The sequence below is a fragment of the Alosa sapidissima genome, chromosome 3 (genome assembly GCF_018492685.1).
Source record: "Alosa sapidissima isolate fAloSap1 chromosome 3, fAloSap1.pri, whole genome shotgun sequence".
Classification (NCBI taxonomy): Eukaryota; Metazoa; Chordata; class Actinopteri; order Clupeiformes; family Clupeidae; genus Alosa; species Alosa sapidissima.
Window position 1 is genome coordinate 23505406 of NC_055959.1, and position 142125 is coordinate 23647530.

At 42.5% G+C, this 142125-nt stretch overlaps 9 protein-coding genes across 17 annotated transcripts in view; 6 read left to right on the forward strand and 3 right to left on the reverse strand.

Annotated features, from left to right (window-relative positions):
• Positions 1-1508: 1508 nt before the first annotated feature.
• Positions 1509-12569, forward strand: gaa (alpha glucosidase). 3 transcript variants are annotated; one of them, XM_042087509.1, is made up of 19 exons: positions 1509-2450; positions 2644-2795; positions 3004-3169; positions 3534-3630; positions 4272-4391; positions 4507-4625; positions 4726-4857; positions 5291-5401; positions 5549-5662; positions 6598-6682; positions 6767-6884; positions 7019-7152; positions 7446-7597; positions 8595-8743; positions 9919-10060; positions 10381-10479; positions 10725-10889; positions 11312-11464; positions 11843-12569. In XM_042087509.1, the coding sequence occupies exons 1-19, from the start codon at positions 1890-1892 to the stop codon at positions 11906-11908; spliced, it is 2835 nt and encodes a 944-aa protein (XP_041943443.1). In that variant the 5' UTR covers positions 1509-1889; the 3' UTR covers positions 11909-12569. The 3 variants fall into 3 exon arrangements, with proteins under 3 accessions (XP_041943443.1, XP_041943444.1, XP_041943445.1); XM_042087510.1 differs by having other exon boundaries at positions 1510-2450; positions 8595-8659; XM_042087511.1 differs by lacking the exons at positions 8595-8743; positions 9919-10060 and having other exon boundaries at positions 1510-2450.
• A 651-nt stretch (positions 12570-13220) lies between these two features.
• Positions 13221-41419, forward strand: tbc1d16 (TBC1 domain family, member 16). 3 transcript variants are annotated; one of them, XM_042087159.1, is made up of 13 exons: positions 13221-13573; positions 17137-17183; positions 17408-17608; positions 19866-20319; positions 29168-29359; positions 29654-29801; positions 30367-30531; positions 32848-32996; positions 35735-35869; positions 36104-36290; positions 36860-37039; positions 37505-37651; positions 37847-41419. In XM_042087159.1, the coding sequence occupies exons 3-13, from the start codon at positions 17440-17442 to the stop codon at positions 38120-38122; spliced, it is 2202 nt and encodes a 733-aa protein (XP_041943093.1). In that variant the 5' UTR covers positions 13221-13573; positions 17137-17183; positions 17408-17439; the 3' UTR covers positions 38123-41419. The 3 variants fall into 3 exon arrangements, with proteins under 3 accessions (XP_041943093.1, XP_041943091.1, XP_041943092.1); XM_042087158.1 differs by lacking the exon at positions 13221-13573 and adding an exon at positions 16659-16925; XM_042087157.1 differs by lacking the exon at positions 17137-17183.
• Positions 41420-61417: 19998 nt separating this feature from the next.
• On the forward strand, positions 61418-65918 carry cbx4 (chromobox homolog 4 (Pc class homolog, Drosophila)). The gene is made up of 5 exons (XM_042086676.1): positions 61418-61743; positions 61879-61922; positions 62356-62421; positions 62770-62836; positions 63188-65918. Exons 1-5 carry the CDS (start codon positions 61675-61677, stop codon positions 64505-64507), a joined length of 1566 nt encoding a protein of 521 aa, XP_041942610.1. The 5' UTR covers positions 61418-61674; the 3' UTR covers positions 64508-65918.
• A 4813-nt stretch (positions 65919-70731) lies between these two features.
• cbx8a (chromobox homolog 8a (Pc class homolog, Drosophila)) lies at positions 70732-73393 on the forward strand. Its single transcript, XM_042086677.1, has 5 exons — positions 70732-70890; positions 71019-71062; positions 71559-71624; positions 71783-71849; positions 72112-73393. Exons 1-5 carry the CDS (start codon positions 70822-70824, stop codon positions 72937-72939), a joined length of 1074 nt encoding a protein of 357 aa, XP_041942611.1. The 5' UTR covers positions 70732-70821; the 3' UTR covers positions 72940-73393.
• Positions 73394-75588: 2195 nt separating this feature from the next.
• Positions 75589-79052, forward strand: LOC121705629 (meteorin-like protein). Its single transcript, XM_042086701.1, has 4 exons — positions 75589-75914; positions 76236-76630; positions 77467-77526; positions 78494-79052. Exons 1-4 carry the CDS (start codon positions 75826-75828, stop codon positions 78814-78816), a joined length of 867 nt encoding a protein of 288 aa, XP_041942635.1. The 5' UTR covers positions 75589-75825; the 3' UTR covers positions 78817-79052.
• Positions 79053-84793: 5741 nt separating this feature from the next.
• On the reverse strand, positions 84794-87202 carry aqp8b (aquaporin 8b). Its single transcript, XM_042086279.1, has 5 exons — positions 86801-87202; positions 86297-86423; positions 85946-86160; positions 85427-85561; positions 84794-85273 (listed from the first exon to the last, which is right to left on the reverse strand). Exons 1-5 carry the CDS (start codon positions 87058-87060, stop codon positions 85231-85233), a joined length of 780 nt encoding a protein of 259 aa, XP_041942213.1. The 5' UTR covers positions 87061-87202; the 3' UTR covers positions 84794-85230.
• Positions 87203-89713: 2511 nt separating this feature from the next.
• Positions 89714-94397, reverse strand: LOC121705347 (aquaporin-8-like). The gene is made up of 5 exons (XM_042086274.1): positions 94087-94397; positions 91703-91829; positions 90999-91213; positions 90542-90676; positions 89714-90173 (listed from the first exon to the last, which is right to left on the reverse strand). Exons 1-5 carry the CDS (start codon positions 94359-94361, stop codon positions 90131-90133), a joined length of 795 nt encoding a protein of 264 aa, XP_041942208.1. The 5' UTR covers positions 94362-94397; the 3' UTR covers positions 89714-90130.
• Positions 94398-106382: 11985 nt separating this feature from the next.
• On the forward strand, positions 106383-134967 carry arhgap17b (Rho GTPase activating protein 17b). 3 transcript variants are annotated; one of them, XM_042087801.1, is made up of 21 exons: positions 106383-107108; positions 114019-114058; positions 117670-117774; positions 118042-118118; positions 118968-119079; positions 119167-119243; positions 119559-119664; positions 120404-120472; positions 120799-120880; positions 122032-122159; positions 123765-123876; positions 124407-124488; positions 124772-124852; positions 125404-125517; positions 125715-125806; positions 126308-126509; positions 127818-128084; positions 129933-130081; positions 130442-130897; positions 132229-132280; positions 133245-134967. In XM_042087801.1, exons 1-20 carry the CDS (start codon positions 107056-107058, stop codon positions 132234-132236), a joined length of 2412 nt encoding a protein of 803 aa, XP_041943735.1. In that variant the 5' UTR covers positions 106383-107055; the 3' UTR covers positions 132237-132280; positions 133245-134967. The 3 variants fall into 3 exon arrangements, with proteins under 3 accessions (XP_041943735.1, XP_041943734.1, XP_041943736.1); XM_042087800.1 differs by lacking the exon at positions 132229-132280 and having other exon boundaries at positions 106384-107108; XM_042087802.1 differs by lacking the exons at positions 127818-128084; positions 132229-132280 and having other exon boundaries at positions 106389-107108.
• slc5a11 (solute carrier family 5 member 11) overlaps positions 134841-142125 on the reverse strand; it is a 14901-nt gene continuing 7616 nt past the window's right edge. For all 3 annotated transcript variants that reach the window (XM_042087807.1, XM_042087806.1, XM_042087808.1), the window contains exons 12-17: positions 139638-139745; positions 139265-139415; positions 138545-138713; positions 138004-138219; positions 136213-136366; positions 134841-135916 (exon numbers count right to left, since the gene is read on the reverse strand). In XM_042087807.1, the coding sequence (XP_041943741.1) occupies positions 135687-135916; positions 136213-136366; positions 138004-138219; positions 138545-138713; positions 139265-139415; positions 139638-139745 (1028 nt within the window). In that variant the 3' untranslated portion in view covers positions 134841-135686. The remainder of the gene's footprint in view (positions 135917-136212; positions 136367-138003; positions 138220-138544; positions 138714-139264; positions 139416-139637; positions 139746-142125) is intronic.

Genomic DNA, 142125 nt, shown 5'->3' on the forward strand with positions numbered 1-142125 from the left:
TACCACGTATTTTAGCTCTGTTGGTTCCCTTGTGGTAAGATCTTTTGATTTTGGTTAGCTGACTCACAGCAGTGCTGACTGATGCAATTGATGTCGGCCTGTGCAACTGCAGTCCCAAAGCTATAATGTTAGTTGAGTAGGTTGCAAGGCTGCTATATGAATCAAGATGAATGACAGGCTTATATGAATGAAGGCACGAGGCAAAATAACAGGCCAACAATAATGGTCATTTTTGTCAAATTTGTCTGAATATTTTGAATGTGATAATTTCATTGGTATAATACTGTGAGACTCTTTCATGATAAATGTGTATAGGTCTACATCGTTTGTTTTCCATGGCGACATAGCATTTTTAAAAAAAGTCAGGATCTGGCCTGGACTGATGCCTTTGTGCCACCCTGGTGGCCATTCTGTGTATTGTTCTCTCTCATGTGCTGGCTCTGTCGTGGGAGCTGAACTGGAGTGCACTTCAATATCAGACAAAAGGACCCTGAACAAACTAATCAACATCTTGGACAATGACTGTCATCCACTCCACAGTACTATCATAAAGCAGAAGAGCTTGACCAGTTGGAGACTACGCTCACTGCCAAGCACAGCTGACAGACTGAGCAAGTCATTTGTCCCCAGGACCATTGAACTCTTCAATGCTTCACTTAAAGGAAGAGGAGAGTTAGACTTCTCTGCATAGTCTATCTGCCTCCACACCTCCCTCTACACTTACACTTCCGTGACCTCTGACTGTACTGACTGTCCACTAGCCCACTGTGCTACTGCTTACACTGTCTACACTGTTTACTGGCTATATTAGCCCATGTACAACCACTCCCTCCATGTCCTAGTCTGGACTGTGGTCTATCATACTTGACCAATGACTGATACCCTATTACTGCAAAGCTATCCTTGCACTGCTGCTATAATTCTTATATTACTATGTTTACATTTTTCTCCATTTTGTCCATATAATTATACTATAACTGTTATATTACTATGCTTACATGTTTCTATTATATTGTCCATATTTAATACTGGTCTCTTATATTGATATTTATTGTTTATGTTGCACTGTTGGACTTATTTGCACTACCATGACACACACCTTACTGAGCACCTTACCACAGCATATTGAATCACTGGGTCAGTCCCTCCCCTATCACTGCAAGTGCCTCATGCTTATACATTAGGCCTACATTACATTCATCTGGATCATTAATGCTTATACAGTAGCCTACAGTACATGCATATGGATCCTTGTTTTAGTGTATTTTACTGTTCATTTTAGTCATGTGGATTTGTTTTATCATCCTGTTTATGTTGTTGTGTGTGGTGTCAAAAGATACCTTGAATTTCCCCTTGGAGATCAATAAAGTATCTATCTATATCTATCATGAGTTGACTCCAAATACCTAACGTCACGTAGCCAGGCTTGTATTCTTATCATAATTTTCTGAGCGGGTAGGCTACCTACGGGCTGACTTCCATACAAATTACCTTTTCATCTTGACCGAAACCTAGCTTTGGTTCTGCGCACACCACGTTATTTTGTCCTTCCTGGCGTGCCGTCGACGGTAATACAGCCAGTTGGAGTGGCAAATGAAGTTGCACATAAAAAAAAAAACAGTAGGCTTTAATCAAAGATCCTTGATTACTAGCTCCGCTTGAACCCTCTCTGCTTTAATGCTTCTTCACAGATTTCACGTTCTTGAATTGTGTTTTCTTTCTACATAATGAACGCTGCGGATTATGGTGCGTAATGGATTAGTAACTATTGTGATACAAGATTGCGAAAGCTCACCATTTCTAACCACCGTGCGCGACTTCCACTCACCATTGAAAGTTCTTAACAGTCAATACATTTACGAGGCCGTATCGCAAAGACTTTCTTGTCAATGACGCACTTTAATATTTGCTTCACAAAATGTTTCTGGTCATCTCTGTCTGTATTGTTGACATTTTCACTGACCTTATGGTGTTATTTGTCAGATTACCGACCCTTGCATCTAATGACTCATCCACACATCAAGGGAGAATCTATTGCATTAAAGGTTACACCTGAATATCGACTGTCGCCGAGTCGGCGTCTTCTGGTTGTGGATAATCTTAACAGATCCCGCTCAATTTCGAGAGTCTTACGGGCAGCCAGGAGCCTTTGTGAATACAATGTACCCACAGAAAGTCGTTTCGACTGTGCTCGAGACCGAGCTTTAAGTAGGGCCGAGTGTGAGAACAGAGGCTGCTCTTATGTGCCTCTACCTACAGACCTGTTTGGTGGACCTCCGTGGTGTTTCTATCCCCCTTCTTACCCTGGCTACAAGATGGGCTCTTTCGTCCCAACTTCGAAGGGCAAGACTGCAAAATTGACCCGCTCCAAACCCTCCTACCTCCCCAGAGACATTCCAACTCTGCAGCTGGAAGTGGCAGAAGAAACAGCCGGTCGGTTGCATCTCACTGTGAGTTAGTGGATACTAGAGAAAAGAAAGTATTGTTATCCATTTAAATCAATTGTTCCTGCATATCATGGAAAAAATCCAATAGCCAGTCTCCTCCAGTCTAATTGACTGAAATGGCTACAGGGAGATCTTCACATAAAGAAGTGATGAAGAGCTCCCTGTTGTAGTTATTGTCCATTTTTCTCTCACACAGCTAAAAGACCCCTCTTCTCCTCGGTATGAAGTTCCTTTGCCCCCTCCACCTCCTGAACCATCCTCTGGAATTCAGAACCCATTGTATGCCTTAGAGTTCCACTCTGAGCCTTTTGGGTTTGTGGTGTATCGTAAATCCAATGGTCGAGTTCTGTAAGTCTGCACTACTGTTAACACTTTCCAAACACTGTAAACCCTTGTTTTCATAATATAAAATTGACTTCAAATCACTTTGGAATCAAATAATGGAGTAATAGTACTTGCTCTTTCAGCAAACATGATCCTTAGCATCTCTCTCTATCAATTTGTGTGTTGGGGATGGGTCACTGGATATTCCTGCTTTTGTTTGGGGGCATCTCAGTCTGAACACCACGGTTGCCCCGCTCCTCTTCGCTGACCAGTACTTGCAGATGTCCACCTCCCTGCCCTCCCGCCTCATCTCTGGGCTTGGGGAGCACTACACCCCCCTCACGCTTGACCTCAACTGGACCTCGGTCACCCTGTGGAACAGAGACATGGCTCCACATGTGAGTCCTGCAGACTGTTACCTCACACGAGCACTGTATATTCACCTGCCTGTCCTCACCTTCAATATGCTTTTAATGTGTTTTCAGAATGCCTCTTCACATGAAGCAATTTTACTGTTGAATGATTGAAGGCATTGACATATGTGCATATCTGTGCTTAATGCTTATCTGTACATTCACATAAATTAAATCCAAATGATTCCCGGATACATCAGACTTTATCTCATACATTATAATATGAGTGGTTGCCATGAAAAAACAAGTGTCTGTGTCATGTCATAGCTCTGCTTCTGGATAATGTATTTGGTACTCAGTGTGCACAAAGTCATTTGAAATGGCCTGTATATCCGTCTTTTTCCATCAGAGCAATGCCAATCTGTATGGCTCCCACCCTTTTTACCTGGTCCAGGAGAGTGATGGTCTAGCCCATGGAGTTTTTCTACTCAACAGCAATGCCATGGGTAGGCCTAGGGTTGTCTCCGTCTAATGAGCATGACAGGCTGGTACTGTAGTTGTTTTTAAGTTAAAGGGACACCAGGCAACGTTTTCGTGTTAATTAATCTTCGTAAGTCGGTATATGGTTAAATGACTCATTACAGTGCAAATGAAGACTCTCTCGCCCGCCCTACTGCCTGTAGGAAGAATATCCCGCTTGCAAGTTCGGTGTATCCGACCCACCGACCTTCAGTCTCAAAAAGTCTCGGACATCGCAAGAACCAGGATCAGTTTACATCCTGCATCCCTAGCACAGAGGCAGGATAACGAAACGCTAGCGATTGTTGCAAACGTGTGTATAATGGCAGAGCCGGCGAAGAAGCAGCGAAAACCCTTGACGGAAGATGCAAAGAAAAGGAAAAGAGCTTCAGACCGAGCGAGGGCTCGCACACGTATCGACACGTACAGACGCTAGGGGGAGCTTCGTAGAGAAAAAGCATAAGGCTTGCCTGGTGTCCCTTTAAGCTAAAATAGTATCACTTTCATTTTTCATCAGCGCTGCATTTTTTTCAGCTTGTTGATCTTGTCATCTCATTAGAGTACCGTTAGAGACTGTTATCGTACCTGTAACCATAACCATGCCATCTGTTGTTCTCGGTGGGGGTAGAGGTGGTGCTGCAGCCCATGCCTGCACTCACATGGGTGTCAGTTGGAGGAATTCTGGACTTTTACATATTTCTTGGGCCAGACCCACAGAGTGTGGTCCGCCAGTACCAGGAGGTTATTGGTGAGTCATGGTCTCACTCCCGGACTGATAAATCATGTAACTCATGTAACATGTTTATTTTTACTTTTTTTATTATGAGAGCCTTTTTGGAACATTTGGCCTGCAATCTCCACAGGGTATCCCATGATGCCTCCGTACTGGGCGCTGGGATTTCATCTGTGCCGCTGGGGCTACCGCTCTACCAATGAGACACGATCCATAGCACGGCGAATGCGTGAAGCCAAGTTTCCACTGGTAATCAGAAATAAATGTTGCTTTCACACAGCTTGCGGTTTCTTTACAGAAGTAGTTCCCCAACCGACTGTGACCTTCGATGTACGCTTCTGTCCCACAGGATGTGCAGTGGAATGACCTGGATTATGCAGACAAGCGCCGGGTCTTCACCTTTGACCCAGTGAGGTTTGGAGACCTGCCAGAGATGGTGCAGGAGTTCCACCAGGAAGGCATGAGATATATCCTCATTTTGGCAAGTGATGAGCCATGTCTGGCTTTGTTCTGTTATTATTGTAATAACAATAAGAAACAAAGGACTGTCCTTCAGACAGTGTCTCAAGTGGCTGTTCAGCTCTTCAGCTTGCCAAAAATGATTGTCAACCTTCAAAATGCAGACTACTACCCCAGTGTTGCAACACAGACTCAGACCACATGAGGGCAGTAACTTGTTGCTGAGATATGGTCTTGGTCCCGTACCTTGGTTTCCTCTCCATACACTGTTATTGTAAGTCAAAAGGATTAAACATAGTATGGTCTATGGACAGGACAGCTCAGTATGAAAGGACATCAGTGCTGCCCCTTATATGAAAGAATATATGAAAGAAGTTGAATCAAGACAAATGCACTAAGAATCCAGTTGAAAGATGTTTCTGTAGGACCAAGTTTAAAGGTGTCTACCCCCACAGGACCCAGGGATTAGCAGCACAAGCCAGCCAGAATCTTACTGGCCATACGATGAGGGGTTGCGCCGGGGGGTCTTCATCAGGAACTCCACAGGGCAAACACTAATCGGGAAGGCAAGAGTTCTGATTCACCTCAATTCACCTAAAAACAAATACAACTACCGGTAATCTGGTTTAGCTAATAGCCTGCATATACTCACAGTGTGTGTGCGTGCGTGTGCGTGTGCGTGTGCGTGTGTGTGCGTGTTTGTGTGTGTGAAGGTCTGGCCTGGTCCAACTGCTTTTCCTGACTTCACCAACCCAGAGACAGTGCGATGGTGGGAGGAATGCATCCGAGACTTCCATGCCAGAGTGCCTGTGGATGGCTTGTGGATTGTGAGTTCACATGTACAGTACTATGCAAAAGTTTTAGGCACCAATTAGATTTGTTATGATGACTATATTTTGATTTGTCATTGTCTTTATTAGAATTTAACCAAACGATAGAGGGAATATAAAAACAAAAAAATGTGCATTTCTGGTTCAGGCTCTAGTCTTCTGCATCCATTCGATTGGTTGTTTTTGCAGTGTTATAATGACCAGTTTTGCAAGGGGGAAGCTGAAGCTGACTGGTACTGTTTCTGGCGCTGACACTACAAACTGACACTGTATTCCCACCTGAAGATGTACAGTATGTTTCAGGTGGCTCCTCCACTTTGTGCCATGCCAGAATGCTATTGATATGGCAGCGTCAGTTTTAGGGTGAGCCACGGTCAAGTCAGCAGCTGATCTTGAGACCCCCACCATAGCTGGGTCTACCAACAACTTCTGGCAGGCCAGGCATGCCCGTCAGTGGCCTGCGTGGGAAACGACCGCCGTCAAGAGCTTCCTTGGGTGTCCTATAACACTGCTAAAACAACAAATCCAATGGCAGCTTGAGACTGAAATTGGACTGGTATAAGAACAAAAACTACATTTTATGTGTATTTACATACTGTGTACATATTTCCTGTGTTCTCTGGTCATTAAGAGTGAGAGTGAAAATAAATAATATGGTCCTCATGGCATTACTGAAGCAAAACATGTAAGGTGCCTAAGACTTTTGCACAGTACTGTATAATCTGTTTTTGTAAATTACACTGTTGCAACCACCATACCAGTCTCAAAAAACGAATCACCATTTTTAAGGGCATATGCTGTTCGTGTCTAGAATTTTCCCGTCATAGAGGACTGCATGAATGGGATGATCATAGTGATGTATAAAGTCTGTGAAGTTATGTTAAGTACATAATAGAGTGATTCGGTTATAGTGACTCACTGCTTTTTTCAAGGACATGAATGAACCAGCAAGTTTTATCCATGGCTCTGTGGATGGGTGTCCAGACACTGATTTAGAAAAGCCACCATACGTCCCAAGTGAGTACATGTCTTCCTTCTCCCTCCTACTTCCCAGCTATATATTTCTCTAATTCGGAATTTTGCCTGCTGTTGTTTCTGCAGATATGATAGGCGGTCAGCTTAATTTTGGCACCCTGTGCATGTCTGGCCAGCAGAATTTGTCCACCCATTATAACCTACACAACCTGTATGGTCTCACTGAGGCCATGGCCACCTACAGGTGTGTCAGACTAATTACTTACATATATCTCATCAAAGATTTCTGTTTTCGGTGTTAGAACACTGTGTATTTTTGGATGTACCTCTTTCAGTACATTGTGGTTGTATCTGAATGTTTTGCTGTGCCCTTACCAGTGCCCTCCTGAAGGTCAGGAGGTCACGACCCTTTGTGCTGTCCCGCTCGTCCTTCCCTGGGTTGGGTCGTTTCTCTGGACACTGGACAGGAGATGTCAGGAGTGACTGGGAACAACTGCGTTACTCTGTCCCTGGTGAGACCCAGGGCTCATTATCTTTACTGTATCTGCCCAGACATGGGGTCAGCCTCCTGTACATTGGATTAAGCCCAGTCCTAGAGTTAAAGTTTTTATCAATGAAGATTTCAATTGAAGTTCTTTTAGTCTAGGACTAGGCTTAGTCCATATCTGGGGAAACAACCCATTGTGTTTTCCCACTGTGAGGTTATACATTTCTTTGCAGCATCCTAAGCCAAATTACATTTTGTGGAGCCAAGTGACCTCCTTAAAGCTTTTAGAAAATCAGCCTCTAATCTCTTTTGCCCCAGCTATTCTGCTCTTTGGCATGTTCGGGGTACCACTGGTGGGAGCAGATGTGTGTGGCTTCGGAGGGAACACCAACGAGGAACTGTGTGTGCGGTGGATGCAGCTCGGGGCCTTCTATCCTTTCATGAGGAATCACAACGACAGGCCTAATGCGGTAAGAGGTTCCCCTTGGCCGCAGTGTCATGCAGTCACAGTGTATTTGACTTCAGCACTAATAGCTAAACCTTCTGTGTTTCTGCATTGATTAATCTCAAAGTTGCAGCTTCCCAAATACTAAAATGAAGCAAGTGTACACATTTTCTAATCACAATGTTTTATTAAATCTTCAAAACATGTTTAATTAGTTTCCAACATTAAATTCACCAGATTCAGTTCATTATTGTATTGTGAGAAAGCTTAAAAAGTTGTGTTAGATGTTTGTTGACTCAGAGAGTCAGCGTGACCACGGACATGTCACTGTTTGATTGAGGGTCAAGCAAAGACACTCAAAGCTGTTATGGCTCCTGCTTCATCCAGACCCATTACCTCTCTGAGCAGGAGCTTCAGACTGGGTACCTTAGTTCTTCTCACCTGGGGACTAAAGAGCTTGAAAGAGCACACCTGCCTGAGCTGCCTGATTTCAGATGAGACTCAAGTGTGAAGGGTCTTCTCTGACACAGGTTTTGATGTTGCAACACCTTTTGTTTGCATACTTCCTGTAAACTTCACTGAGGACAATTTGAGTTCCAGAGACTGCAAGTGCTCTTAACCACAACCTTCGCTCTTTTCATTTGATTGCATCTCTGTATATCTTTTCTATCTGCTTCACTTCTCCTGTCCTTGGTGATTGGACCAGGCCAGACCTTCTCACACACACAAACAAACTTCTCCTGTCCTTGGTCGTTCAGAATGAATTCATCTCATCTTAGTCCTCCTCAGCTCACAGTTCTGCCACTCATCACAGTCTTTGAGAGACTGTCCTATTATTCTGTGAAATGAACACACTCCTTGTCATACACAAACACTTGTGAACTTAGGAAATGTGTTGAAGGTGCCTGTTTTTGTTGTTGAATGAATGTCATAGTAACAGAGCACCAGTGAGCTCTTTCCAATGAATTATACATGAGAGAAATTCTATCTGGAACATTAACCCTGTGTGTGTGTGTGTGTAGCCTCAAGAGCCGTTTGTGTTCGGTGAGGAGGCACAGGCAGCCATGCGGAGCGCCCTGTTGCTCAGGTACTCACTGCTGCCACTGCTCTACACGCTCTTCCACCGGGCACACACCTCCGCTGACACCGTCGCCAGACCGCTGTTTTTCGAGTAAGCCTCCAAACACTCATACCAATATAATATCACACACACACACACCTACTCACATACAAGTAGACAGACTAGATCAGTGTTTCTCAAACTTTTTCAGACGAAGGACCACTTAACCAATAAAAAAGAAACGCACGGACCACCTAGCTAAAAAAAAAAAGATTAGACCTACTTCAACAGTATATTAGCCTACACAATAGGCCTACTCACTGAACCACCTTAATTTATGATTTAAACTGATGGCATAGCTTACATAGGCAGTGTTGCAGAACTGTTTGGATTTACATACAAGTTAGTTCAATATTGCAAACAACTCATCTATATTATATTTTACCACATCTGCTCGCGGACCACTTGGGATAGCTTGCGGACCACCAGTGGTCCCCGGACCACACTTTGAGAAACACTGGACTAGATTACCATGCAGCCTACATAAATCATGAACACTGAATATACACATTCAAGTTATATTCCCATTGTTCTCTGTGACAGTGATGTCCTGCAATATATCTTCCCTTCATGGGAAACATGTTTCATTTCTGAAACCTTCTGCTCGACTGTGAAATTCAAAACCCAAACTGATCTTAAGCCCCCAAACTTGAGACGTGTGAAGTAGAGAACAAGAGGTCAAGTTTCACCCTCTGGGGAACCACAAGAGAAAGCATGGAGCCGACTGTAACATTTCACTGCATTGTATGTACTGTATGTGACAAATTGAATCTGAATCTGAATTTTAAAAAAAAGGAGAAACAAAAAAAATTGAAAGAAAAGATTATGCAAAGAGAAAGTTTAAAGTGTGTGAAAGAGTGGAGATGATGAGAGAGGTGACAGACAGAATGTGAGAAAATGAGACAAACAGGGTAGTGTGTGTTTGTGGTGGGGGTGTGTGTGGAACATACTGTAGACTAAGAGATAGGATATATCATGATCTCTGGAATGGAGCATGGCTGAGACTCAACATGTAAATACTTGTGTTATTACTGGCCCAGAAAGTACCGAGGGAGCATCTTTCTACACTTCAAAACAAATCTATAAAACACTATCAAAAACAAAAGTGCAGTCAAAAAGGCATCTTGACAAAAGCTCCAGAATAGGTGATGTCTTCAGCAAAATGAGAATGTAGTAGGAATCAGATTAAAATATACATAGACTCATTCTAATCCCTCAATCCTCAGGTTTCCCACTGATATCAACAGCCAGACCATTGATTGTCAGTTCCTGTGGGGGAGTTCTCTTCTCATCAGTCCTGTTCTAGAGCAGGGGGCTGTGGAGCTATCTGCCTACCTCCCCCCTGGGACATGGTACCGCCTACATGATGTAAAGATCTTGATTTTTTAAATGTTTTCATCAATGTAGCTGGTGCTCTTGTCCTCACAGTACATCTCCAATCAATGTCAAAGTTTTTTGAAGATGTAGTTGTTCCTGTGGCTCCACATCTAATAATGCATATGAGCGGGAAATTGTGCAATTTTTGTATTTTGTCCATGACCATCTGTCTAGGACTGCCGTTGATGCACTGCAAGTGCTTTGCATAAACTAATGGACCTTCTACATGTCTAGTATATCATCAGTATGCAGGCATGTGTTAATTCCATTGTTGTGATGGTGAAGCGTGCTGCCTTCTTTATGTCTCTTAGGGTCAGCCCTATCGGAGTAAGGGCCAGTACTTTCCACTCTCAGCACCTCTCAACACGATAAATGTCCATGTGAGAGGGGGCCACATCATTCCTCAGCAGGTAGATCTGCTCTGATGCTTTTTGTAGGTATTTGAGGCTGTTTTAAAACTTTAAACCCACAATTACTAATTCAACTCTACAGTTGATTTCAAGTTTGTTAAACTGTCATTTAGGACTAGTTGTAAAGGCATATTTCATGTGCCAGTTCTGCAGCATGAAGACTAATAAATATAGTTTCATAAAAATGTTTTATGACTTTTAATGGCTTGACTGTGGTCCCTGTGCATTATTGTTGTGCTTGAAAGGAGCCTGCCCTGACCACCACTGCAGCACGTAGTAACCCTTTCCACCTGACAGTGGCGCTGTCTGCTGAGGGCTGGGCCAGGGGTGAGCTGTACTGGGATGACGGTGACAGCTTGGACACGTACGAGAGGGGAGACTACTCCCATATCCTCTTCATGGCAGGAGAGGTAGGACTTGGCCACACTTTTTAGTGTCCTAGCGCTACACATTTCTACACACATCATCCACAGCTCAGGGCTTACAGTGAGAGAGGCTACTTATGATGCACACCTGGACCCAGACTGTTGATTTCTTAAAAATGCTTTATTCTAGTAAATATTGCTTCTGAAATCCTTGCATATGAAAAGCAAAGGGCAGGTGAATCATTTCTAAAGCAAACAAAGAACAATGTGAGTCATTCTTTCACTAAAACGCTGCATGTGATCTTACTCATTTTCTGTGGAACACATTCATTAACAAGGTCACGTCAAGACAAGTTGGTCTTGTTTCCTGGTCATGCATGCTCTGTCACCTGACACGTGTATGTTGACTGTATGTTGACTGTTGGGTAATTGCTTTTTCACTCTTGTGTTTCACACATGGTATGCAGTCTCAGTTGGTGAGTGATCCTTTACGGATGAACGGGGCCCTGGATGGCCTTATCCTTGGTCAAGTGCGGGTGTTTGGAGTGCCCTCTTCCCCCAAAGCGGTGAAGGCCAATGGGGAAATCGTGACAGATTTCACATACAGTTCTGACACCATGGTAAGCTATAGACCCTTAATGCAGAGGAAGTAGATTGGGGCCCAAATAGAACGTTCAAGCATTGTTTTTGTTTTTATTGATGAAAGGGTCTATACATGAGTCTCAAAAAAGGAAATTCAAATAGTCTAACTGTGGTCTTCAGTGGCATGATGTGTTACTTACTAACAAAGATAAAACTAGGTTATGTTACAAGCATCATGCATTTGTGTTTCTAATAATAACTGCATGAGACTATTATAATTCAAGAAAATATATTGCTAGTGTCCTGGCCTACCACTGACCATATTTGTATGCAGTACAGGTGATGGTTTTTGAAGCTCATTTCATTATGGGAATTGTAGGCTATTGCTCCTTCACCCATTCTATATTCCCACACAGAGCCTGACAGTGCTGTCCTTATCCCTGCCCATGACTGAGGAGTTCACTCTGCAGTGGATGCTGTGATATAATGGACCCTTTTGTCTAATGGACTCTGTGCTCCTGCCCTCAATGGACTCTGTGATCAGGCACGTTTGGAATGGAATGTGTGTAACAGCACGGTGATTTAATACCATTTGCAGGGCTATTTTTAACTTGAAGTGTAACTCATGTTCAGCACTAAATATACAGTAAGGCAGGTATTCAGGTGTGGCTGCACTGGCTGCATTACAACTGTGCTGCCTGCTGCCCTGCAGGGAGGTCAACATTATGTCTTATTTAATATGAAATGCTGATAAAGGTTTTAATGAGGTTGTCATTGACCTCTTGTAAACTATGGACATTTTTCACTGGTCAGACATGGTCCATGGCAGGGTGAGGCACTGTGCTCTGTGGAAAATGTAAACCGAGGAAATGTCAGTTTCCCCTTTCAAAGCCTCAGCATGCCAAAAGACTGCAAAACATTGCAAGAACAGCTTCCCAATGACTCAGCAGAGCAAGTATTAGCTCACACCTGCATTCTGCAGGGAATACATGAACCTGATATAATTCTGTAGAATCTAGTTTGCGACTGTTCCAACTGTTCCAAAGATTTTTGTGGTTTTGTCTTATATTAGATGGTCAGAACAAATGCCGGAGATATTTTCTTCCACATCAAAATAAAAGCCTGCCCTTTGTGTTTTTTCCATATATTTGCTCTCAATTTCCATAGAGCGTGTTGTGTCTGTTGCATAAAAGCAGTGTTGGTGTATCATACGATTAACAACAGTTCCATTTGTATTCATTCATAACTTTATATGAAGGTCAATGCATTGGAGCTTCAGTGCAACCTAGTTCACATCTAATATGGTACTTAGATGATTTATGAGCCTACAAGGAAATTTGAAAATAATAATTAATTACCAATGAGTGCAACTGGAATGTGTCAATAGGGTGCTGCTACTGATTTGACCAATTAGAGTGGTTATTAACTCAAAATTAACCTAACTAAATATAGTATATTATACTATAGACCTAGGCCCACTGTAAAATATGCCAGTTTACTGTTCCCTGTTATTTATGTAAAGGTTTACTTGAAAGGATGTGAAATTGAATTTCCCCTTATGGCTTCTGAATTAAATAATGACTGTTCCATCAAAACAGTATACCTACGTTAAAAAAAAGACTGTTCCATTCTTGCAGTATACCTCGTTAATCCTGTCTACTTCGTCATGATTTAGTTTTTTATAACGATCATGATGATGCTCAGTGACGATTTAACAAATACCAGCTGTGTCGGAGGACCAGCCAACCAACCGAAAAGCTCTCTAGCTTGACCTCTAAAACGTCATAGGATGTCAATAAGAACATATTTTCTCTTCCCCTTCTCTGTAACATTGAATGATCGCTGGACTCTGACATTGTCTTATACTTTGTAGTTCAAAGGTAGACCTAGCTCATCGTTTGCGTCTGTATTCAGTTAAATTAAGAAGCTGTGAAGAAAGAGGGTTTTCATCTCCGGAAGCAACGGTATTGGTGGGGGGTTGGGTTATAAGCCATCAGCAACAACGTGCCATGTAGTGTGAGTAGCGCGGATAAACATAGTACTCGGTAAATAAAAGAAGCGAAACTATTCCTGTGTCGGCCTGACATAAGACCACTGCCAGCTGGATGGAAGCGCAGCTCGAACTGTAATCCTCGGCGGAGCTGAGGGTGAGGCGTACCTACCTTTTTGTGTAGCCTTCATTATGACTTCTTGTCCTGCTCCGTTGTGCCGCTGTCCTGCATGGGGCAACTTTTACAATTACAATGTTGCATTTCGTCAAATAGTCTCACGATGCAATATCGATACTTGAACGTTGTAGTTCTGCAAATCCTTGAAATTAGGATAGTGGTAATAGATATGCAGTCATGGAACGGCTTTGCATAAGTAAAATATTTATGAATATTTTATAGCCGTTGCTGCCATGGTCAGATTGAGAGATGGTCGGGAACCTACCTTACCCGGTGTGTTGAATAATGATTGTGTGAAGTATCCAAAGTTTAATTGACGATGCATGGTTAGCATGTAGCATCAGGAAAACTGCAGATAGCCTATCATAAAACGCGAACGTTATTGCTAGCCGACAGGCGCTTGTCATAGATGGAGAGGACAAGACGTTTGGTGATGTATCACCTCTAAGTCAGCCAACATTTTCCTGTTCAATGACATGTCCGTGGTCACTAGAGGGAATCGGGTTATCTTTTAATCGAATGTGGTATTGGATATTGGCCACCTATGTGTTTTATAGAAATGATAAGATCTTGTAAATAGGATACGGATATTTTGACTCAAGGGATTTCAAACAGTCATGATAGGTTTCTTCAGACTTTATCATACGTGTCACATTCCTTTCGACTTCCCCTGGGTGTTGAGGTCAGCATAGTGTTTTGCCATGAGCTCTAGGCTAGCATGTTCTACAACCTTAGAGTGTTGACAGACAGGCTAAATAGGGGAGGCAGGGAACAACGGTATCTATTTGTATCATTTGGACAGAGACTGTGCAGTCACATGCAGACACTGGAGCAGAACCAGTTCACCCCACACGATCCCCCAGTTGCATGAGGGACACTACTGTACACAATCAGTTGCTTCCTTTTCCTTGTTTCCTGTAGGAATTCATGTTCATTAGTGACATCTTGCTCACGTCTTTCCCACAGTTTTTTTAGAGACTGTTGGTAGCTGCTTGACCTAGCTTATTTCACTGCTCGTTTGCAATGTGCGGACTGGATGTGTGCCATTTGCTCCTCTGCCCTCGTTGAACATTGCCACGGGCCATCCATCAGTGTTCCTGACGTTCCACAACACATCCTGAAATGAGACTGCACACACATGATATTCCCTCAGGGCCTGGTTTGTAAGCCAAACTGTTTGATGGGCTCCACACTACCTCTCCTGCTATTTAACAGTCTCTCCTGTCTGCCAATATATAATTGTTTTCTCAAGTGAGGAAGAGAAGAAAGGACTTGTGTGTCAGAAGGAAGTGTTAGGACATTGCAATGGTGCAGGGAAGTTATCAGGGGAAAGGGAAGTGGACCACATTCCAAAGCGGCTAGAGTGAAGGAGTGTTCCTCTTGGGAGCGCTGGGAATTCCCATCAGTCCTTGGTCAGCCACTTGTATTCACAGCTGGTAGTTGGCATGATCGAGTGGGTATGGTAATTTTTATTTATAATCTTCTCAGTGTCAAGTGCTCAGTTGTCTATGTAAAGTAAAGATGCCATTGATATAGCCGTGTAAATTTGAGATCCAAATAGCTGGACACGAAGGAGCCCTTATCATACACAAGTCTCAACCTTAATGTTGCCTTGGAAACCTAATCATCTTGTTTTTTTCTCATCGGGAGGAAAACCAGAAGCTTTTAAGACATGTTGACTCTTGTCTAATGTGTGTAATTATATAAGTATGTGTTAATATCCGGTCAGGGGAACAGCTGTTCACCGGCTCACATTAGGCTCTGGCTCCTGGATGGGCCATTTGTGTGTGTGTGCGCACTCGCTGCCACTGTTTGCGTAAGGAGGGACCGCACCTGGGTTGACTCACAGATAGAATGTGTATACTAGCAAGATAAGAGTAGGCCTAAATGTGTATGTGTGTAGGCTGACCACGTGGCAACAGATGCTGACGCAAGCAGTGAAAAATGGACACTCAAAATGGCACACAGACTGCAAATTACTCCCGCGAATCCACATCACATTTTCTGTGAATTGCTCAGATTTGAATACTCTACAGTGTATTTGAAGTGAAGTTCTCACTCAGAGAGAGAGCGAGACAGCGAGAGAGAGAGTCATCCATATGGGTTGAGTTAATTATTTATTGATCTATACTTTATTCCCTCTGGTTGCATGAAGCACTGGGGATACTCATGTATAACACATGCTACTGCTAGGCCATGGAAGTGGACATGCGCTAGAAGTTTTACTGCATAGCATCAGCAGACTCAGGCCCTCCAGAGGAGTGTTGTGGTGTGGTCCCTCACTTGGTTTGCTGGCTCAGACTAAAGGTCTTATCAGCAGCTGGGGGCTGGCCGTCTGTCTCCTCCCCTTCTGTCTTCATGTGGTGCTGTAGCGACAGACCTTCCATAGACAGGAATGTTATGCTTCTGCACACAATATAAGGAAGGATTCATATAAAGTAGAATAGAATAGAATGCTTTTAATATTATATGCACAGTTGTACAATGAAATTTAGAGCATCTCCCTGAGTGGTACATACCGTGAAGAGACAACAAATAGAATCTTCAGATTCAATACCTATTGTACATATGCACTGTTAGAGTACACATACAATATGAAAAATATAAAAAATATGATTTGAAGAGCCATGTGGATGTACAGTAGGTTAGTATGTTGGTGGTTCTATTGTGTAGATGGCTGTCTGATTTGGTGACTCTCTGAAGAGCCTTCTTGACAGCCTCAGGGTAGCTGGCATACCACACAAAGGTTATGTAAGTGAGTATGCTGGGATAGAAGGACACTAGTAGCTGATTGGACAGGTTGGCTTCCATAGTGTCCTGAAGAGGTAGAGCTGCTTTGGTGCAGGTAGAGCTGCTTTGGTGCTTTCTTCAATAAAGAGGTGTTGTTGGCAGTCCATGTGAGGTCCTAGGAGATGTGTGTGAAGAAATGTGAAGTTAGACACTCTCCACCATATCTCCTCCAAAAGAGGAGCATGTTCCTCTCTCTGTCTCCTGAAGAAGATGATAAGCTCCTTTGTTTTGGAGATGTTGAGTGCCAGGTTTGCAAGTGCAAGTTTGATGATTGTATTGGTGCTGTAGAGGGAGTAGAGAAGAGGGATCAGCACACAGCCCTGCGGAGCTCTGGGGCCGAGTGCCAGAGTAGGGGAATGATGGGTCCTCATCCTGACAAGCTGTGATCAGTTTGTTAAAAAGTCCTTGATCCATCTGCATATGTGCTGACTGACACCCTAGTTTAGCAACCTAGTCACCACCAGTCTTCCTGGGGATGATTATGTTGAACTCAGAGCTGAAGTCCACAAACAGTATCCTCACAGGTCCCTTGATCCTACAGGTGAGTCAGTGCAGTGTGGAGAGGAGTGTTAATGGTGTCTTTTATTGACCTGTTGGCTCTTGTAGGCAAACTGGTGTTGGTCCAGGGTGGGTTGAAGTGAAGATTTTATGAGCCTTAGGACCAGCCTTTCGAAGCACTTCAGTCCTGTGGCTCTCAGCCCCTCCATGATGAAGTCGTTCAGGCTGCTAATTGTGTTTTTTCTTTGGAACAGGCACACTAGTGGTAGACAGTAGTAGACAGGCGTTTCATCTCTGCGAGGTACATAAATTGGTCTTGTTTATCCTAAATGGCAACATGTCCTGTTCAGAATTATTGGCCTGCTCAGCTGTTCTGTGATAATAAGCTTGTGCTAAATTTGTCACTGTTCACTAAATTTGTTCGCTTTGTCCCCCTCTCTAAACAACTTTCCTCTTCTTCCTCTCTCTCTCTCCCCCCCCTCCTTCCTTTTCTCGCTCACTCTTTGTCTCTCTCTTCCCCCTCAGAGGATGGGAGGAGTGTCCCCGTGCTGGAGGACATGTCATTCGGTCGACTCCTGCGCCGCGCTTCCACTAAAGCCTCTGACCTCCTGACCTTCAACTCGGCGGGGTCGCGCGGAGCCCTGGACGGGGAGATCATCTTCTCCAAGAACAATGTGTGCGTGCACCCAGCAGAGCCCCTGCCTGGCCTGCCAGAGCACCACCCAGGTACCCCCCTCTGCACCCCCCCCCCCCCCCCCCACACACACACACACACACATACACACATACACACACACACACACACACACACACACACACACACACACATACACACATACACACAAACACACACACACACACACACACACACACACACCTCCTCTCAACCCAGTGGTCACCTGGCGCTTCAGGACAGTGTGCCCCACTTTCATGAGCCTCAGGTTGGTCCCTGTACCCTTCCTGACTTGTGAAACGTGAAAGTGACCAATAAGGAGGATACTTGAGATGACGTATGTCCTTGTTGTAGATATGTCAAAATGGTGTTTAGCAAATGAGGACAATTAAGGCAGAGGTCAAACCTGTGGATGTCCTCTGTGCAAATAATATTTCAAAGTAGGGTTGGGAATTTGTCACAGAGGTGACTATATGATATTATTTACAGTAAACTTGAGCCATGATATGATTCTGATTCTTTATTTTATGATGCAGTGAGTATTGCGATTTTGTTTCTGTTATGTAATATAATAGGGGTGAGAATCAGAGGGTGTAAGTGACAATTTTTGGCGAAATCATAAGAAAGCTCTTGATCAGCTGTTTCTACTGTCAAAAGGACACAATCATTTTAAAAGTAATTTTAGAGTTCTTAGTGGAAAAACAAAGGACTTAACACTGAGCACACTGAACCAATTGATGTTGTTTTGGCCCTCCTGTAAAGTTGGTGAAATGTCACTTATGCCCCTCTGGTTCTAAGCCCTAGTCTCTGCAGCCATCTTGGCACAGTAAATTTGTTATTGACTAACTTTCCAAATTCACTGTGACGCTACAGAACTACCTGTTGCGCCATATTGTTGACTTCTGAAGTAATGTTATCAGATTACACATGGGCCAAAATAAAATTGTATAGTGATGTGCTTGGTGCCACAAATATCCCGTGCCAAAAAATATTTTTTTGCAATACTACACTGCATCGTTTTTTCTTCCACCTCTATTCCAATACATTTTTAAGCAATTGCTCTAATGGTTCATACAGTGTTATATGTGTTGAGCTTATACTGACGCCTTCACTCAGTCATGAGATGTCATCTGTATCAGATGACCGAATACTGTCCGGTCATGCTCTTTGGTCAGGGGTAGATATTTGTCATATGCAGACTGAGGAGTCCAAAGGTCCGATAGGTGGCAAGCCTTCTAATGTTGGGTCTGTTTGTTATAGCGATAGATAGATAGATAGATAGATAGATAGATAGATCCTTCCTTCCTTCCTTCCTTCCTTCCTTCCTTCCTTCATCCCAAAGGAAATTTTAGAACAGACATAGCTACTGAAAAAGGCTGCCACTCTCGTCGGCATCTGCGCATATCAATGCTTTATGATGCAGCGAGTATTGCAATATACTAATGACTGTAGCTTGAGGTTGTGGAAATTGTAGACGTGGTCATTTATATGTGATATAGTGATACAAAACAGTTTTAAACTGTCTAAATAGTAAGTTTATCTGTTTGGATAGGATTGTAACAGTGGATGGTATCATCAGAATTAAAGAAACAATGTGCAGACCTAGTTGATGCTGTCAAAAATCCATAAACCATTCAGCAATAGTACAATTCTAAAGGCTGGATCAATAATGTGCTTCTAGTTTCATTTTTTGAGTCATTTAAAATCTCTCTTGGACTGACCGTTATCATGCAAGTGCATTACAGTCCGATAGGTGGCAAGCCTTCTAATGTTGGGTCTGTTTGTTATAGCGATAGATAGATAGATAGATAGATAGATCCTTCCTTCCTTCCTTCCTTCCTTCCTTCCTTCCTTCCTTCATCCCAAAGGAAATTTTAGAACAGACATAGCTACTGAAAAAGGCTGCCACTCTCGTCGGCACCTGCGCATATCAATGCTTTATGATGCAGCGAGTATTGCAATATACTAATGACTGTAGCTTGAGGTTGTGGAAATTGTAGACGTGGTCATTTATATGTGATATAGTGATACAAAACAGTTTTAAACTGTCTAAATAGTAAGTTTATCTGTTTGGATAGGATTGTAACAGTGGATGGTATCATCAGAATTAAAGAAACAATGTGCAGACCTAGTTGATGCTGTCAAAAATCCATAAACCATTCAGCAATAGTACAATTCTAAAGGCTGGATCAATAATGTGCTTCTAGTTTCATTTTTTGAGTCATTTAAAATCTCTCTTGGACTGACCGTTATCATGCAAGTGCATTACACTACTAGATTTGTTTAGTGTTTTGAACCTCTCCTCCCCAGGCTACCTCTGTGTGCACATGGAGAAGGACGAGGCCCTGGGCTCCACGCTCATCCTGACCTGGGTGCCCAACTCACGCATCCAGCGCCAGGACGAGGAGGCCCTGCGCTACATCACCCCTGAGAGCTCCCCCGTGCGCCGGCACCCCCGCCGCAGGCCTCGTCGGCCCCAGAGACCCCAGCCGGCCCCCGAGGAGGAGGACGAGGATGAGGCCGAGGCCCGGGAGGCGGAGCCTGCCCTGGCCCCCTCCCAGAACCACCAGCAGGGGCAAGGGCAGTTACAGGGGGGGCATGAGGAGGGGGACGAGGGCTCGTGTGAGCTTTCAGCGGACGAGGTGAGCCGCGACAGCACACTGGGCTCCGACTCGGACACCTTCTCCTCACCCTTCTGCCTCTCACCCGTCAGTGAGGCGCTCGGGGAGAGCGCTGGGCCGGTGTTCCTGGACAGCGAAGGCAGGTGAGTGGGGGGAGCAGTGGAATGGTCAAGGTCCAAAAACATAGCTTGTCTCTGTGTCTTAGGTCAAATTAGGACTGTGCCAAATCAAATGTGAGCTAAATTATTTCTGTCAACTTCAAGCAGATTTGGGGCAGTATGTTGTTACATTTTGTCAACCTCTACCTCCAAAAGTAACCATACATTTTGGCAAAGATGGCAAAGGCTAAATGTTGCATTTTTGATATTTCTATGTTATTTACTTACTCAAAGTATGTCTTCATTTAAGACTTTTATTTTTTTAGCCCGGGACACTGAAAAACCGGGTTGCACATAGTGCCACCTACAGTTAGGAACAAAATTGTTCATACCCCTGACAAATATTGATTTAATGACCAATATGTTTGTTCTGACTGAAAATGACACTGCCACATGGCTGAAGGTTGTAAGACAATGTGGTAAAAACATGGACTCAGTTTTTGAAAATTGAAAAATGGCATGTCCAAAATTATTCACCCTTTTTAAGTATATGTACTTTTTTGATCCCGTGAGGGAAATTTGGTCTCTGCATTTATCCCAATCTGTGAATTAGTGAAACACACTCAGCACACAGTGCACACACAGTGAGGTGAAGCACACACTAATCCCGGCGCAGTGAGCTGCCTGCAACAACAGCAGCGCTCGGGGAGCAGTGAGGGGTTTGGTGCCTTGCTCAAGGGCACTTCAGCCGTGCCTACTGGTCGGGGTTCGAACCAGTAACCCTCCGGTTACAAGTCCGAAGCGCTAACCAGTAGGCCCTGGCTGCCCCCAAAGCAATCTGCTTTTTTTTTAGCAGCAATCTGGGTTTTGAGGCAGGAACGATTATATGCCATCCGTCAGTTTATCACAATATGTTTTGTTTTTGTCTTCCTCTCTCTTCGCTGATTGGCCGACATTTTTCTTGTCTGAGGGAAACTGTTATGAACTGTGGTGTTCCAGACTAGATTTCCCTGAAAGAAGATCTAGGTGGGCGGGGCCAGACTAATTAAATGGCTCTTGACAGTCCAAAACCAGAGATGTAATTTCATTATAAAAGTCATAATTTCACTGACATGTTATTGGTCAATTATTACACAAGTCTAATGACCTTTTATGCATGATGGAAGGTGGAACCGTTTACCCCTCTACCATGATAATGTAACTGAGCTTTTGGCATGGAGTTTGTGTAGTCCATGTTGGTTTGTACACCAAATGGTGTCCTCTGTTAATGTAGTCAGTGGCTTTTATTTGTGTGTGTGTGTATGAAACAGTTACTTGTGCAGATTCAATAAGATTTAGAAAACATTTTATTTGAAAAATACAAAAGAATGCAAAGACCCCACACTCAGTATACTTTTCTGCAAAACTACATATACAGTCTATGGATCTTTTTTGAAACTGGGTTCCAGAGTGGGGGTTTTTGCAGCTGGTTAACTTTTGCCGTGTGAACAGCAAACCTGGCATTTTTCCGATGATGACATAGCCCCACCCCTGAACCCAGCCTCCGCACTTGACCTGACACTGCTTGTCAGAACAAACCAAACCATTTGTTTTTCATATTATAATGTTTTTCTTTTCCCATCATGATTGCTGTGCACGTGGTATCAGCCTTTTGTGACTAAGTTAGAAGCACACCGTTAGCTTAACTTAGTTAAACATTAGCTTACTACAACCTTGACTAACATATGTTAATTTCTCCAGTGTAACTTGCTCTATTCAAGACCTAATGCAAAACGTAAAAGCATTTCCACATATATAGCAGTCACATACCCTGAAAATGAACTTTTATTAGTTTTATAGTTGAATTGAAAACTGAATTTTCCGTAGTCTGCATATCTCACGTGACTGCTTTTGGAATGATTTGTCTCTTTTTCGTTAATGAAGTCCAAACACACAACATGCCCGCTCCCCACACACACACAGGTACACCCCTCTCCCCACACACCCCATTACCCCCTTCCCTCTCACACACACACACACACACCAACACCCCCCATAATTCCTTTTATGAGTACATGACAATAAACTACTTCTACTTGAATTAATGTGAAGCCTCTACACCGTCACAGCACCATCGACTGGCCTGGCATACTGTATACAGTACAGCGCTTTCTGTCTGTTTCACCTCTTCGCCTGGACGTAGCTTTGGATACGTTTAGCGATTGATTGGCCCTTAGTACTTTCACTGTTAGCCATTTGGGCTGTAAGCGCTAAAGCCGGTCAAACTCATTACTCCTTTGATCAACATAATCTAGCTCTCGAGAGGGTGTTCAACTCGTGATGAAAAAGATCCTGGGTTCAAATTACTCCGGAATTACACTTTAATAGTAATGAAGTATTATAAAATGCATGCCACTTACCAAACTGAGGATTATGGCAGGCCACTGTCCTCCTCCTCCCCCCAGTCACTCAGCAGCTCAGCAAATAAAAAATAAAATCACAAAACTACAGACACACATGAAGAGGAACTCAAAATAGCATGACTTGAAAATGTATTATTACACACCTTACACAAGGGTTTAGCTAACTCTAAATATGATTGCCTGGCTGGCATCAAGAAAAAGACAGATTACATCACCTACTAACTGATGAAATACAATAAAGACATCTCTGACCAAATTTTTTACCTAAGGGGTACAAAATGGGATTGGGCCTGACTTTAGATAGACACCCCGAACAATCGAATGATTGTGCTGGCTGAAATGCCTTCCAGGAAGTGTCTGGCATATATATAGATACTTTATTGAATATTTTCCCCTGGGGATCAATAAAGTATCTATCTATCTATCTATCTATAGGCAATTGATAGCATCTTGGTATTGATTGTAAATGGTAGTGGTACGCTGCTAACAAAGTTAACTGTTGATACTGCTAAAGAACGCTTACCATACGATTTTGAAGCAATTTCATGGTCAGACATAAGTCTCAAATCAAAAGTCATGTCTCAGGGACCACTGGTAAATATACTCTTCATGTCCCCAGTAAAGAAAACGTATATGAATGATTTATCATGTGTGAAGGGATTTTCAGCAAGTCCTCATTCTGCTAAAAATGTCTATGCACACTGAAAACATGTCCTGGCTGCAACCTCACTCTTCTGTTGCACCTCACATTGTTGGCTGCAACCTCACATTAGACATTACAAAACAACCACTTAGGAAATAAATTCTCTCTCATTCCTGATAGCAAAACTGTCACACATGAAACTAATCAGAGGATCATTTGCGCTTGTCTGTTCTTGGCAAATTAAGTCTGTTTGAAAAGCCTGTTAAATAACAACGTATATGCATACTGCCCTACAAAGGCTAAGAGCAGTATCTGCACTTTTTCAAAAACATTTTTTTTTTGCACAAATAAGAAGTACATGATCTGCTGAAAATTTCATATGGCTACCTAATACATTTCTTAGCTAAATTTACATTTTTAGTTTGCAGTTTGTATAGAAAAGTAGAGTGAAACCAAGGCAAAGTGCAGTATCGCCCTTACTGCCTTGATTTCACTTGCCATTACTGCATTCTGCCTTTGTTTCACTTGCCCTTACTCTAATAGGGTGTGTGTGTGTGTGTGTGTGTGTGTGTGTGTGTGTGCACAGGGACAGACTGAGACTAAAGGCCCTGGACTTTCTTCTAAAAAGGCACACTACCATTCACATTCACACACACATTAGGTGTCTATCATGATACAGTATCACAATATTAAATGCCAGTGAAAGTATCATATTCAAAATAGTCAGTCAGATTTTACAAAAAGTAATTAATATGTACTTTGACAAATATAAGCAGCAGTGTGCAAAGGTGTCAAAGGTTAGGTTTTGGTGTGCAGCAATGCAATATTGCTTGACATGAAAGTCTACAAGAATACCCGATTGATTTTGTTCCATTTTTACATAAATCTTTATAAATGACAGAGTTGCCATTGTTAAGGCATCAAGCAGCATATCTTCACTAAAAATGTAGTAAGTACCTCCTCAATTAATTTTAAAACTGAGTGATTATGATCACTTGCTACACTTACTGCAAAATGTTATTGTATGGCCATGTAAGTATAAGCAGCAATGCAAAGGCAAAGTGCAGTATAGCCTATAAAACTACCAAATTTTGCCTAAATGTCAAAAAACAAAATGTTTAATATTCACCTCACTTTGAGCTATCTAATGATAACCCTTGTTGTTGAATATAATTTGATGCTTATACTTGGTGTAAGAAAAACACAAAAAGCTGTTTTTCTCAGTTTGGCATTTTTGCAGATACTGCTCTTAGCCTTTGTAGGGCAGCATATTTAAACATGCCTAAATGATGGTCAGTGTGATTTAGTCTGAATTGATGAGCCAAATGAGAGTTGGGCCATATCTGTGTCACAAGTCCTTGCAATAGCGGAGTTCTATTGTTCCCAGTGTAGACTTTTCTCTCCTGGCTGAATCCACCAGGGCCTTATGTAGACGGGAAATAACCGTAGTGACTACAGTGGTGCTCAGAGGGTTTAACTAATTGCAGTTAACATCAGTTATAAAACTTCTTTGTGCTGTAGGTAAGGGATTTCACACAGTGGCCAGTCAACAACTAGGCGTATTTGCCATCAAAAATAAAGTCACTAACAAAGCAACTTTTGTGGGCAAGTAACAGTAAGATAAGCTGCTTCTCAGTTTCACTAATTGTATATTTGATCAGAGTTATGAATTTCCTCTCCCCAGGATATCGGTTTGTTTGAGATTGAATAAATCACTGCTGCCACACACCTGGAAACATTCCTATTATGTTAAGCATCATATTCCCATGGAAACAGTTCTCTAAAAGAGAAATGAAACAAAATATATTGTCAACTATATACATATAGTTGTGGAAAGGAGAGGAAATGAGATTAGTTTTGTAAAGGTGAGGCAGGCAATTGTTTAATATGTAATGTCAGCATTCAGCCACAAGAGGGAGTTGAAAAATAGAGCTAATGAGCGCTCAGTGCTGAGTAGAGACTGAGAGGAAAATGCTTTCTGAAAGGGTTTCTGCATCCCTGTTGGCAGCCCTCCTAAAGTTTAATGTCCTATCCGGTCTCTCTCTCTCTCTTGTTACATTTGGGCACTTCTTTCTCCCTCTCCGACAAAACCCCCTCCACTACTTAGCTGTAAACTTTAGACCGCTGAGCTTTGGGGCCCATAATCTGGGAACTAAACTGCAGTGATTTGCGCGTTGTCAGGTTCTGTAGCAGATGCAAGTACAGCCAAAGGGTGTTTGGGTGGAGCAGTTGGAGCCGAATTCTCAACCTGTTTCCAGAACCTCTACAGAGCCATCCGAATGTCTCATTTCATTTATTATGACTTCAACATTCTTTGGGACATAGTTATCCAGTCTTTCATTTCACAACCTTTCCTCATGTGTCTCTTTTTGTCATTTTTGTTTCCATTGTGTTGTCTTTGATGACCAGATGTTTGTGGCTTTTGGGGAATGGCCGCTTTCAGAGCTAGAGTGAGTTTGGGGAAGCAAGGGATGTCCGGCGAGTAGCCAAACGCATCTGAGACATTGCTAATGTTTAATTGACAGCATGAGAAGTCAGAACTGTTGGCATGTCACTTTGAATAAACCTCCTACTGTCTCAGTGTGTGTGTGCGCGTGTGTGTGTGTGTGTGTGTGTGTGTGTGTGTGTGTGTGTTCACTCAGGCACACACATATGCATATCTAAAAGAGACGGTGAGTTAGAAAGTAACAACACAAATAAGGTTAAGAGGTCAGGAAGGTTGAAGAAACCGGTCAATCTCCTTTCGTAGTCCTTTTTCCCCTCATCTAACTTCACAGCGTATTCAAATATTTAAGCGATATTATTACTGTAATTAGTGACTAACTTTTATTGGACGCAGTGTACGGGCAAAGTCATTTGGATAAGCCGGGTGTATTTCAAGAGAACTTAAACATCATTGCTATGACCTTTTACTGGAAAAACCTTTGGCACAGCCTTCACACTGTTGGCATGCAATTCAAAACTTGATTTGCAACAAGAACATAAAACAGTCTGGTTCAAATTTGTAATAAAATCAGGCTCATATGTTTTAGGGGTTCAGATGATTCAGTCTTCAGATAAATAGCTGGAAATGCATTTGATTGGAAAGGGGGTGTCCTCAGTAATGCATGACACAATGTTAATTTATTTATTTATATTCATAGTCTCTGTTAATAATAATAATAATAATAATAATTCATTTTATTTGTATACCGCTTTTCAAAGACCCAAAGTCACTTACAGAATGGGGAAACAAAGAAGGACAACAGTACCACACACACACACACACACACACACACACACACACACACATACACATACACATACACATACACATACACATACACACACACACACACACAAGAGCAGCAATGAATTGATGAATAAAAAGTAAGTCATAATGGTACAAGCATCAAAGACAAGAGCAATAGTGGAATGAGGAATGAATAATAATAGTACAGACATCCAGGACAAGACATGAGCAATAACAGTCACAATGGGGGTCCAGTTGCGGGGGAGGGTGGCGGGGTAGGGGCAGGGGGTGACTGGGTATGAGGAGGGGAGAGGGCAAGGGTGGGGATGGTTATGGTTGTGGGTAGAGGAGGTCGTAGGCTTGTGAGAAGAGGTATGTTTTTAAACGGGATTTGAATGTGGAAAGTCGGGGGGAGTCACGGACAGGTTGGGGGAGTTCCAGAGTCGGGGTGCTGCTGAGGAGAAGGCTCTCTCACTGAAGGTTTTGAGTCTTGATGGTTTGGTGATCAGAGTGAGTGTTGAGGAGGATCGGAGGGCTCGGGAGGGTTGATTGGGGGTGAGGAGATCGGACAGGTAGGACGGGGCCAGGTGATGGAGGGCTGTAAAAGTCAGGAGGAGTATTTTGAAGGTGATGCGTTGTTTGATGGGGAGCCAGTGGAGAGCGAAGAGGACCGGAGTGATGTGTTCACGGGACCGGGTGTGGGTGAGGAGGCGAGCAGCAGAGTTTTGAACCATTTGGAGTCTATGGAGGGAGTGAGGAGATGAAGGCATGGATGAGGGATTCAGCAGCAGAGGGGGAGAGGCAGTGTCGGATCTTGGCGATGCGGCGGAGGTGGAAGTATGAGGTCTTGATGATGGAGCTTAGATAGATAGATAGATAGATACTTTATTGATCCCCAAGGGGAAATTTCAAGAAATGGGGATCAAAGGAGAGGGTGGGTTCCAGGGTGACGCCAAGGTTGCGTGCCAGGGGGGAGGGGGTGATGGTCGAGGTGCCGATGGTGAGTGAGATGGGACCAGTTTTATTGAGGGTGGATTTGGTGCCTATGAGGAAGAGTTCTGTTGAGTTGGAGGAAGTTGTGGGTCAGCCATGATTTTATTGTGGAGATGCAGGTTTCAATGTGGCTGAGGGGAGGGTTTTGGGTGGGTATGGTGCAGATGTAAATCTGGGTGTCGTCTGCATAACGGTGGAAGTCCAGGTTGAGTTTGCGGATGATGTGTCCAAGGAGGAAAAGGTAGCAGATGAAGAGCAGGGGACCAAGGACTGAACCCTGAACTCTGTTGCAAAGTTTCAATGGAAATCTTCTGAAAGAGTGAGGTAGTCTCTCCTGTGGCACTTGTGACTACTTGTGAGGTAGTCTCTCCTGTGGCACTTGTGATCAGGGATGTAGTGGAGGTTAAACGCAAGTAAACGCACACGCAAGTTTACCCTCCTGAAATTTCTGAAATAGAGTTTATCCACCTCTCATTGGTGTTTATCCACCTCTCAAAAGAGTTTATTCACCAATTGCAACTTGTATCATTTAAAAATCACACTGTTTTAACCACTTTCACAATATGTACACTCATCAACACTAGGAACCATTTAATACCACTGGTATTGTTGGACAATAACCTCCACCATCATCAAACATGTTCTAAATGCCTAAAAAAAAAAAATCCAATACCGCATGCGTTCATAGTTTACCCACCTCTTATTTTACCACTACACCACTGCTTGTGATATGAGAATATGCCCCTGGACAGCCTGTTACTTAGCACTGAGAGAGTGAGTGAACAGATGAGGGGAGGTTTTTGTTGTCTACACCATAACAGCTCGCTCGCTCAGGTTCTTTGGAGACGAAGGAGTGCAATATTTACTCAAAAAAATTAATGCAAAACATGCCCACGGGGACCCAGGTTCGAGTCTAACATGGACCATTGGCTCATTTCCCGACCCCCTTCATCTCTCTTTCCCACTGGCTTCCTGTCACTCTCTCCACTGTCCTATCAGATTTAAGGCAAAATGGCCCGTGTTGAACTATTGGAAAATATTACATGCATATTGTTGTGGATATTTATTTACACTCGATGCTCTTTATTGTGTGCCCAGCATCCATCCAGCCTGCTACTTGAGTGGGCGTCTGGCTAGCCGGCTGGGCTGTGTGTTTGCTGTAAGCCCTGTTCCTGGCATCATGTGACCCCCCTCTCCCCAGACCCATCCAGTGTGTTCTGGAGGCGTGGAGTAATCAGGGTCATGGTGAACATAGCTGTGCACTGGAACATGGGGGGTTTCCATTACGTTCAGTTCAGACAAAATATTCAAATATATTCAATTGTACCAGTAAGAGTGGGCAGCACATTGTGTATGCTTATTTTATTCCTCAGGCACAGCATACTGAAGCAATGATTGGTTCATATGGTTGACATTGGTGAATCGGATGATTGTTGGATATGTGTACAACTAATATTGTACTGGTGGTGGTGGTGATTACTTTATAAGTGGCTGACCCGCATTTTGGATAAAAGGACCTGTTAGAGATACCTTCTACTTTTGTGTGTGTGTTGGAGTGTATTTGGATCCCATTGTTTTTGTTCCTTCACTGTGCTTTGCATCGCTCTACTCTTGTTCTTCCAGGGAGATGTGTGATGAATCTATGACCCACTCGGCCAGCTCGGCCTCCAGCTTAGACAGCCACGCCCCGTCTGAGAGCAGCCAATCGCAGGGGGTGAGGTGGGAGGAGCAACAGAAGGTTCTGGCCCTAGAACAGCTGTGTGGGGTGTTTCGGGTGGACCTGGGCCACATGAGGTCCCTGCGACTGTTCTTCAGGTCAGAAACCACTCCAGCCAGGCCCAGATCCGTCTGCAGTACCCACTGTTCCTCACCTGTAGAGTTGATTTTTAAGTTGAATAAAGATACACTGTAGTTTAGTTTTGTTTTGTTCTTTTGTTTAGAATGAATAATGCCAGCCCATATAAAACTTTCAATTCTGTAGCATATGGAGGGATATGTAGTCATTTATTTTAGTCAATAAGATAAGCAGCTGGATTGCAAGCACTGAAGGTGACTCTTGGAGCAGTTGTATGTTGTATTGAGGTCCTGTCTGGTGTGTGTGTTTTCCAGTGATGAGGCCTGCACCAGTGGTCAGCTGGTCATCGCCAGTCGGGAGAGTCAGTACAAGATCCTGCACTTCCACCATGCTGGCCTGGACAAGCTGGCCGAGGTCTTCCAGCAGTGGAAGTGTTGTCGGGAAACCCAGCTCAAAGACCAGGTAGAAGTTGCCAACACAAACTGTATTTTACAGGCAGTGAGATGGGCCATAGGGTTGGTTGGCTAACCTTGTATGTTGCTCTAGAATGATTAGCATTCTCATTCAAGCACAGGGTATTGTTACAGCGCCCTCTGTTGGCTCAGATTATGGATGCTATCCCTACCTTTTCTCAGGATGTTTCTACATCAGGATTTCATTAAAAATGCAGTGAGAGATTTAACTAGGAATAGAAACTTCACTGTAACACCCCCCTACACACACACACACACACACACACACACACACACACACACACACACACACACACACACACACACAACATGCACACACCCCCACACACACATTTTTTCATAAACACACTCATACTTATGAAAGATAAGACACATTGCATGACTCCAAACACTATTTATCTCTCCTCATGTCTCTTACTGAGTCATCTGTGTGAATGTGTAAATGGAAGTTGGGAAGGCTTTTTTTTTTTACTGCATAGTTTATTTCATTTCTGTAGTTTCTACAGTCCCTTGGGCTTCCCCTCAAGTAATCTCTTTCTCTCTCTCTCTCTCAGGTGTCAGATGAGAAGTCCTGCATGCAGTTCTCCATCCGCAGGCCTACGCTGCCCTCAGCCGAGACCCACCCGGAGGAGCGCCTGTACCGGCGGCTGGACGTGGCCTCCTGGTTGCGCCACCTCAACCACAGTGGCCAGTTGGAGGAGGAGTACAAGCTCCGCAAGGTGAGGAGAGTGAAGGGCGGAGCAGGCTTGAGCCTCTACACCTCACACAGAAATCACAAGGTTGGAGGTGGTGGAGAGATGTAAATGTAAATGTAATTATATAGCACATTATTACCGGTATACACAATGGTCATTCAATGTGCTTTACATGTTATGACACAAGATTAATCAATATATATAATATAAATAAAAAAGCAATTTAAACAGCACTATAAAGACAAAAAGATATATATAAATATATTTGAAATATGCCAATAAGTCTTTCTTCTCTAACATCATCAGAAGTACAAATAACACCCGTGTACTATTCTCAACCATTGAGAAGAATCCCCCCTCACAATTAGCACCTGAACTTCTCTCAAATAATATATATGAAATGAGTTTGTATCTTTTTTCAAAGGTAAAATTGACAAAATCAGACTCAACATATCTTCTCAATTGTTAACTCAACATCCAGAACTTCCAGCTACAAAGGGAGGGAAACTTAACTTCATGTCAGAGTTCAGCTTGATAGACTGCGGAACTCTTGAAAAATGGTACAGAATCTCAGCTCTGCCACATGTCGCTTAGACACTCTGCCTACCAATTTTTTCAAAACTGTTTTTCACCTTCATAGCGGCAGTGTATCATTGCTGTCTGGCACTTTTCCTAAGTCCCTTAAAACAGCTGTTGTAAAGCCCCTTCTCAAGAAGAATAACCTGGATGCATCCATGCTAAATAATTACAGGCCCAGTCTACCTTTATTGGAAAAATTATTGAAAAAGAAGTCTTTAATCAACTAACTACCCTCCGAACATCAAATGGGAATTGTAGGATGACCTACAATTTCTTACAACTCAACGGCAGCAAAACCGAAGTAATTATATTTGCCCCCCCTGTCACCAGCAGTACTCTTGGTCCGCTCTCAAATAATGTGCACTCCGTGGTTAGATATCTTGGTGTCATAATAAACAAATTAATAGTGTGGTCAGAAGTGGGTTTTATTAACTTAGAGTAATAGCTAATCTTATGTCCTTTTTATCCCAGAACGATCTTGAAATTCTTATACATGCTTTTATTACCTCCATACTCGATTATTGCACTATTTTATACACAGGTCTAACCCAATCCAACATTCATAAGTTACAGATGGTCCAGAATGCAGCAGCCAGATTGCTTACTGGTACTAAAAAGAGAGCGCACATCACACCAGTCCTGGCTCAGCTGCACTGGCTTCCTGTTAAATTCAGAATTGATTTTAAGATTTTCATGGCATGGTGGTTTTCTCTGATACATAGGTGCTAATAGAAACAAAGTAATCCCTATCTTCTAGGTAGGACTTGAACCATTGCTGGACACTTCCTGAGAGTCCAACACAGTTTTCTAATTTGTCAAGCAGAATTTTATGATCAGCTGTGTCAAAATCTGCACTAATACCTAGCAGCACCAGGATAATTATGAGTTGAGAGGGGGGGGGGGGTGGAAATGTGATGAGGGAAGGTGTGAAAGTGCAACTGCAAAACAATAATAATTTAGCCTTGACACACACACACACACACACACACACACACACACACACACACAAAATAGCAAGGCATGCCCACAGTGAACTGAAACTCTAAATTCAGCCCAATTTAGTCTCAGATGCCAAAGCAGATTAAAAGTGAATCTTGTCCTCAGACCTGTGTGTGTGTGTGTGTGTTCTCGGGACAGGTGTGAAGCTAAGGAGTTGTTTTTTGCATTCAGATGAGCCACAGCAGCTAGGGAGGTGTGAAAGGCAGGCAAGCAGGCAGGCGTGGTTGAAACCACCAGCATGGCTCTGTGCGGGAACACCCCTGCTGTGAACATCATGCTCCAGAAAAGGTCAACACGACCCAGATGAGCCCAGCGGCGATGGAAAATAAACCTCCCCAAAGCAGGCCGCCACGCTGAAATCCCCCTCCGTGTTATGATTGTGTGGCTTTTGGTGCTTTAGATATTCATGAAATCATGGGAGCAGCTGTAATCGAACAGAAACAATTATTCACTGCAAATTTATGGATCATAATGAAGTTGGCTGTGTGCAGAATTTTTTCAAGGGCATGTTTATTTTGTATGTCCTGTTGTGAACGAGTAACTTATCTGTCTGTAGCTCTTACAAATGCCTTAGCACTCACCCATGACTCATTAGATTCTGCTTTTCCTGCACCACAACAGGTAGAGCAAGGTGTTCACAACAGCAAAGTTATGGGTTCGAATCCCACAGATCATAGACTCTGGCTGCTCTCTGGACATGAGCATTAATGTACTGTTTGGATAGCAAGAATGTAGAATGAATGTGTGAGTGTGTGTCCTCAGGCTATCTTCTTTGGTGGGATTGACCCGTCTATCCGGGGTGAGGTGTGGCCCTTCCTTCTGCGCTACTACAGCTGGGACTCCACCTCTGAGGAACGTGAGGCCTGGAGGCTGCAGAAGAGGACGGAGTACCAGGAGATCCAGCAGCGCAGGTGTGTGTCTGTGTGTATGCGTGTGTGTGTGCACGTGTGTGTGTGTGTGTGCGTGTGTGCGTGTGTGTGTGTGTGTGTATGTGTGTGTGCACATGTGTGTGTGTGTGTGTGTGTGTGTGTGTGTGTGTGTGTGTGTGCATGCTTATTTTTCAGTGGTAAGGGGGGAGGGTGTGTAGATAGGCAATAGGTAGCCAACTATTGTGTGATACCGGGAAGATGGAGGTTTCATGAATGTGTATGTTTGTGTATGTATGAGAAAGTAAAGGGAATTGAGATGGGGATGTGGAATAAGACATCTATCCTATGGCATGTTAAGCGTACTACATAGTCGACACACCCGACAATGTGATGTCAAAATTGCGTCATTTGCTCTGTCGCACGAGAAATTTCCGCCTCGCGCAGGCAGGTCGTGCACAGGAGATTTTTTTTCAGATGCGCACGACAAGCAGGATGAGCTTGAAGCCAAGATCAGGGAGCATGCGTGCCTCTATACAGACATCAACCACATTCAGGCATTTCATATAGCCTAGCCCACATCTTAAATAAACATGTTTGAATAGTCAGTTTGAGAAGAGAGGGAAATTAACCTGGCTAGGTTACCAGCGAGAGTTTGTGATTTTTAAATAGCTTGCTGGATAAGTTAATGAAGCTACCAGAGAGAGGGAATTAAGATGAAAGACCCAGGACCCAGGGACATGCCAATAATCCAGCAAAAGGTAACATTGATATTTCCTTTCAACCAAAGGATATCTAAGACCTGAAAAAAATCTCTTTCCACCTCAGGAAATTACACAAACTCATTTCTCAGCACCAGCCAGCTAGCTTACTTGCTAAAATTTCCCTCGGGATGAATAAAGTATCTATCTAGCTGCACACACCTTGGAAACTAGATGGTAATGATGGTAGTTGTGAATAGCAGCAACCGAAGTCTGAAGTATCATCACAGAGGATAGTTTTTACTGCCATTGAGGCCAAAGCCAATTCAGGAGAATATTGAAACTAGTGTCGCGACGAGTATAAATGGTTACGGCGCTCCCGTGACGTCACATTGTCACGCTAACGGTCGGGAGTGGCGAGTATGTAGGACGCCTTAGGTTTGAAATGTGAAGGATTCTGAACAACAATGAGAGAACAAGATCATAGTAACAATAACAATGGTATAAGCCTATTATTAGCAAGACTGCTGGTTTAAAATAGCCTTTTGTAATGTTTTATGATGACATCAATTTAGTTGAAAGGTCACACACCACATGATAAACAACCTTTAGAGGACTGGGTGTAAGCAGGGCAGGCTGAAAAAACAAGACAAGTGCTGTATTACAGATGGAAATGAATATGTGATCATAACAAGGGTAGGAGAGGACACCATGTGATTATGATAATAATCAGAAAGGAGGTCATCAGCCAGACTTCCTCTCAGTAACTTGGTCGTCTTTAATTCTGGATGAACCGATGCCGAAGTCTCTCAGAGAGGGTGGTTTAGCTGAACCAGTGCTGCCTATTCAAAACTCACAGGAAGGCATGAAGAATTTGATTTTGCAGTCTTAGCGTGTGTATGTTGAGGTGTGGTGGGGTTATTTATGTGGCAGTTATTTACGTCGAGTTCTCAGTTGGCTGATGTTGCCACAGCTTTAGAATGCTCGAAGATTAGCGATCAGTAGAGAGTAGTGTGCAGAGATAAGTGCTGTGGACCCCAGTGGAAAAGAAGAGTGCCAAGCCCAATCACCTCAGGCAGGGCATGTTACCATTAGATAATGAGGCATGCAGTGTTAATGTTGGTGCTAATCCTATAGATGGATTTGTTTTGTGGTTGGACTGAAATAAGGTATCTCCTCAAGCATGTGTGAGTATTTGAATGTGACACAACGGTATTAATGAAAGACATTCATGCCCAGCCAGTGAAATGACCGTTCTTGTCAGCACAATTCTCATGGGCTTTGTCACCAAGGACCACAATTCCCATTTGTTTGTCACAACTCGAGGACATCTTAGTCCCCCTTCAGCGCCAAACAGCTCCGCGCAGCTCCTGTGATCAACACTTCAGTGTCTCCACTGCGCACGGCAATTGTCTATAAACAGATACGCCCTCCTGCACTGACAAACAGATCACAAACGCATGTCAGACACGTTCACCCCGTGTGTCTGTGTCTGTGTGTACGGATGCGGTTATATGGAGGCTGCCTCTGAGACGCTCGCGTCAGCCGTTGTTATTTCACACCCAGGCGGTGTTTGTGCAGAGGGCTTTCAGGCCGATGGGACTGGACTCTGTGTGGTCCAGGGGCTAAAGTAGGCTCCAGACCAGTGCTGGGGGGGGGGGGGGGGGGACGTTGTCCCGGGAGAGTGTGGTAGAGGGTGAGGTGGTGGTGGACTGTTGGGAACGCTCACACAAACACTGGCGCTCGGAAACTGTTGCACAGAGTTGCATCAGGCGCCGTGCGGCTTGGTCCCGGCTGCCCTCGTGGAAAAACAAACAGTGTTAATTAAATCCCACCTGTGCCAGGAGAGCTCCTGCTCCTCCAGCAAGGACTGGAGAGGTGCACCTGATCTGGGGTCTGTCGAGGAGTTCCCTCCATTTTCATCTCTCACATGTTCTTCAGTGCATTTTACCTGCTCTACACATGATAACCATTCTCTAATATTTCTCTATTTTGTCCATGCATTGTTTTCTATAATAATTCAGTCATCTCTTGACCTCTACCCACTCCCCCCCCCCCCCCTGCGTCCCTCCTCTTGTCCAGGCTGTGCATGAGTCCAGAGGAGCACAGTGAGTTCTGGAGGAAGGTTCAGTTCACTGTGGATAAGGACGTGGTCCGCACTGACCGGAGCAACGCCTACTTCAAGGGAGAGAACAACCCTAATGTGGAGATCATGAGGTCAGAGTTCCAGCGACCCCCTCCCCCAATCACATTTAACTAAACTGAATCTAATCTGAGGTTAGCCTCATATTTAGTTAATTCAGTGACTCAGGCAGGCACACAGTTTGTATGAAAATAAAAAACCTATTCAGTTAGCAGTGCGCCAGTGAATTTAGTCTTTTTCTCTATCCTGAATGAATCTTCCTAGTGGTGAATCTCATGCCATCTTCTGCCCCCTGTTGGTGCCCGCAGGCGCATCCTGCTCAACTACGCCGTGTTCAACCCCGAGATGGGCTACTGCCAGGGCATGTCCGACCTGGTGGCCCCGCTGCTGTCCGAGGTGCAGGACGAGAGTGACACATTCTGGTGCTTTGTGGGCCTGATGGAGAACACCATCTTCATCAGCTCGCCCCGCGACGAGGACATGGAGAGACAGCTGGTGAGGCTTGTGTGTGTGTGTGTGTGTGTGTGTGTGTGTGTGTGTGTGTGTGGCGGTGTGGCGGTGATGATGTCTTGAGCATACACAGCACAAAGGATGGGCAGTGCAGGAGGCTACACACACAAACAGACTTTGTCCGAAAGCGCAAATATCCTACCTTCTAAGATAGAATTCGGTGGCATAGTGGCAACAAGGCATGTCCCAATCAAATACAATTTTGCTTCCTAAGATATTTTCGTTTTGCTGAATACCTGCTACGGTAAGTGACTCGTTAGACAGTTGAAGGCAGCTGCCTTCCATTTAGAACAGACCTACAGGCATCTGCGCTGCAGACCTGGAGCAGATGCAGCAGACTCTGAGCCTGTAGTGTAGACTCAACACTCGAAAAGGGACAGCAGATCCATTATATTTTTATAATAATATATGGAAATAATATATATACGTGTATGCATTTACAATGTGTGGGCTAATATATGCTTATTATATGACATGAAAACAGGCACACATGCATATAACGTATGCATATAATTTGTATGTTTGTGTGCGCGCGTGCGTCCGTGTGTGTGTAGATGTACCTGCGTGAGCTGCTGCGCCTGATGCTGCCGCGGTTCCACCAGCACCTGCTGCGTCTGGGTGAGGATGGCCTGCAGCTGCTCTTCTGCCACCGCTGGGTGCTGCTTTGCTTCAAACGCGAGTTCCCCGACGCAGAGGCCCTGCGCATGTGGGAGGCCTGCTGGGCACACTACCAGGTGGACACACACATACACACACACGCACACACACGCACAGTTAGTAGTACAATTATTGAAAATGCCATATTTTAAGGCGACCTTTATGATCATCTCTGTCTGAGTGGGCCCCCACAGTATCCACACCAAAGCATAATTAATGAGGACTAGCATTACCATCTGCAAATATTCTGAAAACATGCATATTTTACACTTCTTTTTTTCCAAAAACACACAACAACAATTTGAGATGAATAAGCCAGATAAAGACAGCTTTTTTATCAAAATAGTTTTCAAATAAATTCAAATTCAAATTTAATCAAAATAATTTGGAGTACAGAGTATTGTCAGATCTGCTACATGATTCTGTTACTGTGTAAGAATGGAAACATGGCTACTTCAGTGCACTCTGTTCTCATGGGTATAATGCCAGCCAGTGGCAGTTGTTTCTCTTTGGTAACCCTTGGTAACTGTTGCCCCCGGCAGACGGACTACTTTCACCTGTTCTTGTGTGTGGCCATCATCGTGCTGTACGGAGAGGACGTTACAGAACTGCAGCTGGCCACTGACCAGATGCTGCTCCACTTCAGCAACCTGTCCATGCACATGAACGGAGAACTGGTGCTGCGCAAGGTACAAACATTTGCGGGTACACACACTAACAAAATGTACACAGACAAACAGTTTGTTCTGGCATCCAGAAGAACCACCCACGAACGTTCAGTATCATGAATGGGCAGTTATTTCTAAATACACACACAAACCCATACACTAGACTAATTTCCCGTAGATGTCTATTTTATGGTGCCAACTTCCCCTTTGTTCCAGGCACGCAGTCTGCTGTACCAGTTTCGCCTGTTACCCAGGATCCCTTGCAGTCTGCATGACCTGTGCAAGCTGTGCGGGCCAGGCATGTGGGACAGCCGCTACATCCCGACAGTGGAATGTTCCGGAGAGCACCAGGACTCTCAGAGCTGCCCATACGGGGGCACCGTCGACCCCCAGCCGCCCCCGTCCCCGCGCCCCAACACCACCCCGCCCCCACCTGAGGGCAAGAGGGGCTCCAAGACACGGGACATCTTCAGCTTCCGCAAGCAGTCCTGAACGTAGTGTGGGATGGGTCGTGGATGCATGTCACTTCCTTTTGGGGGCACGGGCGGTGGGTGCCCTGATCCCGGGCGCTCCAGCTCTCGTAGCCCTGGATACACTCATGGGTGCAGGCACTGAGTTCAAGTGGATCTTCATCCACATGCCTCACTCTCGAGCTTATTTCCAGACATTTGTTTGTTTGTTTATTTGCTTGCTTGTTTATTATTTTTGATTAGATTGTAAGGGAAATCGTGTGTGTGTGGGCTGGTGTCACAGTGGGAGAAACACTCCGTCATCATCTGTCCAAATGGAATATGCACCTTCTATATTCCAGTGGATTCCATATTTCTGGAAGAACAGAGGTGTCTCCGTAAAGCAATATAGTGACCTCATCAACAGAACAGTGAATAAAGATACAGCCCAAGTGGTTGTGAATGCCCAATAGGACATCATCTCAGATGAGAAACCACAATAGATGTCATGTATCTTTACTCTGGTTAGGTCTCTTTTTTTGCATTGCTTTTCTGTAACGGTGATCATGGCAAAAACCATCGGTGCTAACATATGATAATGGCATGTTTATTAGGCTAGTGAGATGGGGGAGGGGGGGTGCGATAATAATCTGGTGGTCATTTTAAGACAAAAAAGTCCGAACCAAACCAAGCAATATGCTTTCTCAAAAAACAGTTCAAGGCCAAAGACGAAAAGGTTGCGAGAGCTGATTTCACAAGTCATCTCAAAGTAAACAGGCCCTTGCTATTCCATGTGATCCTGGGTTCTCCGTAGAGAGAGACGCCCTGTCCTGCTCGGCGGGACTGGGTCCGGTTACGCTCCTGAGGCCGGGAAAGAATCTCAGCGATAAGAAAAAGAAAACAGTACTCGGTCTCGGTTTAACTCGGATGAATATTTTATAAGCGGCTAATATATGGGGGGAAAAGCAAAGACATCAGAGTATCTGAATCTGAGCTGGGGAATTCCCTTCTCTCTCTTTTTTTCTTTATGGGTAAAGAACTGCAGGAGACTTCTGCTGTTTCAGATCCTACAGAAAGGGAGGATAATTGCATTCATATCAATTACACTAGAGCTATATGAAAGAAGAGGTCTTGAGTAATTAAATTTAAATCGCTCATTCCACACTAGCCACCCATGGTGTTTTATACGTTGAGCATTCAATCACAATGTAAGGAAACATCAAAAGCTAGCGGAAACATTATATTTGCACTTTCTTTAACTATTTGTTTTCAAAAACGTAGTTCTCCACTTTTTTGTGTTCATCCAAATGTCTTTTACCAGAATTTGTCTTATTTCCAGCTTTTCATTATGACTGTTTATCCTATGTTTATACACCCATCAGGAAAGCTTTCTCAAAGCAGTTTGATTTCTTGCAAAGAAAAAAAGATCTATGAAACCTTTTAGAGTGTGTTTTAATGACTTAATTTGTCAGAACGAGAATGATTGTTTTAAGATGCAAGCTCCTCTCCTTCCCCTCTCTCCTTGCCAGTGTGTCAGCCATAGTTCTGGAGACAGGGTTAGAGCCAGCCTCATGTTGGGTAAGAGTTCCCTAAGGGGCAACTGCTGCGTGGTCCGATGGGGAAATACATCTCCAAATTGGTGCTAAAAGGTGGCATTAGTATTTTGGAGCAGCCTTTCCCCTCTTTCCTCGACGGCCTCCTAAGTGACATGCATTATTGGCCCTCTATGGCCATTAGTCCCCCGCACCCCCGAGCCCCACATAGACAAGGGAGGGCTCAATGGCAATCACATGACTAGAATATAATATAATATAATCACATAATATGCGGCGCGTGTGAGATTTCAGAGATTGGCATGTGGATTGATATATAGGTGTGGAGTGGGTGTGTGTCAGTCAGAACAACAGCTGGATGCCACTTGACAGGCATGTCGTGTGTGTGTGTGTGTGTCTAATGGGAATACCATTTGGATTTTGGAGAATGAGGAAGCTGCTGCCAATCGACCAAATTCTTTAAATCTCTGCAGTGTAGATAACAGGAAGGCCATTTTAGTTTTTGTAGAGCGGTGTGTAGGAACAGGTCTGTTCTGTTCAGAGATGGTCATGAAAGATTAAACTCAAGTTCAGAGAGCTCAAGTGCATAGCTGACCACTGTCTATTCTCAACAGCCTTATATGCTATAAATCAGTCCTAGTCTTGAGTTTTTAAGTCCAGATTTAGACCGGTCCTCTGGAGTCTGTTATAGAATGCAGGTCTGATGTTGATGTTGAAACCTGCCGTATGATCATGATTGGTTCAAGGAAATGAAGGATGATTCTGTGCCCATCCATCTCTTCAGAGTAGTATGACTGCCCAGTGTACATTTCTCACGGTTACAAAAAGTACTGGAAGAACTCTTCCTCCTTCTAGCACATGATTTTAGGAAATGATAAACAATGTTCTCTGTTACAATGTTATCTGTTTACTAACCGGTTTCTCATGTGAGTTTCTCATCTCCACCTTGGATGACATTTTGTGTATTGCTATTGACCGTTTATTTCCATTTTATATGCAGTTTTCCAGTGATTTCATTACAATACCAGCACCCAGTTTAAACGTTTCATATACAGTATATAATCTACAAATCACATTGACAACACTGTGACTTAACAGTGATTTCACTCATTGGAAAGATTTCACAGTTTGAAATTTTGGGTTTGGCACAACATTTTGGGCAGTAGTGTGGTGGTGTGAAACCTTGAACTTTGTTGTGTTGTTTCATTAAACACAACATCGAGCCTAAGACAAATGATGTTTCATTTGAAACAGTAAGCTGCTCTTTTAGTTGTCCAACCGTTTCGTAATACAGCGTTTGTCTGTTGAAGGCAATGATAGCAGAGCAATCTTCCTCTAACTCCTACGTTTGTGGTCTAACTGTAAGACGCCTATCTCCGACCATCTCAAGAGCGGCTTCCTTGAGAGGAAGAGAGAGAGACTAATCAGAAACACGACAGATGGTTTTTTACCCAATACCTTGTTATAGGCTAGTGTTGTGGGAGTAGGGTGAGGTGAAGATGGGGATGAGCAACAGGATTTGTGTGTGTGTGTGTGTGTGTGTGTGTGTGTGGCTGTGTGTGCGTGCGAGAACTTCGATACCCATTGCTGTCACCCTTTCCTTATAGGCTTTTATGTACCAACATGCTGCCGTACTTTGTGTGTGTGTGCGTGTGTGTTATACACTCCTACTGTGAGATTGCCTTAGCCTTTGTTTGACAAGGCCCTCTAATTATCAATTAGGGGGGCCGCTCTCCACACCTGGAGCAAGGGGAGGTGATAATGAGCCGGGGTCATTTGGAGAGGTAGCGGGGGTCCTGGGGGGGGGGGGGAGGGGGGGGGCTGCTTGGACCTCTGCTTGGAGGTGCTAATAAGAGGCTTGCTCCACACAGCCGGCCCCCATTAACATGCTGCTGAAGGATAGAGCAGGTGGATGGCACAGTGAAGGCCATGGGTTTGCCTTGCCCTCTAAACACAGCATGTGGTGGCTGTTCTGTTATCTCATGCTTTGTTTTCTCATCTTTCTGTCAAAATGCTCCTCCTGGTTTGTCTTGGATTAATTTGTTTATTGGCAAAACTTACATTGTTTTTTGTTGTTATTGTTTTTTAGTTGTTTAGTTGTTATTGTTGTTTAGTTCTTAAGCAACTTCTGTATCATCTATATCACATATCACACCAACACACGTCACCAACACAGTAGCTTCCATTTATTCAACTCACTCAAATACCTCACAGTAAGTCAAACACAGGCCTATTTAGACATGGCTGTTGGGTTGTTGTCCTTAGTTGCTCAAGCACCGTTTGGTGGAAACTCCAGAAGTCAAAAGGACAGCAAAACCCATTGACCCATTTCATCTCACATGACCTCCCTTTCACTAACTCTTTACAGCACCCTTCCTTCTTTGATGAAACATGGTAAATCGTGCTGTCAATTGTGGGGTTTTACTGGGCACGTGCCATTTATGGCCTTTTACCACCCTGGTTGTTTGGTTAATTACAGACAACAAGGAAGTCCCATAAACAGAGAAAAGGTGTATTTTTATCTTCTTTTCTTCTGTTGTTAGGTAATTATCCTTTTTAATGTTCATGTTAGTTTTTCTCCCAACATTCAATGACCGCAAGACCGTTGACTTTGCTGAATGTATTCACATAACACAAATAGTCTTAGAGGAGGATATGACAGTAAACAACACCATACTGTCGTGAAAACAAACATGCACTTTGTAAACTTTGCTGTTTGGAAAGACTGGGAGTGATGATCTTTGGCCAATGTGAATGTGACTAGATGATTATATTGCATCAGAACATCTCAACTTAAATGCCATGGAACACTCCATATGAATGTGATACAATGTACACCTTCTCTCAGTTATATTGAATATCTTATGGCTGAGACAGCAATTGCTTCTAAAACAAAATGTGTGCTAGAATACGTAATGTTATAGTCAGTACATCCGTATGTTACATTTGCTGGAAATATACCAAAAGAACCCCCCCCCCCCCGCCCCCCCAAAAAAAGCAATCATTTAGCTCCTCATTGTTGCTTGCTTTTATGCTAGCCTTGGTTACTTAATAGGATTGATGTAATATTTGTCACAAATGTCCTACATCCACTTCACTTTACACTGATAATCTTCAAGCTGTAGCTTTTAGCTTCAGTACACACAAGGTTCTCGTGGGGTTGGGGTGATGGACCTGACGTCAGACCACAGCACAACTCAACCTTTGGAGCTTTTGTCAGCACTTGTGAGACTGTGTGTAGTGAGAAGAGGAAACACTGCAGCAAAATCCCATTTCATCATCTGCACTAAGCACTCTGCACTATATCTGTTACACCCTGCTTTTGTGAAGGCACGGTGTGTTGCGCTAGGTTATGTTTTCATGATGAAGACTATGTATGGGTACTCCTAAAGGGTGCGTGCTGGAATGCGTGTACTCTGAACAGAAAAGGCCATAATCAAGGGCAGGGAAGGAATGCATGAAGGAAAGATCCTAGGCCTTTATTTATTTTTCTATTAGTTATCAGAAGAGAGTTTGCCTGGAAGGGTTGAAGTATGGATCTCCTGGGACGTTGGGGAGGATGTTTGGATACTGCTGCTTGTATTGAATTCCTTAGCTGGAAATCACACCTAGATATTGTGTTATCCAAGTTCATTGAACACTTGTTGTGCAACACTGAGAACTATACACTCTGGGGGTATCACTCTTTATAAAGGACTCTGTTGGATGTATCACTAGACTGACGATCACTTCAGACCAGTTTTATCTTCTTTTGGTCAGTGTGTAAAGATGATATCACTCAATTAAATTCTATGTTGAGGATGATATGCAATTCCAGATTTCTAGAACCCAAGATTTAAATGCAAATTCTGTTTTCATAACCACATTAATCATTTCTAGATCTGTTTAAATAACCAGCATGTATGCTTTTGTCTAGGGTTTAATTTAGTTCCCTTTGAACATTCTCACTTGGTTGTTTTATCTTCATTCAAGATTTCTTTATCAGAGACCAGCAGATATGTTACTGTTTTAAACGATGCAAACTAAAAGTGTGTAAACCCCCACAAACACACAGAGATACAAAGACACACATGCGCACACGCACGCCCCACCACCTTTTAGTACAGACATTCAGGTTAAAAGCAGACCACACAAAATGCACGAAAGGTCCCGTGAAAGAAACGCGTGATATATGGCTACTTTCAGCAGTCTTTTCAATCACTTTAGTGGCATTGTCTTCACAGTGCTGCCTTGACCTAACAAATGATTGTGAATGGCTTTTATACCTTTGTTTTAAATATTATCCTGTTAATGTTATTGTTTTCAAATAAAATATTTATCTTGTATCGGTCCTAATTGCTGTGTTGCTGCTATACTTAAGAAAGCGATGTTTTGTCAAAAATGCAATGTATTAGTGGAATAATTCACTCCACTATTCCAACAAGAAAAATGCAGTTTGTCATGGAGGATAAAAAAAGACAGTTATGGTCCTTCAGCGTTGTAAATACGTTTTTTAATGATGAGCTGAACCGAGTTAACAGGGCGATTAGGTGGGTTACCGAAGCGAGGCTACTCCCAAGGCGTGTTGTCAAGGTCCTCGATAACGGCAATGACGCAGGTTGAAACACCCACGAGATAAGGCTTAAATTAACCATGACAAACACGTATCATCTGTGTAAGATATAAAGCTCATATTGTGGACCTGTTCCAAAGCTTTATGGTCACATACATTCTTTACAACGACCATGCAGTGTACTTGTCTAACGGCTTATGGCATTAGTTTCATCCAGAATCAAAGGCTATTGCAGCAGAAAATACTGATGCTGAATAAAGCGAACTCTTAATGAGAAACATGTGTCGAGTAGCTTACATTCCACCATATTTATTCTATAAGCATACCGAAATGATATGCGTATTATGGAGATTGCAACAACAACAACAAAAAACATCACTACAATTGCGTTAAGGGTGTTTGTATCGTTGGTGCTCCTGTATTGGAGAAATTCGAGAAAGCCCCTCGACCTCGAACGTCCTTGAATTAAACATGGCGTTAGGATGGATGAGCCCTGCTGTGTCAGTGACACGATAGAGTCCATCACGTATACTAGGATATTTGTAGTTAGAGTACATTTGTGACTTCTGATTATATTGGAAGTTGCCCTCTGTACATCTGTAAACTACGCATGAATGTAAAAGAATCAGATGCCTTTTGTTGTATGCACTCCATAGTAAAAGGAAGAGTGTGAATTTGTTGAGCCAAATGAAAAATTCTCAATACAATATTCAGAGTAGAATAGTCAATGACCACAAGACCATTAACTTTGTTGAATGTACATAACACAAATAGTCTTAGAGGAGGATATAACAGTAGAACAACAAACATGCACTTTGTAAACTTTGCTGTTTGGAAAGAGTGGGACTGATGAAGAACAGAACATCAGCACATCTAAACTTAAATGGCATGGAACACTCCTTATGAATGTCATATAGGTGACAGCTAGGCTTAAATGACACAATGTATAACGTTTCAATACAATATTCAGAGTAGAATCTAATAAGATGAGCATATTAAAACTGAATTGAACACAATTGCTGTCTTCAGCATCTTGCCAGTATTGATCTTGTTTTAGCCATTTAACCCAGCTGAACTGCATCTATTATAATCTCAAAACATATGATATGCTTTTTTTCAGATTGTCTCCAATAGCAGGGTTTTTTGCACGCAGAAGAGAAAGGCTGTACAATTACAATTTAAAAAAAAAAAAAAAAAAAACATATATATATATATATATATAATTGTTGTCATTAATAATCCAACCATTGAAATATGTCATAGAGAGAGTGGGACTTAATCAGGCTATTCTGCTGCCAAATGCTAAGGAGTCTAAATGGAATTTTCTGGTGAATCGCACGGCTTTGTTTCCATCCTTACTAACTAAAGAGGATGGGTCTCGTCCCTGATTGGATTGCTCATTGTCCCCAGCCGGTGTGTGAGATGGAAGGGTCGGGTCACCCTCCTGGGGCGCTGAGTGTGAGGCTACTGAGGGGCAGCCCAGAGGAAGCACTGGCTCACGGGGCGGGCAGCTCAGAAAGAGGCACTTTATCCAGGATTATAGCCACAGGCTTCTGGCTTGAGATTACCCAAATGCGGAGTCACCATTTTACACAACACACACACACACACACACACACACACACACACACACACACACACACACACACACACACACACACACACACACATTTATTCATTACCACAACCCGTTAACAGGAAACTATTAGTTGAATGTCACGGTGAGAAATGTCCTTCCAAGCAAGAGAGAATTAATTTACTCTTGTAAGTGGCTTGAAATGGTAATGTAGAATATGTACACTGATGTGTATGATAAGTGTGTGTGTGTGTGTGTGTGTGTGTTTAAACCATGAGTTTAGATGGAATGGATATGGAGAGATGTATTTCCCTTAACTTGTTGTTAATCTGATGCTGACTACAGGAGGACAGGTTATACCATTCTTACTGTAACCCTCTATCAAGTCATCAGCTCTCCTTTGCTGATTTGCTCTGACAAACCAGTGACCTTTCAATTCACCCACAATGCAACATTCTGTACAGCTCCTTGGGTATTTTATGGCAGTCTACACCTCTGTATTATCTCGATGATAACCAAATGCTGTCTGTGTAATATTTCAATATGAAAGACTTATTTGTGTTTTATAAGTGCTTGAATTTCCCCCGGGGATCAATAAAGTATCTATCTATCTATCTATCTATCTATCTATCTATCTATCTATCTATCTATCTAAGTAAATCACTTTCTAAACCCTTATAAGTGTTATCTTGGATGGCGTGAAAGACTGAAAAATATTTTGGCAGCAGTGTGGGTATCTTCATTTAATCATGCCGGCAGTTGATTCCCTCCTATTTGTATTTTGTTCTTGATATAATAATACATGTATATTTGTAACTTTAGATGGCTCCCGAACAATGTTGATTTTTTTTCATACAGATGTGTCAGTATACTGTATAACCTATTTTTGAAAGGTTATTTGAAATGTTATTATCTGTGCACAGCATCTACAATACTTTACATGCAAGTTAAAGTTATATGCAAGATAAGATTTGTTTTTCCAACGGTCTTAGAAATCTTCCTCTCTCTCTCTCTCTCTGTCTCTGTCTCTCCCTCTAAACCTCAAACAAGTTCCATAAAGCATAACCTAGAACTCAGATAACACCCCATTGATCCTCTTTGGGGCTCTTTTTTGTTACCTGACCGTCTTTGCCATTCTTTCATTGATTTCTCAATCCACGCTATCTCTCTCTCTATCTGTCTTTCTTTCGACTTCCCCTCACGTTTCTCTGAAATCATTGCCAATGGTAGCAGCAGGGGGTTATGTGAGGTAATGAGGAACAGTAGGGGTCCTTTGGTTTGGGGAACAAGGGGAACTGAAACTGATTAGAGAAGGTTTCTAGGCTGTCTCGACTGTTTTGTAAAGCAAGGGGCCGAATCAGGGACATACAGATATTGACGTCAACTGGACTTGTTTTGGAACTGGGGTGGCATGGGTAGGGGAGAGGTGTCCAGGTCATTTGTAGAAGACTGGCGGATTCTCTTGACCAGTCTTTGGGGCGAGCTGTGGTTTGACTGGGGACTGATACTGATAAATACTCTTCTTGTCTTGCAGGGGGTAGTCGAGTCTGAGTGAGCGCTGAGTGACTTAAGGGTGAAGCCGGAGTGCGCGCGTGCGCCGAGGCCTGATGTGCTACCCACCATCTGTGTCCAGCCGCCCCACGTAAGGAGACAGATGTGACGCTACACACAAAAAGAATTGAGCAGGCCACGGATGCCATTTGCATGAGAGATGAGCGACGCTCGAAAGTCATGGGATTACAACATGGCCAATAACGAGCTTAACATTTACACAAGCAAACAACAAAACAAAAGCATGACTGTCTATGTTTTGTACTTGTCTGTATTGTTTGTGCCTATTATTTTGTCTTTTTTCCAATTTGAAAGTATGTCTTGTCCTATTTACTTTGTTGATATGTTCTGTGACGTGTAAGTAGTGTGATGACCTTTATGTGTTGCAGAACAGGATCCTTCTGAAACCAGAGTCAGGCCCGTTTTAACTGAAACTACATTGTTACTTTCAGAGCCAGTAACGGAGTACATTTACTTGAGTACAGTACTTGAGTACAATTCTGAGGGATCTGTACTTTACTTGAGCATCATTTTTGGGGAGTACTCATGATTTTACATTTGAGAGGCAAATATTGTACTCCTTACTCCACTACATTTTTATCCATAACTATGAGTACCCGTTACTTCTTCTAAAAAAAAAGGAAAAAAAGAAAAATCTCGGAAACCCTCAATTTGTTGTTTCCCTCTCAAACGTGATTGGATTGTGCAGACGCCACTGATTGGGACAGCCTATCAGCAATCACCTTCAGCTTTTCGCCAAAGTCAACTCCATGGTCAGACGAAACCATGGACGAAACAATGGATGAAAACGCAGCAGGTCCATCCCGGGAATGTGCCAACCTGTGGCCCCACCTTGCCAGACTATTTCAATTTTCTGAACAAGTTAATGATAGTTTTCGCTTCAAGTGTTTCAATTACAAAATAGTATTTTGTATTTGAAATACGTTTTTTAAATACATGTATTAGAAATACTGCCCATCCCTGGCAACATGGTAAAAAGATAAAAATGACTTGATTTTACTTTCAATTCCTTTTACATTCTCCAAGGTATTAACATTACAATTTTTCATAACTCCATGTAGCATGTTTCTGTACATTAATGTAAGCACTGTGGCAGTAGTAATGCAATATTTAGAAAATGTAGGCTACTCTTGTACTCTTGTACTCAAGTACTTTTAAAAACAAGTACTTCAGTACTTTTACTTAAGTAGACATCTGAGTGTTGTACTTTTACTTGTACTTGAGTAAAATTTAGCAAAGGGTATCTGTACTTTTACTCAAGTAATGAAGCTGTGTATACTCCGTCCGCCTCTGGTTACTTTACATCCTTGCCTGTACATTAAATGCAATGAGGCGTCCAGTGTTAGCCTGCCTGGGCGAGGCTGCTGGAGGACGCAGTGTTTGCTGGATAAATATTTTTTTTAGCGTTAATAAATATTGAATCATCTGATACTGAATCATCTAGGCCACCAGGCAGGTTTAGTGCTCAGCTGCTCGTTGCATGGAAGATATTGTATTGACTGTGCATGTCATGTATTCTTGTTATCTTGTGTCTCGGAATATCATGAGTAATTATTCATTATTCAGGAGTCAGTGATGAGTCTTTAATGCATTTGCTTTTTATGATGTGCATGTTATGATGATACTGTATGCACTTACACATATCATTATATTATATTGATATTATATAATATTTTTATCAATTACAAATTACAACGTTATTATTTTGCCTCTCCATGGTAGCTGCTGGAGGCTATACGTACAGCCTCTTGGCTTTAAATAAGAGACAGAATGAGAGTGGTGGTGGGAATTAAGCCACTGACTGAAATCACTAATGTAGCTACAGTGTGAGTGACTGTCTGTGTGGTTAAATTCTGACCTTTAGCTTTAGCTTTCGGATGTGGGGGAGAGGTGAAGGTTTCCTGTTTGGTATGGGCCACATTTGCGCATTGAAATGTGGAATCAGCTTAATCGTGATTCTCACATCAACAAGAAAGAGTGGAGAAATGAAAGAGGGTAAATATAACACACACACACACACACACACACACACACACACACAAATGCACACACACACAAATGCACAAATCCAAAGAGACACACACCAACATACACACAGAGACACACACACACACACACACAAATGCACAAGCGCAAACAGACACACACCAACATACACACAGAGACACACACACACACACACTCACAAATCTCCTGAGGATGGAGTTGCAAGGACACTCGGCCTCCCCGTGAATAGTGTGACCTCTGGCCTCAGTGGTGACCCTCACCTCCCGGCAGACGTCCCCCCCTGTGGCTCCACACCCAAGCCCCAGCTCCCTCACCTCAACATGGTGACAATAACGAGCTTAACATTTACACAAGCAAACAACAAAACAAAAGCATGACTGTCTATGTTTTGTACTTGTCTGTATTGTTTGTGCCTATTATTTTGTCTTTTTTCCAATTTGAAATAAATAATAATAATAATAAAGCTTTATTTGTATAGCACCTTTCATACACAGAATGCAGCTCAAAGTGCTTTACATTTGAAGCATGTAACACAATAGTAGTCAGTCAGTCATTATCAATCACTTTTCTTTGCTGTTTATGATATGCTCAGCAACATATCAAAAATATAGAAAATGACGTCATAAGACTGGCAGCCTTAACCCTCTTACCCCCCACAAGCACGCCATATGGCAGAAAGTATGTCTTGTCCTATTTACTTTGTTGATATGTTCTGTGACGTGTAAGTAGTGTGATGACCTTTATGTGTTGCAGAACAGGATCCTTCTGAAACCAGAGTCAGGCCCATTTTAACTGAAACTACATTGTTACTTTCAGAGCCTCCCTCACCTCCTCAAGACATTATTTCTCTCTGCAAATCTTCTCTCCTCTCTCTTCACACTACCACACCATGTCTCTCTATAGGCCTCACAGTCTCTATATGATTTTCCATTTAGGGAAAGTACTTTATTACTAAGTATCTCTCTGACTGTCTGTCAGTTTGTGTGTGTATGTCCTCGAACAGAAGGGCCCTGAAGTGTTTAAGTGAGCAGCGTAACATGGAAGGTCATTGTGAGTGTTTGAGTGTTTTGTCCTGCAGGGTGCCTAAGGCTGCTGACAGCTCCTATAATCCTCAGTGGATCTGGGGAGTGAAGGTAAAGGAACTCTAGTCTTCCTGACGTAGCACTGATCATCTGTAGATAGAGGGGGGGGGGGGGGGGGGGCATCAAATCTGTATTACTGTTGTTGTTCAACTAAAATATGTCTAGGAGCAAGACATTCTGCTTTTGACATAGTTAACCCAGGCTCCACTCATATAAAGACACACACACACACACACACACACACACATTCAATATACCAATATCAGGTCCTTTTAGTCTCCCCAAAGTGTCCTTTACCATAACGACATTACCCAGTATTTTATCTCTTCCTGTTCCTTATGGAGGACTGTCTTCAAGTGACTGCATTCCAACTTGCTGGATATTTGCTCTCTCTCTCCCTCTCCCTCTCTCTCTCTCACACACACACACACACACACACACACAGCAGTGCCCTGAGCCTTGGAACCACGGAACCATATATTATCTGTACCCCCTTGTCCCAGCAACACATAATTGAAATACTTCTCTTTAGTGCGGAGGCAAAAGAGGAATTTTGTGTGCCGCCTGAAGAAGGCAATGATTTATTGATACACTGTGCTGCACACTTTTAAAAACCCGACTGTCTGGCTATGTCTGCATGGCTTTAAAGGATGCTGTTTTTCTTCACATGATCTATTTTTTTTTTCTTTCGTATTGCTGATACAGCCCTCTCTGGGCCTCATAAAGCCGGGGAGTGCATCTACAACTTCAAACACAGATGAGAATCAACAACAAAGTGTTTCTGCTGCCATGTGTTTGATATGAAAGAGAGCTGTGAGCAGGTATACCTCCGAGAGAGGAAGTGGTGGTGAAAGAAAAAAAAACATGCAGTGAGAAAGAGAGAAAGAGAGAAAGAGAGATTAATACTGAGTCACTTGCCTTGTGCATCTTCAAAAATGTTTGATATGCACCTCTATTATGTTCTTACCCTGTAGCAAGAGATGAAAAAGACTCAGCTCTGTGCAGCTGTGTCCTCTTGCTTCTCTCTCATGGTGTCGATGCTTCTGGAATCAGTACATGAACATAAACCACCCATCATCTCCCAGACAGACATGCACAACCCTTGAAATATTTTCTACAGGATGTGAAGAAATGCGATCAACCTGTCTTGTCTGCAAATGTGTGTTTTTTTGTGTTTTTTTTTTTTTTGTTTAAAGATTGTGGTGTGATTATCCTGTGTGTTTGGGGGGGGGGGGGGGTAGTGTGTGTCTGTGTGCGTGTGTGTGTGTGTGGGTGTGCTCGTGCCATAGGGGGTCGAGGGAGGTTTGGGCTGGGAACTGATGGGGTTGCTCCCGCTGAGGTAATTAAAATAGCAGGCGGTAACAAATGCACATTACCATCTGGCTATGATGAGCTCGCAGCTAACAACATTTTCTCAAGAAGCTTTATTTTGTGGCCCATTTTTGGTGAGTGTGTGAGTGAGTGTGTGCATCATTATGCTGAAAGATGATGAGAAATGAGGCATCAGTCACAGCGCATCCTGATTCACACCTATCATGGCTTCCATGACTGATGGATCAGATCACAGGGCTTGCCAACTCATTCAAATGCTATTTTGCGGTGCTGTCTAGCACATGAGTAAAGACATACTTGTGGTGGACTTACTGGCCCCTAGTTTTTTTTTTGTAGATGTTTACAATCATTATTCAACAGTCAAAGCAAGGCTATGGGTCAGGGCAGTGAAGTCGACATCTTATAACATTTAAACTCTTTTTCAACAAATAGTCTTTTGATAGCAGGTTGTAAGAGATTAGTTTCCAGCAATGGTAAACCATAAAACCACATCTGATGTCTCATACCATTGGGCACTCCTGGGCAATTCCTGCAGTCTGTGAGTGTTTGGCCTGACTCGGTTTGCTGGCATACTTACCCTCTATTCTGAGTGGAGCCTCTTTATCTGTGACTCTTCAACCACCCACATCAGATTGTTCTAAAAATGTAGGTACTTAGTTTCTAATCTGACCTAAAAGTCATGTGAGTTTCACTGAGCATGTTAAGGGCTTGCCTCTTGAATGTACACTGGGTTGAATGAACCAAACTAAACAATAATGAAAATCCATTGAACTATGTGGAAAGATTCATGTCTGAAACCTTTTCTGTACCTGAAATAGCTGACAAATGATACTCTCTCTAAACGATTGCTGTATTTTAATTCCAATACATGTTCATGAGGTAGCCTACTTTGTATTTTATCATTTTGACATGCTTTTTTGTAAAAAGAAAGAAAAAAAAACATCAAAGGTTCGACATTTCAAAGACTGTCTTACAATCAGCACTCTAGCTTGCATAAACTAACCACCTTTTGTATATCTTTGAATGCCAGCAAAAATACAGATCCTATTTGAGTATTGAGTTACACAACCAAAAATGGGCTCTTTTCTGCTCTTGTCCACTTCTCCCAGTTATACTTGCTCTGGATATGGCTTTTACACACAGTAATTGGATTGAAACAGAAAAATGGCCAGCTGATATTCCAACAGGAGCTGTGAGACTTAATACTAAAATACACATGCATTTATACTCCTCAACATTCTATGATGCACTGAACATGCACTAAATTAAACCATATTAAACCACAACTTTCCATATTAACATGTGACTATACCCAAATTAGGATATCTATGAACTTCAGGTTAAGGAATGGATGTGGATGCCTGCAAAAACTGAACATTCAGAGTGAGCTCAATTAGCCTGCATGTGTATTTGTTGTATTTGTGTGGGTGCAAGCTTGCTTCCTGGTGTGTGTATGAGTTGGTAATGTGCAAGGGTAACTATTAACCCTGGTCTCTGCCTCATTAGAACTGTGTCTCTGTTGCCATGGTTGTATATTAAGGGTGCTTAGATTAATGTAGGATTTGCATCTAAAAGACTGAACTGGTGCCTTGATTGTGGTATGTGTGTGTGTGTGTGTGTGTGTGTGTGTGTGGTTGGTTGGTAAAAAAAATGGGGGCAGGGTAGCCATCAGAGAGGGAATTCTGCAGCAAATTAAACTGTGCAGGCCCTGCTCACTACTCCACTACTCCGAGTGCATGCATACACACACTTGCACACACACACCCCACAGCTTCTGTGCCTGTCAGTCAGTGAGGAGGTGCTTGTGGTTGGTGGGGGGGGGGGGGGGGGCATAACACAACATGTCTACGTCTCTCTCATTTGAAACGCGTACCATATGACAGAGATACTTTGCGTGTCAAATGGAAAAATAATACATGCACTAAATATTACCCACTAAAGACTCATCTCACTGTTTGACACACACATTGACATCTGCTTTGCAAAGTTTCACCATTACCAGGCTTGAACTAAAGCCTGAGAGAGCGTCTGTGGTTTCTGCTCTCTCTCTCTCTCTCTCTCTCTGCAGACAGCTGGTTTTGCATATGCAGCCTGCAGCAGCTGGCCTCGTCTCCGTGCTTCTCATGTTTGTAATGAAAGGCCAGAAAGGGAGAGAGGGGGGCGAAAAAAAGAGGGAAAATAAAAAAGACAGCCACTGTGAGAAAATGAGAATGAGATTGAGAATGAATGAGATTGAGACAAACAAGAGGAGGGGATATAAAGAGCCACCATTTCCCCCCTCTTAAATTGATTCCAGGATTACCATATATGGTCATGTGAGACGCACTGCACTGTGCTGCATTGCTGGGGTGCTCGGAGCTCTCTGTGAAGTGGCTGCTCGAGGTCCAGCGTGGTGCCGGTGCCACGGGACAAGGTGAGTCACTGCCTCGTCGCGCACCGCAGTGACTCACCCCCAAGTGTGACGCACATGAGCACAACGAGCTGTGGGCACGACTGGCGTCTTTTCCAGCTCCGTATCCCCAAACGCCTGCGCCTGCACACATCCATCACAGAGCAGCACATTACAAAGTCCCAGTGCCTCAGTGAATGTGTCATACTTGAGGACCATGCCAAACTGCACAAAAGAGAGTGAAAAGGGGCCAGACAAAATATGGTGTAGCAATAATAATAAAATAAAATGATTGAACGATTTAGATTTTCCAAAATCCCTCTCTCTCTCCCTCAGTGTTCTATTCTGCATCCTTTTCTGCCAAGAAGCCTTTCTCCCTCTCTCCTTGAGCCTCACAGTCTCTCTCTCTCTCTCTCTCTCTCTCTCTCTCTCTTTCTCTGGGCTGCATCTGTGTGGGCACACGCTCCAGAGGGTCGGGATCTTCGTAATAACAATACCTGCTCGCGGCGAGAGGGAGCAGGCAATCGCCAATGAATATTAATGATGAGGTGGGGGCTGGGGAGAGGGATGGGGTGGTGGTGGAGGGGGGCGGGGGGTGTGAGGGGCATAGTGCACCCATCTCAAAAGCTCCACTCAAAAAAAAAGAGAGAAGAACCCTGGCAAAATGAAATGGAGAAAAACAGATTATATGCATCATTTTTCAAGCTGCCTCCAAAATCTCATTTGCTTTAGTGCATTTTAATAAGATTTCTCCCGCGCGGTCTGCTGGAAGTCTCCGGATGTTGCCTGGCAAAGGCCGTTTTATTCCCTCTCCGTGTGAATTTTTCATGCGTGGGGCCATGTTTGCGGCGGATAAAGCTCTCCTCTGCACCTTGTTGACCTTTCTCTGTATTCAGTGATGCACCATGGCCCTTTCATTTTAAGTCACAGGAAATATATGCCGCAGTGAAGTATATTAAATTAGAATTTCAACATACATTACATGAATGCTCAACAGACATCAAATGCACACCAATGATTCATTGAATGCGGGCCAGTTTATCCTGGGGAACAGATAAAACATTAACCGATTACAAATCGTGCATGCCCCAGTCAATAATTGAATACCTCCGCTAATTTAAGCAGCATGCTCAGAACAATTCCTCATTACTCAGAAAACACTTTCATTTTCAGCCAGACTGAAACAAATGCATCTCTTTTGCATCATAGTTGATTCATTTCTTGTGATATTAATGAAGCCATTAATGATCCAAATGGGATACTTGAGTAGAATTAATGAGCAAAACAGGCACTGATGGTGAAAAGAGGCCATAGGCTTGCATGGTTGAAAAACGTTTAATAATCTGCACCAAAAAAAAGACGTACCAAAAACCTCATTTCTCCTATTTATTACACTAATTTCAGTTTGTGATGAGTTGTGGACTGGAATTCAGTGGAAGACTTGGTTAGGCAGACACAATTAGCCTATAATGTGGGTAGCCTATAATAGCCCATTCTCAAATCAAATAGATAAAATATGATAGATAGAAATGTATTGTGTTTAGATAGAAATAGATAGATAGAAATGTATTGTGTTTAGATAGAAATAGATAGATAGAAATGTATGTATTTTTGAGACATGAAGCTACAAGAAGAGGGCAAATTGCCTCTATTGGTTCATATAAAACCTCTGCATATTATTCAAGCTGCTTCACATGTTTGTATAGAGGTGCTGTTGATAGTTTTTCATCAAAATATCAGTGGCTAAAAAAGTTCAAGATCCAAGATATGGCAAATAGAAAAATCACAAAAGACAGAAGTGGTAAAGGACATCAGATTACCATTTGATGCTGATGATTATATGTTGTGCTGCACACCAATAGTCTCAGAATCTTTCACCCTCAGAAACGGCAGAAGCGATCCCCGCATGACCGAGTAGTGAGCTTCTCTGGCTGAGGCGACCGCAGAAACAGCGGAGGGCTTAGCAAGGCTTAGAGGCTTGGAGCTTGGTGGAGAGGGGAGAACAATGGACGTGTTGCTGGTTTTTGCATCATACCCGAGTCAGAACTATCCATCATCAGCATTGGGTGTCTACTCACCCCCCATTTCACCGCCACTACTTTGATCAGCCATCGATATGGTGATCTTGAGAGGTTGGCTCTCTGTAGATATTTCACATAGGAATAGCAGGTCAGAAGTGCTTTAAAGAGACTTAATGACACTGCAACATCTTAGCAGCTGTGCTGAAGGAGGGCAGCAGTTCAGCGCATGGACACTTGGGTGTTTGTGTGTGTGTGTGTGTGTGTGTGTGTGTGTGTGTGTGTGTGTGTGTGTGTGTGTTGGGGGGGGGGGGGGTAGTAAGGGGTTTCAGGTCAGTGTGTGCAGATAAAACTATACAGTAGAGTGTTTTCTGTGGTGTTTTTCTCTTGACTTTGTGTGTGTGTGAAAGAGACAGAGAGAGAAAAAGAGTGTCGGGATATCAGGGAGTTGGGGAACTCTCTTCTGCTGAAGAGGAAAATCCTCCCAATATCTGTGAGGTTTGCAACAATCATGCTGCCAGAAAGTGATGTCTGAGGACCTTGCTCTCAAACATGCATGCGCACACACACACACACACACACACGCACACACACACACACACAAACACACACACACACACACACATATTGCGAGCCAACAAAAACAGCTCCACCCTGCTGTGCTCTGGGTGATCCTGCAGTGCTGTGAGACACAGCATGATCATTCTGGAAGACACTGAATCAGCCTAACGCTGAATCAGCTGCTTCAGATGGACTTTGGTTGGCAGTAGCCACATGCACTAAGAAAAAACACACAAAATACCAACTAAACTAAACGTAACATTTGAATCATGGCATTTGCTTCTGAATTGATATGTTTCCCAAGGACTGTTCTTGTGAAAGCCTTGTTACACAAATATGCTGAGGTATTGATTTCCCATTAAGTTCAATGGGGTAAAAAATCCATATCCTTCCCCTTAAATAACCATCACATCCAGGCATGTGCTGTAAATTCCTAATACATTCAATTTAAGAAAATGAAATGCTAGCTCCACTTGCCAGTAAATTATGACTTCTTCTTTTAAAATATCTCTCTAAAGTCCTGAACATTATATTGTAAGTACATATCCGTGGTTTGTCCTTTATTTCTGAGTCTCACCTATTTACATGATGCGGTTACCACTGATCTTTTGGTCCTCGTCTGAAGTGCTAACCGTCAGGTGGGCTGCTGTAAACCATGTGTGACTGTCGTGTTGGTGGCTTGCCCTCTTAACCTGTTCCGCAGCAATGTTAGACGTGTCTGATCAACCAATATCAGAGGCATGAAAACAGATAATGTGACCTAAATACAGCATGGTCTAGTCTGTGAATGCACAGATATAATGTAGCTGTGGGCTTTAATGCCACAGATTTCAGATGTTGAGCTTGTGTGGTGGTGTAGTTTTTGTATGTGCCTGTAAGAGGGAATTACTCTTGGATTTAAGTGAATACTTAACATTCATGTGGAAAAGAAAGCATGAAAGCATTTTAAATCACACACATGATGTGCATGGATTTGATCTAAATCTCCAAGACCACTGTTTTTTCTATCTAATGGGGACAGCATCCTTATCTCTCAAAGCCCTCTCATTGAAGCTGCCTGGTCACTGTAGTCATGAACACGGCGACAGACATTGCAGGGGAGATTCCAGAGCCATGCCATTTCCATATAGATGGACTAGTAAACTCGAGTTTGCAGGTCTCCTCTCCTTCTCCAGGTCTGGGATTAAAGCTTGATAGAGTTACGGTTCCCATTACACAGAACTGCTCTGCCTCTATTGATAGCAATTACAACTATTGTGGTTTAATGTTTGCAAAAGTATATTGATTGCATCAACTGTCTTTTGCTGCATGAAATTTGGTTTGCACTGTGAAGCTGTCAGCCTTTTGGAGTCGAACCGAATAATTTGCTCGAGGACTGAGAGACTGCTGAGCTGAGGCCTTGAGAAAACTGCTTTCCTTCCTTTTCTGGCACCGAGTGCAAATTAAAATGTAATAAAATGTAAGCAAATGGGCTCTTCCCAAGAGATGCTATTTGGAGAGGGGAAGGCAGAACCTCTTTTGACACATAGAAACGAGCGCTCCTGACTCCAGGAAAAGGCTAGAGCTGATTTACATAACATAGACACTGGGCAGCTGAAGGGGCAGTGTGCAAACAGAAAGACTCACAGTAGCACACTAATATGCCACACTAAACATTTCTATGGGAGACATACACAGACATTCACACACACACACACACACACACACACACACACAAACCTCCTACAGCCACATCACATAGACTGGCTCGAAGATTGTACAATGACCATCTGAGCTGGATATGACCTGAGGAATGGCCTAAGCAACGGAAGCCAGAGGCCTGCAAACAGTGCAATGTTCAATAAACTGTATTGACAGCTCGGTTGCTACAGCACAGCCAGATCTGAATGCACCCTGGGGAAGCCCAACCCCCATCCTCCACCTCCCTCTCCTGCTCTGAGAAGTGGGGGGTTGGAAGTGGAGCGCTGATCTGCCGTGAACCCCCCCCCTCCTCTCTCCACAGCAACAATGGCCTTGACAGTGACACCAAAAAGTGCATTTCCGTTGAACTGTCAGGATACCATCCACGGCAAAAATACAAACACAAAAAATGATAAAGCGAAAGAAGATGATTCATATGAGCATGGCATCCATATTTGAGAGAGGGTGGCAGCCCTGTGATGTGGATTTGCTTTACCCCACTGCCCTTATGATGGGAACTTGCATTGCCCCAGCACCAGTGAGTTACTTATTTGTGACAGTACTGCAACGGCAATCACGTTCATCGATGTCCCTTTGAACTGTAGCCTGCATCCAGGCTGTCTTCCTCTGAGGTAGCCCTCTTGAAATCATCACTGAGCCCTCTCCATTTGGCTTACAATGGTAAAAGCAGTCTTACTGTTCTCATCTCCACTCCACATGACATTTTTCATTGGCTAAGCTTGTGTATGGAAGGCTTGAAAAGGCTCTATCAGGGAGTGTGTGGTGAAGATTACAGTTTCATACCTGCTCCCTCTGCAACAAGCAGCAAAACTCTGGGTCAAATAATATTACTTACTGATGTTCAATAAATGAGATAAAGGGCTCTTATCATGTTTCTGAATTTTATTTTGTTTAGCAGCAAGTAGGCTACTTGCTCTAGACTCCATGGTCCAGGGTAAGCTGAAGCAGCATTTACCATAAATGGAAGTGTCCAAGGGGACGCTCTCAGAAATGTTGTTGCAGTGATGTTATACTGCCTAAATAAGGAGGGGCTATTTTGGCTGTCAAAAATAAAATTACAGATAATTTAACCTGGTAATGCATGGCATATTCAAACTGTTCCAGATGTTCTCTCATTCCTTTTTCGGTTGAATAGCTGGTTGGTTGATCCATGTTGTTTATGCGATTGAAAATGAAAGATTTTGGAGCGTAGATAAAGACACATGCACCCATATCTTAAAATAATTAATGTAGGCGCACTGCATTGCGCACTGGTCTATGGACTAATTCTTCCTAGTCATTGTTGACCGAGAAAATAACATCGATACAGCTGCTGACTGAGCGGTGGACCAGTTATACTGGTCTGGTTTTGATTCAGGGAAATGGAAAGATAATATACATCAACAAAGCATAACTGTGTTCAGCATTCCAGGACACACAAAGCCGCGATGAAACGCAGTAAGCTGTATATCAAACGCTGTCGAGAATATTTTCGTTTTAGGCCTATACGTACTCAGCTGCTGTAATAATCAAAGTCGCAATAGCTTGAATAGCTCACCACCTGGTAATGATCAATTCCACGACAGAGCATGTTGTCTGCGGAATCCAGGTTATAGCCTAGTCCTATCATAAGTGAGAAATCTCGATCATAAATATTTACATAATGGATTGGGAAATAGCCTACCGACTATTTCTGTTAGATTTACAAACTGTTATTTCCTTGAGAGCTGGGAAAGAGATAATAGCGATAGAGACTGCTAAATTGGAAAAATAGATCTGATGCAATGCTCCTTAATGGGAATAATCGCCCAGGCGTTGTTTATTTGACTGATCGGCATTTTATACGGGCATTAATTTCAGGCTGGCGCGATATTTCTCCCCCTCTCCTTCATGCCCATATAAGGAAGAGCAGCGCCTTTTCGCGCAAGGCTCTCCATAGGCTGACTGTTGCCGCCTCGAGCTTCATTTTAACCCCTCCGGTCCGCTGCAATGTGCATTTGGCGGAAAATAGGTTGTATTTCACTGTCGCTTCTTAAATTTCATAAACCCAACCACTGCAAACAGAAATGTCCTCGACTGAACGACATATAGCGGAGTTACAGCGAACGTTATACCTAATGATTCAAGGTTATGCGTTCATGCACGATAGACATTTTTTCCAGCGCAATGGCTGACATTGAGCACGACAGATCATTGTAATAGCGGAGCTGGAGACTCTGGCCAAAATTGCAGGCAGCCAGCTGGTGTTCGCTGGCTTTCACAGGGGGCTACACAAGGCTTCCCCAGCTTTCACAGTCGGTTTTAAAGTAAAAGTACACGGATACGTATTGTTTTGACGTTGGTCTTATGCTATTTCCCAAAATTTCGGTCTGTTAAGACGGGCATGCAGGCTCTACATCGACCGAGATTGCTTTTCTCACCACCTCAGCCAAACTAATCACATCTCGTCCTAAAAGTCGTTTAATATCTCTAACATTATCCTATGGGAATTAAACAGTGGCATGGGCACATAGCCTATTAGAAAGAGATAAAAATCTTCCATGAAGTATTTCAGACTGGGCTCTAGACTATACCAAACAATTGCATTGAACTGTTCTAAAACAGGCCTAAATTAATGTAGCCTATGTGTCCATATGGTTCCTTAATAACGTTCTATATATTCCTTATATCCAGGCTGTGATTCCAAAAACCAATTAAGTCTCATCCATCATCTTGGTGTGTAATAGGCTACAAAATGCTTGTCCCCAAGATGCCTATATTAAGAACAGAATTTTGGGCAACGCTATTTTTGCTGACTTATTTACTCGGCACTACAAGGACACATATGGCTATTGCTATATCCTTTTACTGAAATGTATTGAATGCAAAGAGAATGTTTCAAAACTTTGCATGTCCTACACACTGACAGTATGGTTACCAGTTGTGTGCACAGCACGGCAACCATATCCAACCAAGTCCCTCCCTACCTTGGCTGCTACGATGTGACGTCACCCATCAATTGCATGAACTAGCCTAGTTTTTGTGGCTACACCACTGAACGTATCTGGTCGTGTATAGCTGGCAAGGAGTCCTAACATGAGAGTGAGTGGAGGAGAGAAAGTGTGAAGAAGAGAACAGTTGGTAAGCAGCGGGAGAGGGCGGGCTTAAAGGAAAGAAACCTTACAGGAGACTCCGCATAAACTGTAAGCAAAATAAACACAACAGAATACGGGATTCATTATCGGACTTTCACCATTTACATCGCTGGCTGTCGACAATCGCATCCGAGCGGGAATGGATCTACCTGCCGTCGGCGAACACGTCTTCGCTGTGGAGGGAATCGAGAAGAAGCGCATACGGAGGGTAAAAGCTGAGCGCCAACAAGGAATAATCTAGCAGGGACACACCAGACTAATGCATGTTTTCAGCTCCTGGTGGGCTTTTTTGGTGCGTTGGGTTAACATGCAATCTTATTGAATGTTTACTCTTGCCGAACAGGGCAGAATCGAGTACCTGGTGAAATGGAGAGGATGGTCCCCAAAGTAAGTCGTTCGTTGCACACACACGCTTTTGCCGACGAGTAGCCACGGGTCCACTCTGAGCTATCCGTTTGAAAATAAAAATGGGGAGGCGCAAGCGAAGTGGTCTAATCCATGAATTCCATCACTAATTTGTGACTGTATGAAGAGAGAGTGATCTGCCATGTTCTCGCGGTTTAATTGCGGTTGTGTTGCTTAACTGGTGAATTCACGTGAAACTGCAATACTAAAATGGCCTCCTACTGTGCAATAGTTCTATAAACGTAATATCGATGCACTGGAACATGGTTGTTATATGTATAAATATAATTAAGGACTTTTCTAAAAATCTATAATTGAAAATATGTTTTTCGTCCAATGTTTAATGTACAGCCATATATGGTCATCAGATGAGTAAATGTAATTTGATTGACACCACGATTCTTCTGCATTATAGGTACAACACGTGGGAACCGGAGGAAAACATTCTTGATCCTAGGCTTCTGGTGGCATTTCAAAACAGGTGAGAAGTGTGTTAAACGGTTTGTGTGTGTGCAGAGGTAGTGACTTGACCGGTGAGGGGGAGGGGATTATCCATGACCTTATATAGGCATGGTAGGAGGGGCTCAATGGTAGACTCTATGCATCTGTCTGTGAAAGGAGACATCTCTCCTGCATTTTCTTCCCTTTAGCCACAATTACAACAACTGCAAGGCACAAGGCACTCCACACAAGTCATATGCTCTCTGGGGTGAAGTTATTAGTTGTTTATAACACCTTCAAAGATTAGTTTGTATTAGTGTCTCACTGTGGATGTGTTCCTGCTATTTGCTGATTCTTGTAATTGTTAATTCCTTTCCATGGTTTTCAGAGAGAGACAGGAGCAGCTGTTAGGATATCGGAAACGAGGACCAAAGCCAAAACATCTGTTAGTCCAGGCAAGTCAAATTTGCATATTTATTTGCTCCTCATGTGAATTCTGATCAGAGGATAACTGTCAGTTAATATTTGAACTAATGTCCTTGTTCAATGATTTTCTGAACATTTTACTTTTACTAATGTTGATCTGTCTGCCAAACAGCATATCTTTAATTCTTTTCTATGGCATGCCATGGATGTTTTTAAAGGCATGCTATTTACTTTCGGGAAAAGTGCAGTTCTTGTTCAAGTTTAATTGTCTGAGTTATTCAACAGCTGCACGTGCAAATTTGTTAAACCATCACTTCACTGTGTTTGTTAGCAATGTGAAAGGCACGTAATGTTAACATAATTGAACTATGTTTTTTCAGCTCCCTGCATTTGCCAGAAGATCTAGCATTCTCGCCAACTTCCAGGATTCATCCCAAGATGAAGAAAACCAAATCAAGCTAGACTCCATTCCCATGCACCGTTCCCAGCCTCAGCAGTATCAGCTGAACAGCAAGAAGCACCACCATTACTTGCCCAACAGTCAGGAGGTATCACCAGAGCCACACACACATGGCAAAAAGAAATACTTTTACCAGCTCAACAGCAAAAAACATCATCATTACCAACCGGACCCTAAGATGTATGATGTGCAGTTTGCTAAGGTGAAAGAGACAAAACCTCAGGGCCCTCCAAGTCAGAGCTGGAACCTACCCCCATCCTTGCAGCAGAAGTGGGTCAGGGACAAAGACACTGGCTGCCTGAGCAAAGTGAAAGATCTCATTGTGGAACCAAAGAAACCATCTACCAACACAAGCCAACCAGAGCAGCAGCCCAACACAAGCCCGAAAGAAGGCAGCCTTCCCAATGCCGTCAGCAGCAAGATGAAGATAATTAAAAACAAAAACAAGAATGGCAGGATCATTATTGTCATGAGTAAGTACATGGACAGCAATGTGTCATCGACGGACTTGGCAAATGGAGACACTTTAAGGTCTCCTCGCCAGGGTGGAGAACCTGAGGACAGTGGCACAGACCACTCCCCAGAGCAGGCCAAGGTCACGAGCCACCAGGAAGACGGCACAGCAGAGAAGGATTCTAGAGGTCGCTCTCTGGATTATAAAAAAGAAAGGTCCTTCAAAGAGCACAGAATCCCAAAAGAAAGAAACATTGATGAGGAGCATTGTAGAATAGATACTTTGGAGGGTCAGTTTAATACCAAAGTAGATCAACCTTTACAGCTTACTAATAAAACAAGCCCTGTGCCAAGTGCCCCACTGGAGGTAAGCAGATGTCATTCAGTCCCAAATGATCGGAAGCGGACCTTGTTGGAGCCTGTAGAGCACGGGTCAGACTGTAAAAAGTTTCTGTGCTCAAGGAGCACAAGTGCCCCTAGTACAGTATCTTCCCCTTACCAGAGCGAACCTATGAACCTACACCTTGGTGACCAGTGTACAAGGAATGGTTACAGTGCGTTTGCAGGCGCCAACCCTGACGAACCCATTGATCTGAGCTTGTGGAAGTCTCCGAAACAGGTAGAGCCCACTGCGGGGGCTCCTACCTCTGACCAACAGTCAGCGGAGACTCCAAAGAGGCCAGAGGAACCCGAGAGCCATTTCAAACCATTTCAGGGCAACGTTGTCATTACTGATATCACAACAAACTGCCTCACGGTGACCTTTAAGGAATATGTCTCCATCTGATCTGACAGTCAGAGAGAAGGCACCACTGGGTATTTGTACATATGTAAATAACGTGTACAAAAAATATTCATATGTATGTACAATCTATAATGTATAAACATTATGTTGCTGCTAGATGCAGAATCAGAGGAGTGTCCTCATTTTGAGTGTTTTATAAGTTTGTATATGAATGTTAGAACATGTACTTAAAGCTGCATTGCTAAAGATTGTTTGGGATTCAAAGCACCTAATTATGACAATTATGGTTGAAGTCAGTGAGCTACATGGTATTTTAAGGCTCGCTGAAAAAAGCACTTATGTACCCAAGCTTACAAGCAACGTGGTAATTAACAATGCCCGTTGAAGAAATATGTCTGCACGATTTAAAGAGATCATTTTTTATTGAGGGAGACATTTTGCAAAGCTATTTTCTTGGTTAAGACCATTTGATTGAAGATGCTAATGAGCTAGTACACCGAATAATTAGCAGACCACTTATTTTATTGTGGTGTTCATGTTTGAGGCAAGATTTATCATACATTTGTATGTTTTCCCAAAAGAGCTCAACAGAGTTGTCCGCCATTCCCGTCATCAGATACTAACATTTTTTTTTTTTCCATGTGATTCTTGATAAGGCATGAAACTGGATGGAGTGTAGCACTTACAGATTGTCTTCATGGGTTAACAAGCTTGTTAGATATTCAGAAAACCAATAAAGCACATAATGTTTGAGGTATGGTTGGAAACAAGTTATATTGCTGTGTTATACTGGTGCTCATCTGTCTGCATCCCAGAGTTGTCAATGATCAATTGATTTGTATGATCAGGGGGGTATTCCAAGTACGTGTTTTAGTGACAAACCTGGGTAAGTTAACTCGGAGTAAGTGGTAAACCTCCTACAACAAGAGCCCTATGGCATTGTTTTTTGTTAGGAGAATGAAGCCATACAGCTCTTCTATTTACTGCCTACTCTGTGTTAACTTACCCAGGTTTGTCACTAAACCACATACTTGGAATACCCCCCTGGCCAGGCCACATACTTTTCAAACACAAGAGAAGGAATGGGCAAATATTAAATACAAAAATATAATCCCTTAGCACAAACTATTATAAAACGGCTGCTATAACGGATGTATCAATAGTTGTTGCTCTTTCAGTATAGCAGAATGTAGTCTACGGCAACATCAGATAATGCCTGTCGTACACATTTACAACAGAGTAAGCTTCAATGTCTGTGGAATGGTCAAAAGTATAAGTAATGTTGGCTGTTAGGCTATTTAACTATATTTTCAGTTCAAAGGTAGCCTCTTGCTCATATATAGGTAACTGGATATTCAGCTGAACATTTCTATCCTATGCACAAATTTGTATTTGTTATACAATTTGTTAAAGAGCAGACATGTATGTGTACATTAAAAGCATTTCAAAGAAACCTTTTGTGTTTTGTGGATATATGATATTAGTTATGATTAAAGAAAAGGAATTAGCATTTTAGTAATAAGCATTTAGTGTCTGTTTTATCACTGTTTACTCTGTGTGTGTATGTGTATGGTAGTGGTGGAGGGTATTGAGTTTTGTCAACCACTGAGGTTAGGAACACACATTTTGAGTGAAAAACTATTTTTTAAAGATATAGGCACTGGCCACAGTGTTTTCTGCTTTTAGCATTTAAAGGCAGAGTAATATACTTCAATCTAACACCTAAAAGGCAAATGGATGAAAATTACTACAGATTAACAACCCAGCTACAGCATCCCTTGGGCCTAAGAAAAGAGAAATATCTTTACATTCACTATAGAGATGACTCAAAGGCCCCAGCTGTGGCGCAACTGGCTGGGGCCCCGTACGCCGGCGACCCGGGTTCGATTCCCGCCCCGTGGTCCTTTCCGGATCCCACTCCTGCTCTCTCTCCCATTCGCTTCCTGTCACTCTCCACTGTCCTATCATTAAAGGCATAAAAAGCCCAAAAAAATATACTTTAAAAAAAAAAAGATGACTCAAAGAAGGAGAAAATAAATCAGATCTCCAATAACGAAAGTTAAAATCTTCAAAGAAACACTTCTCTTGCAGTCAATCAGTTCTTGATTTTCATTCTTTCATTGTTGTAACCAGACGTTTGTTCCTGAGAAACACTGTGAGAGCATTTCTCTCAATCAGCTGTGATTAATCTGTGTTTGAAACCTGACTGACTCTGGTCGAATCTGCTTCTCCTGCAAAATGAACCATCCATTTTAAATTTGTCTGATCAGTAAGCTTTATTAAGCCCTGGAAAATAAAGACCCCAAGATCAACTGAAAGAAAGAAAGAAGAAAGAAAAAGGTCAACTGAACCTTATGACTTACACTTCACAACAGGGCTTTAGTAATCAAGTCCAGTCATTGAATGATTTCCAAAGCTATTTTTTTAAAGGGAAAATGCTAACAGTATGACCTAATGATGTGAAAAGAAGTAGATATACAGTGTTTCTATAACCACACAGAAAAGATATTGGTGTAGAGAATTCTCTCTCTCTCTCTCTCTCCCTTTTTCAGTCTCGACTCTGTCTCGACTTGGACTCGAACAACTCTGGACTCGGTCTTGTCTTGGACTCGAACATCTTTTGACTAGGTCTTTATTTGGTTTTGACTAGTCCTGGTCTTGGACTTGACAAAGCTGGTCTTGGCTAGCCTACAGCTCTGCTCCACACTCCACTGGGTCAAAATCTTTAGATTGGCTGATTCCTGGAAGTAAACACATCTGAATTTAGGCTGTTCATCTGGGAATTGCTTTTATCATATAACTTTCCTCTGACCACATTTCATACAAGAGACATATGCAGCCTCAGTTGGTGTTTCAATAGGCCTCAATGGAGCTTATGTGCAGGCCTACAAATAAAACAATGCAGATTATTGTTCTCGAATTCTTTGAGGTGGCTCTATAGTATAAAGGAATGGGAAATGAGTTGATTGTGTCGTCCTCTAATAACATGACATATTAGGCTACAATTGATATCACTTTCAATAATTTATAAATTCCCAGTCATATTCCTTCTGGACAACGACCCTGTCTGTTCAAACATGTAGGCCTTAGGCCAGATATTCTGTAGCCTATATTCTCGCGCAGTTTGTATAATATTAATTTAAAAGAATTGTACAAAATAATGTTATGTTCAGATTCATTCGTTTAGTGCAGACCGCTAATGTCATCCCAGCATAGGCCTAAATATCAGGTAATCAGCCTAGGCTTATAATTATAAATCGGCTATATGGGTCATATATATAGCCGGTTTTAATTATAATGTATAGCCTATATAACCGATCACACGGGTTAACAGCTTAGCTTACTTTGGCTAACTTTTTCAATCCTGTTTCATGTTTGATTACACTTGTCATTTCAGAATCTCTAAATTCTCAACTTCGATATCGATTTGTTTACTTTGGCACGTCGTTCATCAGTTAGTTCATCAGTCAGCAAGAGCAAGACAGATTAGGCCTATCTCAAATTAAAATGAATAATATCTTATTTTTCGGCACACAACAACATATCTGACACACGGAAAGAAATTAGCATGTTTTCCTGATGGTTATACAGGTGACAGAATATGCGTATAGCAGCATAGCCTAGGGAAATTCTGCTGCGGCTCATTTTGGTCTAGATCAAAACATGTGATCTAAATTGTTTTTATAGCCTATGTGACGAACAGTGACAGGCTACATTTTAATTCACGAATCGAATCCCTCTCATTTTGGTGTAGGACCAAAATTATTCCAGGTCTGATTATAGGCCTAGGTTATTCACCTGGTTGTAGGTGTAGGCTAATTTATGGACATTCGCAGGTGTAGCTGCTTGGAAAGATTACAGTAGCCTACATAAGGGAACATCCTCCACCAAACCCCGTTTCATGACAGCCAATGCCAATGCTAGATCATAGCGGTTGCCCAGATACAGGAGAACCAATGATATTTTAACAACTCGCACTATGCAGGCTAACCATATGTGGTCGCAGCAGTGCTGCACTGCAGGCATGGCAAAGCCAATCACGAGAAGCCTATTTCTCGAATCTTGTATCTCACCACAAATTATAGCATTATCACTATGGGGACCACGTCCTGGTTCATTTATAGTGACATTTTTCCATTAGCGTAACTTTTTTATTTATTTATTTATTTTGTATTCACTATCCGTTATTGGGCGATATGCCGTCTTTGTCTCTTTGTTCGACAGTCGCCGCAGCACGCATACGAGTAGGCCTATAAACCATGTCCTAAAAACAAATTATTTATAGATGTATTTAGGCTGTGCATTATGGCCAAAGTCGTTTTTGCATATATAGGCCAATGGAAATAAAAATAAAAACAGTAAAACTTGAATAAAGACCTATTCTCAGTCGTGCTTATTCCATCTGAAATTAATCTTTACTCAAATGAAAGAAGAACTGTCGATTTTTTTTTCTAAATGTGTTGGCAAAAAAACAACAACAATTTAGCCTATAAACTAAACTAAATCACAACTGAACCCACCCAATCGATGCTACGGGAGCGTGCACAAACTGAAAAACTAGGATGGACGATGTGGACACATCAAAGTAACTTAAAAGAATTAGTTAGCCGAGTTTATTAATTCATTCATGTAATGAGCATTCATTCATTCATTCATTCATTCATTTATTTACTTATCATACACGTATGCCCTTTTTAATTTATGTTATCTATCTAAGTGCATTCTATTATTGATATCCAAATCCAAGATGTGATTTGTAGGCTATAGGCTAATCTATTTAATTTTCCAAGCTACTGGCTTACTTTTTTGTCTCATATCTATGCGTAAAATAAATGTCTTCCTCAAAGCAAAAATATATTTGGGATTCAACCCTATGGCACCATACATATTTCCCCGCTATCCAAACTGCTCTTTTTATTCCCAATTAAAGACCCGCAACACACAGTCTCTCGATTCTTCAAGAAACTGCCAAAACTACACTTAAATTTAAATGTCAGTAAGCGGGAAAGTATGACATAAGTTCAAGTCAATTAATTATTATTATTAGTAGTATTATTAGCCTAGCCTATTATTATTATTATTATTATTATTATTATTATTATTATTATTATTGGAATAACATACATTCTCACATACATTTTCACTAGGCTGGTTATTTCTTACAAGCGAATTCTATAAGACAAGGTTATGGATAGAATAGAATAGAATGCCATTTTATTGTCAATACATATGTACATTGCTATTAAAAACAACTCCTTAAATAGGCTACCCTATATAAATGTTGCTGGGTTTTACCAGCTCGTTTTCGTGAGCTTCGCACTGTAGCCGCACATGCTTTATAAGAATGCATAGACTAGACTTTTATTTTATGGGACTGTTCTAAACGAAAAATAATTTAAAAGAAAGAAAGAAAGAAAGGAGGAGAGAAAGAAATAACATGGAAAGGAAACGGTTTAGCTTACATGGTATCTAGAAGCCTACGGAAATAAAGATTTCACAGGATCCTCTTTGAAGTTTTTATTTTGTCCACAATTGGAATTTTCTTTCTTTCATTAATCCATTAGGTTTACTGATTAATGTCTCTTACTCACTTTTCCCCCCCCCGCGTTTTGTTGTCTACTGGACAACTGCGTTGCTTAACTCAGCTCATCTTAACAAATGAATTTCTGATATGATCCCTTTGTCTGGTGAAGCTTATATTATGGCTCTAACGTTTGTGAAAGGGTCGCTTCAGGGTAAGGTCATTAGGCCTATGCTTACGAACATAGGGGGGGAAAAATAAGCTAGGCCTAGGCAACCTTACTCTCATTTACCTTTTGTACTTTTCTGATGGCTGTATATCCACCAGTGAGCGTTTTCAGTTTTCCAATAAGCCGAACATCTGTAATTTGATCCATTTATTTGACTGACAGGGCGCAGCCTGGAGAGTAGCCTAAATAATTATTTAGTAATTTTAGCCTAGGCCAAGGCGCAGGCTAACCTAATCATCCATCATAATATTTTACCAGTCGACTATTTGTGCCTATGTGGCTGAAAGACAATATATGAATAAATAAAAAACTCAACTATTTTACAGAAAGCGTCCATATGTAATGAAAAGAACCCAGATGGGGAAAACATGATCAAAAACTCCGTAGATTTATTATAATTTCGTCATTTCCTCTGGAAACACCAAACCCCTCCTTTCCTGCAGCGGAACCAATGGGCGTAGCGCAAATGTTCCTAAAACACCGGTCCTCATGGCAACCTATGACGTTTTGGTCGAGTATTATGGGCTGTGTGAAACACAGAGGCAAAGGTGGCGAGAAGCGAGATAGATACCAGGCCAGCTTAAGTGCTGCGACGCTGAAGTAAACATGGAGCTATCCGCGGTCGGAGAGCGAGTCTTTGCGGCCGAATCCATAATCAAACGGCGCATAAGACGAGTATGATAATCTTTTGCTTATATTTGCTGGAATAAAGAAGAGAATGTCATTTTGATCATAAACTGTGCGTTCGATTTCAATATGTGATGTGTCTGTCGCTGTTTTTCTCTTATTTATTCATCATGCAGGGTCGGATGGAATACCTCGTGAAATGGAAAGGCTGGTCTCAAAAGTGAGTAATGTTAGCTTACAGACAGTTGATTGCTTTGTATGGTACTAGTGCCGAACGCTGTTAGTCGATTTTATTCAGCGAGCATAACGTTAACCTAGTCATAACGGGTTCGAGCTAATCGCTGTTATTGCAATGGCTACGCTAACATTTGACAAGACGTGTACAGAACGAACGCTAGCCAGTTAGCTCACAGAGCTGGCGTCCATAGATATATATACTGACAGTATATATATCTATGGCTGGCGTCGTTGCAAGCTTGCTAGCAGGTCGTAGCTTAGCTGGACAACCCGTGGATCTAGCTAGCGGTAATGCTGTCCCTAAACTGTAAGCTTGCAAGGCTGATGCTGGTTTAGCTAATGGAGCTAACGTTAGCATCTCACTATCCGTTAGCTGAGCATATGGTTATTGCATATTCTGATGAAGCTACGGTATTTGCATTAAATTGCTTGCAACCACTGTAAGGGAGTTTACCAGTGGCGTCAATGTTTCGATGCAGATACAGCACCTGGGAACCTGAGGAAAATATTTTGGACGAACGTCTTTTTGCAGCCTTCGAAGAGAGGTAACGTTAACATTAAGGTGGTTAGCTGTCACATATGCAGGCAGGCCTATTTGTGGTTTACGACCATGTGTTTGCATGGAGGGAAAGTTAGTGCCTGAATTGGCGATTTTTACGAGATGTACTAACGTTGGCTTTGTTGTTCCATCACGTTTTTGCAGAGAACGTGAACGGGAGCTTTATGGGCCGAAAAAAAGAGGTCCAAAACCTGAGACTTTCCTGATGAAGGTGACCAACATTCAAATCGTACAAAGCTTTAAACACAAAATTTATCATGACAGATGATGATTGTTGTGGAGATTAAATATACAATGTTGAATTGTAGAATAGCGTACAGCAATAAATAATTGCATGTTATAATTATGCCGTTGTTATTTGCCAGCCAATTTCATCTTCATCGATGTCTGACAGGTGTTATTATGACTGTCCTGCATATCTGTTGTATTAGATCTTAGATGTTATTTCATTGGTATGCGTTTATTGTGTACAGGCTAGAGCAAAGGCTAAAGGGAAATCTTATGAATTCCGAAGAGAGATGTCACGAGGAATGCACGTTTCCTATCCTATTGCTGAACCTGTCATAACTCCCAGAGCGCGCGAAGGTCTGCGCACTGTGGTACCTACAATATTTCCACCGAGTACAGTCAACAGGGGAGAAAGCGTCCGACCACAGGAGTTGGAGAGAAGACCACGACCAACAGGATCGCCTACAAGAGTTACCGACGGCTTTGTCAGCACGCCTAAGAAAAGAGGGCCGAAACCCAAATTAAGGTTCAATGTCAGTGCAGGCAACTGCGCTTACCCCGATGCCTCAAAGAGAAGGTCAGATGAGCAGCTAGCCTACGGGACCTCTAAACTGGGAAGGTATGGTCATCATGAAGGTGAAATGTCAGACTGCAGCGTTTCTCAAGTGACTGAAAGATATAAGACAAACTCTCAAAAAACGATGGGGGCTGCTACCAGCGGTTACCATCTCATCCAGGCATCTGCTCTCGGCAAACCAAGACATGATATTCAGGGCCACAGAACTGTTAAAGAATGCCCAAGTGCAACGTCACATCAGTCTAAAGGCCACATTCCAAGCAGGCCTCGGTTATATGAGGAGGAGGAGGATTTAGAGACGGAACAGTCTGGTTCAAAACATTTAGTGCCAAGCATTTTTGGTGATCAGACGCCTGATCATTCTGCAGATGCATTCTGGCGTCCATCCATGTCAAACATGGAGAAAGTTGTCGTCACAGATGTTACCAGTAATTTTTTAACAGTTACCATTAAAGAAAGTACTACAGACAAGGGCTTTTTCAGAGAAAAGAGATGAGTTGATTTGTTTTTTTTTACGAGTATGAGGCCTATCGACCATGTATAGACATTGCACCTTTTCCCGCTTGATTTCAAAGCTGATTTATCATTTAATAACTTTCTATCAATTTCGCACTTGTACAGCTTACGTAGATTGTAGTCATGCATAGTGTAAATATGTATTTACCTCTACATGTACATTGACCTTTTCTATGGAAAATGTTATTTTTTTAGTGAGTTAATCTGTGTTTCACATTAATTGTCCGTTTATCTCTCCCTGTGTACACCGCTACTGACAACTCCATTCTTTCTTTAACTTGTAACATCGAGCACTTTTATTCAAATTATATATTATGTAGATTGACGAGTAATATTCTCATATTATTATATTGTCTTCAGTTAAATGGCCTTATCATTGTGTACCAGCGCTGTAAAAGTGTTACTGTATTAAAGCACAAATTGTGGGTCCAGAATAAGATTTTGTTGTGGGTTTATTCGTGTCCAGGCATAGTGCATCATTGCACGTGCTTTGGCATGCAAAGGAACTCTGGTTATTTGATTTTAATTGTGCATATTTGAGGGGGGTTTGTTTGTTTGGCACGTAAATCATTCTCGGATCATGGTGTTTATTAAGGCCAACGCAAGTCCGTCTTGATGGGCTGACGACTTTTTGATCTGAACTAGCCTACAGAAGCCCAAATATAATTTCGACCTTAACGTTTATTCGTTTAATTTAGAACCAAAGCAGGCCATTTGACTCCTGAGTCATTGGTAGTAAGGCTATTTAAACTTTATTTTTTGTATTTTTTTTTTAAACAAGATCAGATGGTAGAATCGGGAACGAAAAATATTTCATTTTTAAATTATATTTTTGATGAAGTTCTAGAGCAATGGTAAACGTTGTAAAAGGAAATTATTGTACGTTTTTAAAATGTAATTTGTTCATAATTAATCTATTCATTTATTTAGGCTGTTTTCTATAATTTCTTCAGCCTGTCTTTCACGCGCATCATCATTAGCCTACTCTGAATTAAGGCCTATATTCATAATTTCTTCACCCTTGTCTTTCACGCGCATTATCATTAGTCTCTGAATTAAGGCCTATATTCATGCAACTTTCATTGACTTATTGATATATCCTTCCCTGTTATTTTTTTAGGCCTACTTATAATAGATTATTATTAATAATAGCCTCACTTTATGTCGCTTTGGATAGGCTATAAACGTCAGCCAAATTAATGAATAGCCTGACTCTAATCATTCCCTCATGTTACCAACAGTAGCAAAAAAAAAAAAAAAAAACTAAGGAAACCTTTCAAAGGTTTTAGTGTAGGCCTAATTTTCTTCCGTTCGCTGGATTAGGCACATTTTGGCTTAGCCTATCAGATTTAGGCTACTTTCCACCGTGTATTCTATCAGCAAACTCGCTTAGGCTATAAAACATCAATCGTTGTCTACCTGCGGACAAAATTATTGCGTCAATTTGATTTATGGCCTGTTCGTCGATGTATGGGCAAGATTATTGCTAGGAAATGGGCCAATGCCATCGGTCTGTGTCCAGCAGGCCATCTCGCGAAGTCTGTATGCCTAGCATTAGGCTATAGTCTTCCTGAATTAAATTATTGATCAAAATATGATGTAGCCATAGGCTAGACTTTAGATTAGATGATCTATGGCAGCAGTAGAGGTTAAACTGTCAACAGCTAGAGATTTAGGCGAGTCTAGATTTGATAGGCTATTTGTTTTCCAAATATCTCTTAGCATAAGTGTTTGGCCCGGCGGACATATTTGGGGCTGATATCTGTCATGTATTTTAGTTATAATGGACTTCGACGAAAAATAACATAATTCATTCCTGCAGCCCGAAAGTGTGCAAGAAGTAGCAAGGCATAGGCCTACTTTAAAATGATAGGCAGATAGTGGCTATACTCCAAGTCAATTTAGGTTATTTATTGTCTGAAAAGACTGACGGCCGCATGACATACATGACATAGGCCTATATAAAACTTGCTTAATGTGGAGAAATGATCAGTTACATGAAATCATTCATGATGCTCATATAGCCTAAATCTTACCAAAATAACTCCGTTTAGGCCTGTGTTCTTTAGCAAAAGAAAAAAGAAAAGAAAGAAATAGTCAGCATAGACCATGAATTCACTATCACAGGTCTACAGTGTTGTATCAATCCCTCTAGAGGTCGCTAAGAATTCGTGTGTCCAAAGACATCTAGCTATAACGTTTGGGCAAATGGGCTAAATTTCTAAATGTCTACAATACATAGGACTATAAGGCCTATAGGCTATCATATCATATCGGATATATTATAAATAAAGAAAGAAACAAGGTTTTTTTTATATATATATATATATAGGGTAGGCCTATATATAGGCCTATATAAATTAAAGCCTACATATTTATCGGGTAGGCCTAGCTTATTTCTTAATTTCTTATTTAAACAGTAGCCTAGATAGGCCTACACGTTTGTCTTTTTGCCATGTTTAGGCTAATTCCTACCAATAACGCCGGTTTCATTTTGCAATAGGCCCTAAATCTTGTTAACCTACAGGCCATAATCTACACAGTAGCCTATGTCAAAACGGTTATGTGACCAAGACAAACTGATGAAAAATATTTATTTTGATTAGCGTGTATTTTGGACCACTAACTCTTGAATAAACTGGATATAATGTCTCCATATTCTGTAGCAACTCATGACTTGTCTTTTGATTAATCTATTTTAAATAATTTCTTTTTGTGTCATTAGCTGGCTGGGTTTTCTGATCTCATTATTCATTCAAGCTTCGGCGGGGTTCTTGCCTGAGATTCCACCAATAGCTTCACAGACAGTTAGCATCAGACGGAAGAGTCACGTTGGCGATGTGCTGTAGTCGGCGAGCCTTTTAGCATGTCTTCAAGAAACTCTTTTTTACACTTTCTTCAAGCTCTTTGTTTGCTTTCCACTTGCAGAGCTGATTTGTGCAATTGGAGCGGAAGGTATGACTATGTTTTTTTCTTTTTCAAAATGTTGCCAAGCTGTTTTGATGAGCGAAAATGGGGCATGCGTACGTGGGACAATTCAACTTAACTGGCTCTCACCGACTGAATTGATTATTGAGTTGAAAACGAATTGTAAGATTGTGTTAAATACATTTAAATCCGTCATTAGGTCTGCCTGACTCCGGGCAGTTCGTTTGAATGAATGCCTCCGAGGAATATGTAATATGAGTGCAGTAGGCCTACTACTGTAGACCCATGTGTAGGGGTGTCATGGTTGTATGGTATTTGTGATCTTAATATTAATGTTGTTTTTTTTAGTGGGCTAATGCAGGACAATCATTTGCGTGCGGTGCAGCAGGTCCGCTTGCACTGCACCGAGGGATCAGTAGAATGGATATACCCCAGCCGCGCCTTGCGGGTGGTCCTGGAACCCATCCTCGCCAGGGCGCAGCGCACCACTCTCTGCATCAAACCTTTCCGTGGCTTTCGAGGAGCTAGCCTATTCATTGAGCGCACTGGGGAGTTGGACCTGTTGATGGCTGATGGCGAGCGGCTGGAACGTGTGCACTGTTTTCGCGCAGGTGGACGTCAGAAATCTGCTCTTTTCATTCAGGCTAACCCACAAGAAGACATCAGCCGTCGGATAGCGGGCTTCCACTACGAGTTCCCCAGAAGATGGAGTTCAGCCGGGAGGCTCCGTAGGCCCCTGCAAGGTTGGTGGGGACCTCACAACTTGAACAGTGCCTGATTTAGCATAATGTTGTTGTATTGTAAATAACTCTTATCTTCGCATGTTAAGAGTGCTATTTTGAACACATTACACTAGTGCGTTTAGATTATGCTACGACACATGCACCTTTGGTTTTCTCAGCATTCCAGTCCACCTCCTCAGTGTTTTGTCCGTCCTTCAGACAAACAAAAGGAATAAAGAAAGATGCTGATGAGTGTGGCCTATGGGTCAGTCGGTCTCCTAGATTAACAGAGACGGCAAATATCCCGTGGATTCCAGAAATACCATGGCATTATATCTGTTTGCTGGGCGATTCCAAGATGCCAGTTTGGAAATTATAATAACCAGAGACAGACATGTCCACCTACAAGTCTAGCTTTGGGTGGGTAGGGGGGTCCTTTGTGAATACCAATAGAGGACTTCACCAACCAGTAAGCTGTCTGGGTGGAGTTATCTAATTAAGGCAGCACAATGGCACAATTATGGTGGTCAACAAGAATCAAAGTTGCCATGTGACCTGACTTTTTCACTCTTTGAGATTCTTTCTCAGGTCTTAAACAGATGCATATGCACCAAAGGTTTAGTTTATAACAAAGTCTGAACATATATTTTATGCTTGTGTTTTCTATCCGTTGTATACTGTTGTATTTCACTGCTTGTGATCATCTCCAGGGTGCTTTCAGACTAATTGAATAACCCAATGGAGTTTTGAAAAGATATGAAATATTTCAGTGTTGTACAACATTTCAGTGTTGTACAGAGCTTCATCTGCTCTCTCTCTCTCTCTCTCTCTCTTTCTTTCTCTTTCTCTCTCCCCAGCTGCCTGCCAACCATGCAACAACACAGAACTTCTGCTGGCCGTCTGCAACAGTGATTTTGGTATGAGACTGTCATGACTTCCATGTGCCATGTATCTAACTTCCCCTTAATCCTAATGGTAAAGGAAGAGTAACATTGCACAACTCTTTAATAAAAGACAGGGTGAAGCAAAAGTCAATTTTAGTTAGAGAATATTCTTTTGCACACTGATCCTTTTTTATTATTACCACAGACTTGAAAGTCAAAGACGTAAACAGACAGCCTGATGTATTTACCAGAGGTCTGCCAGCTGGCCACAGCACTGGTCAGTTCCCAGAGTCCTGCTGGCCGGCCTGGGTTATGGGCTGTGACAGATGTAAGGGCTCTGGCTCACACAAAGCAGGCACATGGATAGCAGCAGCCAACCAGAAGAAATGAGCCCTTTGAACTGACTCTATTCACTGCCTGACCTTAAGCCTCTCCCACCTCCCAAATCGCCGTCATGATCATGGCCTTTATTTCTGCCTGTAATGACACAAAATAGCAGGGTAATGAAAGTGTAAAAGGACTGAGCAGTAATTGTTATTGTATTACAAGATTACTTTTCATTTTCTTCCAAGCTATGGACCCTCTTGTGAATTTGTAGGAAAGATTGAATTTAACTAAATTGTTTAAGGATGGGGTTGGCTGGGGGGAGTCAACATTTGACCCTTCAAATTCAAGGACTTTCTACAAATAGTAAGTCTCCAGTCTGAAAGCCACTAGGGGGTTATCTAAATGTTCCCCATTGTGTTGTGTTATGTTTTATATAGACCCTTTCAACAATAAAAACAAAAACAATGCTTGAACGTTCTATTTGGTTCCCAAGGTTGAATGGTTGAAAGGGTCTATACGGTATGTTCACTTGCTTCTGTGCAGTCTGTTTAGTTTCCCATTATCCCCATACTACTTTTATCATCAAAAAATAAAAATGGCACTAATGAATGCATTGTTTTACATCTATTTTTTCTCCATCCAATCTAATCTATGGCTTCTCTTCACACCCTAGTCATCCGTGGCTCAATCCGGAACGTATCCCACGATGCCGAGCGACAGACGTCCATGGTGGAAGTGCGGGGCAGCCGGATGTATCGTCAGCGAAGTGGGGTGTTTGAACGGGAGGTGGGCGCCCAGGTACCCAACTGGCGCGGGCACATCCACACCTTGCTGGCATGCCACGTGAGGCCAGGGGAAGGCCTGTTCCTCTTCACTGGCGCTGAGCACTTTGGCGAGGCCTGGCTTGGCTGTGCCCCCCGGTTTAAGGACTTTCTCGCCCTCTACCTGAGGGCCAAGCGGAATCAGCAGAACCCGTGTGACTTCCCCCTGGACTAGCCCTATCCCTAGAGCCAAAGGGCATCTCGCTGCACTGATGGACAGCGAGACAGGGGTCCAGTACATTGTCCTCATTGGACAAGAGGGTGTTCTCCTCAACTCAACCAATACCACCAACACATACACTTCATAGCAAAAAAGAGAGACAGAAAGATGAGATGTTCTTTGTTTCAGTGGATGTTATTTAAATGAACATTATAGACCCTTTCAACAAGGTAAACAAAAACAATGCTTGAACGTTCTATTTGGGCCCCAATCTACTTCCTCTACATTAAGATAACATATGGAATGTTAAAAAGGAAGTCTTGTGGGGCCAACTATGATGCTGATAATGGAACTCTCTTGAAAGGGTCCATATCCAATGCAGAATAAACTGTAAGGATATGGGACCAAACCTTCTGAAAGGACATAAACTAATGCAAGGTAGTGATATGATTCCATTGTGATATATTGTATAGGTATTATGTAATAACTACTGTAATTCCAAATTATTGTCTAGTATTTACAATATAAGAGAGTTATTGTATTGATTATTACATGTTGTGCAGTATTAAGTAGTTTATGGGTGAAATAAGTGTTTAAGTAATTCTTCTTATTTTCTTATTTTATTTTCAGTGAGTGTACATGTTGTCTGTCTTGCTCTATGTTTGTGTGTGTTAAGACTTCACATGCTTTGTTTTCCTGCATTCGCAAAAATGAGCTACAATTTGAAAATCAGATGCATTTAGTGGTGTTAGATGCTTAAAGTGTTATGTGGAATCCTTTATTTGCTATTTACAGGGTACAAATACAAAAAGATAATCTACCAAGGTCAAGTTATTCAAAAAATAAAATGGTTAAGCAAGTTTCTACAACTGATAGTTCCAGTCCTTGATTGTGATTGGCTAAATTGTGTTCGAAGCCGTTGTATAATGAGCACAAACATAAACCTTGACCATTTCGTTCTATATTACTGCGCTACCACAACTTGATACAAAAGTTACAGTTGCTGCGTTTCAACGTTGATAGAGGAAATATATTTCTTGGCGGAAGAATGATTATCTATGTATAAATCGTTACATTTCTTGTTGCTGTGCCTTTATTTTATGAAATATTGCCTGATATATGTAGTAACTACATAAGCCACTGGAGTCCGTAGGTTACATTATATAACACCCCTTAGCTGTTGTAATCAGTGTAACCTACGGCCTCTTGGGGCTTATTGCTTAAATGCAGAATGGCAGTAGGCTATGATAGAATGTGTTGTGTTGTGTTTACAGCACTCACACTGCGGATATGTGAATGGGATATACAAGGATACAAGGATACAAGGAAGTTTATTGTCACATGCATATAGTTACTGGAAGTAAGAAATGCAGTGAAATTATGTCTGGTGTCAGCCTATTTGTGCATTAATGGGGGGGGGGTAAAAAGTGCAGTAGAAGAGGGGTTTAGTAGATTAAGTGGCAAGGGCTGCATAAAAAAGGTGGGGGAGGATTGGGATTGGGTGGGGGGCACCAACAAGGAGCATCCAAGAGCAACAGGGGCAAGGAAAAACTCCCTTACCAAGGAAGAAACCTTGGGCAGATCCACGGCTCAAGGGGCTAACCCAACTGCCAGGGGTCTTGGTGTGTGTGTTGGGGGGATGACAGGGGAGATGGGATAGTGTGCTGTGTATGTGGGGAGAGGGCAGTGTGCAATATGTGTGTTGGAGAAGCTTCCTCATGAGACAATGTGCTGTGTATTGGGGGGGGGGGGGGGGCAGTGTGCTGTAAGTATGTTGGGGATGTGTGTTGGAGAAGCTTCCTGATGAAATAATGTGCTGTGTATGTAGGGGGGGGGGGGGGGCAGGGACTTACTATTGCAAGCAGAGTACTGTATGTAATGTATGTGAGTGATGACAGTGAAGATGTGTGTGTGGGCGGGAGGGGAGTGGAGCAGTGACTGTGTGTGTGTGTGTGTGTAGTGTGTAGGTGGGTAGGTGGGGGCAGTGTGCTGTAAGTATGTAGAGGATGTGTGTTGGAGAAGATCCTGAAGACAATGTGCTGTGTATGTGGGGGGGGGGGCAGTGTGCAGCAAGTATGTAGAGGAGGCTTACTGTAGCAAGCAGTGTGCTGTATGTATGTGAAGTGATGACAGTGATGATGTAAGTGTGTGTGTTGGGGGGGGGGGGGGTCAGGGACTTACTATTGCAAGCAGAGTACTGTATGTAATGTATGTGAGTGGTGACAGTGAAGATGTGTGTGTGGGCGGGAGTGGAGCAGTGACTGTGTGTGTGTGTGTGTAGTGTGTGTGTGTGGGTAGGTGGGGGCAGTGTGCTGTAAGTATGTAGAGGATGTGTGTTGGAGAAGATCCTGAAGACAATGTGCTGTGTATGTGGGGGGGGGGGGGGGGGGGGGCAGTGTGCAGCAAGTATGTAGAGGAGTGCTGTATGTATGTGAAGTGATGACAGTGATGATGTGTTGTGTGTGTTGGGGATGGGGGTGGGGTGTGGGGTGGGGGGGCAGAAAGGCTAGGCAATCAAGGACATGGGTAGATGGAGGAGAAATCAAAAATAATAAATAAAAAGTGTGCAAAAGTTGGAGAAAGTCAGATATGTGTGTGTGTGTGTGTGTGTGTGTGTGTGTGTTTTGACGTGTGATGAAATAAGAAAATAAATAAAAGGTCTGTAGCATAGGGAGAGGGATGTAAAAGTGCTAAAAGTCTTGTAGGTGTGTGTGGGTGTGTGTGTGGGGGGGGTGCTGATGAGTGCTGAGGAGTGAATGAGTGCAAAGTCAGTATAGTGTGAGTTCAGAGTTGGGAAATGTTTGAGAGTGCTGAGGAGTGAATGTGTGCAAAGTCAGTATAGTGTGAGTTCAGAGTTCGGATGGCCTGGGGATAAAAACTTCTCCTGAGTCTCTCAGTTCTGGCTTTGTGACTACCTAGCAGAGAAGGGCATTCATGGTGTGTTCCATTTGTCCTTCCGAGTTGTTTTCCAGGTCGCATTTTGTTCTTATGACTTGTTGACAAATGGAATGCATCCATTTTTTTACACTGATGTGACATTATTCTGAAATACTAGTCATTTTATGAACTAACGCAGCATGATTCTCCACAGGGTTTTGTTAGATAATTGTATCGCTTAGGTATTGTTCTCAAAGGGGATCACTTGTGCTTACTGAATATCCCTTGAGGGAAATAGAGTGTTTGCAAGTGCTTGCAGACCAACACATCTATTCAACCTCACATTATCACTATATTATCTTCTGTTGTCTGTTTTTATGGGATACTGACTTCGAGGCTCCATATAGGCCCCTGCAAGGTTGGTGGGGACCTCACAACTTGAACAGTGCCTGATTTAGCATAATGTTGTTGCATTGTAAAAAACTCTTATCTTCGCATGTTAAGAGTGCTATTTTGAACACATTACGTGCGTTTAGATTATACTATGACACATGCACCTCTGGTTTTCTCAGCATTCCAGTGACTTACCAATGTCTTATTACATTCTGCTCAAATGAGTCTAACAAAATGAATAGCTGTCCGTGTGTGCTGCTGAAGCGACAAAAATCATTAGACACATACGAGATGAAGTTAAACTTAATTATAGCACACATAGCATGAGAAAACTAAATATTTTATTATTTTGTTTTTTATACTTTTTTATACTTCTTATTCTTATGTACTGGCTTCCTGCCTGCTGACAATCGTTTCTCCAACCACCAGTGAGCTAAATCGGGCATCCATTTTTCACCAGACCACTAGCCTATTATCCCCAGATCTGATGGCTGAATAGAGCAGCCCTGCCGTAAAATGAGATACAAATGTGTCCTCTGTGAAGGCACAGCACCCAGGGGTCTGACGGCGCCCTTCTGCAGTGGCTCCACTGGCTCCAGGATTTCACAGCTTGGGAAAAGAGAGAGAATAGATGTTAAAGAGCCCAAAGCCCAAACTATAGGGCCTTCAGTGGGCACCTCCCCAATTCAAAGAACAAATAATTGACTTTTAAAGAAAACTCTGGCCTCCCCCACACCCATCCACCCCCCTTACACACACACACTCACACACACCGCCTCCGTCTCCACACTTCTGCTTGGCTGAACAGGATTCACAAATTGCTGTCTCGAACTTTTTATGGGGACTAAATAGGCACCAATGAAAGTGTAAATGACTTTGGATTGAATGCGGCATGGACAATAGTCGTAGCGTGACAAGTCTCCCTACTGACATAATGATCATTGTCATCTCCGCTGTCCCCTGTGAAAGCTTCAGGCTCCCATGATTACACGGCGGGGCAAAGATTCAGCAGAGAACTGGAGATGTCTTTTGGGTCGGTTCCTTGCTGGGTTGGAGGCATTAACTTAACCACTCCCGCAGTCCTCTCTCCCTATGCTTTCAGTACTGCAGTCCAACTCCCTGCAAAGAAATGTGCTTCTGCCGCTCCAAAAACCACAGGGACACAGTTTAAAAAGTAATTCTCTCTGCGGCACAGATATGAAGTCATAACCTCATGAAAGTCTAGTGTCACTTTTTTCTAACTCCCCAGTATTTTCCACCATATGTTTGTTAAAAGATAGGAATGTACAATCCTTCGCAGAAGTTGAAGAGTGGAATAGTAGTAGAATAGAAGTTAGTGGAGGTGGGATAATAGCCGTTATTTGAGCAATTGCAATATTTGTAGTGTTAGTGAGGATGAATGTCAGGATTTTGATAAAGAGAACAATGCTGCATATTCTTTGAGGCACATAAAATGTAAGGTCAAATTTAAGGATTTATTGTCATTTTCACATTTGGAAAAGTGATGTGAGTGATGTGTAAGTCTAACAAAATATTATCATATTGTTTGCCTGTGATGATTGGCAACTAAGATTACGTTTACTTTATAAAGAACACAGAGCAAGTGAAATGTTACTCAACAATGATTTGTAATCTATAGAATATACACATATGATAATGCATGAAATAAGATAGTACACATATATTAAAAGTCTCTAAAATGAGAATTAAAGTTTGAGTCTTAGATCTAACCATCCACTCACCATCCTCTTTGTAATCTATAGAATATAGGCTATACATATGATAATGTATGGAATAAGAAAGTACACATATTAAAAGTCTCTAAAATGAGAATTAAAGTTTGAGTCTTAGATCTAAATTAATACTCACCATCCTCTTGGCATACAAAATGTGTCCAAATCTGAGTGTGTAAAAAACTTGCCATGTGGCAGCCTTCCCAGGTCTCTGCCAGCGGGTTGTCTGGGAGCCTCCCGGTCAGGAGCACCAGGAGAGGCCTGGGGGCTCCACTCTGGAGAGCTGCAGGCAGGGGTCCGCGTGGTCGGTGAGCCATAATTAGTTTAGGGCAGCACTGTGGAGAGCCGTTCCCATGTGGCCACTGCTGTGAGCGAGCACAAGAGAACAGTGTGGACCCCGCAGAGTCGGACCCCAGAGTACCGCACAGCGGTGACAATGTGGGGAGTCTTACAAAAGCCAAATCAGGCTGCTCATTTTTCCGCCCCTGTCTTGCATCAACATTAGTTCTGTAATCAAGTTTTGGTAAGACTTCAGATGCCAGAAGTGATTCAAAAGTAAATCACGTCAAATAATACGGTGCACGCCTCCCTTTTTGATCACACCTGTTGCGGTATTCACCCTTCAAAGATGCCTTGAAAGTGTTTTGTTTCACACAGAAAGACAGAAACAGATGCTTGTGAGTATTCAAGAAACTTGGGACATTAATTTTCTTGATGTAGTAATCTGTCAGTTCAGATCATTCATGCTTGGAGGCTGGCTCCAGAACACTGACGTATTGTTGCAAACCTAATGCTGGCAGCGTTACAGTGGCAACAACATTCTGGGCTTTGGTTTGATGTAGCCTACTGAAATATATATGCAAAGTATTACAAAAAGAACTGTTCTCAATGTTCTTAGAAATATTACATTTTGAAACTGTGAAAGCATTAAATAGGCAACAATTTGTACTCCTTCATGTCCTTTGTGTTAAATGACATCTGAGAGATGGTAGTGATGAAAACTTTTATTGGAGTTTTATTGTCAGAATAACATACAATAACAATGAATACGACATTCAACACGCCTTTTGATACCTATATTTGGCCAGCGCCTGTTTAAAGTGTTCTACAGTACTACACTGCCGTGTGTTAGCCGTGATGAGCTTTCTATCAAAGATCATGGGAGGTCTTGGAGCTGGGAACCTCTTCGTCAATAGCAGCTGCAAAATGTCATTTTAAAAGTGGAGAGGAACACCAAGTGAGAAGAGAGGGACACTCGTCATCATTCACTTTGAATTCTTCTGTGTTCTAAGATAATATCCTTAATGGTGCAGGAGGTCTGATTATCAGATTAACTCATATACAGTACAGGAATAACACAAAGGTGAGTGGAAAGGCACAAAAAACATTGTTTTACTGGGCTGGGGAGTAGTAAAGGACTAAAAGTTTACTTGAAGATGACGCGTAGTTTCTGATCCCCAAGCAAAAGCCTAAAACAGCAAATGAGGGCAAATTAATTTACTTGTCTTTACTGCAAAGGGAACTTTATTGCTGCATTGTTTAGCACACCATTAGGTTAAACAAAACACCCATGTATACTGTATACATTGATTGAAATGTTCTTGGTTAGCTAAAGACCTTACCTCACCAACACCACAGCCACCAGACCCCCTGAGAGAGGACCCACCCAATACACCCAGTGGTACGTCCAGTGCCCCGTCAACACTGCTGGGCCCAAAGCCCTGGCGGGATTCAAGCAGGTGCCGGACACATCAGCCCTGATGGGATGAACACACAGACAAAAGACAACATGTGAAATGGGGCACTTTCATTTCTTTAAATAGTAACTTTTAAGAAGAAGGATTTACTTTTCTCTAGCTGACACAAAGTGTTTTACACAAGACCTTAGAATCTCAGATTCTGAATAAGATTAAAAAATGCAAGCAAAAGGTTTGATCAAAGCTGTGGGTCAAACATACTTCTGAAGTGAAAGAATTCAGGACATTTCATGTCATGATATCCAATCAGTGTCCAAGCACTGCACAGTGTATAGATGTGGTCCATTCAAGATTGTACTGTCTGTGTGTGTGCACCATATGCACTGTGGTCAGATAGGGGGATTCCTCACTTGCTGTGCCTGGCTGTATAGCCTAATCACTCACCCCGCCAAGATGTTGACGATGACAGTACAGCCAATCAGGAAGGGTGCCATGGGGTTCTTGCTCTTAGAGTTGACCGCACTCATCAGCACCACGGTAGTGACCAGACACGTCATGGCCACCTCTCCAAATACGGCTCCCATTACCTGCGTGTCTGATTGGACCACAGCAAACGCTGCACCCTCAGCAGTGGCATAGTGTTCTGCTGATGTCATCACCTGATCAAAAAACACATTCTTTTATTCTGTCGCTTAGGAAAATTAGAGTGAAAAAGATGAGATTTTCTGTGGATTTTTTTTATTATTTTGTGGAAGAATACAGATGTTTTTATGAGGTTGTTAGCTAGACAGTCACCTTTGACATGGTTGCCCCCAGTACTCCCCCGATCAGCTGGCACACAATGTATGGCACCACCATTTTCATCGGGATGCCACCACAGAGGTACACCGCCAGAGTGAATGGTGGGTTAAAATGGGCTCCACTGAGTAACGAACAGATGAAAATACTTAACTTTTTTATGGTCTTTATCTGAATTGTCATATAAACTGCTAGTACTGAAAAGTTATTATCCTTGTATATACCTTACCTGTATCTTAAAACATACATTCACACATTGAAGAATTAATGATGACATAAACCCGTAAAAAATGTCTTTGAAAGGAAGTCTGTAAATCAGATTCAGTAGGAAATTTAGTAGGAAACAAATACTCTTTTTACAACATTCTATTATCTCATCAAGATATCCTGCCGGTTGCACACACGCACAAGGTGTGTTGTCCTAATTAACATGCCCTGCCACTGTAAACAGGACCACAAAAGATGGCAATCAGTGTGGCACTGTTCCCAAACGCTCCTCACCTGACCTCTGCCAAGCAGGCCACCAGGACGGCCACCGCCAGGCCGTGTGCCAGGGCTGGCTGCAGCCTCCCTGTCGCCTCTACGTTCTCGATGACCGAGACGCAGCCGACGAACACGAAGAAAGCTGTGCCCACCAGCTCGGCCACACATGGCTGGATCAGCCGATCGTAGGTGCCTGTGGGGCGGCCGCTATCTCGCCTCTTGGTGTCTGCGTCCAAGTTGCTCTCCGTGTCATGGAGCTGGAGCTTCTCCTCGGTCATGCTGGTCTCAGACCTGTGCAAAGCACTGCACCGCGAAGAACCTCTGCAGGGGTAAATGAGCTGGAGAGCTCTAGAAATGGAGCAGATACAGTCACAGGGGTGCGTCCTGGCGTCTTTCGTCAGGCTTGGTAATCAGCTGAACTTTGACAGGTTAGAGGAGACATGCAGACAAATTGCTTCAGTGGCCTTTATACAAGGACATAGGTTTGGTTTTAAAGCTGATACTAGCGGGCACTATAGGCATGGCCGGGAGTGCTATTGGCCAAGGGGATGTTAAGCCTGAGATTAGAATGTTTAACTTGGAAAACAGAGGCTATCATTTCCGCCACAAAACATCAACCAACATTTCAAACAATGCACTGGCCTTGGTTACATTTAATCTTGATGCCACTGAATATGTGATACATTCTGACTATATTGTAAAGTTCTTGTTTGAGCATCAATTTTCACAAGTTGGAGAGTACCTGAACTGTTATTTGTGAGATTACTGTGATGGTACCAGTGGATATGTTAAATACCACTGTCAATATAAAGACCAAAAGACACTCAAAACATTGTATTATAATAATAATAATAATAATAATAAGCTTTATTTGTATAGCACCTTTCATACACAGAATGCAGCTCAAAGTGCTTTACATTTGAAGCATGTAACACAATAATAGTCAGTCAGTCATTATCAATCACTTTTCTTTGCTGTTTATGATCTACTCAGCAACATATCAAAAATATAGAAAATGACATGTCATAAGACTGGCAGCCTTAACCCTCTTACCCCCCACAAGCACGCCATATGGCAACTGTGGCAAGGAAAAACTCCCATATTCCAGGAAGAAACCTTGAGCAGAACCTGACTTAATAGGGGGAGCCCATCTGCTTCTGGCTGGCTGCGCCCTCCAATAGTAGCAGATGTAGAATAATCTGAAAATGTAGTCTACAGGATAAGATGAGTTAACTAAAAGCTTTCCTGTACAGGTATGTTTTCAGATCTTTTTTAAAAATATTTACTGAACTCGCCTGCTTGATGTACAGAGGCAGGGTGTTCCATAGTTTGGGGGCATAATGGATAAACGCAGCTTCTCCACTTTGTTTGTGGAGCACTTTGGGTACGATTAAAAGATTTGAATTGGATGATCTAAGTTTCCTTTGTGGTTGATAAGATATTAAAAGCTCAGAGATATATGAAGGTGCTATGCCATTCAGAGCTTTGTAAGTAATTAACATAACCTTAAAATCAATTCTATAGGAAATAGGGAGCCAGTGCAGTTCAGCCAACACAGGGGTGATGTGTTCTCTCTTCTTAGTCTTAGTTAAAAGTCTAGCCGCAGAGTTCTGTATGAGTGCCAATTTCTTTAGATGTTTTTTGGGAAGACCAGTGAAAAGTGCATTGCAGTAGTCTAACCTGCTAGTGATAAAGGCGTGAATTAGTTTTTCTGCATCTTGTTGAGTTAAGAAGGGCCGCACTTTGGCAATGTTTCTCAAGTGGAAATAGGCTGTCTGAGTAACTTTACTGATATGGGGCTTAAAACTTAACTCTGCATCTAGGATGACACCGAGGCTTTTTACTTTTGATTTGACCTGGTGTGCCAAGTTCCCCAGATTACTAAGAATAATATCTCGCTTTAGTTTTGGTCCAACCAGAAGTACCTCTGTTTTGTCATCAATATAACTCATGGTATTGACTTCCAGTTGATTTCATCTAACTGTTGAAATTATGTATTTGTCAATAGCAAAGCAACACAGCCGATGTTTGTGATGTTGTGTGTTTTACACTTTTATTAATATTTTGATTCAGAAATGCAGTGTTATTTGTTTCAAAAGAAGCCTTGCAACTATTGTACTATACAGTATTGTACTGTACATGATATATTGCATGATCAATCATATTTGTCCTTAACTCAACACATTTTACTCTCAAATACCAACAAAAAAAGCAAACAAATCATGTACATAAATCCAAATATATGACATATAATACAAACATGGCTTCTGTTTTTGTTTGGAGTCTTATTGCTTTATTTACCAGTGGTTATATAAATAATCTTACTCCCAATTTGGATGATAAAAGCAAGCAAAAGAAATCATGAGCACCAACTTTTATGCATCCAAATACTGAACATGCGTTCATTATCTTTGAGAGAGATAGATAGAGAGAGAGAGAGAGAGAGAGAGTTATAATACATTTTACTTGACTTGAGTTAAATTTCAAACTCTGAATTTGTTGCAATGCAGTGCTTCAATGCAGTGCATCCCAGAAAAGAGAAAACATTAACTAATTCAGTGTTTTCACAGTACTGATAACACATTAAATAACAATTTTTGTGTTTATAAATGTATTGCTAATTTTTGATGGGTCTATATTGATATTGTGTGTAGGCTTAATCTAGATATTTTATTGTTATTCTGTTTTAGTGTAATAATCTAAGTAACATGTTGTTGTGGATTTAATGTACTTTCTGAAATCCATAGCCTGCGGTTATTATAATTTAAATTATATAAATTATAATTTTACCATGTTATTATTATTATTATTAGGCATATTATTATTATTGTTAATTATTATAATAATAATTATTATTATTATTTATATCTTAAAAATATGCCACACCAGCATCAGAAAAGGACATGTAAATACATCACAAATTCGATTATTATTGTTTTAATATTTAACATGAACTCATGGAAATGTAAACAAAAGACAATAACATAAAGTATGACAGTCCTGTGCTATAAAGTACTATAACTCATGACTATATATTATCATTATTATTATTCAGTCATTTAAGACAATCTTTTGCATTTCATTTTGTGCACATTTTTAAAATCTTAACAGAAACAGGCATGTGTGAGATATAAATGTAAGTAAAGTAGCAGCATATGGGATTGTACTTTTGTAGGGAATTATATGTAATCATATAACTTTTCAGAAAGAAACATACATTGGCAAGGGTATTCAATTTCAAATACACGTTTAAAAAAGAAGTGCAACTAATTCAGTGTTGTATGTACAGATTCAGATTATGAAATGTCCAGAATTTTCCATTCATATGATCAAGGTGTAGGTCTTGGGTCACTTCAAGAAAACTCGAACCTTCTCATCACCAATCAGCAACCTGAGAAAGAAAACAGCCATAGTTAGAGTCATAGTTAGAGTCTGGTCAGACAACAGGTTTAGAGTGTAGTCTTTCTGTGGAACTAGCCCACAGACTATTTTCATGCTGACCATGCCACAAACATGTACCAAGTGGAACATTTGAGGTATAGTAATAAAGATAAGAAAGTGACAAACTGACTCATTTGTGTCAACCTATCAACCTAGATTCTGAAATGCTGTTGTGTGTTCATGCAAATATGCATTTAATGAATGTGCATGGATGGAATCTGTATTAAATATAGTAAACAGCTAGAAGATGTGCCTTTCATCCGTGAATAAGTGAATGTGGGCTGTATAGTTGTCCCTATTGAGAAGTCCAGGGCTTACTTAATGATGCTGCCGGTAATCACAGCTCCAGCCATAGGGCCGACCCAGTAGATCCAGTGGTAGGTCCAGTAGTTGGCAGCCACCGCAGGGCCGAAAGCTCGGGCTGGATTCATGCAGGCCCCAGAAATGGCTCCTCTGAAACACACATGAAGGAATTTATGTGAACAGTTTTTATAGCTCAGTTTCAGAAATCATTTTTGTGACAGCATACAAAATATATTCCCTCTTCATTTTGACTATTTGTGTAAGTCAGCGGTGTGCATGTTTACGTAAACATTACCTTACCAATTACCAAAGGTTAAATAGTTAGTTAAGTAGTGGTTCTTTAAATTTTTCACTGCAGTCTGCAAGACTATAGGGTCAAACTGCCTTAGTTCATACTTAAGTTTTAAGGAAATAAACATGAATAAAGATCTGGGTAATGGCATGGAGCTCTGCCATCTGGATCTGTTCTCACCCTGCCAGGATGTCTGCAGCGACGGTGAAGCCGATGCAGAGGGGTGCTAGCACGCTGCGGGTTTTGCCGTTCACCGCTCCCATGCACACCACCATGGTCAGGAACAGGGTCATGATTGTCTCCGCCCCGACTGCCCGGCCTATCTGCACATCGGCCTGCACCGTGGTAAAGGCCCCGCCAGATGAATTGTCGTAGCTCTCCACCGGCGAAACGGCCTGTGGGACGTGAATTATGTACATAAGGGTTTTTCCTCAAAAGTTTACATAAAGGCTGTAGATAGCCTATGCACATAACTATAAGAGGACAAGAGGCGTATGTTTCATTTAAGTGTACTGTATGTGATCAAATGGTTTTCCTCATTCCAGTAGGGTACTCACTGAAATGTAACTCATTTGAAAGTCGAATTTTTGTGTATCTGAATTTCTAGAAGGATGGTGAAATCTGGCAGTGAAAGAGCAAAACCCAGTTCGAAACCGGTCTCAAATCAGCAAAGCCTCGACCGCCTAATCCTTTTACAGCTTAATAGTCTGTCGAGGAGGGTGCAGATATAGACAGAAATGTTCAAACGTTGCGATAAGAAAGATAACTATAACTGGGGATGCTCATTTTAACTACATCAGATAAGGCAGGAATGTGAAAATCAACGTTTTGTCCTCAGTCAGTAGTGGTTCCATCTGTGTCCTGCGGTGTGACGGGACTCTCACCTTGGCCAGTGCGGCTCCGATCATGCCACCACACAACTGGGAGATGATGTAGGGGAGAAGCAGAATGACCTTCAGACCGCCAATCATGCACGCCGACACGGACACTGCTGGGTTGAAGTGGCCACCACTGTATGTGGGTTTCAGAGAAAAATTATTTACAACCCCAAAACAGAAAAAGTTGGGATATTGTGTAAAATGCAAATTAAAACAGAATGTGATCATATACAAGTATAAACCCATAATTAGCAGCAAAAAGGACATAGACAACATATCAAATGTTGGAAATAAAAATTTGGACTATTTCATGGAAAATATATGTTAATTTTGAATTTGATGCCAGAAACATGTTTCAAAAAAAGTTGGGTCGGGAGCATGTTTACCACTGTGCTGCTTCATCTCTTCATTTAACAGAATTCTGTAAATGTTTAGGATCTGAGGAGACCATTTGCTAGTGTTTTCAGAATGAAATGTTGTCCCATAACTCCCCAATATAGGATGTCAGTTGCTCAACAGTATGGTGTATTCTTAGTCATGTTTTTCTTCCATTATGCACCTAATTTGACAATTCTGGACTGCAGACAGGCCATCTTAGCACCCAGACTATTCCTCTATGGAGAAATACTATTTAAATATGTGCAGAATTCATTTTGGCATTGTTTTCCTGAAATATTCAAGGTCTTCCCTGGAAAAGACATTGCCTGGATGGCAGTATATGTTGCTCAAACCCTGTATACATCGTTCAGAATTGATTGTACTTTGCCAAATGTGCAAGATGCCCATGCTGTAGGCACTAATGCTCCTCCACACCATCATAGATGTTGGGTATCGAACTGAGCACTAAAACAAGTTGGATAGGCTGAATACTTGGATAGGCCCTCTCCTCTTTAGCCCACATGAGTCCATGATTTCCAAAAAGAATGGCAAATTTTGATTGGTCTAACCACAGGACATTTTTCCATGTTACCTCAGTCCATATTAAACAAGTTCAGGCCCAGATAAGACGGTGGTATTTTCTGTAGCGTGTCTCAATACAATATTAGATGGTACAATTTTGGCTGCAGTTTTTGAATTGAATATCAAACTATGCACATAGACAATGTCAGAGGTTTTCCTGAGCCCATACAATGACAGGTCTGGAAACAGGTCACTGGTCTTGATGCAGTGCCATCTAAGTTCCAAAAGACCACAACCATCCAATTTGTTTTCAGCTCTTTCTCTTGTTTGCAAAGATTTCTCTGGATTCTCTGAATGTTTTAATAATAATATGTCATGTAAATGATGAACTCCCCAAATACACAATTTCATGTTAAGAAGCATTAAAATTACATTGTTTTATCATTTGTGCACACAGGTTTACACAGAGGGATGAATACCCCTACATCTTTACTTCTAAGAGACCCTGCCTCTCTGGGATGCTCTTTTTCATACTCAATTGTGTTGCCAGTTACCCTAATTAGTTGTGAAACATTCCTCCTTTTGTTTTCGTTATCATTACACAACTTTTTCAGCATGTTGTTACCCCCGTCCCAACTTTTTTTGAAACATCTTGCTGGTATCAAATTAACATATATTTGTCATGAAATAGTCAAATTTGTCATTTTCAACATTTGATATGTTGTCTGTGTCCTTTTTGCAACTAAATATGAGTTTAAGAGATTCGCAGATTATTACATTCTGTTTTTATTCACATTTTACACAACGTCCCAACTTTTTCTGTTTTGGGGTTGTAAATATTATATGTAATACACTATATATGGCCAATAGTTTGTACTCCTTTTTTTACTAGTGTGATACAAATATGAAAGTACTATCGGGTACTAAGTACTACCATATAGCTTAATGCCTTAACTTGGGTATGTTACATTTATTTTGCAGGTCGGATATTATCGATGTACTTCCACTTACTACATGAAACCTGTCATGGAATGTATTGCCATGCTGTAAGATAGCATTAGACCAATGCCAAAATAATTAACCAGTACTATGTTTGTTCCCCTTATCAGGTTAATACTAAGCACTTAAGGGATGTATTTAGACCAGTTTTTCAAATTTAATCAAAAATGTTTCAGAAATATCAGTTACAGTTTCTTGAACTTATTGGATGACTGAAATACACTGGACACTTAAGGCTACTAAACTGAATGCCAGCATTGACACTTACATGCAGTTTAGCACAGGTAGGTGTGCTTAATAAATTCCTACTCAAAACTAAACTCCTGGTGACCTTGCAACATAGGGGATGCCCCCCAACCTACCCACACCCCTGCAGTCTCCTATAGCCCCCACTTCTCCCCATTCTTTATAGCTGGTCCTACCCCTAACTGGTGCACCCTCTGCCCCCCCCCCTCCGCCTTTCCCCCCGTTCCCTCCCTGTCCCTCCATACCTGATCTCCCCCAGCACCGCGATGACGATGCCCAGCGCCAGGCCGTGAGCCAGGGCAGGCTGGAGCCTCCCAGTGCCGTTGACGTTCTCCACCACCGAGAGGCAGCCAATGAAGATGAAGAGCATGGAGCCCAGCAGCTCGGCCAGGCAGGGCTGGACGTAGCGCAGGAACAGAGCAGCTCGTCTGCTCAGCTTCTTCTCTGGCCCATCTGGACTACCTGCAGGTTCAGTGGTAGGAAGGTCGTACAGCTCTGTCTTGGACTCTGACTTCGACATTCTTGGGACAGGTCGGTTCTGGAGAGCATTCAGGAATCTGCGGATAATAATCCCCCCCCCTCGATAACCGCCCACTCTATCCTCCCCTACATGGAGCACGAGAGTGTTGCTGATAAGCCTCAAGAGGGAAAGAAGGGGAAAAGGTGGGTGGAGAGAGAGATACAGAGCAGTGAAAGGAGGTGGGACAGAGAGGTAGAGGTTGGAGGAAGTAAACACAACGTGGTGGCAAACACAGGGGAGGTGAAGGACTCAGGAGAAAGGAAGCAGTGGAAGGTTGCGGTGTCTTGGATGTTGCAAACTGCCCTCTACATTCTGTAGTTTGAGATAGGACAGCAAAGAGGGCCTTCGCTGAATTTGCTGAAGAGTTCTCAGAATGGGTCAAGGAAGTAGACCACATGATGTTTCTTTCTGAAAACAAAATATTTGTAAAGGGACTGGTAACTACTGACAGTTTACTTCTAAACCAAAAAACTCTTGCACTTCCAATTAATGTCTTAATAAGAATGTCTTAATCATTATTAAATACATAGGCCTAACGTATACCGAAGAATGTCAATCTCCTACATAGTAAAGACCTATTTATTTTATGAGTAAAAGGATTTATGAAGGACATTATGCAAATACAACCTAAGTGCCTTGTCAGAAAGGTCATCTGTGGGCTTGGCCAGGGAGACTTCTAAATCATTTTTCAAAACAATCAAGCTGATAGCCTAAGGATTCTAAATATAATTCACACTTCCATATAATACTGACCTCCACAAACCTATATATTAAAATACAACAATGACAATACCAACTTTGAAAATAACAATTGAAAGTCACAACAAAAACAGGCAAGGAAAGAAGGAACTCTCATAAATGGAAACAATCTGTTTGAATTTCCAAGACTTCACTATATTTCCTGGCATAACGGAATGCAGAATATGATAAGAATATTTGCCTTTCTCCCCCCCAGAAAGCATACAGTGATTCGACTTGTGTTGTGTGCTTGTATTGGCAGTTATATTTTGGATTTTTGCACTGTAACATCAAAACTATCCAAACAAGGGCATTAGAGAGATAGAGAAATACCTTCCTTCAAGTTACAATTAAATTAAAAAGTGACAGGTGGGCGGGACTTTCGGTTGATTAAGACGGGATTTCCGGCAAAGGTGTTTGATTTCCTGTGAAGGTGGGACATCCGGGTTTTGAACTTGTCATCAATTGAGTCTGACAGGTTGTTTGAATGTGGCGGTGTGCTTTTAGATAGATTAGATAGATAGATAGATAAATTATACTAACACTTAATCTAAATCAGTTCTAAAAACAGTATCCACATAGTGGTGATTAATCAATCAAGAGGCGCTTGCAGTGACTGAGACAGGGACTGAGCCTGTGATTCTCTGTGCATAGATAGATAGATAGATAGATAGATACTTTATTGATCCCCAGGGGAAATTCAAGATAAGATAGTAAGATAGTAAGGTAAGGTAAGTAAGATAGTAAGATAGTAAGATAGTAAGGTAAGGTAAGGTGCTCTGTGTGAGTGAGTGTCATGGTGATAGTGCAATGGTGATAGTGGTCATGGTGATAGTGCAAATGAGTAAGTCCAACAGTGCAACAGTGCAAGAATAGAGTCTATATATCTATATATCTATATATATAACTATTTTAAGAAAAGGTATAAGTGTGGCCACAGTTCGGCTGTGGCATGGAGGGAGGGGTTATGCATATGTGCTAATGTGCTAACATAGCACGCAAACAGTGAGGCAGAAAGAAAGTGATAAAAAGTGGCTAGTGGACAGACAGTATCCAAACATGGAGGGGGTGAAGAGGCAGACAGACTATGCAGAGAAGTCTATCCCTTAAGTGAAGCATTGATGGATGATTTTGTATTAGTCATGTGTCTGGGGGAGGGGGCTGTGTGTGTGTGTGTGTGTGTGTGTGTGGGCGTGTGTGTGTGTCTGCGGGGAAATAGTGAATTTGACAGTTTTGTAGGTTTCAGTTAACCTGACTCTCGCCAGATGAATTTCGTTCCTCCTAGCTCCACTCATCCATCTGGGACCAATCCATTGGAGTGTTGCTTCAGAAGGCTGGGCCTAATCAAAAAATGGTTGCATATGATTGAATAAGCCACTTGTCCGTCATCTATTGACGTGCTACTTCAACCACTCACATCGAAGCCAACCCGTGATGCTGATAACAGTCTCACAGTCACTTCTACGCTATGTCACATCTATGAAACTCCCACCCTGCGTCGTGATTGGCTGTACCATAAAATCGGGTGCAGAAATCACTCTCAATGGAAGAGGTCCCAGATGGATGTGAGTGAAGCTAGGCGGAGCTAAGCGGAACGAATTTCATCTGGCGAGAGCCAGGTTAAGTTTCAGTGTCATTTTTGTACTTTTTATGATCATTTTGTATGTTTTTTTAGTCATTTCGTGTTTTTTGACCGGGGGCTGGGGCGTGTGTGTGTGTGTGTGTGTGTGTGTGTGTGTGTGGATGTGTGGTGTGTGTGTGCATGTGTACATGGGTGGGGGTGTGCATGGGTGTGTGTACAAGGGTTTGTGTGTGTGTGTACAGGGTGTGGGGGGTGTACACGGATATGTTGGTCATGGGTTGTGTCCTGTTGGGGGATGTCATGGGAGTGTGTACATGGGTGTGTGTGTGTGTGTGTGTGTACAGGGGTGTGGGGGTGTACACCCACACACACACATACACACACACACACACACACACACACACACACACACACATACACACACACACACACACTCTCTGTCTCTCTCTCTCTCCCTCCCTCTCTCTCTCTCTCTCTGCAATCTTATCTTGTAGTCATTTTAGGAAATCAATTTACTGTAATGCTGATATTGAGTTACATTCTGATAGTGTGCTTGTTCCATATTCTCTCAGGTCTTATGGAGCCAGAGGATGCCATCTCTGTATGTGTGTTTTGGACAGGAGCAGGCCCTTATCTCCCCAAACTCGTGGCCTTGTTTGGGGCAGTGTCAATAGTTAACCAACGCACATAATCAAGTGGAAAGAATTCATACAAAACTATGTCTGATAACCTTAAGGTCTTGGGTCAAAAACAACAAGGCAGTTAAATGACTTGAAGTACTTGGCCAAATATGTCATAAATTAATGGAAAAAAACCCATGACAAATTGAGAGACCCCAAATCTCATCGCTGAATAACTAAGTGCTTGTTTTACTTCAGTGATAACTGGTCTGTAAAGCCCAAGTTATACAACTTGTACTTACAAACCCATCAAAGGCATTTAGGGCATTATTATCTCTGGTAATGACATGTGTTTCACTGAGTAAACGAATCTTAAGGACTTGTCTGGTTTGAGGAGGTTATTGCCCACTGTTTTTTTTAACATTAACCACCTTTCTCCTAATAAGATAGCAGGAGATAAGACCCCAATGCCTAAAAAGTCTCAGTGTTTGTTGAGACTTCTTCAAGGCGAACTCACTGACTAACCACTGGTTAAATTCAGGAACATGTGCAGCTTGATGGATGGGGCTGGACGTTTTCCCCCAAAAAAATTGAAACCTTGGATAGGTCCACAGGTGAAACTGAACAAAACCAAAGATAACTTTTTTTTCTCATAAGAGATGTGACACAACATTCTAATTTAATGTGAACTCATTTTGAGTAAAAAAAAAATCATAAATATTATATTGTATTGCTCCAAATGATATTTTGTTTTAAAGAATGGCTTTGAGAAGTGAGGCTGCAGTCAGCACATTTTTTTTAATGTGCATGCAAACATATACAGCAGAATGACTTGCTGAGAATCCCTTCACACGTAATAAATCATTCAAATATGTTTTCTTTCCTGGGGACATGAAGTGGATCTGTACCAGTGGTCCCTGCGGCATGACGTTTGACCTAAGCACTGCTAAAGACTCTTTTAACTGTGCAGGAGGGAAGCTGTTGCCGATACTATGACTGATGCACAAGGAGTTAAATGAAAGATTTTTATGGTTATGGTTATGGTTATGGATTTAGCAGACGCCTTTGTCCAAAGCAACACATAAATACAAAACAACATAATAATATTTAAAATTGAACAGGGAACAGATTAAAATGTAGGTCAAATATAGTAAGGAGAATAGTTGTAGTACACAATAATATCAATTCAAGCAATAGCCTAATAAAAAGCAATGTAAAAAAGGGGAAAGGCAATAATAAAACAATAATGTCAATTCAATCAATAATATAAAAACAATGACATGCTAAGACTACATTAAGGAGAATATCAATAATAAACAATAATGTCAAATTAATTAACAGCCCAATTAAAATAAAACAACATTATATAAACCATAACACATAAGCGCTTAAACAACTAAGTATATGTTGGATAGGAATGTCTTTAGACCCCTCTTAAACGACCCAAAACTACCACAGGAACGGAGAGCACTGGGCAGTTCATTCCACCAACATGGAACCACTGAAGAAAAGAGTCTGGAATTAGACCCAGTTTTCATGACTGGTCGACACAACATACGCTCACCAGAAGACCGCAGTGGGCGGTTGGGGATGTAAGGCTTGATTATTGAATTAAAATAACTAGGAGCAGATCTAGTTAGTGTCCTATAGGCCAAAGTGAGAGATTTAAATTTAATTCTGGCTACTATAGGGAGCCAATGGAGAGTAACTAGGAGAGGAGTTACATGTGTCCTCTTTGGCTGATTGAAGACCAGGCGTGCTCCAGCATTTTGAATCAGCTGTAATGATCTTGTTACACAAGCGGGTAAGCCAGCTAATAGTGAATTACAATAGTCCAGCTTAGAGATGACCATGGTCTGAACAAGAAGTTGTGTGGAATCTTGTGTCAGATAAGGTCTGATCTTCCTAATGTTGTAAAGCATAAACCGACATGATTTTGCAATAGAAGCTATATGCTCAGAGAAGTTAAGTCGGTCATCAATTACAACGCCCAAGTTTCGTGCCGATCTAGTTGGGGTCAGTGAAGTTGAGTCAAGCTGGATGTTAATCTGTTGGGGAATAGCTGTTTTAGCTGGAAACACCAAAAACTCTGTTTTTGAGAGATTAAGCTGAAGGTGCCGATCTTTCATCCAGGCTGAAATATCCTTAAGGCATGCAGAAATCCGGTGGGAAACACTAGAGTCATCAGGTGGGAAAGACAGGTAAAGTTGAGTGTCGTCTGCATAACAGTGATAGTCAAATCCATGGGAGCGAATGGTATCACCTAAGGAAGTGGTGTAAATAGAGAAAAGCAAGGGTCCTAATACTGATCCCTGAGGCACACCTGTGGTGAGGTCATGAGACTTAGATACCTGTCCCTGCCAAGACACGTTTTACTTTGAAACATCCAGAAAAAGAAACAGAATGTTAAAGGAACCATATGTAAGAAATGTAATTCAATTAATCATAAAATGGCCCTGATATGCAGGCCCGGAGTGGGTAATCGGGAGAATCGGGAGAATTCCCGGTGGGCCGCTTCACTTTTGGGCCGGTCAAGGGAAAAATATTGGCATTTGCCACGTTGATCTATCTTCTCTTAAAGTTGGCTACACACGTTCACATTCTATGCCTAACACCGCAGCAGATCTGCATGGGTTGTTCTCCCCTCCCAAGAAGAGTTGGTTGGGTCCATATAGCCCGTCTGCTAAAAAGTAGGGCTGTCAATCGATTAAAAAAATTAATCGAATTAATTACATATTCTGTGATTAATTAATCTAAATTAATCGCATATATAATGTTTTCACATACAAGGCATCTCAGGCCACAGATATAACCTAGGGGACACAAATAAATGAACACTCCCCTGAATGTCTACACTATTTCTTTGCATTGATGTGCGACTTTAGAGTTGACAAACTCCAGTGATATGCAAATTCCTTGATGCAGACATTGCAGAGGGTTTTATTTTAATCAACACTTTATTTTTTATCAGCATCAGGCCGTTTTTTAAAAGTAAATGTTCCAATCAATGATCTAGGCAGCACATTTTCTTCTCTCGCCTTCATTTTACAGTCTGATGGTTACTGACTAGAACGGCTCGGGGTCAAAGATCACATGGAATCGATTAATCTGCGTTATTTTTTTTAATCAGTTATTTTTTCTCAAATTAATTAATCGAAATTAATCAGTTATTTTGACAGCCCTACTAAAAAGTTTTCTCAGATACCATAGCCGGGCTGGCCCTACTGTGGTGATAAGCGTCAGGGAGGATGGATGGTACAAAGAGGCCATGAGGGACTGAAAAGGCCAGGTAAAAAAGACGAAAAGTATGGGGGAAAATGCTGCCAAATGTGCCAAGCTTCCAGATACAGCTTCCGGACAGACATAAGTGGCAACTGGTAAAGAGACATAGCCATGATTATTAGCGGCGTAATTATTGGGCTAATACTGGACGTTGTAGCGTTGTCAACCTATTCGCAAGCAACATATTAAATTAATTGAAATATTAGCCTTTTTGTATCATCCAATATGGCGATTCATCAGTTTCCGTCAGATGGCCAAAATTCAACATTGATTGCATGAGTGGTGGTTGGTCTCTCAAAGTAGATACGGTTTCTATCTTGGAAGGGTTATCATAGTAAAGATGGGCTAAAAGACTGTAGACTGACAGAAATGTATAGGCTACAAAACGTCAAGTCATGCAGAAGTCAACTATAACCTATATAATATGCTATACTGTTCCAAAATGCTTGTAGCTATACTGTTCCAAAATGTACCAGCAATGTAGTAGGCAGTATATACAGGAATAAAATATTTCCAGCAACAGCCCTGTTTATTTTGTGTTGTTTCAGTTGTCCTACAGTGATAACTGGTATAAATTACATTAATGTCTACGACAATGTGGGTAATTTAACTCTTTACACATAGGCTTCATTAATTTTTTGGTGCTGCTGTCAATTGAGCATTGTATAGTTTAAATGTAGCCTATTGGATAATTTGAAATGATACTTTGAATTCAAGCAGAAACTCTTTAATAAGTGGGTGTAGTAAAGGAGTAAATCACCAAACAACAACATGATAGCTGACCCATGCAGAAAAAAACATGTAAACAATAGTTCAATATGCCTCTTAGTGGAATTGTGGGATACATTTAATGCTTTATTTCTAAACTACAGGATAGTAAGAGCGGAACTGTTGTTTTATTTATCCAATTTCCACCACCACTAAAAAAGTGGGCAGGTCTTGGACCTGAAACTCCCGGGCTGAAAAGTGGCCCCACTCCGGGCCTGCTGATATGTAACTAGACATTAAGAAATCATGTTCATTTCAAATACTTATATCACTAACAACAGTAGTCCGGCAAGGATATTGTCATTTATATCTATATATACTAAAGTCAGTAGTGTTTCGGCATCCAGGTTGCCAGCTCTGCCACTCAGGGGGGAGGGGGAGGGGATACAGCGCTCTACAGTAATTTGAAAGAGATTGCAGTATCAGTTTTGGCCACAATCTTACATACGGTTCCTTTAAGAAATAACGATTTAGACAGACAATTGTGTCTACAAAAATGTCTACACATGTTGCCCTGAGCATACTAACCAGCAGTAGCTTGCCAGTTGTACGTACCTGTGAAAGGAAAACAGAAAGGCAAAGCAATGGTGTTGTCATGAGCATAAGCCTATGGTGTTAATTTATCCAAGATATCCATCTCTGCCTTTTGTAAGATTTTAAGTAGATCTGACTAGTACTGTTGAAGATATGTAAGCGGACACACACACATGGACACACAGTCCCGATTGCAATACCCTCTTCCCTGCCTTCTAGGAAGCAAAGGTAATACATAGTAATAGTATAGTGTTCCCCTGATAGTTTCTTTTACAAATAAGAATGTAATTAAACATTTCTGTCAGGTCCATTAAGAAGAACAACACAGGCAATAAAAATTCTTTAGGAAATTTTATTGAATATATTACAAATTAAATTTGGCAGTATGGCTCTGTTCAGAGGGGTCCCCAGACCTTTCATGAGCACCATGAAAGAGCAGTGAGCCTGGGGACAGCAGCAGCATTAGGGGGCACTCACACAGTTTAACACTGAGCGAGCTAAACTATTCCCCCATATGAACAGAGCAGCAACTATTACATAAAAGCATATGCCATGTTATACACGACAGGGTGGAGCAGGGGAGGAGGTGGGTTGCATAAATGCGAGCAGCAAGCAGTTAGGAATAACTAGCAGCTTTAAATAAGGCGCCCTGTTTGGATGTAGCCATTTAGAAGCGAGGGGAGTGCGAAGGGAGTTGACAGCTGATAAGCTGACGCCCATAGCGGTTAGCAGCGCCTTGACTACTTGGCCTGCCAGAACTGATGCTGACGCTCAATTTAATTTACATTGCTGGTGCTCCCTCTTGGACATAAATGGGATTCAAACCCAGGTCATGTGCTTGAAAGACAATTCTTACTATATAGCCAATTATGCCACAGAATTACATGCCTCATTAGTATCTGATAAAATGCATAATTGTATAACTCATAAATGTTCTGATTTGCCAGTTCTACTGCTATGCATATTCTAATCAAGGATATTGCCATATATTTTTTTTTTTTCAAATTGATTTGGACATGAATTTCTGGATTTAGATCAAGTTATAGGATTATTAGGGCAGAGCTGTTTTGGAGGCTTTGAAATACAGACGTAGAGGTAAGCATTGAGTTGCTTGTCATGCTTCCGACGCTTTGGCCTGCACCTCTTAAATATCTTACACTAATTCCAGTAAACTCCTCCCCCTGACTCAAGTCATGTGCAACCAAAAATTGTCTACCTGAAGACCAATTACCAGCCAAACCATTTACTTGCTCTAAATCAGATCAAGGACAGATAAAGAAGCAAACATTACCTCACTAATCTACTACTGCACAAATAGTGTAGACACCAAACAATCAAAATAAATGAATAATCATGATGTGGAGGTGCCAACAAAAACCTACATTGTCACATTCCCATACTTATCCAGATCTAAATGCTTTTATAATTGTATGTATTCTTATAGTTATTTCGGTAACAGTTTACTTGACAGTATTGACATTAAAGTGACATGACACTTGAACACATGACACTGTCAAGACACATGAACCCTAACCCTAACCCTAACCCTAATCCTAACCCTAACCCTAAACCTAATCCTAATCTTAATCCTAACCCTAACTTGTTATGACAAAAACCGAATGACACTTAATGAAAGAAGCGCTATGTCATAAACCTTTATGACTTGTTTATCACACGTTCATGACAATGTCATGTAAATCTTACTGTCTAGTAAAGTTTAACTGTTATTTCTACTCTGCATAAAAGTATAATGGGGGAATACCATCTTGGTATTCTTTTGTATTTTTTAAAATAAAATGTTTTCTAAATCTACTTGTATGTGTACCATAGTGACCCCTGATTTTTCACATGACACACACACACACACACACACACACACACACACACACACACACACACACACACACACACACACACACACACACACACACACACACACAATCCATCAGAGACAGAGGGCACCACCCAGTGTACAAACTGATATACACATGCCAAAAGCTCACAAGTTCCTTAATATCACTGGCTCTTGAAGGAGTCATGAGGTTCATGTTGTAAAAAGGCCTTTAGGGTTGAGTAATACTTTACCAATAGCATGTCAGTAAAATTATTACTTGTTATTATGCTATAACATTTCTGACTTAGGATTGTATGATGTCGAGAGCCATTTAGTACAGTAAACACCTTCTCATGGAAAAGTAAACTTTTTTGTGAAATTGTATCATATTTTCAGTTATGACTAAAAGAGCCAGTTGTGAGATTGCTACTTTGTCCTGATTAATCTTATGAATCTTATGGGTTTGAAAAGCAAAAAAGAGACTACAGAAGTCTTGTGTTTCACAATGGAATGGAATGCTTTTTTTAACTACTAGCACCACCAATCTATTTTCAGAGAACCAGATTGAATGTTCGGAGGCACCCTGGGTAAGAATAGCAATATAGTTAGTAGCAACAAATAGTTCAGCAGCAAGCCCATCAGTAATGACTAGCAGCTAGCAGCTTGAGTACATAGAAACATACTGTACCTAGACTAAGTCAATATGAGATAGAAATATCAATCAACATTATTGGAGTCACTACCAATATATGTTTGAATCATACAAATATGTAATATGTAACCTCTGCTATTTTTTGCTAAAATTATTGGTTACTTTTGCAAAGGGATAAGGAGGAGGAAGATGAAATGTAACTGCCCCCAATCTGATTGGGGTTGGCAGTAGTCATTTAGCTCAAGCTGACATTCACCCATGTTGCAGTTCCCACAAAGGTAAAGCCTGACTTGCTGCAGCGCTCTGACAGACACGCCCACTCCAGTCCTGCACAGCCTCCCCAGAATACTTAAAGCATCTGGGACTAATCAACCAATCATTTGCATTGCTCTATAAAAGGACTCTCTATCCCTTGCCTTGACATATTATTTGTTGTGAATTCTACTGTGCCGTGTTCTTGTGAATCTTGAATCTTGAGCTTGCTTATCTAGTTTTGACCATGTCAAGTTTTGACCTCGCTTGTTGGATTATGTTTTGGATTGTTCGCCCTGTTTATTGGATCACCTGTGTTTTGACCTAATCTTGTCTGTTCAGATACTCTGTGGATTGTGGACTCTGTACTTTTGAAAAAGAAATCCTAATGCCTGCACTTGAGTCTGAGACTTTAATCGTCACAGGCACAGTCCTTCATTCAGGTGAAAGATTGTTGATGTTTGATCTAAACATTTTGTCCCACAACAAGAAACACAAAGCAGTGTAGCCTGAAGAGCCAATTGGCAACACAATTACATGTACCTCTGAAGAGTTGGTCAGATTACAAATGCAGAACTTTCATTCAGGTGAAGACCAGGGGTGTAACGGTACACACAAATCACGATACAATTCGGTACGTACTTCGGTGTTGGAAGTCACGGTTTGGTTAATTTCCCTTGAGTCAAGCCACGTTTCAATGCACTGCACTCTCCTAACCAGCAGAGGGAGACACCATCCCATCCCACAAACAACTGTAGCTCAGCGCATCTCATCACAATAATTACTCACTACACACTTTGAGCATTAAAACTCTCACATGACCTGTGACCTGTCCTGTCCATGACCTGTTTTTTTAAGTGTCAGCAAGTAGGATTAGTGACTGATCTCTGGGGGTCATGAGAATATGCAGAAGCAAAAGAACAGCGAGCTGAGCAACTGTAACAATGTCTGCACTCTAGCTATAGGTGGAGGCCCAGGTAATATGAGAACGACAACACACAATGTGCAAGGGGTAGGGGCGTCAAGTGAAGTGAACAATACTTCTTACACTTCCAAAACTGCACATATCACAATGGAAGCTGTGAAGGGAGGCATAAAAGAAAAGGTAGGCAGGATGACTAGACATGTTGTTTCACAATGAGGCAAGGCAATGATCAGTTTTCAAGTACAAAGATAAACTTGAAAAATTACAACAGATTTAACAATAGATTATGGTATAGAGTGTGGTAACCTTATCGGATATTCTTTTTCTACATTAAATATGCGAATATAATAAATGATGTGTGTTTGCCCAAAGCTGTAACTCTTGTCTGTGTAACAAAGTCTCCAACTAACCATTACACCAGAGTTCAATTACCACAGAGTGACCTGTGTGCTCTACTCACTGATCCCCAGGGCCACTCTAATTCTGGCAGTAATGCATGACACATCTGTCTGTTCAGTGTAAAAAGGAAAAAAAAACCTTGCATGGTGGAGACAGCTGAAAACACTCAGAATACAACAGACCACAAACCTCTAGGCCATTAAACTATTAACCATTGTTCTACATCGAATAACTGTAAAGAGGTAGAGTTATACATTGCTTCGCAAAAGAGTAGGCTATGGCTTCAGGTTTCTGGTGCACACAAGACTTTTGCTTGTGCCCAAGAAAGACAAGTACACCTCGCGAAAGAGGGGAGGGCCTGCGCTTTCATTTTTACAAATAACAATCGTGACCACCAGGCTGCAGTAGGATACAGATGTAGGCCCAGATGCGCCAGGGCGAAGGGAGCTTACCTTGATCACAATTGTTTATTTATTCTAATTCATTCTAATTCAGTAAAACTTTCGGTTAGCTACTTTGTTGTCTACCCATGACTTTTACAAGAGATTGTCTTTTACAATAACATGATATTCTGGGTTAGGCTACGTCTAAACGAAAATAAGATAATTAACATGTAGGCCTAAGCTAAATGTTGTGGAAGTTTGTTATAAATCATATAAATCGTAAGAGGGCTGATCTGACAGTTCGACACATTCTCCAACCAATTCCGTGTAAGTGAATCAATGGCTTTGCATTGTACAGAGGTATCGTATGTCACTGGCTAGCAATTGCTACATGTAGGGAAGTGAACACGACTTCCTCCTTCCCAGCCCTATAGCTTTTCGAGAGTGCTCGCCGACTCTGTGAGCCACGAAGAAATGTGGCGAGTGTAACAGAAATAGGGCTTGTAGACGCCGAGTTATTTCTTCAGCTACCTGCAAATGAAACTTTGCGGGTGTTTGCTCCAATTTTATTTCTGAGGACTATTCAGCCCTTTGCTCAGCAGCGCGCAGTGAAATAATACTATGGCAGCGACCAAGCCTTCTCAGAACCAAGTTTATGGAAGGATATAACGGGGAGGCCTGACAACTTCTCAAACTTCTGGGCGACAGCATAATAAGGCGTGAAAATGAAGAAGCAATTTAATCGAATGAAACAGCTCGCCAACCAAACAGTTGGAAGGCAAGTAAATGAATCATTACACCACACCATGTTTTTATGATTGTTCTGTAGGCTATATGATAAATGTTGAAAACCTAGGCTATTCATGTACTTCATAACAGCCAAGTAGCCTTCACCAGGTTCGTTTGACGAACACATTTTAATTATAGGCCTATATGTAAACATTTTGTATAGTTTTATGATGACTGGATGTGTTATTGAATTGCAACTGCCGAGCCGAGAAATTTAGACACGAAAGGTAATTTAGTCGTTCTGCTTTTCGATGCTTGGGACCAGGGACAAATCTCAGTGGCAGAATTGCAAAGCTGTATCAGCATTTTGTTTCTTTGAGGGACCACCCTTATGACATTTCACCGTGCCTTCCATTACACTGTGTCCAAGTAATATTCCCTTTGCCCATTGATAGGAGGGGCCGTTAATATAGTGGCAAGTTCAACGGTGGTGTAGGCCTAGTGGTGAGCGTGTCATCAATTTTTGACACTTTGAAACATTAGCCACAGAAGGCCAGTGCGTGTGCTTTCTAGACATATTCGAGGTGAGGGTTGTGCATAAATGGACATGTGTTCAAGGTGGTTTAACGTTAGGGAAGGGACTCAGGATCATCCCTTAGACTGAATCTCATTAAATGTCCTTGCCAAAGGTGCTTCTCTACAACAATCTACCACATTGCAACTATGTAGCCTATGTGCCATATTTGTATGATGGGGATTCGCTAATACTGTTAAGTTATGACATGACAGGAGTAAAGGAAACCCTTTCCACTACATGCTTTGAGTTATTAGTTATGTGACACTGTCTTCTTTGAAACCTATTTGTGAATTAGGTTTATATTACAGATGAATTGATAGCTGCCATGCCTTGTTGGTATGTTGGAATTTTGGTTTTGCTTTGAAATTACCAAGACAAGCTGATTAAGTTGTGTTATTAAAGACTGTAATCATGTAGGGTATTTTTTTGCCAGATTCTGTCATAAGACCTCATATTAATGAAGTAAAGGCCAGTCAGTCTATGAACGTGTGTGAGAAACTGAATCCAGTGGAACAGTGATCGCAATCTTCTTTACTGAAATGTATTGAAATTGAAAGTTTTCCAAATTTCACTACTGGCTCAACTGGTTTGTTTTGTCATTAGTCGTGTTACTCTAACTGAAAACTACATGTACCTACATGCTCTCTTCACATTTGCCATGTTCTTCATTGTCAGATCTTTTTTGTACCAGAGATAAGTGAAGATTCAGTCAGTACAAAATCAAGTTTTATTGACAATGGTAAACACTAAGGCAGAGATAACAACATGGTTTCAGATAAAGATTCACCATCTCTAACTAGAGAAAATAGTCACATATCATATCCCATATCATGTGGCTCACACACTGAATCAGACTAATTAGCGGAAACCCTGTAATCCAGAACAGATAACTATAGTGATGCAGGGGATGACACACTGCAGCATAATATCCCCCTTGTGTCTCTAAAGACATACCGAAAGATATAGGATTGACAGGAACAGAATCCCAAGCATATGTGGAAGAACACACCACAGAGGAACACCCAATTGTAACTGAAGAAGCTAGACATTAATTCCTGATTTCAATATCATCTGGAATTATTGTTAATGTTAAAAATATAAAAATATGGGTGTTTTAAATGTAGTGCTCTAGGGCAGCATATATATCTATATCTATATATATATATGTGTATGTGTGTGTGTGTGTGTGTGTGTGTATATATATTTGAGGTGGCAGGATGGTGACAGTGACAGTTTCGACAGTGGGCTAGTAAAATGTCTCCCCCCACAAATATATGAGGGCTCTCAGCAGAGACGGCCTGGAATACTCATTACACCTCTAATACATCAAAATAGAGAGTATGAGTGGAGTTGACTACGGACATAATTGAGGCTCGCTGTGGGGTTGAAAAGGTGGCGATCTGGTTCCATTTTTGCCATGTTTCATAAGTCAGCTGATGTCTTTTTTTTTCATTGTCGTTGAGGCTTAGTGTACCATGAATGTGGTTTGTCTTGGAGTGGAGGTGGCAAGAACGTCTAAGGAGCCCCTGCCAGGAGACCCAGGTTTTATGGCCATTCCTCTGGAGTGCTCTCAGTATTTTGGTTGGTGTGTTGCATCTCGTTAACACGCCTGGCGTATAACTTGGACCTGGGACTTCTGGCTAACTGTGGAGTGTGTGTACTGGACAGGAGGTCACTGGCAGTCTGTGGACATACCACACACACTTTATTGGCCTCAAGCAGACTCCACTAGTAGCTCTCAGGCGTCTGTGTAAAATCATAATAGTGATGTGTGGGTGCAGTTTGATTAGTAAATCTAGCCTACTTGGCCAAACACTACAAGCCCCCTCTGGAGAGGTGTATTTATTGACAAAACATACAACCAGCCAAGCATTGTAACATAAAGCCCAAACTAAGTATAAGTATACTTTTTTGATCCCGTGAGGGAAATTTGGTCTCTGCATTTATCCCAATGCGTGAATTAGTGAAACACACTCAGCACACAGTGAACACACAGTGAGGTGAAGCACACACTAATCCCGGCGCAGTGAGCTGCCTGCAATAACAGAGGCCCTCGGGGAGCAGTGAGGGGTTAGGTGCCTTGGTCAAGGACACTTCAGCCGTGCCTACTGGTCGGGGTTCGAACTGGCAACCCTCCGGTAACAAGTCCGAAGCTCTAACCAGTAGGCCACAGCTGCCCAAATACTACCAAAGCATTAATTCCACAAAAATATAGAATTACATGACAAATCCTCTTCGTATGGAATGAAATGGGTGAGATATAAAGATAGATTGAGTTTGACTTGTTCAGATATGACTATATGCTGTAGACATGATGAGCAGCATTTGCCACATTTAAGATGTTTGGTTATTGTAAAAGTAAACAAAGTAGCATGTTTCTTTTCACAGAAGTTCTGAATAGATATGATCGTGGTCATTCACCATTTGTTTACATCTTCGTAAGTTTCACCATTAGCTGATGCAGTGGCTTTGACACAACACATAACAGTGTGCTGTTTCTAGCATGACAGTGGTTTGGTGTAACTTCCACCAATAGCATAACCGGTGACAAGTTTGTTTTTAGCAGGGTAACTAGTGTGTTTTTAGCTCCTTGCTTCTCACAGAATTGGCAGAAACCTGTCTATTCTGTGAAACCTATGTTTGAAAGAAATGGCTAAAAACATTCTCAGAACTGAGCAGCATGCAGATTTGTTGGCTGTGAGGTTTCGGATGCAGCTGCTTGGACTTGCATGAGTTTCTTAAAGGTGCAGCATGTGATTCCAATCCAATCCACTTTTTTGTTATATATTCAGAAAAATGTTCATCTAGATGTCTGTACTGTGTTTGTGTTCCTGTCTCAGTACATTTCAGCCAATCAACTCGTTGCTTCAGGAACATGGAAGTCAAGGATGTAATTTGACTTGGCTGCTGAGCTCAAATATCAACAATGTTTGGATGAAAAGAATAATAATAATTGAGGCACTCCTGTAAAAAAAATAAAAACCCTTTATTAAATACTGGCTACATGCTTGTTTCAACTTATAGTCTTCCCCAGGGCGTGCCAGACACACACAGGTGTGCACATTTCCCAGGTAGAGGGAGGTGAAAGTAGTCACATGACCCAAGTCCCGCCCCTTCAAGCCTGCACAACAAGGATCAACAATGTTTTTCTCAAAAGTATGGGCTTTTCCTTTAAAGGAGTTCACTTATATTGCATCTTTGTTGCCACCTTTCCTGGCAAAAAGCCTGATTTGAGAGGACATCACATTACCATATCAACTTGATGCCTTGAGGTCTTATTATGGGAGCCCTGACTATTGATTTAATATTGGTGACATTTCAGTGGCCCAGACCTTGTCTAATGCCCTATTAACTCTCCTCAGTTCAATACTAATGCAATATTCATGGGCAATCTAAACATTCCAGAGCTGACTCTCTGACTCATATGCAGGATGTTTTAAAGGGTTTCCCAGCCATGCCTTTTTTTTTTACAGAGCTACTTTTTTTCCCTTACACAGACCCCAGTGGTCCTTCCTGGATGGAAGACAGTTTACACTAAAATCTGTAGATGGGTGGTTTTGAGTCTAATAATTCCCAGCCGAACTCTTTTTTTTTTAGCATGGCTAATTGATCCCAATGAGATGCAGTTTAAACACAGGAGATCCCTCCTGATGTGATGTGTTGTTGGTTTGGACTTGTGCTGACTCAGCACCCAGAACTGCTCTGATATTACCTATAATGAGTAACTCTCCTGTTCACCCCTGTGGTGGAGTTACTCACTGCTCAGCTCACCCTGCAGAGAGTGAGTGCTGAAGGATAAATGGCCCCATTACTGGCTCTGAGTAGGGTCTCATGCAGCTTCTCTGCAGGCCAGCTTCATGGGCCGTGAGTGGGACCATATGATCTCTTCCAACCATTCAGTTGTTTTTCCATAAGGCCGCTGGTGTGTATGCATATGTATGTATGGTGTGTGTGTGTGTGTGTGTGTGTGTGTATCTGTGTGTCTGTGTGTGTGTCTGTGTCTGTGTCTGTGTCTGTGTGTGTGTCTGTGTGTGTGTGTCTGTGTGTGTGTGTGTGTATCTGTGTGTGTCTGTCTGTGTGTGTGTGTGTGTGTGTGCGTGCATCTTAGAGTGTGTTTGTGGATCTGTGTCTGTGAGTTGATTTTGGTGCAGCAGAATATTGTAAGTGTGCAATGTTTTGTCCAGCTTGGAGCTAGTGTGGACTGTTTTTCATACAGAGGTTTTCGTGGATTGTCTGCTGGTCTCACATCTCGCATAACAGCAGCACACTGTTCGGTGCTGGCGTGAATGGTGCTCTGCCTGAAGCCTGCCTCGTAGTGACTCACTTCATTATCCACATGTGTTGGATGAATATCTTTATTAAGTGTGTTGTGTGTCTTATATTTATTGCACTGCTTACAATGTATGGGCATAGATTGTGTATGGTAGGGCATTTCTACAAACATCAAGTTCTCAACCAGTTCAATTTCTCAGAAGCATACATTCTGGATTTGAATCCAGACGCGTGGATTGCGAACTGGTCAGCAGTGTGCAACCCTGAGATATGTCTTTTTTTCCCTTTGAGTCTGCATTTTCTGACGGGCGTCAACAAGGACAGAAGAACAGAGAGCAGAGAGTTCAGAAGCTGCCCGGCGCACTTCCCCTTTCCCTGTCTATGGTGTCTCTCCGCTTCTTTCACATCTGTTATTCCCTCGGATTACCTGAACTGCACTGCTCCACTCGACAGGGCTGTGGTCAGACAGACAGGCAGAGACAGGGCTATGGTCAGACAGACAGGCAGAGACCGGGCTATGGTCAGACAGACAGGCAGAGACAGGGCTGTGGTCAGACAGACAGGCAGAGACAGGGCTGTGGTCAGACAGACAGGCAGAGACAGGGCTGTGGTCAGACAGACAGACAGAGACAGGGCTATGGTCAGACAGACGATTGTTATGATTATGGCACATCTGTATGGTGTCTGGACTTCGTATGTGATGTGCCAACTTCAAGTCATAGTTGTCTCTCCTATGGCCTTTTGTGTGGAGTTATTACATTAGGTTTGATGTGCTTTGGGAACCAAGAGAATACCCTGGTGCTGTTGAACTGTGGCTGCTGGAGTGTGTTCGTGGGAGGCGATGCACAATAGCAAAAGCATATGTTTGTCTTTGATGGGCCTTTAATGTGGCTTTGTCTCGAATGTGGGAGTAAATCTCTCCTGAGCTTGATAGTATGCTGACAAACCTGCCTCTAAAAGACATTTATCAGCCGTGGAAAAAGGCAGATAATAGACATGCTCTTCCCTCTCTCAGCCCCTCTGGCTTTGGTGTTCTAGCTGTGTAGTGTTCTGATAGAGTGCTCTGATGAACTGTGTAGAAACCGAAATGCATCATGATCATCACATCTGATTGGCAATGTATTGAGCATTGGCTCTATAGCTATTATGTTATATATTTATGTATTGTATGTTCTATATTGTGCTGCACAACTTGTTATGTCTGTTGTGAGATATGTTCACAGGCTGTGTGCAGAGACCTCAGATTAATCTTGTACTGCTGTAACAATAAGCTCTTGGCACAACAGTTCTCGTTGGGACTTCCATTGTAATGGCCCTGGGTAGTGGTGGTAGTTCCCACTGTACTCTTTAAATACCTGGCCTCGCTGTCACATCCTGTTTTCACCATGGCTTTACCCCCCTGAATCATAATCTGGCCGCCACAGTGCCAGAGTGAGAAAGGTTTGTGACCTGTTGGCAACCCACCAGCTCAGTCTAGCTAACAGTGCAGTGTGCAGCCAGAGATACGGCAGGTCAGGAGGGACAGACAGAACGGGCCAAATTGCTTCGGCTCCGCTGCACACTTCCAGTACCAGGCCGATGACATAAATGTGTCTAACTTACCAACAGTGCCCCCCCCCCTTTCTCAACCCATTCCACTCTGCCTTGGCCTCTTCCCAAGCTGTTGCCATAATAAGCAGCCAGGAATGCAAGAGACAGGAAGTGAGTTTTAGAGTTTGCGATGTTACATTTTCCCCATCTTTGTTAGCTTAAGTAGTTTAGACAGGATCGGGATGTGTGCTCTTATTGACCAACTTATTTTGATAGGAAGGAATTGACAGTGTTTGCTTCACAACCATTAGAGGATACAGCAGATCAATTCAGTGAGCAAACAAAACTTCCCTGAACAGGGAGAAAGGTCTGAAAATCAACAGATCAATGAGCTCTTTTTAGCCTCGAGTCAAGTTTCACATCTATTCAAATCGACCCGTGCCCCTCTACTCACCTAACACTCAAAGCCCTATGATATTTGTGACACGGATGGTAAAGGTTAAGGATGGAAAACATGCTAAGTGAATTTTGTAATCAGCAATACTTATGTTTGTATGTGATGTTTTTGTCTCCCCCACAGAGCTGAGAAAACTGAGGTGCTGAGTGATGACCTTCTCCAGGTGACTTGCCCGTTGTTAGATCTCTTACATAATACCATAAAAACACCCTTTTTGATCTGTTACCACACCCAACAACAGTGTTTCAAAGCTTGGTGATATAACTCAACATTCATTTACATTTATGTGTTACTTTTTAGCTTCATTAGCATATGTGTGGTGTATTTCTTTAGATGGCCCATATCTACGACAAGTTAAAATGCAGAATAGGATTATTAGGCCAGCCACTTGGGCATAACGTCATGGGTCTGTCTTTATATGCAAACTAAGAAAAAATACAAAATCACTCATTTGCCAACAAAACAACAATCCATGTTATTCTTAACTTACTTCACATCCAAATCAGTATAATGGTCTCTATGTGTGTATGTGTGTTTTGAACAGTAAAATAGTGTTCTGATATTGCTCATTTATTCATTCAGGAACTCAATGCTTCATACTTCTCACTGGGCTGATATAAGCCTCTTTACCCCTCCCTCATTTCCAGTCACCTTTGAGGTTGTTCTGTGTTCCCTTAAAGTGTGTGTGTGTGTGTGTGTGTGTGTCTCAGTTGGACTTTGCTCAGGCATTATTGCAGTTTGCAATGCAAGTGATTCCCTTCTACACTCCTTGTTTTTTTCCTCTTGCGTCCTCGGCTCTGGAATGTTCCCTATCTCTTGGGAGAGCCATCGAAGTTGGTGCTTGTGTCCAGATTCAGTCAGAGGAGTGACGCAGAAGAGCCCTAGGGCTGATGGAATTTCATCCGGGCGTTTTCCACCCTCTGTACCTGGGCCTATGCCTTCACCTTAACTCGCAATAAACAAACTAGACGGGCGACTTTGCTGATGAGCTCTTGGAGTCTGTTCAGCCTCCGCTGTAAATATGCGTGTTACTTTTGCTACAGTTGTAAAAAAAGGGAAGTAAGTTTTCCACAATCAGCACGTTGGCTGTTTCACCACCATGAGGCACAGGAATGACTCGAATAATTTTTTATAGTTTGATTTGTTACCTGTCCTGAGAGGGTTTTTTTACTCTGAGCTTTGTTCTGTGGTTCCAGTCGCAGCTTCTGACTTCTGCTGTCTGCCACGAAGCAGAATACGGTTCAGTGAACAGGAACAAAACTAACTGAAATCGTTCTCTCTCTCTCTCTTTAAAACCTGGGTATTTTTTTTCCCAAACAGCTTTATTACGAGGCTTTTGTGAAATTTTGTGAAAAGACATCATCATTCGCAACACCCCTAGTTCAGAAGTAGAATCTCAGCTTTAATGACTGATTGCATTGACTCCTGCTCTATTCACATTAAGATGGATGAGTGTAGATTAAGTTTGATCATTTCCTCAGTCATGTTCTTTGGCACCAGCTTCTTCTTATACACATCGTGCTCCTCTCATACCCCCTGTCTGATAGAAGCAACTAGACTAGCCTGAGATCCTAGCTATTGAAACCAACGACTGGAAAAGGAATTAAGACCCCATATAAACTGTCACACTGGACTCGGAGGCCTTTGTAGAGGGCAGAGCTTGGGTTTACAAGCTCCTGTTTACTGCAGTTCCCTTAGTCAGCCCGTCAGTCAGTGTTCATGTGACCCCACATTTCCTGGCCCTACAGTGAGGCCAGAGGATGCACCGTTCTGAAGGCTGCAGATTGGGACGCGACACATGCTATCGCTAGTCATGCTCACACAGTTAGGACTCAAAGCCTCGCTACTCATCTGGCTGCCCTGAGCACATGAAGAATGTGATTCCTTGTCCTCCCAGTCTTTTCCTTGGCTCTCCTCACGGCTCATTGGATCCAGTGGGATGAATGTTTGGAGACTGATGTATTTGCTGTACAGGGACAGTGAGTGTATGCTGTGTGCCGTTTCCCACTGTACTCGACTCACGGCTGAAATTAACTTTTGCCCTATTTCCCCCAAACCCTTTTCATCTGCAGCTGCTGACACAAGCAGAAGTTTGCGAATAAACAGGTCACCGAAGCAACTTTCTCATAACTCTAATAGACGTGTATTTGTTTGGTGTTGTTAAAGGACATACAAGTGCAAGCACATGCGCGCGCACACATTGACAGGTACGCACGCACTCTCTCACACACACACACACACACACTCTCACACACACACACACACACACACACACACACACACACACACACACACACACACACACATAGATGTTCAAATCAAAACTATTTGCTGCACTGGCTCTTCAGCGCGCTGAGTGATGGGAGCTTCGGGCTTGTGTCCAGTCCCCCGCTGCGCTCTGTGCTGCTGACCACCTGAGGGAGCCATGACAGCCCAGCTCCCATCACTCCAACCTCCTTGGCACCGACGCCCAGCCCTAACTCAGCACAGACACCTGGCATAGGGATTCCCCTCCGTTAACACAGCGGCAGATAGGAAAGAGCTTAAATTGTCCACATGAATCAAGGTGAAGGATAGCATTTATGGCAGGGGTGTATGGGGGAGTGTGTGTGTGTGTGTGTGTGTGTGTGTGTGTGTGTGTGTGGGGGGGGGGGGGGGGTGGCAGATTGAATGCAGCTGTGCAGAAAAGTGGTGCCTGATGCCCTACCTGCACTCAGGAAACAGCAGTAATGGGCTGCGGACTGAGGTCGGAAACAGAGCAGCCGCTGAGGCTTTGGAAGGAGGAAGCAGATGGACACACACAGACAAACAGACAGACAGACAACACAGACACACACAGACACACACACACACACACACACACACACACACACACACAGACAGACAGACAGACACGTGGCAGACACGGGAAGCCAGAGGTCCATGCCAAGTGTCATATTGAAAGTAGGGCTTAGTATCACTGTCGCCTGGTTTTGGTGTCAGTTGCAGTCACTAACAAAAAGAGCTGACCTTTTCATAAGTAGAGTTTATTTTCTCAATCTTTCTTGTTTAACTGTGCTGGCAAGGGTATTAACTGTAAGAAAGCACATAGTGATCAGTGAAGGCTTTCTTGCACATAGCAGTGTGTTTTGCTTGACCTATCTCTGCCAAACCCACACTTACTGTGCACTCTGTTGTCTGGAACTGTTGTGTTGGAATCAAGCTGTACTAAGGATGCAGTTTATTAGCACTGATCCATTTTATATTAAAAGTGATTGGATCCTGGGTCACGCAACAGAGTTTTGCATCAGAGCTACACACAGCTAACTAAATTTTCTATAAAAAGTTGATGAAAGTTGATGAACTTTCTGATGAAGAGAAATGAGGCATAGCGTCCTTTGCTTCAGTCGGTGAATGTCTGTGTGGTTGCCTGATCGGTTCCTGTTTTCCATGACTTTTACAGTTGGCTTCTTACAAAAGAGATCAGACGACCGAACCAAACTCTTTTCTAACCTCTGTGACAACTCCAGTGTCACAGTCACATTTCTTTGAAATCACTCCTTCTTGCTTTCCAGGTCACAATCCTCAAAAACTGAGTTGGGAAGACATAAGTACAGTACAGATAGGCATTGCTCACTTTGTGACCTCAACATGGATCTCCAAACAAGCACACTAGCACTCAGTGTCACTGGATGTAATATTGGTGTAATATTGAACATTTCCTCAACCTGATTGCTCTGTGTGTGTGTGTGTGTGTGTGTGTGTGTGTGTGTGTGTGTGTGTTCTGAACTACAGATTGAGCGTCGGATGGAGACGGTGCGGTCCGTCTCGCACAACGTCCACAAGAAGATGCTGGCCTGCCTACAGGGTCAGGTTGGGGCTGACGTGGACAAAAGACATGTAAGGTCACATGAGCTCCTCCGCTGCATGCTCTCTTTTCTTGTCCATCACCACTGACAAGACGCAATGTGGAATAATAGGCTCAGAGCCAATAGTAGCCCTAACTAGAGAGCGATGTTTTTCACAGCAGCAGATTCCAACAGTGTTTTTTTTATTATCTCTCCCTTATGGAAAACAATAGTATTGTATGACAATCACAAAGTCATCTACTCAAAAGGGAAATGTGGTGTACATTTTCCAACAATGTCTTTCCACTCTCCCTGGCAGAAAAAGCTTCCTATCACTGCCCTTGCACAGGCCATGAAGGATGGGAGCGGTCACCTGGGTGACGAGTCTCTGATTGGGTAAGTCAAATCCACTGGGAGCTGCCCAGCTCAATCTTCAAGCCGGATAAATCCCTGTTTCTGTTTTGAAATTGTGTATCGTTGTTGAACTTGCTTTGATGCATCTGTGTGGTCCTCACTTCACTTTGACACATGCACTGATATAGCTGTCAGGCCAGCATTCCTGAGTCCAAATGAATAAACATGCTCTATTTCTCAGGGGCTGTGAACACATTCATACAACTGTTCATCTTTTACTGCTATAATAGTTAGGAGGAGAGGTATCTGTTTTTTGTGATACAGTAAAGATGTAAAATATTTGTCTAATTTGGTAATACATGCTGTGAGTGTGGATGCAATGTCATGGTTTTGTGTATAGTTTATGGCAATCTGCATATGGAAAAAGTGGACCGTTCTTCCACCTCAGAAGAAGGGCAAACATTTGACGTCTCTTTTACTGCTGGTCTCCCATCTCATCTGACCTTTTTGAATTTCTCACAGCATGGTGTAAGGGTGGAGAAGGGGCAATTGTTTGGCCTGAGTCTCTCTGTAGACTAAGTACTCAGAGGGAGATCATAGAACAAGTGGACAGAGCTTTGACCAAATGCACATTGCAGCTATTTGGCCAAGCTATTTGACCACAGTTGTCACAGGGTGTGGAGTGTCTGGAATTTTGTCAGGGTGAGGGTCAGTAGTCTTGGAGAAGCCGGGAGGATGATAACAGGGATTGATGAAGGACTAGCTCAGGAATGGAGCGCTGCATTCCAGTGCATGTTAACAACACCCTCTGTGTACGACCCCACCAGCCTGTGGAATGTTAACATGAGTGATAAAGGCTACCATTAATATGTTGTGTGTGTGTGTGTGTAGTAAAATGATGGATCTCTGCGGAGAAGCTGAAGACCAACTGGCCTACGATCAGTCTCAACATGAGGTGCAGGTTCAGAAAGACATCCTGGACCCTCTAAACCAGCTTGCTGAGGTCAGTCCTGGCTGATGCTTTCAAAAAGTCATGCAACGCCCCTCCTTGGACTCGTTTTCAGTCTCTAACCCTCCCGTTTGCCCTCAGGTGGACATTCCCAACATACTTAAGCAGAGAAGGCAACTAGCCAAGCTGGTGTTGGACTATGACTCTGCAAAAGCCCGGTAATTGAGGAACCTTTGACTCATACAAGCAGCATGCACACGTGACTATATAACAGCAAAAGCTGTACCAGTGCATCAGTGCTACATGACCATTCAAGTGTTATTAAGTGTGAAGAATCAAAAAAACTCCCAAGGCACTATCTCTTGAAAAACTTAAAAAGCCTTTATTATTATGGCTTGGTCAAGTTAACCTTCTAAAAACTCCAATGCTTTTCGGCTACATGTCTTCTTCCGGGAGTTTTTTTTGTTATTAAGTGTGGTTTAAGAGTTTCCTATTGTGGCTTTTAACTGACCCTCTTGTCAATCGCGATGCAGATACTATCAGGCCAACAAGTCCACCAGCCATCACGCCCTGGCAGCAAAAGCGGACACCCTCAAAGATGAGATGGATGAGGCCCTGAACAAAGTGGAGATCTGCAAGGTACTCACCAGCTTCACTTCTTGCCTATTTTCTTTCTTAATGGTCCATGGCTGAGTGACGATGGTTCATTCCTCCAGAGGCCTCTCGACCCGCTCAGGAATCTGATGAATGGCCACGAACAAAGCTCACTATTGAGATGTCCTTTAAAAAGACAACGGTCGCTGTCTGTGCTAATGATGGTCACTGGGGCCCAAAAGCTGATTCAGGATCAGTTCTTGCCTCAATAGGTTGCAATGAATAAAGCGAGCTTGTTGAGTAGGGAGTCTGTACCCAAATCAGAGATGATTTATAGGGATAGGAGTCTAGTCTTGGAATCTTGCCACTAGAAATAGGAGGAGAACAAGGAACCAGATGGAAGCTTTATGGAGACATTAAAGATGCTAGTTCTTGTTTTATTTGTTATGCACATTGTAGGACATATAACCACTCTTAACAGTTCCTGCATGTAGGATTGGCTGCTGGATCATAATGTGATCTCACGACACATCAGGGAGGTGCTGCCATTCATATAGTTGTTTTTTTTTCATGATATTAATGTTAGATTAGTATAATGACCCCCATCAAAGCCAGGTTAAGCGCGTGGAATTTATCGTAATTGTTATGCCTTGTTTCTCCAACTGTTGCTATACAAACAATATGTTGTCATATGAGTATATATTTCCGTTTTTTTTTCTTTCTGAGAAATATACTGAGAACTAATCCTCTGGCCACTGATCTCATTCCTATTGTTCCTGCACAGGATCAGCTGGCTGCAGACATGTACAACTTCTTCTCAAAGGAAGGGGATTATGCCCGCTATTATGTCACGGTATGTACTAGTGGGAACCTTACTGTAGGATCTCACTCTGTTGGTGGAAGAGACTATATGTCTATATGAGTATGTGGAATGCATCCAGGCTTGGGGATACGTGGGGATAATTTACAAGACGATAAGGAACAGTGTGGGTTTGGAGTTAACAGGGTACTGGAGCTAGACGCATCTTAATGCTTTAAATGTCAAACCCTGAGTCCCACGGTCATAAGGTTTTAAATGGAATGGAAAAACCTGAACATAGGAGCTTTAATTTAACAGCTTTTTGTGGGATGGGACATGCATTTGGAATTTGACTTGTGGTTGTTTTTCTTTGTTTCCAGTTACTAGAAGCCCAGGCTGACTACCACAGACGATCACTAGCCGCTATTGAAAGAGTCCTGCCCAACATTCAGTCCCAACAAGGTAATGACAACAGGGCCACACAGTGCAGTCAGTTGCTTTACTGGCACTGCTAAGGTCTGGTGCTGGTTTTTATGAACTCCGGCGATCAGGTGCCAGCTACGTGTCCACTCCACGTCATGAGAGGCGTTTGCCAAATGTAACCATGAAGAGGGAAATTAAATGTGACACTGTGTAACAAGTCAATTAATTCTGCTTAAACTCACTTTGTTCTGATGGAAAGCATATCCCTCTCAGATCGCTCTCTGTAGAGTGGAACTGCAAAAAAATCCCTTTGTAATCTTTTACATATGACATGTGAGACCTCCTTAGGTAAGAGCGTTTCAGTGTAGCTGATTAACCTGAAGTGACCTCGGCACTACTAAGATGTGGAGCAGTCAGGAAATGAAAACACATGTGTGTTTTCACTATGTCATCACTAAAAGCATGAGCTGGTGAAACCTATTAGCTGTTTTTCTGTGGAACATGAAAAGCAGGAGATAGACTGCATCTGTGCAGAGGAGCTCTTTTACTGAAGTGAATTGACCAATAGTTTTTGCTATCTTACAATTTGCTGGGTAGTTTATTTTGTGCCAATCTGACACGAAAATATCTATGTCTCTAGCTATTACCCTAAGGTTGAATAGTTTTTGGGTTGAATTTGGGGTTTATCTGTGTTTTACATCAGTTATAGTCATCTTGTGAACAACCTTCAAATGAAGACTTGTATAAGTGGCCATCGATCTCAACGTATTTGAAATCAATATGGCCTTTTCTGAATGCAATCTGCTCTCCGCTATTTCCATCAAATGCTCATTAGCAGATATAAACAGCAAAAAGAGGAAGGTGGTAAGAGCCTTGATGATAATGCACTATGGAATATTTGAAAGGGAGGATGGATTTAGTGACTTAACCATATTTATTTCTGGTTCATGTTGAAATCCCTCAATGATTCTATGACAAGGCCAAACAAAACAAGAAACAAAACATGAAACCATTTATTTGATCTGGGGTTTGTTTATGTATACTGTATATCAAAGAGCGGAGTGCTAATAGAGAAGTTAGATTGCTGCCCCCCCCCCCCCCCCCCCCCCCATCCCATTTCTGTTCTCCTGGTGGGTGTTGCACCATCTGGAGGCCAGACTGTGATGCTCTCTGTGTCCACCCTGCTGTAGACTCGTGGACGGAGCAGCCGGCCTTCGGCTCAGCCCTGGAGGACCACCTGAAGCGTAGCAGCAGGGACATCGCCCTGCCCATCGAGGCCTGTGTGATGATGCTACTGGAGACGGGCATGAAAGAAGAGGTACACCACATCCTCACACCTGAGCTATCTGCTACACATAGCATGCAGATGCACACCAGCAGCTACTCAAACAGGATGCATTCTGTACGCTCACGGCATATACCAGCTGATAGATATAAATACTGAGTGTTCATGCAAAAATACTTGAGAACGCCATCTACCAAAATACAGTACCCCTTTGAGCATACAAATGTACACACAGCCAAGGCTTGTGAGTATTTTATTGGTCTGGGCTATTATTGCAGAACCTCTTGGCTGTTTGTCTTACTTTGCTCTTATGTCTCCAGAGAGGTTGTCATCTCCACCATAGCCTATAAAATTATTTTAAAATAGTTTTTACTTTTCTTTTCCCCTTTATCTTTTACATTGTGTGGTCATCATTTACTGGTTCTGGCTAGACACACAAGTCTGTCTGCGTATCACTAACATGAAGAATGATGACTAAAGTAAAAAAAGCTACTTTTAAAGTAAAAGCTAGATGTTCAGTTACAGAGGTATAGGGAATGGAGTTTCTGGTCAGGATCAACATTTAATCCAAGCCCCAAAGCCTTACAGCCTTGTAGTCTGAGCCAGGAACCAATGCTGACATCCTGGAGGCAAATTCTAGACAGGCTAGAATAGAAAAAAGGGTGGGTGGGAGGTTTTAAGTTCTGACTGGCTGGTTAAGAGTCCATAGAGCAGTTCTGTGAATCCACAGATGAAGGCTCAACATGTTTAAGGGCTGATTCATACCAGGTGCGTGGCGTGAACTAGGCATGTCAGTTGCGTGTAAGTTGCGTGTCAGTTGCGTGGCGGTTGCGGTTGGAAACGCCTCCATCACGCTTGCGTGTCGTGTGAAAAATAGGCGTCGCTCCTATTTCTAGCGTGCGTGGCTCGAGACGTGCGTGTCACACAGGCGGTGTGCAAGCTTTAAACTGTTAACATGGGAGCCGAAATAAAAACGGACACGCCACGCAGCTAACACGCTCACGCCACGTACCCGATCTGAAACAGCTCTAAGAGGTAGGCACAAGCTAACCTGCTTGCTAAATAAGGCACTGTATGTGGCAACGGTGTGCTGTAAAAGCAATTTCCCTTTTCAACCTAGAGCATAAAACCATAGTGAATAGTTTCGGTGGCTTGTGAGACCATCAAACATACCATAACAGTCCCAGTAATGACAGATATGCTTATGTCATGACACTTAAACTAAATAAATTCAGTTGTGTTATCAACACTGGCTATCTATAGGCTAGACATGCCTTAAAAACATTTAAAAACAGAAAGTAGGTTACACCAATAAGGGAAACGTGAACAAAACATTGAAATCTACAGTAACAACATGCAGCTATGCGTTTGCTGCTGTCAGTTACTCAGCTTCTTCTTTCCCCCTCGAATCCAGACTACTATTGTTAACTTTAGATCTGAAAAGAGATCATTTCCTCTGGATGCAGGCTTGTAGAAAGATGCCTTGCACCTTCCTCTTTAAGATGTGAAAGCCTGATAATCAAAATAGAATCTGTGCTGAATTAATCACTTGGCACGCCATGTGTACTCGTCAGTATTAATAAATGTGTTAACCCAATGTGTGAACTGTTTGTTTGTTCCTCAAATTTCATCGTTCAGGGACTCTTCCGGATTGCAGCAGGGGCCTCCAAACTGAAGAAGCTTAAGGCAGCCCTGGACTGTTCCACGTCCCAACTGGAGGATTTCTACTCCGACCCCCATGCCGTAGCTGGTACGGTCCAACTTTAACCACAACCTTGAAAATGCATTCAGTGAAATATATAACTGAAACTTTGATGAATTATGCTCACCATCTTTGATTTTGGACCACATCCAGTCTCTGTTTTGTGGAGCTCATTAATGAGTTGTGATGGATTTGTATTTGTATTGTAAAAAGCTGACTTCAATGGTGGGCACATAATGTTCCCCTACTATGCAATAACTTACTATCACATACATTTAATCAGGCACTTCTCTGCTTCACTGATTGTAATAAATGGCATTGCCATATGAAATTGCCAATGCCCCCAGTAGTGACCCAGTAGAGTGTATTAACAGCCAGGAAATGGGAAGACTCGGGTTGGAACAGCTGTTAAAATTAAGCGAAGCAGCCTCTCATTTCCATTGGCTTTGGCTCTAAACACTCAGATATTCCACATTGGCTTGCAGTCACTCGTTTTATCCTGCTTTTATCTTTCCTTATTTCGTTCTCTCATTCCCTCGCTCCTCTCTCTTCCTCTCCTGTCATGGCCGTGTCTGCAGGAGCCCTGAAGTCTTACCTGAGGGAGCTGCCTGAGCCTCTCATGACCTTTCACCTCTATGATGACTGGATCCAAGCCTCAAGGTAAAGCCATGTTGTTCCAGCATGTCTTGAGTACTGCCATAGTATGCATCTGTGTGTATGTGTTTGGGTGTGTATTGTATATATTATATATGTTCATGTATGCAGCATCAGGTGTGCATTTGAGAAATATGTGTGTGTGTGTATTAAATAAACATCTCTCTCGCTCTCTTTCTCTCTCTCTCTCTCTCTCTCTCTCTCTCTCTCTCTCTCTCTCTCTCTCTCTCTCTCTCTCTCTCTCTCTCTCTCTCTCTCTCTCTCTCTCTCTCTCTCTCTCTCTCTCTAGTGTTCCAGACCCAGACAAACGGCTCCAGGCGCTATGGGTGACCTGTGATAAAATGCCAAAGCACAACCATGCCAATTTTAAGTGCGTCTGCATATGTGTGTGTTGGAATCTGTTTGTGTGTTTGTGGTGGCAATTCCTGGCAGCAGGACATCTAAAATGTTTGACTGCCTATTCTGACTGAAGATTGGACTGCCTATTTTTTAAATTACTGGTGCTTGATTAACTTTCCTACTTTATTTTAAACATGCTGAGAATGGAAACACATGATACAGTTATCACCATATTCAGTTATCACCATATTCAGTCATACAATCGAGTTTTGAGAGAGGCCTTTTGTCTTCGATGGGAAGAGCCAAAGAAATCTCCACAACTCTTGCCAACATAGTTTGGAAACATGAAATGACAGAAAAGAAAAATCCTGACTTGTCGAGATGTCTTTTCTTTTGCATTCATTTCATGGCACATTGCAAGTTACTGCAGAGCAGATGTGAGAATCACTCCACAGCGAAATGTCATAGCTTCTTTATGAGTGTCTGAAGGGTTTGTCTAACAATTGATTCCCAGGCTAGAGTGTATATGTGGCTGTTTGTGTAGTGTCTCACATAATTGTAAGAGTACATTTTTGTCCTCAGGTATTTGATTAAGTTCCTGGCTAAGCTTGCTCAGGATAGTGATGTCAACAAGATGACTCCCAGCAACATTGCCATAGTGTTGGGACCAAACCTCCTCTGGGCTAAAACTGAAGGGTAGGATTCTTTTCTCAGAGTACATGGAAAATATCAGTGATGAAAGATACCACACAGACAAAATCAAAATGTGTGTTTGTGTGTGTCTGTCTGTCTGTCTGTCTGTCTGTCTGTCTTTCCACATACTGTCACTCATGGCTTGCAGTGTGTCGTCGCAGAGTCTCGGTCATGGCCTTCTCTGTCCTCTCTCCCCTCAGATCTCTGGCCGAGATGGCAGCAGCAACCTCGGTCCATGTGGTAACCATCATCGAGCCCATCATTCTGCACGCCGACTGGTTCTTCCCCGATGGTAGGACCCATCTGCCTCAGAAATCTCCCTTGAACTTTTCTCTCTTCTCTGTCCCATGGTGATTGCCCCACATGATGATTTATCATTGAGTGAAGCTATATTTTAAATCATTTGCATTTCTTTGTTTGCAATGTCTGCAATACTCATGTAATTTATTGCAAGGCCATCATCCTCACTCTTATTTCCCTCTGTCCTCAAATGACCTTTGCCTTAGTGCCTGTCTGGCCAGACCTTTGTGGTCACTGTATGCATGATGTAGGCCAGTGGGCACTGAGCTGTGTCGGTATGTAAATCGATCACTCTCAGATGGTTTGAGAGTGCTAGTGACTAATGTTAGCACCCATTGGGTTTTAGCTAAGTTTTTTTCTCTTCCAGCCCTCTCTTATGTTAGCTTCCTTCCAAGCACACTCACTTCCCATGTCCAGCATTGTTGGTTCTCCTCCTGTGCCAGATACTTCACGAGCATCTAAGGCAAAGCTGCGTTTCTCACTCTCTCCGCAGAGGTGGAGTTCAACGTGTCGGGCATGTTCACCGCGCCCTCGCACCCAACCAGCCACCCTGGTTCCCCCGGCCCCCTGGACCCCGAGGTGCCCCCCACCTTGGAGCGTCGGCGGCCAGGCAGCGTGACCGGGCCCCCCGAGGGCGGCGGCGGCGGCAGCAGCAGCAGCAGCAGCAGCAGCAGCGAGAGCCAGCGCAAAGACAGGTACCCGTCCCAGCCGCGGCTGCGTAGGCAGGACTCGCAGCCTGCCGCCAGCGTCTCGGCGCTGTACACGGTGGCCAACGAGTCCATAGTCGTGCGAGAGACCCTCGCCTCCCCCGAGTCACACGTGTGACCTTTGACCATTTGACCTCTTGACCTCTGTAAAAGAGAGGGTTTTGAAAAGAGAAAAAGGATTTTTTGATGGCTTGTCTTGTTGATTGTGTCCTATCGACCACTGTAAACTACAATGAAACACAATAAAAATGGAGGTGTCTTTTACTCCCAGTTGCTGATGGCTATTGAAGAGAAATCATTAATTGTGGAAAGGTTTATGCGTGTCACATGCTGGGTCCACCATCAATATCGCTTTAAACTATGAAAGATTGCTGAGTCAGGGTCTTAGGCTTGGCCAAGCTCTGTTAGTGCAGGTGCTGGGTGCAGCCTACTGTAAATGATCAATGCAGTGCTTTATGAGGGTAGCACATATAGATGAATCATTGTTCTCATTGGTGAAGCAGATTAGTTGGCTAAATATTATTATATGTACCGTTGTAGACGTGTTTAAAAATAACCGGAATGATCGAAATGATCAAATGTGTCAGAAACTAGCATCCACGTCTTGAAGGAGTTCAAAGGTTGTGAAGTTCAGAGTAGTCATGTGGCCACTCAGCTGCTGTAAAGTCATAAATTCAAGCAAGTCAGAGAATCTTGCCATGTTCTGTATGCTGCATTTCTGTCAGTGTTACTTATTAAGTCAATACATATATCCAACCACACAGACTTTTGATTATTTATTAATTGTTTTCTCATTAGTGATATAGAGATACAGATTCATTGAATAATCATGGCTAAGAGACCACAGTTGTGTTATATAATGAGGTAGTGCAAATTTAAACTAATAGATGCCACTAAAGTAGGCCTCAAATGAAGAAGAACCATGATATGTATTTGGCTGTTACAAATGTCAACAGTGTCCCTCCCTTGATGCCCTATGTCCAGTTAAACCATAGATAAAGGCTCTCCTCCTACACTCTGCATATGTGTGAGTCTGTGCTGTGCTTGTGTCTGTGTTGCTGTCGTGGCAGGAGTAGTTGTGTGTCTCTTTCCCTCCCTCACCTTCCTCCCAGCCCTGTGGTGTCCTTCTCCCTCTCCGCCTTATCTTCTTCTGTGGGTGTGTTCTGTTGCTGTGGTTTGGGTGTGTGTACTGGCATGAGGTGTGTGTTTGTGTGTGTGTGTGTGTGTGTGTGTGTGTGTGTGTGTGTGTGTACGTGTGTGTCCTCACTCACTCCCTCCCCCACCTCTCCTCTCTAGCCCCGCTAGCAAACAGCCTGAGTCCATGCGTCGAGTCAGCAACTCAGTCCGAAAGCAGCCGCTCGCCTCGCCGCCCTTCCAGCCTCCGCTGCCCCCCTCCGCCGAGGAGGAGGCCGAGGTCAGCCATGCCCAGGCCGAGGCCTCCCCGCTGGGCTGGGAGGGCGGCCAGGCCGGCCCGCTGCTGTCCGCCGGGGCTCTAGCGCTTCAAGCTGTGCAGCAGCAGCTTCAGCAGCATCTCCAGCAGCAGACTGCTGAGCAGGAGAGCAGGTAAGGAGCTCCTGCCTGGCCCTGATTTGCCCTCTGGTGGTGGTGATGATGGTGGCGGCGTCTCTTGATGGTCATCTGCCGCCAGGAGCGGAAAAGATAACGTGTCAATCCGGGTCCCCGTCCCCGTGACTTTCCAGAGCCACCCACTGTGGAAGTGCTGATAGTGACTGAGTCATAACGTTTCCTCACACTCCCCATAGCGATCAGGCTTCAAATCATCCAAAAATACTGAACTCAGTAGCTCGCTAGCACTCTCTAGTTAACTTGCTGACAATGAAAGCAAGTGAAAAGGAGCCTGTTGTTTTAGCAATTGCTAGTAAAACATTTTTAGATCAGTGATGGTTTGGTTTATATCAAGAAAACATTGTATACCATTGTTTCCCAACCTTGGGGTCGGGACCCCATGTGGGGTCGCCTGAGATACTGGGTATCTTACAATTGACCAGTACATTACATTAAAATATACATACATCAAATAAAACATATTTTAAACCCCATGGTACCCATCATTACAATCTGGCTACGTGAAAATAAAGTTACACAGCCTGCATGAGATGTTTGATTTATGTAATCATACTTGATCAACGTTCTAAACAAAGTAGCAAAGCAACCAGATGCACAAAGCTAGCCAAAATAATTAGCTTGCTAGGACATTTGGGGGAAACCAAAGTACCACTTTCGACTGGATGTTACAATAGAGATGTTGTGAATGATTGGGGTCACCAACATTTTGTGACATCCAAAAAAGGTCACCTTCCAAAAATGGTTGGGAACCCCTGTTGTATACAGACACATTTGTACACCATTGGCCCTCATTGTCAAGATCCTACAGCATTGGTCCATTCTTCCCATGTAAATCCCTGGATGGATTAGTGGATGGATTAGATAGTTAGATGGATAGAATCATCAGACCCTCTTAAGAAGATATCACATCATTGGTTATTTTAGTAGTACTTAACTCAGCCATGTCACGTGATATAGATTTGGTCGAGTCATTTAGTTTCAATCGACTTTCACCTTCACTCCTTCCTCCATTTGAATCCATTGTAATGAATAATCCATATTGTAATTTTAGTCATAGCATTTCACATGTCACAATATCCACATGAAGAACAAACATGTCACCCAGATTTGCTCAGATGCTTGTGAATGAATGCACCCAGTGGGTTGAAGATCATGATATTCTGAATGGCAAGTGGCACAGCATTCACCAAGTCTCTCACCAGTGCTGCTCCTAGATGACCTCGTCCTCCTCTTCCTCCCAGCACCCATCCTCCTCCTCAGCTTTGGCTGCCTCACTGTAGCGCTGGTATCCACTTCCATTCACTTCCACTGTGTCCGCTGTACCTCTTGCTGCTGCTTTGTCTGTGTGCTTCACTAATTCTGTGTGTGTGTGGGTGGGGTGTGTGATTCGGTCTCCCATGACGTCCTCGTGTGCTCTGCCCCGTCACTCCTCCCGTGTCTGAGTCACTTCTCCATCCTGCTCTGCTGTGGGGGCACGATGTGGGTTAGACTGCATGTCTGCTATGACTGACACTAGTGATCAAGCATGTCTGTCACTCAGGTCTTCTGCGTGGAAAATGCATACACGTCTGTCTAGGATAATCTAGTGACTCTCCAAGCACCTCTACTTTATTATGCTTGTATTTTATTGCCATCCATGAAGCGATAATGTCACACTGATGTTATCATTGTAATCTGATGCATACTGTAAATACAGTGTGTGGGACTAACACTGACCCTAACACCCGTTTGCCGTGAAGCATGTCGTCTGACCAGTGTTGGTTCATGTTGATGGTGTGTGTATGGTTGACCACATGCCGTGTTGTGTCCTGCCTCGTCTTGTAGTGTGGGTAGTCGGGAGATGCCCCCCCCCAGCCCGGTGTCCACACCACATCCCCAGAGGAACGGGCCGCCCGGAGGGACCCCGGGTCAGCTGAGCTTTGGGGCCCCAGCCGCCGGCTCCAAAGGGCCCAGCCCCGCACCGAACCGCAGAGGTGAGTGAGGCTGGTGGTGTGCAGGTCGTCTACTGTAGCACTGTATGCCTTTTAAAATGAGCACGTTGCAAATGACATCATTAAAAGAGGCCTTGTTGTGATACATAAGATTCCAGTCAGCATCTTTGCCGATGTTTTATGACACATGATTGTATGAGATGCAGAGGATATTATATTTAGCTACTAAATGCTCCTTATGTTCAGCTATATCTTAGATGTGAATTTCAGTGAATGAATTGTTACATAGTAGCATGGAAATGTGAAGCACCATTAACTCCAGTGACTGTCACTTTGACTGTCTGTGTGTTTTGTCTGTCTGTCTGTCTGTCTGTGTCTGTGTGTGTGTGTGTGTGTGTACAGGTACAAAGAAGCAAGCCCCGGCTCCTCCCAAACCCTCCCAGACGGCCAGTAGTCAGCCCCCTCCGGCCTCGTCCACCCCTGCAGCTTTTCCATCCGTCACGCCCTGCAGACCTGCTCCCTCTCCCAACCCCTCCTCTGCCCCGAGCCCCGCCCCGCACCCTGTGGCCACACCCCGCCGCCAGGCCAGCATACAGGGCCCCTTCCAGTCCCCCAGCCACCCGCCCCCTCAGCCCCCACCGGGCGGCGGCAGCAACAGCAGCAGTGCCGAGCCCGACCCCTCTCCCCCCAGAACCCCTACCCCGCCGGGCACTCCTCCCCATGATGGTGGCGGCCACCAGACCGGCTCGCTCCCCAGGCCCAAACCCGCTCCCAGGCCCAGACCTCGGCCCAGCGTGCCACCGCCACCAAACCCGCCTACCAATGGAGTCTGCGGTTCAGCTTCCAAGGTCATAACAGGTAAAGAAACTTAGTGATCTGTGCTTGTACTTTTAAGTATTAACATGATTGTGTATACATGCCACAATGTCACTTCTCCTTCTACCACAAACAGTCACATACTTAAAAACGTATGTGTACACACACACACACACACACACACACACACACACACACACACACACACACACACACACACACACACACACACACACACACACTCTCTCAAACAGTTTGGAAAGATATTGTTGTGGACCCAGGACATGTTTTCACTTCTGCAGTCAGTACAGTCAAACCAGAGGCTTTCATAAATGGATCCAGTAGCAGGAGGTGTGAGTGTCAGGTTTCACTATCAGCCCCTCATCACTGACTGTACACTCTACTTACTCTGGACTCATTCTCCTTGCAGACCCTCTGAGCTAGAGAGCCTTGTGTGTGTACTGTATGTAGCACACTGACTGCCTGCACCAGGATTTCATTGGTATTACAGCTAAAGAGTTAAGTTATCTTTGTGCAAAGTTGGCAGTTCTAGACTGGGTCCACTCAAAAGCAACCTATTTATAATTAAAGTTGTATGTTAACAGTATATTGAGCCAAACTGATCGTAGAGTATTTGTGTCAGACATTCATCTAATTTTTTCCTTCCTTCTTGATCACATCCATGTACTCACTTAAAATGCTGAGAAATCACATCTACTAAACCACTATTATTTTCTGGAACAGTGGAAAACACTTACATAACTGTTATTCCTTCCCATTTTATCAAAAATGATTATGAAGAGGCCTCGTTATTTTAAAAAACTTAGAGAATAAAGAGGGGCAGAGTAGACAGGCGTTCCCTTATAACCATACATCATTTTGCATGTTGTGATGCAAAAGATGCATCTTTTGCATCACAACTCCTGTAAGCATGCCTTTCATGGTTAAAGATAATATCATGTGATGGGCTTCATGGAAGGATTTTGCATTGCATTTCCAACGACCATGGAAAAGTGTCATCGTGCCAGAACCCCCACCCACCCTTTCTCCATCATTTAAAAGTTCTCCCTCTCCTCTTATCACATGACTCCCCTCCCATCAGTCTGCATGTGTATAGCACCACCTTCTCTCCTCCATCCTTCCATCCACCTCTCATAGCAGTAACACTTTACAGCCATCTCCCCAGAGCTCAGCTCCACGCTTCTCTTGCGTGGCGCGTATCACACACAGCCGTGGCTGATTCGCTCCGATCACGTTTCCGGTGTGCTTGTAAAAGCTCTTGGGAGTTGGCCTGCTTTGACTCTGTAATGTCCCCCCCCCCACCCCTCTGTGTTGAGTGAAATGCATGACGTTGAACTGTTGCAATATTCCAGATGTGTGACCTACCGCACTGCCTCGAGAAGTGAGGCTCAATGGCAGGCTATGGTAAGGAGGAAACCAGGGTTAGCGCTCTGACTGCCTAGCGACGCTTGCATGCGTGCTTTTGCGTGGGAGCCAGGGTGAATGAGTGAGAGTGAGAGTGAGAGTGAGAGTGAGAGTGAGAGTGAGAGTGAGAGAGCAAGAAAGAGAAAGGTGCCGGACTTGCTTTTACTAACTCTGCCTACATGTGTTATGTGCAATCTCATTGCCACAGGCTGTATGTGGGTGGCTAGTAAGTGCCTCAGAACCTGGCTAACTAACATCCCAACCCTGCTTGCATGGATGCACCATAGAGTATACACCGTAGAGTATGCACTATAAAGTATGCAATACAAGTATGCAATGCAAATACACACTTCAGCCCATGACACAAGATTGGGTTTGTGTATCAGGACCAGAATGATAATGATGCCATGGATTTTCTATTCTATGTTTATGTTTATGCCTATATTAAATCCATATATATTATAAATCTTAAGATTGTTTTCCTAATCCATGGTCTCCTCATTACAAGTACTGTATGTAGGTGTACCTCATGCTATTTGATCTGACCCTGGAGAACACTTACTTTTACATGAGTCTTTAGAGACTGTAGGAAAAGCTTTAAATTGGTCACATCAGTCCAGTCTACTTTGCCACTATGGGTATTAGTTCATTGATTGTGTGTTTCTATGAGTAGTGTATGCTACTGGTAGGCAGTGCACCTTCACATACAGTAACTGATCTGTCAAAGTAAGTGTTCTCTACCTTTTATGAATGTAGTAAACCCAAAAAGAGGGGCTTAAGGTGGGCTTCAATTAAGGCATTTAGTGGCTGAATTCCTTCCACTACCATGGTGGTAACTCCCTACTAAATGACCTTGTTGAAGCTCCTCCTGTGTGTGAGTGGGAGACGCGGCATGGCTAGATGAAGGGCTTGTCAATAACAGATATGTGTCAGTGGCCTGAGTGTTCTCATTATGCTCCCACAGAAGGGAATCTAAAGATGCTGGGGAGAGCGTTCATTCCTGACATCGCAATGGACGAGACGAGTCAGAGCCCTCCCCCAGAGCCTGAGCCCCAACCAGAAAGCACCGCCCTGTGACAGACTTGCGCTCTAGCCAATCACTGCTTCCCCTAAATCCCCATCAGAGAGAACCCAGCCAGTCCCGCACCTCCACCGCATGTCCTATCCCAGCTGGAGTCCAGTGCCTGTAAATGTTGCACACAGCGCTTAAGAAGCTCCCCTAAAGCCACCACTTCATCATCTGGATCCCTTCTGGTGGATGTGAATGTTGATATATCTGTAATTGTGTCTGAATGTGATATACTGTATCTGAATGTGTTCAGCTCACTCACTCACACACACACACACACACACACACACACACACTGAATTTCACTCTTGCCACTTGCCCTTGCCAGTTTCTTTCTTATTGATATTAGCACGATAATTTTTCTGAGTGGCACTACCTTTGTGTTGTGGTTTATTTTGCAGCTTGATGTTTTTAACTTTGTGCTTTTTTGAATGATGTATATTAAATATACATAGGTCTGTTGAACAGAAGAGTAAGGGAAAAGCAAAGCTAACCTGTGGCCACATAAGTCAACTGCTTTACCCATCCTCCCATCCCACTGCTGCACTGTGAACACACACCCACAAACACACACTCATATGTACACACACATACACACACCTTTCAGTACATTCCACTCCTTAGTGCTTGTAATATACACATTTTTACATTTTCATGAGATGGTAAAATATATTCAGAGTCCACATAAAGCCAAGCAAGTTTGTTTTCGTATTTAGATACAGGTCTGAGAAATTTACATTTTTAAAGTAAAGGTTATGAAAATGTTCTGAGCAATTTAGTTTATGGTTCCAGAAAGTGCACAGGGGTAATACGAGAAAAAGATATATCAAAGATTATGAATGTAATTTTTCCACTTGAATATGAAGCTGACATTTTGGTATATAATTACAAATTTGTCTTTTTATATTTGTTACTTGATTTTTTTCCTGTCTTGTGTATGTATGTATGTATGTATTCAATTCAGTTTTGATGTTATCTATAGAAATCCTTCCTCTTTTGGGTTCTGATTTTGGTTAAAAATAAGATGTGGCCTAAATCATTTATCCTTTTAAATGTGACGTCGAGTATTAGAAAAACATAATGTCACTCACACACCCTAAAGGCTGTTCTTACATTACTTTCAGTTTCATGGTTTGTATGGCTTCTATAGCCTACAGCAGTACATATCAGTATATGCCGTTGAGATATTTAAGAACAATCAAGCGTCAATGTCATTATCACAGTCATACCGAGTCATGATCACAGTATCAGAAATGTCTGTTGTCCAACATCCGACCTTGTCTTTACTGGCAGAATTATGTGCAAAGTGTATGTTTGCACTTAAAAATGTAAATACTGGCAATGGCAGAACTGGTTATGCTAGTAGAAAAAAACTGATCTTCACACAGCTCAGTTGGAAAATGTGCATCATGTTTAATGCCAAAGAGATTCTCAGATATTCTGTCTATGCATACCTCTCAGTGCATTGGTGTCATTCTGTCGTTTTTTTTGTGATCGTTTTGCTATGATTGCAATGGTAGTGACCAAAGCTGTTTTTTCAATCTTTTTCCATTCTATGCACATATAACCTGTTCAAATGCTTGAAAAGAAATCCAATAAAAGAATGTCATTCAAGTAATCACTGCTTAACTTTTAGTTAACCTGTTATGATATTATAAAATGCCTCAACTTTCTATAATAAGTTAAACAATTTAGGCAAACTGGGAGGTATTTACACTTAATGAAAACTTTCTGATGAAAAAACCTTGATCGTGCTACAGGTGAAAGTGCTACTCCTCCCTGATAGATGTGCTCTGTTTGTCTCATCCCACTTGGAATCCCATTTAGCCAAGTTTGGGATATGGAAAAAGACTATTTGGCTCACAGTGCAAAACTGAAAGTGTTATTTGAAGGGTTGTTTGACTCAAGTTAAATCAGTTATCTGCAAACTAATCAAATTTGAACAGTGGTATAGATTACACAATGATTGACATGTAATAAATAAAACGTGCATGGGTCATGGGGCACATGGCACATTACAAAGTTCATACTTACATTTTCACAGACTTTCACAGTCAATATTTATACACACATATGTTATTTGATCATCACATTTGTTGAGCTATGCCACCTACAGGCTGCTTTTCTCCTGTCTGCACAAGTAATGGTACATCGCTCATTTCTCAATCACATTGTGCAGGAGAATCACCATAGTATGTAAATGACTTAAGAAAACCTTTGATATCCGTTGCAAACACAAAAGATACAGAGACGTCTTCAAACACACCACTTCTAACTCCAACCAAGCTGTTGGTGTCAACCCGTGGCGTGGTTATCAGCCTTTAGTAAACGGTCCGCTCAGGCCCAGTAGGCGATGAGGAAGACGGCGACAGACAGGCACACGATGAGGTTGGCGTCCACCACCCCCCTCATGCAGGGCTGCTCCTCCAGGGAGTTGATGATGGCGTCGGGTGGCGGGGGCGCTGGCGAGCCGTTCCCCTCGGGAGGTTTGTCCAGACCACAGAGCCAAAGGCAGGTCCTCTTCAGCCGAGAGGCGGCCGACACACTGGCCTGAGTGGACACAGAGGCTTTGGAGGAGAGAATGGGACGAGAGAGGGAGAGAGAAAAAAAAAGAGGGAGCAGAACAGATATATAGAGAGATATAGGAATGAGGGATGTGTCACAGGAGCTCAGGCTGTGCAGCCTATCCACCCTCTAAGATGTTTTAAATCACATGCAGTAACACTGCACACACGGAATTGCAGTTCTAAAAATAGGTGGTCTATTCATGAGTGTATTTCACAAACATATTTTTTTTTAGTTCTGGCAAAACAAATGAGGTATCAAAGTTCCCCTGCATCCCCCTCCTCTTCCTCATCCGTACCTCGCCTGTCCTCATGCAGCGCTCCGTTCCCACTGGTTCCATGCACATGTTTCTCTGACCGGTCCTTCATCTCGGGCGCCTCCATGTCTGTGTGCGCTGGCTCCTCAGCCACTTTCACCTCATCAAACCTGCTGAACCACGTCAGACGGCTGATCTAAAGGAAAGCAAAGGGACTGGTGTTGAGCCTACGCCTTGACCCAAAGTGACACACACACACACACTGGCCACAGCAGGCTCAAGATGCAAACTACCACTGCTCCACCACATGGACAGATATCAGGATCTGCATAGGACCCAACACAGACCATGTTCACACCTTATTTACAGGCCAACATAAGTTAGTGTTTATATAGATATTCAAACACTGGAAGAAAACATCAATGTATAGAATGGACAAGGAAAGAGCACATGCCCTCTCATATCTCAGATGTGGGATGCGATGTGTGCAGTAAAGTGTACAGCCAGGTAGACACTGTGTGGTTTTTTTTCAGTTGCATACGATATGGCAACTCGCACAACGTGTTTCAATTGGACGTGAGTTCTAGGCTTACACTGTGAGCCTATGTTTGACTGCTCACACGGCAAGACAAATTGGAACATTTCTGACAGATGCTAGAAATCCACTCCGATCAGAGCTGGAGCTGGAACGTTGATTGTGACGTCTTCTAGTCCAGTGGTTCTCAAAGTGTGGGGCGGGCCCCACTAGTGGGGAATAGTAGAGACATGACAGGTGGGGCGCGATGAACAGGAGGATTTTTTTTTGTGTGCCTATCTTTAATAATGTGTAGAATTCTGGGGTATTCTTACTGTATTCTGATGTGTTCATATGTTACTTCTGTGTGTAGTATACAACAGGGAGAGGTCCATATTATTGTACATAACTGTGCCTTAGGCCTGTGTACCAGCAGGAAGGTCATACAGGCCGATTTTTAGGAACATTCGAGGAACATCAGTGATAACATGGGCCGAGGGAGACAGCATGTCTGCCTATTCGGGCTAGTACTGTATCTCCATCTGGCCAGGGCCGGGTTTTGTACACTGGTTGGCACCTGCCACGTTGGCATGACTGACGTTTGTATGTTTTAGTATAACAGGCTTTGTCTTAGGTTTTGACTCGGAGACGGATCGAGGAAGCGACCCAAGGAGCATCTTCTGTCGGAAGGCTCAGCAGCCGCTTCTAATAACAACCACAACTGTTAGACTCTGCACAGTTTTACTGTTTGAGACTTAGCCTGTGTTCTGTTATTCATTATTGTACCATCTACAATAAATCATCATCTAATCGCCGATCCTGATCCCGCCGTCAAGCTTTATTGACCATCTTCAATACAGACATTAGAACTAAAACACAATGCAACAACCAGAGAATCCAACAAATGCCTCTCTTTTTTGACAAGGAAGATCATTCAAAACAAAATAGCCACACACAAACATAGGAGTCATAAATAGGCCGACAAAATAACATCTGATCCAGTGGGCCGAGACTGGAAATGTAACAGGGAACCAAAATGCAAAAGCAATATTTTAACTTTGTCGGGTTGATAGGGTCAGGTGGGACTTGAAAATTCCCACCTCCAAAGTGGGGAATGACAGAAAAAGTTTGAGAACCACTGTTCTAGTCAGACATTGTGAGCCTGCTCAAACTACACGACAGATTGGACAGGAATTGGCACATTAGTAGGATCAGACTGGTTTGGCCCTAAAATTGTGTCAAAGTCGCACAGTGTCTGCTTGGCGTTAGGGCTAAATGTTTGGGACATGTGAGGATATCTTTGCCCTCCGCCACCTCACCTGTTCAGGCGTTGGCTCCTCAGTGGCCAGACTCACACACACCACGATGACCATGGTTATGACCGACAGCATCATGGAGAAGTACAGATAGTGGACATTTTTGACCACCGCCGGGCGGGTGTCATCCTCAAAGCACAGGGGCGCGGGGTAGACAAAGTCCAGAATCATCCGCACACTGCCAATAATCAAGCCCACCAGGAGACCCCAGAATGCACCCTGGGATTGGGGTGGGCATCAGAGAAACAAGATTTTTTTCATTACTCTATCTAGAATATTTTCATGTGTATTGAGTGCCAAGCTGTCTTCTGCTGACACTGGCTTATCAGTTGCACTTCAAGTTGCATCAGAAAGGGATTTTAATCAATGTGCTGAGATGGATTTTCAAAACATTCTCACTGGTTATAGCTACGATAGCCCATGACCAAAGAATATATAGAGTATTTAGAGTAAATTGCCACTACAATACAACAATGGAGAAAAATAGTTAAGCAATTATATGACAATACCCAAACACACTGCCGGCAGTGAGCCCCCATAGTACCTTCTCATTGGTCCTCTTCCAGAAGCAGCCAGCAATGAAGACCACGGAGACGGGGGGCTGCAGGAACGTGCTGATGGCCTGGATGTATATGAAGAGCTGACCGCCCTGACTGGCCTGGACCAGAGGGATCCACAGCACGGACACAACAACCAGCACCAGCACAAATACTCTACAAAGAAACAGACCCACACACACACACGCACACAGAGAGAGAGAGAGAGGGAGATAGAAAGAGAGTACACATGCCCAGGCACACAAAAACACTCATAAACACAAAAGCACACAAAAGCATGTGCACATTTACTCAAAGCGCCTCAAAGTAACACGTCAATAAATGAATGAAATTCAATCATTAACCCTAAACCCCCTGACCCTGTATTTTTGCATCCTTCAGCACATCCATGTCTTTGACTTAAACTTGTTCATCTCAGATATTCATTCATAAAGTTAGCAACCTGAACACTAAGAGAGTAAGCTATGAGGCTGATAACATTACCCCAGTACTTGCGTGGTAATAAAAATCCTCTTTTATTCTTTTCTGTGCATATTTCGCCAGTAAATGTGTAAAAGTGCCCTTAACCTGATGGCCAACCACTCACACTCTTATTAAGTATCCACTGAGGTGCACTATCACAGCTGCTGCAGTGTGTGAATGAGCCTTTCTGTGTGACTGGGTGCCGGGCTGGAGTGCTCCAGAGTGGGGCTGAGCAATGGCCCTACCTGCCCACGATCATCAGCTCCCACTCGGACGCCCGCTTGCGGATGTGCCGCCACAGGTCCATGGTGAAGATGGTGCTAGAGCTGTTGAAGATGGAGGTCAGGGAGGACATAAGAGCAGCAAGCATGACCGCCATCATCAGGCCTCTTAGACCTAACACACACATGAGTGCCCACACACACACACACACACACACACACACACACACGCACACACACAGAGAGAAGGTGAGCGAGAGGAAGAAAACAGTTTAAGACTATTTCTGGTCTGGTCTGGTGCAAATATGTATGTATTGTGTGTATGTGTATGTATGTGTGTGTGTGTGTGTGTGTGTGTGTGTGTGTTAACATGTTTGTATGTATTGGGCGCCCTTACCACTGGGAAGCAGCTCCATCACAAGCTTGGGATAGGCAATGTCTGAGCAGCCCACTGGGTTCCCACACACCGCCTTACACACGTCTGGGTCTGCACACCCCACCTCATCTACACACACACACACACACAAACACACACACACGCACACATACACATACAGACACACTCACACACAGGCACAGACATACACATACACACACACATAGGTGCAGGCACACAAACACACACACACACACAAAGAATAGGCCAGGGTTTGGACCTTCAGATTGTGAAATAGTTGCAAATGACAACAGATGACCAACAAGAGACTAATTATAGTAGACCTGGGAAATCCTCAACATATGAGATCTATTCACATGCTGTCAGCTATAAACAGAGGTGGAAAGTAACGAAATACATTTACTCACGTTACTGTATTGAGTATTTTTTCTGTATATTTTGTATTTTTTAAGTAGTTTATAAAATCTGTATTTTAATGATTACGTTTTGAGTGAAGTATTGTACATAAAAAAAATCCCATCTGTTACTTGAGTAAAAAAAAAAAAAGTTAAGACTAACGAAAACAGAAAGGGAGAGAAAAAAAATCGCCCTAAACCACTAGCCTAGTGATAATGATCAGCATGTAGCCTAAGCCTACAACAGGACATGAATCAAGCTGGCGCCATGCAGTCTTTCTGAAAGTGATGGAGATGGAGCTGGATCACGAGATGCATTAGATTACATGTGTAGCCTAACCTATGAAAGTGTATTTTCCGCTATTTCAATGGGTTGTCTCAGTTCGTTTTAGCACTAATGATAGCGGAGATATTCAAGCAAACACCATGGGATTTCGTGTTTTGACGTTTGTGCTCACCTTTCTTTGGAAAGAAGTTTATTAGCAGTTGTTTCCCCTCATTTTGATGTCTCTCTTTTTAGTAACCTGACTTGGCTTTCTTGGAGAAAACATTGCACCAACAGCACAATAATTAGCGGTCCACTACTAGTGATGCTCAACTAAATAAACAAAAGATAGAGTACCTTATGAATCGTGCAGGCGGACTAAACCATTTAGCTCTAGCAAGGGAGAGTGAGAGTGACCTTAGACAGTTTTCACTATGTTTTGTATACAAAATCCAGTCAGTCAAACTTTAAATTTCGTCTGACATTCATTTTGACATTTAATTTGGAAGTTCAAATATATTCAGGTAAAATAAATATATGGTGGACATATATATATATATATATATTCAGTAATTAGCTTAAACTTCCAGTGAGTCTATTCGAAATTTTCACCACACATTATATTAACACACACATATAAAAAATCCAAACATAAGAGTTATGTGTATTAAAGTGGAATGACACAGGAAAAAAGTATTGAACGTGCCTACTAAAATTTCTTCAATACTTTGTGGAAAAGCCTTTGTTTGTAAAGACAGCTTCAAGACATTTCCTGTATGACAAAACGTATTAGTAACAGTGTCAGGTGTGATTTTGGCCCATTGTTCTAAACAGATTCCAGGGGTCCCTCTTGTGAATCCTGATCTTTAGTTACTTCCAGAACTGTTTAATTGAATTTAATTGAATTGGCTGCCTTCAAGTCTTTCTGGAGCTTTCTCCGAGTGGTCCTTGGCTCTTGGAATTGACTATCCTTCTGACTCCCTGGTCAGAAATTTTGCGAGGAGATCCTGCATGGCAGTGATGTTTCTTCCACTTGCAGATAATGGCTCCCATGCTGCTTACTGAAGATTCTGAAGTTTTGAAATTCATCTGTAACCAGTTTCATTGATATTTTTTGCAACAATAAGGTTGCAAAGGTCTTGGGAGAGCTTTTTGCTTTTATCCATCATGAAATGTTTCTTGTGTGACACCTTGGTAATGAAAAACCTTTTTATAGCCCATCAATATACTAACCAAGCTTATATTAATTTGCACAGATAGAAAGGATAACTACTCTAACTACTTACAGATTCCAGCTCGCTCCTTCCCTTTCCTTAGTGCTTTTTCTTAGCTTGTTCAATACTTTTCCCCTGTGTTATTCCACTTCATTACACATGACTCTACTTATGGAGTTGTTTGGATTTTTTTTATGTGTGGATTACCTGAGTTATTACTAATGCCTGGTGAAAATGTTGTACCCCCCGTATTCCACTTTTCAAGGGCCCTCTCCTCCATTGGGACCCTATACTTCCCACTCTCCCCCCCAGTTTGACGCCCTTTAATCTGCTGAACCTTCTGCTTGTTTCCAAATATTAAAAAAAAACTCTCTGCAACTCAACATGGGCCTGCCTGCCTCAGCTGCCTGTGTGTCACGGCTGCACGGGCAAAGTATGGCAAGGCAAGGGAATCTTTGAAATACAAGCATCTTTATTCTAGAACACAACCCACATAGACTAATAACCGACCAGGACTGAGAGGAGACAGAGGGTTTACATACACAATAGGTAACAGGGCACAGGTGGACAATGATCAAGGTAAAACAAGAGACAGGTGGAAACCAATATTAAAC

What these genes read in the sequence shown, in the direction of transcription:
- gaa (XM_042087509.1), top strand. Translation starts at nt 1,890, where the DNA reads ATGACGCACTTTAATATTTGCTTCACAAAATGTTTCTGGTCATCTCTG. An exon ending in TGAGATATATCCTCATTTTG is followed by an intron (nt 4,858 to 5,290) that starts GCAAGTGATGAG and finishes CTACCCCCACAG; the next exon opens with GACCCAGGGATTAGCAGCAC. An exon ending in GAGGCCATGGCCACCTACAG is followed by an intron (nt 6,885 to 7,018) that starts GTGTGTCAGACT and finishes TGCCCTTACCAG; the next exon opens with TGCCCTCCTGAAGGTCAGGA.
- tbc1d16 (XM_042087159.1), top strand. Translation starts at nt 17,440, where the DNA reads ATGTCATTCGGTCGACTCCTGCGCCGCGCTTCCACTAAAGCCTCTGAC. An exon ending in AGGAGTACAAGCTCCGCAAG is followed by an intron (nt 30,532 to 32,847) that starts GTGAGGAGAGTG and finishes GTGTGTCCTCAG; the next exon opens with GCTATCTTCTTTGGTGGGAT. An exon ending in GAGAACTGGTGCTGCGCAAG is followed by an intron (nt 37,652 to 37,846) that starts GTACAAACATTT and finishes CCTTTGTTCCAG; the next exon opens with GCACGCAGTCTGCTGTACCA.
- cbx4 (XM_042086676.1), top strand. Translation starts at nt 61,675, where the DNA reads ATGGATCTACCTGCCGTCGGCGAACACGTCTTCGCTGTGGAGGGAATC. An exon ending in AGAAGAAGCGCATACGGAGG is followed by an intron (nt 61,744 to 61,878) that starts GTAAAAGCTGAG and finishes CTTGCCGAACAG; the next exon opens with GGCAGAATCGAGTACCTGGT. An exon ending in CTGGTGGCATTTCAAAACAG is followed by an intron (nt 62,422 to 62,769) that starts GTGAGAAGTGTG and finishes CATGGTTTTCAG; the next exon opens with AGAGAGACAGGAGCAGCTGT.
- cbx8a (XM_042086677.1), top strand. Translation starts at nt 70,822, where the DNA reads ATGGAGCTATCCGCGGTCGGAGAGCGAGTCTTTGCGGCCGAATCCATA. An exon ending in TTTGCAGCCTTCGAAGAGAG is followed by an intron (nt 71,625 to 71,782) that starts GTAACGTTAACA and finishes ACGTTTTTGCAG; the next exon opens with AGAACGTGAACGGGAGCTTT. An exon ending in CTGAGACTTTCCTGATGAAG is followed by an intron (nt 71,850 to 72,111) that starts GTGACCAACATT and finishes TATTGTGTACAG; the next exon opens with GCTAGAGCAAAGGCTAAAGG.
- LOC121705629 (XM_042086701.1), top strand. Translation starts at nt 75,826, where the DNA reads ATGTCTTCAAGAAACTCTTTTTTACACTTTCTTCAAGCTCTTTGTTTG. An exon ending in TTGTGCAATTGGAGCGGAAG is followed by an intron (nt 75,915 to 76,235) that starts GTATGACTATGT and finishes TGTTTTTTTTAG; the next exon opens with TGGGCTAATGCAGGACAATC. An exon ending in GCTCCGTAGGCCCCTGCAAG is followed by an intron (nt 76,631 to 77,466) that starts GTTGGTGGGGAC and finishes CTCTCTCCCCAG; the next exon opens with CTGCCTGCCAACCATGCAAC.
- aqp8b (XM_042086279.1), bottom strand. Translation starts at nt 87,060, where the DNA reads ATGACCGAGGAGAAGCTCCAGCTCCATGACACGGAGAGCAACTTGGAC. An exon ending in GCCTGCTTGGCAGAGGTCAG is followed by an intron (nt 86,424 to 86,800) that starts GTGAGGAGCGTT and finishes TTCGTTACTCAG; the next exon opens with TGGAGCCCATTTTAACCCAC. An exon ending in GTGGCTGTGGTGTTGGTGAG is followed by an intron (nt 85,274 to 85,426) that starts GTAAGGTCTTTA and finishes TTGCTGTTTTAG; the next exon opens with GCTTTTGCTTGGGGATCAGA.
- LOC121705347 (XM_042086274.1), bottom strand. Translation starts at nt 94,361, where the DNA reads ATGTCGAAGTCAGAGTCCAAGACAGAGCTGTACGACCTTCCTACCACT. An exon ending in TCGGAGCCGCACTGGCCAAG is followed by an intron (nt 91,214 to 91,702) that starts GTGAGAGTCCCG and finishes CACGTCCCACAG; the next exon opens with GCCGTTTCGCCGGTGGAGAG. An exon ending in GCTGCAGACATCCTGGCAGG is followed by an intron (nt 90,677 to 90,998) that starts GTGAGAACAGAT and finishes TGTGTGTTTCAG; the next exon opens with AGGAGCCATTTCTGGGGCCT.
- arhgap17b (XM_042087800.1), top strand. Translation starts at nt 107,056, where the DNA reads ATGAAGAAGCAATTTAATCGAATGAAACAGCTCGCCAACCAAACAGTT. An exon ending in GCCAACCAAACAGTTGGAAG is followed by an intron (nt 107,109 to 114,018) that starts GCAAGTAAATGA and finishes TCTCCCCCACAG; the next exon opens with AGCTGAGAAAACTGAGGTGC. An exon ending in TATGACTCTGCAAAAGCCCG is followed by an intron (nt 119,244 to 119,558) that starts GTAATTGAGGAA and finishes ATCGCGATGCAG; the next exon opens with ATACTATCAGGCCAACAAGT.